The 144,179-nt window shown below is 41.7% G+C and overlaps 2 protein-coding genes across 6 annotated transcripts; one reads left to right on the plus strand and one right to left on the minus strand.

Moving 5' to 3' along the window:
* Window positions 1-38,603: 38,603 nt before the first annotated feature.
* Window positions 38,604-93,919, plus strand: LOC106580138 (ras GTPase-activating protein 1). 3 transcript variants are annotated; one of them, XM_014160854.2, is made up of 27 exons: window positions 38,608-39,893; window positions 71,378-71,530; window positions 76,633-76,768; window positions 77,060-77,130; window positions 77,706-77,823; window positions 78,103-78,134; window positions 79,929-79,981; window positions 82,604-82,754; window positions 83,076-83,154; window positions 83,280-83,403; window positions 83,651-83,807; window positions 84,036-84,123; window positions 84,218-84,298; window positions 84,627-84,784; window positions 84,969-85,045; window positions 85,188-85,360; window positions 87,461-87,620; window positions 87,801-87,943; window positions 88,449-88,564; window positions 88,766-88,870; window positions 89,246-89,332; window positions 89,505-89,572; window positions 89,688-89,776; window positions 89,977-90,054; window positions 90,152-90,286; window positions 90,415-90,494; window positions 92,212-93,919. In XM_014160854.2, the coding sequence occupies exons 1-27, from the start codon at window positions 39,364-39,366 to the stop codon at window positions 92,258-92,260; spliced, it is 3,291 nt and encodes a 1,096-aa protein (XP_014016329.1). In that variant the 5' UTR covers window positions 38,608-39,363; the 3' UTR covers window positions 92,261-93,919. The 3 variants fall into 3 exon arrangements, with proteins under 3 accessions (XP_014016331.1, XP_014016329.1, XP_014016330.1); XM_014160856.2 differs by lacking the exon at window positions 88,766-88,870 and having other exon boundaries at window positions 38,604-39,893; XM_014160855.2 differs by lacking the exon at window positions 92,212-93,919 and having other exon boundaries at window positions 38,621-39,893; window positions 90,415-91,187.
* ccnh (cyclin H) lies at window positions 91,405-98,976 on the minus strand. 3 transcript variants are annotated; one of them, XM_014160038.2, is made up of 10 exons: window positions 98,693-98,976; window positions 98,317-98,446; window positions 95,727-95,849; window positions 95,566-95,639; window positions 95,095-95,308; window positions 94,724-94,887; window positions 94,457-94,527; window positions 94,195-94,303; window positions 91,796-91,859; window positions 91,405-91,719 (listed from the first exon to the last, which is right to left on the minus strand). In XM_014160038.2, the coding sequence occupies exons 2-10, from the start codon at window positions 98,431-98,433 to the stop codon at window positions 91,681-91,683; spliced, it is 975 nt and encodes a 324-aa protein (XP_014015513.1). In that variant the 5' UTR covers window positions 98,434-98,446; window positions 98,693-98,976; the 3' UTR covers window positions 91,405-91,680. The 3 variants fall into 3 exon arrangements, with proteins under 3 accessions (XP_014015513.1, XP_014015514.1, NP_001133106.1); XM_014160039.2 differs by having other exon boundaries at window positions 98,317-98,419; window positions 98,693-98,973; NM_001139634.1 differs by lacking the exon at window positions 98,693-98,976 and having other exon boundaries at window positions 91,407-91,719; window positions 98,317-98,473.
* Between the last annotated feature and the right edge of the window lie 45,203 nt (window positions 98,977-144,179).

Below are 144,179 nucleotides of genomic sequence, written 5' to 3' on the forward strand. Positions count from 1 at the left end.
GGGGGGTATGCTAGTTCTGAACGTCACATGCTAATGTAAAAAGCTGTTTTTTGATATAAATATGAACTTGATTGAACAAAACATGCATGTATTGTATAACATAATGTCCTAGGTGTGTCATCTGATGAAGATCATCAAAGGTTAGTGCTGCATTTAGCTGTCTTCTGGGTTTTTGTGACATTATATGCTAGCTTGAAAAATGGGTGTCTGATTATTTCTGGCTTGGTACTCTGCTGACATAATCTAATGTTTTGCTTTCGTTGTAAAGCCTTTTTGAAATCGGACAGTGTGGTTAGATTAACGAGAGTCTTGTCTTTAAATAGCTGTAAAATAGTCATATGTTTGAGAAATTTAAGTAATAGGATTTTTAAGGTATTTGAAAATCGCGCCACAGGCTTCAACTGGCTGTTACGTAGGTGGGACGAATTCGTCCCGCCTAGCCCGTAGAGGTTAACATTGATTTGTCAGAGGACAAACCATCCACAAAGACATACTAATAACTTTCTGGCAGATAAGATCTAAACCAGCCAAGAACTTGTTTGCAAAGACGAATTAGGGTTTCCAATCTCTCCAAAAGAATGTGGTGATCAATGGTGTTGAAAACGGCACTATGGTCTAGGAGAATGAGAACAGACGTGGAGCCTTGGTCTAACGCCATTAAATGGTAATTTACCACCTTCACAAGTTCGGTCTCAGTACTATGATAGGGTCTAAAACCAGACTGTAGCGTTTCATATACATTATTATTTTCAACAACAAAAAAACTAGGAAGAGATTCGATATAAGCCAATAGTTTTTCAGATCAAGGTTTGGCTTTTTCAGGAGAGTCTTTATTACTGCCACTATTTGTGTGTTTGGTATACATCTGGAAGATAGAGAGACGTTAATTATGTTCAACAAAGGAGGGCCAAGCACAGGAAGTAGCTATTTCAGTAGTTTAGTTGCAATAGGGTCCAGTAGACCGCTGGAAGGTTTAGATGTCATGACTATTTTAGTGAATTTGTTGAGCGATACAGGATTTTAAAAACTTGAGTGTCTCCATTGAGCTGAGGTCCTGGCTGTTCTGTGCAGTCTCAGGACAACCGCGCACATGCACAAACAGCCTCCGGTGATACACTTATAATGCACCACGGAAAAATCCCCATCTGCTTCCCCGTCCCCTCAGGGGATTGTGGGAGGTGTGGATCAGCAGCCTGCGCCATACGTTCTCCGGCACATTTGTATCTGTACAACACAACTGGAGGGCAGGGCCTCTGTGAGAGAGCAGCAGGAGGCTTCCACAGACCCAATTAGGACAGTGGGAAACAGGCAAGGAAAGCTAGCACACTCACACACCAATACACACTCATAAATTCCTAAACTTACACGTATACAGTATATTCAACAATATACATTTACAGCCACATACAGAGCCTTCAGAAAGTATTCCGACCCCTTGACTTCATTCACATTCTGTTGTGTTACAGCCTGAATTAAAAGTGTATTTAATATATTTGTTTTCTCACCCATCTACACACAACAAAAAGTTAAAACATGTTTTTAGAAATTTTTGCAAATTCATTGAAAAGGAAATACAGAAATATCTAATTTACATAAGTATTCATACATGTCAGAATCACCTTTGGTGTCGATTAAAGCTGTTAGTCTTTCTGGGTATGTTTCTAAGAGCCTTGCACACCTGGATTGTACAATATTTGCAATTTTCTTTGGGAAAGTTCTTAAAGTTCTGTCAAGTTGGTTGATCATTGCTAGACAGCAATTTTCAAGTCTTGCAATAGATCTTCAAGCCAATTTACTGTAAGTCAAAACTGTAACTCGGCCACACAGGAATATTCAATCTCTTCTTGATAAGCAACTCCAGTGCATATTTGGCGTTGTGTTTTAGGTTATTGTCCTGCTGAAAAGTGAATTTGTTTCCCAGTGGCTGTTGTAAAGCAGACTGAACCAGGTTTCCATCTAGGATTTTGCCTGTGCTTAGCTATATTCTGTTTGTTTTTTTATCTTAAAAAAATCTCCCTCGGCCTTGCCGATTACAAGCCTGATGCAGCAACCACCATTATTGAAAATATGAAGAGTGGTGCTCAGTGATGTGTTGTGTTGGATTTGCCCCAAATAACACTCTATATTCAGAACAAAGTTAATTTCTTTTCCACATTCTTTGCAGTTTTACTTTAGTATCTTATTGCAAACAGGATGCATGTTTTGGTACATGGGGCGGCAGGTAGCCTAGTGGTTAGAGCGTTGGACTAGTAACCGGAAGGTTGCAAGATTGAATCCACAAGGTAACAATCTGTTGTTCTGCCCCTGAACAAGGCAGTTCCTAGGCTGTCATTGAAAATAAGAATTTGTTCTTAACTAACTTGCCTAATAAATAAAATAAAAAACACAGATGAGGTAGTCATTCAAACATCATGTTAAACACTATTATTGCACACAGAGTGAGTATATGCAACTCATTATGTGACTTGTTAAGCACATGTATACTCCTTGACTTATTTAGGCCTGCCATTACAAAGGGGTTGAATACTTATTAGGCATTTCAGCTTTTCATTTTTTGTATTAATTAGTAAAAAAATTCTAAAAACATAGTTCCATATTATGGGGTATTGTGTGTAGGCCATTGACACAAAATCTAAATGTAATCAATTTTAAATTCAGGCTGTAACACAACAAAAGGCAAGGGGTGTGAATACTTTCAGAAGGCATTTGTCGCATGCACTTTATTTTTCTTTCTCACACACACACACACAGGCACGCACACACATACACGTACACACACACGCCCCAGGCAGGCACTCAGTGACTAGTCACCCTGCACACACACACACTCACAGGTTTTTCTGCTGACATGTGTGAGGGACAGAGGGAACTGTTTACACGCCTGATGAGCAAAGCGAGGCCCATCTCAGGTGAAGGTGTTAATGGAGAGAGTACAGTAGTGGGAGTGTATGCTGAGATGGCATTTCTCTATGACCCAAAAGAGGATGTTTTCTTCTTTATGTAGATGTAGATGTAACCGATGTGAAATGGCTAGTTAGTTAGCGGTGGTGCGCTCTAATAGCGTTTCAATCGGTGACGTCACTCGCTCTGAGACTTGAAGTAGGATTTCGTGCGCGCTAATAGCGGTTCAATCGGTGACGTCACTCGCTCTGAGACTTGAAGTAGGGTTTCCCCTTGCGTTGCAAGGGCCGCGGCTTTTGTGACGCGATGGGTAACGATGCTTCGTGGGGTGTCAGTTGTTGATGTGTGCAAGGGTCCCTGGTTCGAGCCCGGGTTGAGGCGAAGAGAGGGACGGAAGCTATACTGTTACATTGATGCTGTTGACCCGGATCATTGGTTGCTGCGGAAAAAGGAGGAGGTCAAAGGGGGGGTGAGTGTAACCGATGTGAAATGGCTAGTTAGTTAGCGGTGGTGCGCGCTAATAGCGTTTCAATCGGTGACGTCACTCGCTCTGAGACTTGAAGTAGGGTTTCGTGCGCGCTAATAGCGGTTCAATCGGTGACGTCACTCGCTCTGAGACTTGAAGTAGGGTTTCCCCTTGCGTTGCAAGGGCCGCGGCTTTTGTGGCGCGATGGGTAACGATGCTTCGTGGGGTGTCAGTTGTTGATGTGTGCAAGGGTCCCTGGTTCGAGCCCAGGTTGGGGCGAAGAGAGGGACGGAACCTACACTGTTACATAGACCAGGGTCATCCATTGGAAACATAAGCCGTTAGGGTGTGTGTGTATTTGTGTATATGATCACAAAAATCAGTTACGTTACCAATTCAAATCTTGTAATCACTTGTGTGTACTTGTGCGTCTGCAAGTGTGTGTGCATTTGTGTGTAGTTGTGCATGTGTGTGTGTAGTTTTGGATGTGAGAGTGAGTTTGTGAACACACCTTTCTGTCCTTGCACAATCTTCTTCAGCAGACTCCAAGAAACTCATTTATCGGAGTTTGTTACTGGAGGACTAGCCTACTTAAAGTTTCATAGCACTACTTCATTCTAAAATCGAAAGTGCACATAGCATACATTTTTAAGCAGGTGGTTAACATTGGACATGGTATATTTTTATAGGTCCCAGGATAGTAACATTGAAGAACTAAGACGTTACCTCCCAAACGACCCTCGGTCATGCCAACCCTCATGTCACTCAGTCTCTGTTAACGTTTCATGCTAACGGGGTGAATTATTCAGAGTCCTGGTGCAAGTAGCCCCCATTCATTTGGGGAAGTAAAGGCAATTTGGGCAAGTGCACTGGTCCAGAGGCTTGGAGACAAAGTGTCAATGTGTGTACAGACGATTCCCCTTCAGATGCTCCCCACTTACCTAGGCACTTAAAACAGACATGAGGGGGTCAGAGACATATCACAGAGTGCCTGGTGAATAAGGAAGCTGAGGGGAGGAAGTTAGAATGTTGTTATTCTAGACTGAGTTCTGCCATGAGCAAGCTGGACGAACCAAGGGATGTTTTGCCTGATAGTGGCTCCCATTGAGACCATTCATGTAAAACATCAAAGAATGATGCTTCGAAGTGTGTCTTTGATTGAGAGGTCTGCTGAATGAAGCCTTATGATAATTCAGTGTTGAATATGAATGAGAACATCTCTGCACAGTCAGGATCCCGCTATTCTCAAATCAGTACCTGGTATTCACATCCGACAAACCGGTTACTGTGAAACATAGTAGAAAGGTGACTTTGCCCTCTTGCTCTCCTTCATACACCCTTTCTCCCTCTGGCTGTCTGTCAGAATACCCCCTGCTCTCCCAGTGGCTCCTCCTAACTCCTTCCAGGTTTTAACTACTGCTTTCCTCCACCAATAGGTGAGGCTGAGGGTGGAGTTCTCCACATCTCAGCAGGTATTGGCAGTGCATAATTTGAGCCGCATCCTGCCGGAACAGGATACGGGCTTATGGTTTGCACAATATATTGGAATCTATGTATGAGACCAACGCGTGGCTGTCACTGTATGAGAAGCACGCCAGTTTCTCTCACAGAACTAGAATGAGATTGACGTTCTATGATCTTTCTCTTCTCTGATAGACATGAGCCTGCAACTCTCATCTCTCCAGCGTTGCACTTCATAATTTATTTCCTTATAGAATCATGGCTGCGCAAAGGGTTTCGGGGGAGCTGCAGCACCCCGGATAAAAAAAAAATGTGCCAAAGTTATAGAATAAAAAAAATTGTCTTCAAAAAAATATATGAAATGGCCTATAATTTAGCCACAGAGGATCAATATGTTGTTTTTTTAAATAGCCATGCTGTGGATGTAGCCCAATAACCATTGATAGTCTACAGTTGGGAACGTGCAGCAAATCTCTCAGTAAACAAACAGCATGCAGACAACATGCCTTTCACAATATTTCAAATACAATAGCAGGAAAACACAGGTTGGAAAGCAAATGGCTCCTGCTGAAAAGAGAAGACTCTAATCTGTCTGCTTTAGACTACCAAAATATTTGACACATTTCCAAATATTATTAAAAAGTAAAACAAGAGAGTGATATAGGCTTTTGACAAGAGCAAAACCTGGGCCATCACTAAGAAGTGAGCTGCGCATCATTGGTTGAGTCAGTGAAACTGGAAAACATTTTTAGGACTATAATTTTCTCCTCATATTGGAACCTACAGTATGTTTCCAAACACCTAGGCCTACGCTATTGATGGATTCAAGACAAGTTTTTTTTTTAAATCTCAGTTTGTCAGTGTCAAAGTAGTCTGTCATTATGATCATTTGTGCGGTATTAAAAAAGATTCTGCCGAAGTCTCCAGTTGTGTAAATTTATGTATAATTGCATGAAATGCGTTTCTAAAAGGACACATTTTTCCCAGACCCTAGGCTACTAAAAATGTTCCCCATGTGTGCCTCTACTGCTCTATGCCACTACGCAAATGCAACAATATGCATGCACACACTCATTTTTTGCTCCTCCCGCTTTACAAATTAAGCACTGTGTATTGGTCCTCTTCCACCCATGCTGCCTTCCAGGTAAAAGCGATTAGCCACATCCTGCAGGAAATCGAATTACCTTCAGCCTGGGAGGCCCCGCGGGATACAGCTACACAGGCAGAGGGACAGGTGATGACCCTACTCTCCCAGATTACATCACCAAACCAGGCCAAACTACACTGGTCTCACCATGCTTGCTGGAGCGTTAGCCAAAGTGCTAGCCACAAGGGGCTCTGTCTTCCAATCAAGCAACATTCTTGATGTGTGTGTGGATGTCTGCGCATTTATGTAACATGATTGACTGTAACAGGGTTGACTATTTATTCTTAATTAAATCAGACATAAATCCCCTTGTGACAGGAGGAATGGAAGCTTGTTATGTGTAACAGGGAGTAGCAATTGAATGCAAGCTTCACAAAAAAAAATGAAATTGTTTAAACATTTCTAGCTTATCTATGGGTAACAGGGTTGATGTGCTATGCTCGACCAGCTCAGTTTTCCACCACAAAATAACAGAAAATGGGCAACAAAAAAAAGAACCAGCTCAACTGCTTTTACTCACGGATTTGACTATTAGATGTTCAATGTTTCTTTACAAAAAAATGATTTCAAAAGGAATAGTTTCACCATATTAAAAGGAGAGTAACAAGTTGACCTTTAAAGGAGGGACAGATGTAAATAAATCAATAATCACATTAAATAAATAATCTTTAGAAATGACTGTCAAAGCAACAATATTACTAGGGTGAAACTGAGAAGTGTAGTAATTAAGTAGGTTCAAATCTTCCTAGAATTCAAAACGCTGAATTTTGGAACTTAAGCAAGCCTTTATTCATGTAGTCTATATTAAAGCGCCCTTCATTTAATATAACAGGCTTTTAAATGTCTACTTAAAATATCCAAATGCACTCTTTTCGTGGAACGGCCCAGCGGTCTTTCGGAAGAGTGGGGGTAGAAGAAAGGGGGGGGGGGTGAAGGGGATGGTAGTCACATTAGATCAACAAACGAGTGTCAGGCAGCAGGGGGTTAGCCCAGGCCACCGCGTGGAAACAGATAGGGAGAGACAGGAGATGTCACCCAGCTCTCTCTCTCAAAATATGTGAAACCACTCCAGTTGAGGAATGAACAGTGGTGCTGTCATCAAGAACGAGATGTTGATATCCCTCCATGCCCTGGGAAAGAGAGAGAATGGAGAGAGAGGGTAGAAGGACTGAAATATATAGAGAAAGGAAAGTCTAAAGGATGCAGAGAATAAGAGATAAGAGAGAGAGGGATACAGAGGAATGGAGTCAGAGAGAGAGAACCCATACTTTAATGATGACAGCTTCTCCATCCTAGAGGGGAAGATCAACCATTTCCAGGCCAAGGGACATGTACTAGTCTGTGGCGACCTAAATGCCAGAACTGGACAAGAACCTGACACTCTCAGCACACAGGGGGACAAACACCTACCTGGTGGTGACAGCATCCCCTCCCAAATATGCCCCCCCTCGACAGAAATATGACAAAATAGCTCGGTCGCACGCTAGGTCTGTACATAGTCAATGGTACGCTTCAAGGAGACTTCTATAGTAGGTATACCTATAGCTCGTCTCTTGGCAGTAGTACTGTAGAATACTTTGTCACTGACCTCAACCCAGAGTCTCTCAGAATGTTCACAGACAGCCCACTGACACCCCTATCAGATCACAGCAAAATCACAGTCTACTTGAACAGAGCAATACTCAATTATGAGGTATCAAAGACAAAGGAACTTTAAGAAATATTAAGAAATTCTATCGATGGAAGCAAAGTAGAGTAGAAACCTACCCCAAAAAAACAATTAGGCAACAAAAAATTCAAACCCTTTTAGACAGCTTCCTGGACAAAATGTTCCTCTATAGTAATGAAGGTGTAAACTTGGCAGTAGAAAACCTAAATCAGTAACCTAACCTAAGCAGACAACATAAGAAAATTAACCACTTCTGGGAAAATTGGAACACACTAAACAAATTACAACATGAAGAATTATCTAAAATGAGATGTATGAATTAACCACTTCTCCAATCCTTTTGGCTCAACAACAAAGAACAAACAGCAAAAACATACACATGATCAAATACAAATCTTACAATCAACTATTAAAGACTACCAGATAAAACTGGATTCTCCAATTACATTGAATGAACTTGTAAGGGCTGTCGTCATGGAGAGAAGAAGACCAAGGTGCAGCGGAGTTAGTGTTCATGATTTAATTCAAAAAGAACACTGGAACACTACAAAACAGCATAACACACTGAACAGAAACAATTACCCACAACGAAAAACACACACTACTATATAGGACTCCCAATCAAAGGCAACTCAACACACCTGCCTTCAATTAGGAGTCCAACCCCAATTAACTAACACATAACACAAAAACTCTGCCACGTCCTGACCAAAACTAATACAATTACGCCCTCTGCTGGTCAGGACGTGACAGAACTACAGGACAAAATACAAACCCTCCAATCCAAAAAGGCCTGTGGTGTTGATGGTATCCGAAATGAAATGATTAAATATACAGACCACAAATTCCAATTGGCTATACTTAAACTCTTTAACATCCACCTCAGCTCTGGTATCTTCCCCAATATTTGGAACCAAAGACTGATCACCGCAATCCACAAAAGCTGACCCCGATAACTACTGTACTATGGGATATGAGTGAACACCAACCTTGGGAAAATCTTCAGCATTATCATTTACAGCAGACTCATACATCTCCTCAGTGAAGACAATCAACTGAGCAAATGTCAAATTGGCTTTATACCAAATTACCATACGACAGACCACGCATTCCCCCTGCACACCCTAATTGACAAACAAACAAACCAAAACAAAGGCAAAGCCTTCTCATGCTTTGTTGATTTCAAGGAAGCTTTGACTCAATTTGGCATGAGGGTCTGCTATACAAATTGATGAAAAGCGGTGCCGGGGAAAACATACAACATTATAACATCCGTGTATGCAAACAACAAACAAACAACTCTTAACAAACTGTTGGAAAAAAAATGCGTTTGACCAAATACAATGCTATTTCTCTGTAAACAAATTAACAACAGACTTTCAGCATGCTTATAGAGAAGGGCACTCGACATGTACTGCATTGACACAAATTACTGATGATTGGTTGAAAGAAATTGATAATAAGAAGATTGTGGGAATGGTACTGTTAGATTTCAGTGCAGCCTTTGATATTATTGACCATAACCTGTTGTTGAATAAACAGAGCTATCTATCTAATAGAACTCAAAAGGTTTTCTTTAATAGAAGCTTCTCTAATGTCAAACATGTAAAGTGTGGTGTACCGCAGGACAGCTCTCTAGGCCCTCTACTCTTTCCTATTTTTACCAATGACCTGCCACTGGCATTAAACAAAGCATGTGTGTCCATGTATGCTGATGATTCAACCATATATACGCATCAGCAGCTAATGAAGTCAGTAATAAACTGGCCACCCAGTAATAAACATCTCTAAAACTAAGAGCATTGTATTTGGTACAAATAATTTCTTAAGTTCTAGACCTCAGCTAAATCTGGTAATGAATGGTGTGGTTGTTGAACAAGTTGAGGAGACTAAATGACATGGCGTTACCTTAGATTGTAAACTGTCATGGTAAAAACATATAGATTCAATGGTTACAAAGATGGGGAGAGGTCTATAAAGATATGCTCTGCTTCTTTGACACCACACTCCAAAAAACAAGTTCTGCAGGCTCTAGTTTAGTCTAATCTTGATTATTGTCCAGTCGTGTGGTCCGGTGCTGCAAGGAAATACCTAGTTAAGCTGCAGCTGGCCCAGAACAGAGTGGCACGTTTTGCTCTTCATTGTAATCAAAGGGCTGATATAAATACTATACATGCAAGTCTCTCTTTGCTAAGAATTGAGAAGAGACTGACTGCGTCACTTCTTCTTTTTATAAGAAACATTAATGTGTTGGAAATCCCAAATTGTTTGCATAGTCAACTTACACACAGCTCTGACACACACATTTACCCCACCAGCCATGCCACTAGGGGTATTTTCACAGTCCCCAAATCCAGAACAAATTCAAGAAGGCCTACAATATTATATAGAGCCCTTATTGCATGGAACTTTCTTCCATCTCATATTGCTCAAATAAACAGCAAACCTCGTTTAAAAAAACAGATAAAGCAACACCTCACGGCACAACGCCTTTCCCCTATTTGACCTAGATAGTTTGCGTGTATGCATTGATATGTAGGCTACATGTGCCTTTAAAAAATATATATGTAGTTCTGTCCTTGACCTGTTCTTGTCTATTGAAGTTCTGTATTATATCATGTTTCATGTTTTGTGTTCTCCCCAGGAAGAGGAGCTGCTGCTTTTCTAACAGCTAATGGGAACCTAATAAAATACCAAATACCTATGTCTATTTGACATTGTGTTGTTATTTCGCTGAACACTAGATGGTTTAATTTTATTTTTGTCAGTGAAACAAGGCTACTCAGGCAAGAAAAAAACATCACCCAAATATATAGCCCCGTTGGAAAATCTAAATGGACTGTTTGAAAATGTGAATCACATTTTTATTTGGCTTACCCCCGGTTTGGGAATAGCCACCCTAGAGCACACAAAAAACTATACCTACCTTGGCCTAAACATCAGCACCACAGGTATCTTCCACAAAGCTGTGAATGATCTGAGAGGCAAGAAGGGCCTTCTACGCCATCAAAAGGAACATAAAATTCGATATCCAAATTAGGATCTGGTAAAAAAAATACTTGAATCAGTAATAGAACCCATTGCCCTTTATGGTTGTGAGGTCTGGTGTCTACTCACCAACCAAAAATTCACAAAATGGGACAAACACTAAATTGAGACTCAGCATGCAGAATTCTGCAAAAACATCCTGTGTGTACAATGTAAGACACCAAATAATGCATGCCGAGCAGAATTAGTCCGATACCCGCTAATGATCAAAATCCAGAAAATAGTTGTTATATTCTACAACCACCTAAAAGGAAGTGATTCCTATAACTTCCATAACAAAACCATCACCTACAGAAAGATTAACCTAGAGAAGAGTCCCCTAAGCAAGCTGGTCCTGGGGCTGTTCACAAACACAGAGCCCCAGAACAGCAACAGAAACACAATTAGACCCAACCAAATCATTAGAAAACAAAAACATTATTACTTAACATATTGGAAAGAATAAACAGAGAGTAATTGGACTATGTACAGACTCACTGAGCATAGCCTTGCTATTGAGAGAGGCCGCCATAGGCAGACCTGGCTCTCGAGAGAAGACAAGTTAAGTGCAAACTACCCACAAATGAGGTGGAAACTGAACTGAGAGAGAGAATTGTAAATACAACCTACATTTATGTTTATTTATTTTCCCTTTAAGTATTTGCACATCATTACAACACTGTATATAGACATAACATGACATTTGAAATGTCTATTCTTTTGGATCTTTGTGAGTGTAATGTTTACTGTTAATTTGTTACTGTTAATTTCACTTTTGTTTATTATCTATTTCACTTGCTTTGGCAATGTAAACACGTTTCCTATGCCAATAAAGCCCTTAACTTGAAATGAGAGAGAGAGAGAGAGAGAGAGAGAGAGAGAGATGTGCTTAATGCGTGTCAGAAGCTCTCAGACAAAGCAGCAACATTGTGGTGGGGAGGTAATGGCAGACAGACACCCTAGGGCACAGCAGTTGGAACAGCACCACAGGAGGCTGCCTCCCACCTCTGAAGCCTGTTGCTCCGGGTAGAAGTTGCAGATCAAGGAATGGCTTACCTGCCCAAATCCTATTCTTAACCATTCAAGAGAAAAATAAAAAATGGCCATAGACCAGTGTCCAGGTGCAACTTCACTCGACTCAGCAGCTGGCTGTTGCACAGTGTATGCCACTAGGCCAATCATATCCCACTGAGCGGATGAGAAAGGTCTTCGACGTCGTCTCGCACCTGGCCTGCTCTACCTGTCAAAATGTATCGCACTCTGCCTTTTATCTCCCCTGTGCCTCTACAGCTCTCTGGCATTCTAAATGTAATATAACAAAACAGCTAAGTGTACAAAATATGGTGGGCTAGCCTAGATGATGCTGAGGTGTTATTTGAAACAAAGCATGGTTCACAAATCATGACAGTGAACACAATCATGCCATACACTGAGGACTGATAATGTGGTTTCTTAACCACGATAGCAGGGTTTGTCATATACAATGTTAAGATAGGTCATGTCTTCGGCTGGGCATTTTCCGACCACCTACTGTACAGACCAACGCAATTAAGTGCATGACCTAAACCACATGGTACATAGACATTTAGCTAATGTGTATTGGCAAGATCATTAGGGGGATAACTAGAGGGGGAGTTTGCAGTGTTATCAGATCAAAGGCACCGGTGGAGAGGGATGACACACAGATGTACTTGTAGCAGCTCTCCGGTTCCCATGACTATATTACGTGTATGGTTATTAGTCACATCGGGAAACATCCACTCAGGCATGGTCAAAGAGAAAGAGAAACTCACTGAGATTACTTTTGAATATATTATTCAGTATATACAGTGACTTCAGAAAGTATTCAGACCCCTTAACTTTTTCCACATTTTGTTGCATTACAGCCTGAATTTAAAATGTATTTTTTGTCACTGGCCTACCTACACACAATACCCCATAATTTCAAAGTGGAATTATGTTTTTGGAAATGTTTACAAATTAATTAAAAATGAAAAGCTGAAATGTCTTGCATCAATAAGTATTCAACCCCTTTGTTATGGCAAGCCTAAATAACTTCAGGAGTAAAAATTTGCTTAACAAGTCACATAATAATTTGTAAGCAAATAGTAGTGTTTAACATGATTTTAATTTGGCTACCTCATCTCTGAACCTCACACATGCAATTATATGTAAGGTCCTTCAGTCAAGCAGTGAACTTAAAACCACAAAGACCAGGGAGGTTTTCCAATGTCTCACAAAGAAGGGCACCTATTGGTCGATGGCTAAATATAAACAAAAGCAGACATTGAATATCCCTTTGAGCATGGTGAAGTTATTAATTACACTTTGGATGGTGTATCAATACACCCAGTCACTACAAAGATACAGCTGTCCTTCCTAACTCAGTTGAAGGAAAGGAAAGACAACACTCAGGGATTTCACCATGAGGCCAATGGTGACTTTAAAACAGTTACAGAGTTTAATTGCTGCGATAGGAGAACACTAAGGATGGATCAACAATATTGTAGTTACTCCAATTGGATTCAGGTGTGGGGAACGGGCGGGCCAGTCCATAGCATCAATGCCTTCCTCTTGCAGGAACTGCTGACACACTCCAGCCACATGAGGTCTAGCATTGTCTTGCATTAGGAGGAACCCAGGGCCAACCGCACCAGCATATGGTCTCACAAGGGGTCTGAGGATCTCATCTCGGTACCTAATGGCAGTCAGGCTACCTCTGGCGAGCACATGGAGGGCTGTGCGGCCCCCCAAAGAAATGCCACCCCACACCATGACTGACCCACCGCCAAACCGGTCATGCTGGAGGATGTTGCAGGCAGCAGAACGTTCTCCACAGCGTCTCCAGACTCTGTCACGTCTGTCACGTGCTCAGTGTGAACCTGCTTTCATCTGTGAAGAGCACAGGGTGCCAGTGGCGAATTTGCCAATCTTGGTGTTCTCTGGCAAATGCCAAACGTCCTGCACGGTGTTGGGCTGTAAGCACAACCCCCACCTGTGGAGGTCGGGCCCTCATACCACCCTCATGGAGTCTGTTTCTGACCATTTGAGCAGACACATGCACATTTGTGGCCTGCTGGAGGTAATTTTGCAGGGCTCTGGCAGTGCTTCTCCTGCTCCTCCTTGCACAAAGGCGGAGGTAGCGGTCCTGCTGCTGGGTTGTTTCCTTCCTACGGCCTCCTCCACGTCTCCTGATGTACTGGCCTGTCTCCTGGTAGCGCCTCCATGCTCTGGACACTACGCTGACAGACACAGCAAACCTTCTTGCCACAGCTCGCATTGATGTGCCATCCTGGATGAGCTGCACTACCTGAGCCACTTGTGTGGGTTGTAGACTCCGTCTCATGCTACCACTAGAGTGAAAGCACCGCCAGCATTCAAAAGTGACCAAAACATCAGCCAGGAAGCATAGGAACTGAGAAGTGGTCTGTGGTCCCCACCTGCAGAACCACTCCTTTATTGGGGGTGTCTTGCTAATTGCCTATAATTTCCACCTGTTGTCTATTCCATTTGCACAACAGCATGTGAAATGTATTGTCAATCAGTGTTGCTTCCTAAGTGGACAGTTTGATTTCACAGAAGTGTGATTGACTTGGAGTTACATTGTGTTGTTTAAGTGTTCCATTTATTTTTTTGAGCAGTATATATATATATATATATATATATATATATATATATATATATATATATATATATATATATATATATATATATATATATACTGCTCAAAAAAATAAATATATATATATATATATGTTGATATTGTGTTTCTCTTTCTTTAAAAAAAATTATGCTGTATATAAATAAATATATCGAAAGCATACTATCTGTAACACCTGATCGACACCTGTCATAAAGCATGATAGCAATGTTATATGATTAATGTAAAAGCCATCATCACTCCTTTAACATGAACCATAAACTGTATATTGTACTAATCTTGGTCAGTGTAAGACAGCATTGTGTTTAATACAGCTGGAATTAATTTAATAGATTTTAAGGAATACTTCTGACAAAAAGTGCCTGAGGGCTTAATTATTGAAAGACTAGCTAGACTAAGCCCACATTTAATGTATATTATAGTCTGAGAACAATAATAAACTATTCTAGATTAGAAAAGTAATAGAATAGAGACCGCCAGGGTTAGAGTAGTACAGAAAGTGTTGTGTGCCAAAGCAGTGAAGAGAGTAGAGGAAGATGGCTATAGGGTGAGGGATGCTGAGAGGATTCCTGTGAGTTGGCAGAGACCAAGAGAGAGTCATGGGAAGAATATGTGCTTTATATGTAGTCAGTGCCGTTTATGATGAGGGAGGACAACAACAAAAAAATCTCATGAGCATGGCCTTACTTCTATTACAGCATATTGGATGACTGTCATTCATATTCCATTCGCCCAGTTCAATGTAACATCGACAGGTTTAGGCTACTACATGATACTCGAATTTCCCCTATAGCCATCATGAGGTTGCTACAAAGAGAACCATTTGAGGTGACAGACAGTGGACAGACAGTGACACATTCAATACCGCCTTGCACACTCTTGCCTGCATCTAGCTGTTATAGGTATAATCATTTGTCCAACCTTTGCAAACAACAGTTTCTATTGGTCAAACTCAGGTATGTTTATCCCCGTTTCGTTACATTTGCTTCAGTTTAAGAAAAGTTTTTCACCAGAATCGGCGGAATGAATACACCACTGAGCACACGTAAACACAGTTCACTTTCATAACAGCCACATTGAATTCCTTCTCGCGTCTATGCGCTCTCCTCCTCTTCTCATCTTTTCCCTTTCGTTTGTGAACTTCAATGCACAACACATCAGCTGTATGTGACCAGGCGAAAAAAAACATTCCAAGCAAACCATATCGTAACTGCTACACATGGCATACATCGTTGCCACCATATTATCTAAAATAATATCATAGACAACATAGCTAATAGAGCTAACTCGTTAGCAAACCCGCTACAATCATGCAGTAACGTTTCAGTGTGTAGTCAGTAACCAGTTTAGCAGTTAGACCGGTGGGCCCCAGTGGCAATAGATTAGTCAAACCAAAAGCTTACACTACCTTGATTTGAAAGATTTCCAGTGTTGTGTTGAATAGTCATAGCCAGCTAGCTAACATAGCATCCCTCTGTTTGAGCAGGGTGTTTGAGTAAGCTAAACTAGCTAGCAGCATTTGCTAGCTAAGTAAGTGAAAGTGAAACTGAAAAAAATCGATCGCTCTCTTGCTCTTGTTTCTCCTTCATTTTTGAAGAAAAGAATTTGATCAAAAGCGTTCAACTATTGTCTTTCTCTCTCTTTGAGTCAGCTACACACCACATTTTATGCACTGGAGTGCTAGCTAGCTGTAGCTTATGCTTTCTCTGATCCTTTGATTGGGTGGACAGCATGACAGTTCATGCTGCAAGAGCTCTGATGAGTTGGAGGATGTCCTCCGAAAGTTGTCATAATTACTGTGTAAGTCTATAGAAGGGCGCGAGAACCATGAGCCTCCTAAGTTTTGTATTGAAGTCAATGTACCCAGAGGAGGACGGAAGCTAGCTGTCCTCCGGCTACACGATGGTGCTACCCAACATAGTGCTGTTGAGGCTACTGTAGACCTTCATTGCAAAACAGTGTGTTTTAATCAATTCTTTGGTGACATGAATATATTTAGTTTTTATGGACTTCACTGAGGAGGATGGTCCTCCCCTTATTCCACTGATGTGCTTAAGTAAGGTGGGCTTTTAAGCATTTATAGACATGTTTGTCAATTGTACTGCAGAAATGGATCAGAATTTACTAAAGATAGAGGTTGTGGTGGCAGCGGTAGAGAAGTACTTGGGATGGCGAGGATTTAGCCTACTGCAGAACAGTTGCAGGGGGTGTTGAGTGGTATTGTTCTGTCCTCTCAGGCTGTTGGTCTGGAGTAGGATTAGATAGGGATGAATAGTGGAATGGGTGGTGCTTTTTTTATAGAAGGCCAATATTTGGCAAGGCAATTTTCCTTTTTCCCAATTTGTATTACTGTATAAAGAATTTCATGTAGACAGGCCATGAATTTCCTCACACACCAGTACATTAGGTGGCGGTGTACGCAACTAAAAGTTGGATGCGATCTGCCAACCAAATCGAAAAGAAGATGAATAGAGACAGCTTTGAGACCCCTGATTAGACTACAATCATCCCATTAAAAGGTGGAAATCATCATACCAATCACACCATTCATATGGAAAATGTGGTACCCCACACGCCACGTGTGGTAAACGTTACCTTTGAATAGTGATTCAGAACAACACATTGTACTGTGTGATACGCAACCCTTTCAGTGGTGATTTTGGACAATTTCAACTAAGACTGAGTGTGCATGTTCATCAAATTGTCCATTCTCACCAGCAGCAGCGTAGGGCAAGTGTGTGTTAGCTGCCCTCCCAACTTGTAAGGATCAACGCTGAAGACGAGAAGCAAGTACAGGGAGAGAACATTTACTGGAAAATGGACATCAAACCAAAACAAGAACAGCGTCTGGACAGGGGGAACAAAACGACATAATGACAATAATGCTGACACAGGCAGAGGCATGGGCGCTGGACAAGCTGGCTGAGGCGTAGAAGCCCAACGAGCCGGAAGAGGTGTGGCAGCCTGATGGGCCAGCTGAAGCATAACATGGGGTGGGCACCTGCCGACCTCTCGAGCCAGCTGTTCTTGACATAATATGGACTTGGTGTTTTACCAAATAGGGCTATCTTCTTTATACCACCCCTACCTTGTCACAACACAACTGATTGGCTCAAACTCATTAAGAAGGGAATAAATTCCACAAATTAACTTTTAACAAGGCACACCTGGTAATTGAAATGCATTCCAGGTGACTACCTCATGAAGGTTGAGAGAATGCCAGGAGCGTGCATAGCTGTCATTTGTTTAACACTTTTTTCCTTACTACATGATTCCATATGTGTTATTTCATAGTTTTGATGTCTTCACTATTATTCTAAAATGTAGAAAATAATAAAAAATAAAGTAAAACCCTTGAATGAGTAGTTGTGTCCAAACTTTTGACTGGTACTGTATATGTATTTTATCTGATTCTTCATAACTGTCTTTGTTTCAGAAATGAATAAACCACTTTTGAAAAAAAAAACTTTATCCTGGCAAAGGATATTCAATTTAGAGGCAAGGCTCTGAGGCGAAAGAGGTACATTGTCCCTCAGTGCTGACCTCTGGCTCAGAACCTCCTCAGGTCCAAAGGGAGGACCAAAGGGAAGACCATAGTCCAGCTACAAGTAATACCCAGAATACCAGAGCTCAGAGGAGGAAAGGGGGAACAGTGGCTGCCTGGAGAGAAATGAGGGAGTAGCTGGACAACATCCTTGTGGAGAACATGCCCCCCCCCCCACAGTAAAATCCATCTGCTCCGTGTGTGGGATCGAGCCAGAGATAATATGGCAGTCCACTGACTGTGGGGTTGAGACAATATTTTGCTCTAACTGGTTGGTGGCCACCCGTAAAGACAAAAACATTGTGCACTACCTGGAGATCTGGCAGTTAATTATCATTGACAATGTTTCATCATGTGCCCAATTGACAAAGAAACTAATTTCTCAAACATAAGTTAAGTGAAATGGTCAGTGTCTGAGGCCTTTGCAGTTGCACTTAAACTGATCAACAACATGTCTTTCTGTCCTTCTCTCTCTATCTGATGCATATTTCCACCCACAACTTACTTATTTTCACCAGGTCATGCTTTTTAGCCATTGCTAAATCATTGAAACCAAGCCCAAACTCTTAACCTCCATATTCAACAGCCAGTGGAACAGCGTGGCGCAAAATACAAAAATCTAAAAAAATGCAATAATTTCAATTTTTCAAACACACGACTATTTTACACCATTGTAAAGATAAGACTCTCATTAATCTAACCACATTGTCTGATTTCAAAAAGGCTTTACAGCGAAAGCAAAACATTAGATTATGTTAGGAGAGTACATAGACAAAAATAATCACACAGTCATTTTCCAAGCAAGCATATATGTCACAAAAAAATAAAAACACAGCTAAATGAAGCACTAACCTTTGATGATCTTCATCAGATGACACTCCTAGGACATCATGTTATACAATACATGCATGTTTTGTTCAATCAAGTTCATATTTATATAAAAGAACAGCTTTTCACATTGGCGTGTGATGTTCAGAAAATGTATTCCCACCGAAAACTTCCGGTGAATTTACTAAATTACTCATCATAAACGTTGACAAAATACATAACAATTATTTTAAGAATTATAGATACAGAACTCCTTTATGCAATCGCTATGTCAGATTTTAAAATAGCTTTTCGGCGAAAGCACATTTTGCAATATTCTGAGTACATAGCTCAGACATCACGGCTAGCTATTTTGACACCCGCCAAGTTCGAGGCACACTAAACTCAGAATTAGTATTAGAAAAATTGTATTACCTTTGCTGATCTTCGTCAGAATGCACTCCCAGGACTGCTACTTCCACAAGAAATGTTGTTTTTGTTCCAAATAATCCATAGTTATGTCCAAATACCTCCGTTTTGTTCGTGCGTTCAGGTCACTATCCAAAGGATAATGCGCGAGCGCATTTCGAGACAAAAAAAATCAAAATGTTCCATTACCGTACTTAGAAGCATGTCAAACGCTGTTTAAAATACATTTTTATGCTATTTTTCTCGTAAAATAGCAATAATATTCCAACCGGACAATAATGTATTCATTCAAAGAGGAAAAGAAAAAACAGGGTGGTCGCGTGAATGCGCATATCCAATCTCTTTGTCACAGGGCAGACCACTGAGAAACTGAGCTACTATGCTCTGCCCAGAGACAGGAGACGCCTCAATCTGCTTTCTGAAGGCTTTAGAGAGCCAATGGAAGCCTTAGAAAGTGCTACGTAACAGCACAGATACTGTAGTTTTGATAGAGAATCAAAAGAAGAACTACAAATTCTCAGACAGGCCACTTCCTGCTTGGAATTTTCTCAGGTTTTTGCCTGCCATATGAGTTCTGTTATACTCACAGACACCATTCAAGCAGTTTTAGAAACTTCAGAGTGTGCATATGCATATTCTCGTTTCTGGGCAAGAGTAGTAACCAGTTTAAATCGGGTACGTTTTTTATCCGGCCGTGAAAATACTGCCCCCTAGCCCAGACAGGTTAACCAGTACTCTTCCTCTTAAGGATGGTCAATTTAAACGGACCCTTCCGTTTGCTTTCGAATGGCACTGGAGGCGAAGAGAAGGCCATAAGTGCTTACTCTACCACAGTAGACTTCTGATGGTATTTGATGAATTTGGTAAGTAATAAAGAATTTGTAAGTAATATCAAATCAAAATGAAATCAAATGACATTGTATTTGTCACATGCGCGGAATACAACAGGTGTAGAAATTACAGTGAAATGCTTACTTACAAGCCCTTAAACAACAATGCAGTAAACAAAAATCATTCAACTTAATCTCTACATAAGCTTTTAAGTGTTTTTCAAGGCAATTTTGTTCAAGGCAATTTTGTTTGTATTTTTAAATGATATACACTGAGTATGCAAAACATTCTAGTTCTTTCCATGACATAGACTGACCAGGTGAATCCAGGTGAAATATATGATACCTTACTCATGTCACTTGTTAAATGATCCCATGTGGCTCAGTTGGTAGAGCATGGTGTTTGCAACGCCAGTGTTGTCGGTTTGATTCCCATGGGGGACCAGTACAGAGAAATAAAATGTGTGAAATGTATGCATTCACTACTGTAAGTTGCTCTGGATAAGAGCGTCTGCTAAATGACTAAAATGTAAATGTTAAATCCACTTCAATCCGTGTAGATGAAAGGGAGGAGACAGGTTAAAGAAGGATTTTTAAGCCTTCGGACAATTGAGACATGGATTGTGTATCTGTGCCATTCAGAGGGTGAATGGGCAAGACAAAAAAAATCTAAGAGCCTTTCAATGGGTTATGGCAGTACATTCAGCCAACTTGACACAACTGTGTCAGGCTGTTCTGAGGGCATAGAGTGAGGGAAAAAAGTATTTGATCCCCTACTGATTTTGTACGTTTGCCCACTGACAAAGAAATGATCAGTCTATAATTTTAATGGTAGGTTTATTTGAACAGTGAGAGACAGAATAACAACAAAAAGATCCTGAAAAACGCATGTCAAAAATGTTATAAATTGATTTGCATTTTAATGTGTGAATGTGCCTTAGGCATGCTGCAAAGAGGCATGAGGACTGCAGATGTGGCCAGGGCAATAAATTGCAATGTCCGTACTGTGAGACGCCTAAGACAGCACTACAGGGAGACAGGACAGTCAGCTGATTGTCCTTGCAGTGGCAGACCATGTGAAACAAGACCTGCACAGGATCGGTACATCCGAACATCACACCTGCGGTACAGGTACAGGATGGCAACAACAACTGCCCGAGTTAATCCAGGAATGCACAATTCCTCTATCAGTGCTCAGACTGTCCGCAATAGGCTGAGAGAGGCAGGACTGAGGGCTTGTAGGCCTGTTGTAAGGCAGGTCCTTACCAGACATCATTGGCAACAACGTCGGCTATGGGCACAAACCCACCGTTGCTGGACCAGACAGGACTGGCAAAAAGTGCTCTTCACTGACGAGTCTCAGTTTTGTCTCACCAGGGGTGATGGTTGGATTCGCGTTTGTCGTCGAAGGAATGAGCGTTACACTGAGGCCTGTACTCTGAAGCGGGATCGATTTGGAGGTGGAGGGTCCCTCATGGTCTGGGGCGGTGTGTCATAGCATCATCGGACTGAGCTTGTTGTCATTGCAGGCAATCTGAACGCTGTGCGTTACAGAGAAGACATCCTCCTCCTTCATATGGTAACCTTCCTGCAGGCTCATCCTGGCATGACCCTCCAGCATGACAATGCCTCCAGCCATACTGATCATTCTATTCGTGATTTCCTGCAAGACAGAAATGTCAGTGTTCTGCCATGGCCAGCGAAGAGCCCGGATCTCAATCCCATTGAGCACGTCTGGGACCTGTTGAATCGGAGGGTGAGGGCTAGGGCCATTCCCCCCAGAAATGTCCGGGAACTTGCTGGTGCCTTGGTGGAAGAGTGGGGTAACATCTCACAGCAAGAACTGGCAAATCGGTTGCAGTCCATGAGGAGGAGATGTACTGCAGTACTTAATGCAGCTGGTGGCCACACCAGATACTGACTGTTACTTTTGATTTTGACCCCGCCCCCTCTTTGTTCAGGGACAGATTATTACATTTCTGTTAGTCGCATGTCTGTGGAACTTGTTCAGATTATGTCTCAGTTGTTGAATCTTGTCATGTTCGTACAAATATTTACAGATGTTAATTCTGCTGAAAATAAAGGCAGTTGACAGTGAGGACATTTATTTTTTTTGCTGAGTTTAATTATGTGGTTGGCCACCCCTTTACAACTCGGGAGACAGGGTTTTGCAGATATTAAAAGTGAACAAGACAAGCGATTGCCCTCAAATCATTAAAGGAGAAAACATAAAATATTAGTTTTGAGTTACAGCAGCGGATGTTGTTTATTTAATGCTGAATGCACCCATGAATTCAGTGGCCTTGCCGTTAGTGTCAGCCCTGAGATTGTAAGGTTGGGTTCGATCCCCAGTTTTGTCATACCAAATACTCTAAAAAGCAGGACCTAATGTATCTCTGCTTGGCACTCCACATTAAGCAGATGGATTCGGGGTAAGCTGTAACGGGGTGCATACTGGCGGCAGAGAAGTCAGGCGTAGGAGAGCGAAAACTGATTTGGAACGGTGTCGTTTAATAAACATAAAAACCACCGTAAACAGAACAATCAATGAATGGGTCAAACAAAACCCGGTATCCACCAGCATAACGTACGCAAGCACTACAAGAATCAATTCTGGACAAGGACATGGGGGATACAGAGGGTTAAATACACAACATGTAATTGATGGAATTGAAACCAGATGTGAGGGAAGACAAGACAAAACCAAGGGAAAATGAAAGGTAGATCGGCGATGGCTAGAAGGCCGGTGACGTCGACCGCCGAACGCCGCCTGAACCAGGAGAGGGACCAACTTCAGCGGAAGTCGTGACATGAGCGTCCTGTCCAAGGGGTAAACTTGTATATCACACTACTGAAACAGGAGATAGGCTTCTGCCCTATGGGCTGTTATGACTGGGACAATGCTAATGATAATGCACTCAGAGGTAACGTTATTTCTCCATATATTTTCATCAATTAAACTTCTTAACCTTGTTGGTTATGTTTACTTTGTGAGATGCAAAGTTTTCTACGTTGTTGACCACGAATGATGGTGAAACTGAATTCCTGACCGCAGATTATGCCGTTACGCATCACAGATATGTCAAAGAAAACTATTTATATTTGCATTGGAAAATGTGTAATATTTGCTCCATTCTTTTTATTGGAACTTTTCATGACTAACTGTTTTTGTTCTTTCAGGCCGAGCGCATGATGTGCGAGTAGAGCTTTGCCAGTGTGAGCCGGAAGCAGTGTCATTGGTCAGATACATGCTTTGGCATTGCACACCCCACCAGCCTCAGACTGCAGTGGTCTGCTCACTACTCAAGCGGATAACCAGCCTGCAGCTTGAGAGTGATGTTTAACAGAGGGCTATATGCCTGTCATAAAATGTTCCTCATAGGACAATAAGTAATCACTTTTATAATCTGATTCTATACTATGTCTACTTTGTCTGCAAAAGTTCAGAACCAAATTCCTGTTTTGATAAACAGATCTGTTATAGAAACCATGTGCTACTTGTATGTGAAGGTGAATTTGCTGTATGTGTTTATGTCCTACTCTGATGGAATGCAGTAATGAATCAGAGTGTCTTTAAGTGACTCTGTATATTCATTTCAGGGAAGGGACTTGTATGCTGCCCTGACAAATGAGGCCTTTGAGGAGTTCCGACATGCTATGTCGGAACTTGATATGTTGCGCAGTCTGGCCCCAGAAACTACAGATGGAACCCAGTGCCCGCTCTGTCCCAAGGTTTGTTGTATTTTTTGGGCCTATTTAATTTTTTTTATCTCCCCAAAAAATACATTTAAAGCATAAGATATCAATTGTGATGTCTCCCTCTTTAATAAAGAGAAATGATCTATTAGAAACATCTCTGTTTCTTTTTTGTAAAACAATTATACAGACTAACAGACCTCTAGTTTTTCATTTTATTTCTTTACTGGGATCCCCATGGTCTGTTACAAAGCAGCAGCTACTCTTCCTGGGGTCCAAAAACAATAAAGCAAGTATATTTGACATCTCTTTACAGGACAATGGAACAGTGGTGGTAGCAGCGAAAGGGCTTTTAGGTTTGCCTAGGAAAAAATAGTCTGGATCAAGTTATCAGCCACCAAAACATAAGGAAAAGTACTTTGCAAACCAAGCTGATGTGGATCGATTCGTTTGTAAGCCCATATCACCAACAGGGGTATTGCCCGAACGTAATATGCACTGCATTTTAAGGATACCTTCCATTGTTACCTTATGCACGACTGGAAGAGAATGTGACAAAATCTAGAATTATTTGAACTCATGATATCAAAGCTCGCCACTAATTCATATTTAAATGATGCAGGTATCCCTCCACTTCATCTGTTTGACTTAGTTGTCTTAAGGTTGGAGACAGTATTTTGGTATTGTGCATGTTGAATGCAATATAATCGGTTGTCTCATGCAACATCCATTTAGGCACTGAACCTGGCACCACTGTGTGTGATCTGCTTCAAGCAACCGTCCCAGTGCATTATACCTGTACTATACTTGATATTTAAAAATATATTTTTTTTAGGGTTGCCATGGATTTCAAGCAGACAACGCTTTCAGGTGCAAACCCAAAACAACGAAATTGGACGAGACAGGAATGTTGGGGGTTTCCTGCGAGCATGAGCACCCGCTTCACTTCTTAAACATGAAAAAGGGTAAAAGGTGGGATGCAGTAATGAGTTTTTTTCATTTTCTTTTTCAGTATTTTTTTGCAGTGTTTGATTAATTTAGTTTGCAAATAAGGATATATCTCTTCTGTAGTTTGTCAAATGCAGTCTACCTGCTGCGAGCGATGGAGTGGATGAGAGGCAAGAACATCAATCTCATCTTAATGTATGACATTGCATGCAAAAAAAGTATATTTCTAGATGAAATTCAACACTAGATATGTTGAAGGTGCTGGCCTGGCAGATGGAGAGGCTGCGGTCGTATCTGAGGCGCTTTGGGAAGGTCACCAAAGAAATGACGCCATCTCATCGTATTGACCTCCTGACTGACGCACTTCTCCACCATGGGAAAAAGATACGCCAGAGGCAACGTTAGTACACCTGAAATTGTTATTAATTTACTTGATGCTGGTTGACTCTAGCGATATTCCTAACATTTCCTGTTTTCTTTGTTTTAGTGGACACTGCCGCAGAGGCTTTCCCGAGCAACAGAAGTTGCAAAAGAGGCAGAATGGTAAACCATTGTATTGATAATCTAAGCATAGAATTTCATTATTGATTAGAGATGTTGTCACATCTGTCACCGTTGTTATGTTTTAGGAACAACACTGGACACCATTAGGAATTGGGGCAGAAATGTCAGTGTCAAACTTCAGAGGCAAAAACCTGCTCTGTGCTGGGAGGAGCAATATGTTGCAATGCTACAGCAACATACAATTGCAATGTATGTAATTAATTTCAAATGACCAAACAAAGTTATTTTTAGGCATGCATTATTGTATGCCCTCTAATCAACAAAACAAATCAGGGTGAGCAGGAAAGTGGAGATGGAACAGCTGTTTGTCAGCTTGTGCAGATCGAGAGGTACTTCCTCAGTTTAACAGTGCAACTGCTAGATCAAGGAATATAATTGATCTCCCTGGTCAAAGTATTTAGAACCTTTCTGATTACAGAAAACTCAAAAACGATGGAGAGGAAGAACAGCATCCTCCATCGATGGTCCCTCACCAGCAGTCACTTCCATGGACTGCAGAGTATCAAGGCACAAGGCGAGACCCAAATGCAGACACAGGAGGCAGATGGTTGGAGTCTTACAATGTTTATTAATCTAAAGAGGTAGGCAAGAGAATGGTCATGGACAGGCAAAAAAGGTCAAAACCAGATCAGAGTCCAGGATATACAGAGTGGCAGACAGGCTCGTGGTCAAGGCAGGCAGTATGGTCAGGCAGGCGGGCACAAAGTCCAGAAACAGGCATGGGTCAAAACCAGGAGGACTAAAAAGTAGAATGCAAAAAGCAGGCAAACAGGAAAACCGCTGGTTGACTCGGAAACATACAATACGAACTGGCACAGAGAGACAGGAAACACAGGGATAAATATACTGGGGAAAATAAGCAACACCTGGAGGGGGTGGAGACAATCACAAGGACAGGTGAAACAGATCAGGGCGTGACAGCAGAGTAACAGATTGAGGATTAATCTGGAGGTAACCTTCAGTCTGGTGCTAGAACGGAGGTTCCTCTGTGGCCTGATATATTCAACAATATGACTTCTATGATATTTCTGGGTGGGCAAACACAATAATATTTTTTATTTTTGGTTGTTCTTGAACTTGGTTTCAGTTGCTTATGATCTATTGTTGGATGGTAACAGAGTAATTGTATAGCAGCTTTGTCATTTTCAAATGTTTTATTGTTTAGATTGAATTACCTTCAACATATTTTGCCACAGGCGGTAGTAGCATAAAAAAAATTGTGAAGGACTACAACCTGAGGAGACGAGGTTCATTCTCAGAGCTCCCACAGGCCCTGGTGCATGAGCATGCAGTGCAGGTGGACAGCACTGTTTGTTATTGGAGAGCAGGAGGAGCAGAGGATGATGGGGAGTTTCACCTCAAGCAAAGGCTCTTTGTGCTCCATTCCCTCAGAAAGCGGGCGTATGAAGAGAAGCGGTGAGGAGTGGAGAACTTTTTATAAATAGGTCATTAGGCTTTAGCTAGGGTTGAATATACTCCTCAGTACACTAGGGAAACAGCTTGATTGTACTACTAGAGACTTTTAATGATAAGAATAAGCATATATTTGATTGATCAGAGAGTTTATGTCTACATGCCAAGCCAACAGGCTTTGGGCGAGAGCTTAAAACGCATCAGTTTTCACTATCTGAACGCCTGAATCACTACTTGGGCTAGGGTTAAATATACTCATCATATAGGCCAGGCTACACATATTCATATACAGTATACATAGGCCTACAAGTTGTTGAAATTTAAATGAAATGTTCCAGCTTTCGCGGAGACTGCATTCACGGTGAATGCTGCATTTGTCGGCTCAATCTGAAATTATCTTTACATTTCTATAGCCTATGTCTCAGCTGTGATTCTTTCAGAATTTTCTGATTAATCAATTCTTGTTGCTCTATCGTTCTTTCATTTGAATCACAACTACGTTATCGTATATAACGTCGGATTGTTTTAAATAATGTATGTAACAAATAGGCTAACAACTGACATCGTTACAGAAACCAGAAGAGTTGTGAACTACAAATATGGTGCCATATTTTGTAGTTTTCTTCCTAACCCTAACCCTTGCTTGGTTGATCTTTATCAATATCTACACCAATATCATTCCAATTGACGTGTAACATGACATGTACCTTCATTAATACTTAAATAAAGCTGTATTATATCAGCACATGCCATTTCAATGTTTTAAGTTTTTTAAATGTGTTTTTCGGTTATTAAGATTCAAGCTTGAAATGTGGGGCTGACATTATTTAATAGGTGTCCCTTAGTGAACCTTCATGTTCAGCTACGTTATATGTCAATCTATTCATGTTTTATAAATAATTTAAGTGTGGTTAAAATTGACCTTTAGGGGGCCCCACTGAGCCCCCCCATGTGCACCAGGGTTATGGGGTAGGAGGAAAAAGAAATCAGAATCATCCCAAATACATATTCGTGCCAAACCCCAAGTCTAAGCTACAAAAGACAAGAAAGTCTATCTTTGCATACATGACCAGATCTGGCATGATAAACACATGGGTTTTAGGAAGTCAAAAGCTGAATAATAGGTCAAACAAGTATGTAAATGTATATATAAAACTGAAATTATATCGACATTAGAGCCTCAAAATACAAATAAATATGTTTGGCCATTAAACCCCCTATAGCCTATGCCGGGACATTATCAAATCAAATCGTATTTGTCACATGCGCCGAATACAACAGCTGTAGACCTTACAGTGAAATGTTTACTTACAAGCCCTTAACCAAAAATGCAGTTTGAAGAAAACTACAAAAAAAAAGTAAGAAAAAAAAAGTACGAAATAATTAAAGAGCAGCAGTAAAATAACAATAGTGGCCCTATGTCTATTTAGGATATTGCTTGACAATGATGCACTGAATTCATTATCATGCAGATGGCAGTGCCATGATTTGTTTTAACTTTTGATTAAGTTTGCCAAGGACAAGTAGGGCTCAAGCAGATGGACACATGTTATCCATCCACATATATTGCCTATATGCTGCAGCACCACATGATGCAAGCAGCCTACCACCATACATGTTAGAACATACACTTATTTGCATGGTTTTAATATAGGCTATGTTGACATATAGACGTAGGTCAATGCCAAGTAGTAGCCTATAGAGCCTAAGCAGATAGATGCACCTGTCGCACCCTTAAGCCTATAATAAACTCCACTATAAAGATGTGCTTAATATCGCATAGGCCGATACGCTATTGTGCAGGCGATTTGAAGGAAAGTCGGCCATATAACAACATCGACTGTTCTCTTTTACGAATCGATTAAACAAATTGGCCTTAAGTAGACTACAATTTCGACAAGTAGGCTAATATAATGAAAAGTGGACTACCAGTGGTTCATACTGTTGTGCAGTTGCATGTTTTGGATGTTAGGCTGATCATTTTTCTTTATCATCCTTTTTTGACATTGCTTACTTACTGTATATTTCTCTGACTTCTTGTCTGTCTGTCATACAAATTCATCAGGAGAAAGTAGGCCCACAGGAGGCTCCCGGCTGTCACCTAGGCGTAAATGGTGCAACATTCAGCCCTTCCAAAACGCCCTAATTAATCTGACACACCCCTCACGCAGGTCCACTGATGTTGGGATCACTATTTCAATTTGCCTACAGATTCAATAGTATTTGCATTTCAAAATGCAATATTCTCATACATTTTGATGATTTTTTCCTAATTTTTCTCAAGCGACATTCACTAAGAGACTATAAGTTGTTCAGACCAATGTGTTTCTCTAACATATTAACATAGTTCCATGTGACTATAGCCTTTAGCCTACTGTAAAATCATATCCTGCTTTAGGCTAAACACTATAGTTTTCTGTGCACTTCAATAGGACAAATGGAATGAGTACCTACTGTATGTCCTACCATTCGAAATTGTGGTGTTGTGTACCTACAATGCACTGCTTAAATGTATATGTTGGGTAATATAGCCTGGTTCCTCTCTAGGTTTCTTCCTAGGTTTTGGCATTTCTAGGGAGTTTTTCCTAGCCACCGTGCTTCTACACCTGCATTGCTTGCTGTTTGGGGTTTTAGGCTAGGTTTCTGTACAGCACTTTGAGATATCAGCTGATGTAAGATGGGCTATATAAATACATTTGATTTGAACATTCCACTCAACAGGAGTGAAACGGTTGGTTAGGCCTTACTCGTATTGGATTTGGAAAGTCACATTTTAGAAAGGTGTTATTGTAGTGTTGCAATGGGCAGAAATGTCTTTATACAGCAAAATAATTCACACACACTTGTGAATGATGTTTCCATTCTAGGGCCGGAAACTACTTTGTGAGAGGCATTTTTCCTGCTGCTCCTATGAGCAGTTCTGGCTCGCACAAGCCAAGGCTCCTGCAAGGCTTCTTCTTACTTACCTACAAGCATGCATTGGAACCCTGAAGCACACTCCACCACACCCTGCTTTATCTGGTGGGATGTGAGATATTGTAGATCATCATCTACAGCCCATAAGTTAACATCCTAAATCAGGGATCATCAACTAGATTCAGCCGCTGGACAATTTTTTTCTTGAGTGTATGGTCAGGGGGCCCGGAACATAATTAAGCAATAAGGCCTGAGGGGTGTGGTATATGACCAATATACCACGGCTAAGGAGGTCTTGGCTGATTTCTTTTGATTTTCCCATGATGTCAAGCAAAGAGGCACTGAGTTTGAAGGTAGGCCTTGAAATACATCCACAGGTACACCTCCAATTGACTCAAATTATGTCAATTAGCCTATCAGAAGCTTCTAAAGCCATGCCATCATTTCTGTAATTTTCCAAGCTGTTTAAAGGCACAGTCAACATAGTGTATGTAAACTTCTGACCCACTGGAATTGTGATACAGTGAATTAGAAGTGAAATAATCTGTAACACAAACTTATGTATTAGGACTCATTAAAACCAACTGCATATTTAATGTAGAGTTATGAAATTGACTAAAATGTACTGCCATGCAGTTAAATACTATCATGCGCATAACACAAACAAAACTATTTATTTTATTTTCATTCATCTTTCTGTCTCACAACTTATCCTCATGAGATGGAAATATTTAATTTCAATATACTGGACACTTAATTTCAACATATTTTTGTTACTCAATCCGCACCCTTATGAAACAAAGCAAACAACCACATTTTTACCACTCACATCTGACACCAGCATTGCATGGGCAAGAGTGTCAGTTATGGGTCCCACTGACCCAGCACCTGCGGGACCTGGGGGGTACAGGCAAGACAGGTAGACCCTACCCCACAAAAAACGCATCTTGATTTTTGGACACTTCATTTTGGCCCATTGTACCCCTCACCTTCCCATGCATGCAAATGGTCCCAAGTTTGTTGCTGTAATACATTTTGGGTTCTCAGTCAACTTGCTTGGTAAAAGAAGGGCCAATAAAGAAATATAAACTTCTGAAAGATGTCGTAAAGGACAACATAGCTAAAAAGGAACATATCAATTCCTAGGTTAGACAAAATACAGCTAGGAATGTGATCAGCTCGACATTAGGAAATTCTTTACATGCAAATGGACTTCATGTGCAAATTGTGTTCCATTTGGAGATTCGGACGCTGTGGGCTACTTCAGTCAAGGTTTGGTCTTGAATACAAACATCTGTAATGGGTTCAGGGTTTTTTATACGAGTGACAGGTGTAGTGGACTACTAGCTGAACCAGCAGGGATGATGAGGAAATATATGGCATTTTGGTTTTCAGTAGAGTGAAGAGAAGTGGACCCACCAGAAAAGTCTCCAAGGCAAGATACCCAGAAGAAACCACAAAGGTCTGAAACAAAGAATGTAAAATTGCTAATTATACATCATAGCAGTTATATGACCCATAGCCTTTCCCCTGCATTCACAAACAGGTAGAGGCTACTACTTTGTAGCTCAGCTGCCACAACACCTCCCCTAAAGTAATGTAGCTGAAATATGATTGGTCTCAACTGAACATTTTGGTGTCAACAACCCAATTTTTGTTGTTGCTTCAGGGTCTTCGCTAGTTGCAATGAATGTGGTTGCAGAAGCATATTTTGGACAGACTTTTGAAAATGGAAGAATGTAGACCCACAGCTGATCGGATGAGGATGCAACAAGGGGTCTGGGGGACTCCGGAGGTCCGCTGAGGCCAGACTGTTCCTCACCACGCCTGAGTGGCACTGGAGGTCCACTGGAGCCCGACTGGCCCTCGCCATGTCTGGATGGGAGTGGAGTTCCACTGGGGCCAGACTGAACCTCGCTGTTTCTTGGGGGGACTGGAGCTGCACTGGGGCCCGGCCGACCCTCGCCACGTCTGGGGGTGACCGGAGCAATGTGCAAAAGGACTATTGTTAAGTTACACTAATAGACTATCATGAAAGAGCTGAAAGATTAATATCAAAGGCAAATATTGGATAACAAGGCAAAACCATAAGCTACAGAACATGAACTGCCATTAATAAGGCATTATTCTACACATGATCAGAGAGGGAGAGACATTAACCCCTTTACCAAAAGATCAACTTTATCTACAAAAAGATATTATGGTGCAGCGCTTCCCTTACTTTTCACACAATAAAACCTCTTGCATACAGTTGTTAATTAAGAGTAATTTCAGAGGCTGTCCTACAATATCTATTCAGTTATGTCAAGTAATAATTGAATTGGAAAATTTAACAAAAACATGATATAATGAGACAAAAATAATTCATTTACACCTACTAATTTCAAATTTGAAGTCCCCTGCCTTTGCCAGTATGTCTTCCAGCTATTTCTTTCCAAAAGATGACGGATGCTTGATGGTTAACTCATGCCCCAGACATCGAATTACGATGGTCCTCTCCTCAAAAGAGCAATAGGGGAACCAACATTTTTTACCACATTCATCTAACAGGGAAGACACAGAGAGCTTGGCGTGGATAACATACACTACCGTTCAAAAGTTTGGGGTCACTTAGAAATGTCCTTGTTTTTGAAAGAAAAGCAAATTTTTTGTAGATTAAAATAACATCAAATTGATCAGAAATACATTGTTAATGTTGTAAATGACTATTGTAGCTGGAAACGACTGATTTTTAATGGAGTATCTACACACAGGCGTACAGAGGCAGATTATCAGCAACCATCACTCCTGTGTTCCAAATGGCATGTTGTGTTAGCAAATGCAAATTTATAATTTTAAAAGGCTAATTGATCATTAGAAAACCCTTTTGCAATTATGTTAGCACAGCTGAAAACTGTTGTTCTGATTAAAGAAGCAATAAAACTAGCTTTCTTTAGACTAGTTGAGTATCTGGAGCTTCTGTATTTGTGGGTTTGATTACAGGCTCAAAATGGCCAGAAACAAAGAACTTTCTTCTGAAACTCGTCAGTCTATTCTTGTTCTGAGAAATGAAAGCTATTCCTTGTGCGAAATTACCAAGAAACTGAAGACGCTGTATACTACTCCCTTCACGGAACAGCGCAAACCGGCTCTAACCAGAATAGAATGAGGGGTGGGAGGCCCCGGTGCACAACTGAGCAAGAGGACAAGTACATTAGAGTGTCTAGTTTGAGAAACAGATGCGTCATAAGTCCTCAACTGGCAGCTTCATTAAATAGTACCCACAAAACACCAGTCTCAACGTCAACAGTGAAGAGGCGACTCCGGGATGCTGGCCTTCTAGGCAGAGTTCCTATGTCCAGTGTCTGTGTTCTTTTGCCCATCTTAATCTTTTATTTTTATTGGCCAGTCTGAGATATGGCTTTTTCTTTGCAACTCTGCCTAGAAGGCCAGTTGAGGACTTGTGAGTCGTCTGTTTCTCAAACTTGACACCAATGTACTTGTCCTCTTGCTCAGTTGTGCACCGTGTTCATCAACTCTTCTTGCCCTAATGTCTTCAGTTATCTGTCCTTTATCCCTTGACTCCCTGAGCTCCTCAGCCATCTTCTGGAATTTCCTCCTCTCCATCTCACGTAAACTCCCCCACCTGCCACTGAGGGTTGTCGGGTCACCTGAGATGACAATATTGCATACTGATGTCTATAGCTATAACAGAAGATATTGTCGTGGTGAAAGTCTTGTGAGCTATTGGCTTACTTGACCAATACAGGATCACCTTCAAACTGCGAATGCTCACCTACAAAGCACCCAATGGACTGGCGCCTTCATACTTTACTGATCTTCTGCACCCCTACATTCCGACCTGCACACTGCACTCCTCTAACAATGGCCTCCTCATAATTCCTTGCACCAGGCTCCACACCATAGGAGACGTTGCATTTGGCAGTGCAGCCCCTCAAAATAGCACACAAAAACGTACAAAAACTGTTACAAATCTCCGGTTTATTGTGCCGATGCAGTGGTACAAGACAATGGGCGCTCTTGCTCCAGCGCAACGGGATACAGTTCTACCGTGACAGAGCTAAGGCGACTACACCATGGTCTTTCACTATTTAATCAGATATTCAACTGATTAACATGCCAGATACAGTAGGTTATAAACACACAATAACACACATGACCCATGATGTATCAATATTATAAAGCTATTATAGTCCACACATAATATTATCTAATAATATACGCCATTAAGCAGACACTTTTAAGCGACTTAGTCATGCAACTTATGCATGTGTAGCTTAACCTCTTTCTAAATATGTTAGAAAACAAATTGCTTTATGTAATGAAGAGCACAAGTGTAATAAAAAATTAACTTTTAAATTGTTCTCAAACTATACTCGGCCTTGTCTTAGGACGGTAAGTTGGTGGTTGGAGACATCCCTCTAGTGGTGTGGGGGCTGTGCTTTGGCAAAGTGGGTGGGGTTATATCCTGCCTGTTTGGCCCTGTCCGGGGGTTTCATCGGATGGGGCCACAGTGTCTTCTGATCCCTCCTGTCTCAGCCTCCAGTATTTATGCTGCAGTAGTTTATGTGTCGGGGGGCTAGGGTCAGTCTGTTACATCTGGGGTATTTCTCTTGTCTTGTCCGGTGTCCTGTGTGAATTTAAATATGCTCTCTCTAATTCTCTCTTTCTGTCTTTCTCTCGGAGGACCTGAGCCCTAGGACCATGCCTCAGGACTACCTGGCATGATGACTCCTTGCTGTCCCCAGTCCACCTGGCCGTGCTGCTGCTCCAGTTTCAACTGTTCTGCCTGCGGCTATGGAACCCTGACCTGTTCACCGGACGTGCTTGTTGCACCCTCGACAACTACTATGATTATTATTATTTGACCATGCTGGTAATTTATGAACATTTTAACATCTTGACCATGTTCTGTTATAATATCCACCCTGCACAGCCAGAAGAGGACTGGCCACCCCTCATAGCCTGGTTCCTCTCTAGGTTTCTTCCTAGGTTTTTGGCCTTTCTAGGGAGTTTTTCCTAGGGAGTTTTTCCTAGCCACCGTGCTTCTTTCACATGCATTGCTTGCTGTTTGGGGTTTTAGGCTGGGTTTCTGTACAGCACTTTGAGATATCAGCTGATGTACGAAGGGCTATATAAATACATTTGATTTGATTTAAACATCACGGAATACCCAAGTCGAATGTTTCATTGGTGTGACATGCGTCACCTAATTGTGATTGCACCTACGTGTGTCTCGTTATTGGTGGGTGGGGTTTTCCCTATACATTTCCAGTGTTTCCCAGTGGCCAGAAGATTCCCATTAATTATAAAGGTTGGAGTACCTTCAGAGGACAAGAGAAGTGAAGGTGACTTAGACCAAATTTCCAGTAATGGCAGCCTGGTAGTTGAATTGTACGTAGGGCAAAAGTATGACCTCCAGCTAGGATCAACTCTGCTTCACCCTGGGCACGCCTCCCTAAACCTATGCACTTTGTATGTATTGCTGTTTCTAATTTAAAGTGAAAGCTAATAAGTATATATTGGTGATAAGATCATTGTAAGAAGATTGTGTGATATTATTGCGGAGCGCTCCAATGGTGATTATAGAGATGTGACTCTCTAATATTGGTGCTGAAAGATATTGGTGCTTCAGAAAATAAATCTGCTGTTTATTTGAAATCTATCTAATTGCATTCATCTGTATCAAGGGCTTTGTGATTCGTTGGCCAGTCAATTCAGGTGTGAGTGCCGGGCTGGATAAAAAAGCTTTCTTACTGTCCACTTGGAAACAAATTAAGAAACATGGCATCACTTTGTACTTACTGCAATGTAACTGCTATGTAATTACAGTCAAGCAGTATTGGTTGTTAGATAATAGCACAACTCTAGCCAACATGTTTCAGATCAATGTTGATACTGCATTTATTACTGTGTACTAGTTATATAGGTTTGAGGGAAGCTTTATGTAGCGTGAATAGATATACTGTCATTACCACTTACTGTAGGCATCCCATCTCACAACGGCTAAATTATTATGGATTGACAAGTGATTTGTAGTGAGCCACATAGTTTTAAGTAATAGATTTCTGAATACATTTCACTTGTGATTCAAACCATGGACCTCATTCCTGTAAATCACTCATTAATGTGCAAAAACCTTTATCAACCATGAATACTCATTGTCAGAAGAATCCATATTCCTCCTACCCCTGATCATGCAACATCAAAGTTCACTTCCACTGCTATGCTGATGACACCCAGCTCTACCTCTCCACCAAACCCACCACTCCCCTGCCTTCACAACATCCAGAGCTGGATGAGCATGAACCTTTTCAAACTCAACAGCAACAAGACAGAGGTCATGCTCATCAGCGCCAAATCCACTCTTTCAAAGCATCACCAAAGACGGTTTCCTGGTCCCTTTCTAAACACAAGTCAAAAGCCTCGGTGTCTCCCTGGATAGTTCCCTCTTTCCACATAAAAACCAGCACCCGGACAGCATTCCTCCACATCCGCCACTACAGCACCGAAACCCTCATCCATGCCTTCGTTGCTTCCCGACTAGACTACAGTAATACTCTCCACACCAGATCCCCACCAAACTCATCAATAGACTCCAACTGGTTCTGAACTGCTGACAGAATTCACAGATCAACTGAACACATCAAACCAATCCTGGCTCCCTGTGGTATGCTGTATTAACTTTAAAATCCTCCTCCTCACCTACAAAGCCCTCCACAAACTACCTCTCTGAACTTCTCCCAGTCTATGCCCCCTCCCGCTCCATCCGTTCCTCCTCTGCTGGTCTCCTTGTCTCCCCCCCATTCCACCATGGGTGCCCGGGCCTTTAGCTACTATTCCAAACTCTACCACCTTAAACCAAACCCTTACCCTTAACTGGGTACCCTACCACCGTAAACCAAACCCTTACACTAAACCGGGTAGCCTATCACCTTAAACCAAACCCTTGCCCTAAACCGGGTTTGTATCCTCTTCCCCAACCCCTCCCTCCTCTTTTTATCTGTCCTATTTTGTCTGGTCCTTTGATTTTAGATTGTTTCTATTTTATATTGCACTGTTGATTGAAGCACTTCATTTTATGACTTTATGTACCGCATTTCATTTTATGTATGCCTACTTTTAATGTAAGATGTCTTTGAGTGTCCCGAAAGGCATCCACCAAATTAAACTGAATTAATATCATTGTTTAAATAAAACTCTTACTTAAAACCCCCTTTAAAAACATCCAGCAGGAAACAGTCTTATTTGAAATGAGGAATATATCATATTTTTCTGACTAAAATAGGACTACTGTGGAAAGACGCATTATGGAATGGAGAAGTGAAAGTGATAGAGCAATTCTCAACATTTCACATCAGAATGTAGGACTAGATTTTTTTATGTTGGAATAAACATTAATCTGAGAATACATACATTTCCCCTTCAGCAGCTCTGCGCAAAACAAGTTATAGACAGACACCGCACTTATAACCTGCAGCTTTGCGGCGCCGGGTGTTGCAGGAGGTGTTAAGTGAACACCCATAGTTACCAATACAGTTCTGTCATTTCAAAGGAAAGCATTGTCATTAGATGTAACTCAACTAAAAACATTCAAGCATAACACTGTATAACTTCTGTGTTGATAAAATGCTGTTTACAGTATCGTAATTAAACATGATTTTACACTGTTGCCTGATCCTGCCTAATCTGCAGTGTTTTAGGTAGTGGATTGTTCTTTTTTTCACAATATTCTAATAATACAGGGGGTTAGGAAAGAAAAACATGCAGGGTATGAGAACACAGCCTATTTCTTTCCCCACTCTCCCCGAAAACAATTTGTCCCCCCAATCCCCTCTTGCCACTAACCCCTCAAAATCCACCAACCCTATAGTCACATCTCTAATTCCACCTCCCTCCCTCTCCCCCTTCCCTCCATTTCATACCTTAACTAAAGACATAGGTAGTGCTGTAGCTGCAGCAGCCTCCGTCACCAGGGCTAAGGACCTCCTTTTCATACCCTGTTCATGATAATACACAAGGACGCCCCTGATGTTAGCCATTATGAGGTGTCTTCCTACAACAACAACAACAACAAAGACATATGAAATATTAAATTGTAACATGGGTGTATGTAAGTGTTACCTAGTCTTTGAATAAGAGCCTTCAGGCCTTTTGGTCTAAATGACAGGGGATTAGCCTTTGCCAGCAAGACCAACAGCCCTTGGTCAGGGAAGTTGGAACCAGTCTTTTCATTGTACTTCACTCACATAGATAGCCTACTGCAGGTTATAATATGAAGCAAATGAAAAGCACTAAAGCTGGAAATAAGTTTCTTCCATGTCTGTTTTGGTAAAAAAAACAAAAAACTATCGGACGGGCTGGAGAAATGTTACCACTCTCAAATTCTTAGACAGAGCTATGGAAGCAAGGACTGACCATCCATGATATTGCTTGAGGCTATACAGTGTTTGTTTTCATTTATTTTGTTTACAAACATTGGAGTAAAACAATCTTATATTTGGGGTTCTGGTGAGGTATGACAGTTGAACTAAGCTCATAAGGCATTTATAAGTAATATTCTTCAAGAATCAATGGGTACATATAATTCATTTATAAATCCAAAGATGTATGTAGAAACTGGGAATTGTTGAACACACCTGAGTGATGGGAGAAGTCATCATTGAGTGGGAACAGACTAGAGTGGAACAGAGAAATTACATGTAACGTTAGCTACACAACATGAGGATACGTTAGCTAGCTAATCTTTTTTTTATATATAGCTAGCTGCTGTAACTAACATTCTTTTGTCAATACTTGCTAACTTAGCTAGCTCAGAGACTACTAAAACCAGGGTCTAAACAGCTCCCCAATTTATAATCCAAGCATGCTTTTATAAGAATCATGCTAAATCTAAATATGAAAACCCAGGGAGTTGACACAACAAATTCCCGGGAAATGTTTTGGCTTCTATGGTGAACATGCGCACGCGGTCTCAGTTAAAATCACCATTGAAAGGGTCCCGTATCAGACAGTACGATGTGTGGTTCTGAATTACTATTCAAAGGTAACGCGTATCATACATGTGGCGTGCCACATTCATCATATGAATGGTATGATAATTCCCTCCTTTTAATGGAGTGTTTGTAGTCTAATCCGGTGTTGAGACTGCTTTTCACTTCACCACCGATAGCAGATATAAATGGATGCAGCTCGCGCCGTGCATTTACTCCGTACTCTCTTGGCTGGGCCTGCGCGTTAGCGAGCAGAGTGAGGAGAGGGAGGGAATAGCGGCGGCAGTAGCAGCAAGCCTCCAGCCCCGTAATCGAGAAAGAAACGCGAATTTATGCAAGAACGAAGTGCTGTAATTTCCTCGGTTGGTGGGCTACATCGGCTAAACTAAGTCCACCAGAGGTTCAGGCGACAGAGGGGGGCGTTTGTGGTGGCAACCTAAGACATTTGGGAACTCCGTAGGAGCAAAACAACAACAGCACAATAAAGGATTTCACACACAGGCAGTGACAATAAAACAATACGTATCGACAAGTAGACTGGTTGCTGCCGAGGGAGCAGGCAGGACTAGCAAAAAAAGGAATTAAATACGTCATCTGCCTCTCCCTTCAGGTATTTAAACGTTATTTTCAAAACTGCAGTTCTAGCAGAACTTTAAACTCATGAAAACTCGTGTCTTCATAGCTAGCTACTGTAGCTAACTAGCTTTGGCTAGAGTTTAGCTAACGAGTTTGCGTTATTAGCTAACGCTAGCTGGCTACCGTAAACGTGTTGTTTTCCAATAAACTTTTGGGGTTGTTTTTACCAACCCAAACAGTGAGGGGGTGCTGCAAGACTAGAGGGGAAGGGCAGGTTCCCTTCTCGACTTATTCCCCTCTACGTATTTTCCGAAAATGATGGCTGCGGAGGTCAGTGGCGAGGATACGGGCTCTGTCTCGGCAGGGAAAGGGGTGGCGGGCGGCGGAGGCCCAGAGACGGCCCATTTTCCGTTTTATCCCAACCCGACCAGAGTGCGGGTCACTGATTTGGGCCAGGGAGCTGCAACAAACCTCCGCCACCCGTTGAACACCTCCCCAGACTCCCCCTCTGATATAAGTATGATTTACCCCGTGTCTGGAGGAGATATTGCCGGACCTGCCTTGTCCGCTACAGGGAGTGGCGGACATGCAATTATTCTAGGAACAAGTTCAGGGACCATTGGCAGTATGTGCTACCCCCCCAACTCGGAGGGACCCGGCATCCGGATGTCACCCACCTCGGTGGGTCCCGACGGGTCAAGTGTCTTCCCCCCTCTGCCACCACCTCCCCCACCACCCCCAGGCTACGGGGGACTCGGAACTGTGGATGAAAGCGACATGCAGGATGGACCTGAATACGAGGAAGAGGAGGTGGTCTTCCCCCTCTCAGCGCCGCCCACGAACCAGTAAGGATTTGTTTTATATACACTCAAATTGTTCTGTGTATAGTTTATTGACACTTAGTTAGAAAACCAAAATAGTATGTTAAAACGACCCGGGTATATTACCTTCCTGCTGCGGCTATCACCAGTGCTCAAGTTTCTATTATACTTGTTGCAGCTGATGTCGCTAATGGCAGCAAATCAAATTAAGGAGGTAGATGTCAGGGTGTTCCAAGTAACCTAGGTTGTTGTTAATCACAAATCTAGCGAAGTAATGAATTATATATAGGATAGTAGTTTACACCTAATGGAAACGGATCATTTAATGTAAAAAATAATTAATACAGATCTACTTTTTAAAATTCTGTTATTGAAACACAAACAATTGAGAAATAATAATTTGAAATTATTGTCGGATTGATAAAATGTATTCAGGTAATCATGTTTCAACTCAATTTGAACCAGTACCTCCCAAATTAATGTTGTCAGTTGTAGCACTTTGAGTTGATTTTCCTAACTACTAAATGAAAAATGAACTTTACATTCTAAAGTTTTATTTCCAAATAACACTGGTATAGTGAAGGGAGCTTTGTGCACCCACCTGCTTCTTTCTCTTCTATGAGCTTCTCTGCCAACTCCTAAGCCAGCAGTAAACAGTGTAGTACAGGGAACAAACCAACAGACCAGTTTAACTACAGTGACGGTTACATAAACTTTCAACTTTTTACATGTGGTTGTTTATTTAACTTACTTGAATGCATGTTTTTATTGAGAACAACTTTAGTGTCTGCTAAATGACACGTCAATGTACAAATGTATGGTTGCAAAGCATGCTCTATTGAGCTCTCTGATGAGCCCCCCCAAAAAAACAATATACGTTTTTGACAGAAGGAAATTTGATTAGTTAATTTCTACATTAATTAATCTGTTGCACATCAAGTTCCACTGAGTTAAAGGGATAATCCACAGCCAGAAATAGTCATTACATTTTTTTACGCCTAGGTTCAATCCCTATGATTTCACTTCTAAGTGGTCCATTTGTGAAATCAGGAAATTGTTGGAACGTGTCATAGCTATATGGTTCTCGTCAATGGAGATGGGGGATAACACACTATCACATTTCATAACGCTTTTAAAACAATTACCTGCACTACAGATCGCCAAATCATCCAATAGATGGTATGGGCATACTTGTCTAAAAACATCCATCGGGCTATATCATCTTGACAAAGTATATATTTCGCTTAGATGTGCTCAATCTAAACGTTTTTTCCTTCAAGTACCATATCGCACAGCACCCTGTGGGAAACCTGGGAAAGGGCCATTGTTGCATTAGCTGCGTATTCTGCACTTGCTCTGGGCAGAGGCGAACTGCAGTTGAACTCTGTGAGATAGACTCCTAAATGGATAGTCCAGTTTGTTTAGGCGATTTTACAGCTCGCTAGCTAGCTACTTCACATGCTGATATTGACTTTGGTATTATTGTGTGTATCTACGTTTGGTTGCTAGCTAGCCATCCAGCCCAGAGAGAGCATTGCATTTTGTAGTTGAGCTGCAACAGATTTCCACAATGATTTTCACATGTTGCTACCAACTTTATATGAACAATTTCTTCACAAATAATTATTTTCACATATTAGTATTATTTAATGCTCTTTAACACTGTTAATCATAGGAATTAGTGGTTTGTGGTGGATTATCCCCTGAAGTAAATTCTACCACAGATAATAATATAATTCCTCCATGAAACATAAATTGATCTTGTAAAGAAAACAAAATATGATGGAGCAAAAGTTCCTTTAAAAGAAATATAAACCTCCGACTCCTTTGAGTTGATATGCAGTCGATACTTAAAATGTAAATTATTTCAACCTTACTGTGTACCTATGTTTGTTCTCTGTTGCATGTCTTTGTTTGCTGAAATCCACATTTCTTAAATAAAACGTTAATTAAGTAAAACCACTGACTGTTTTATTCTTGCAACTGAATTGGCATATTCGCACTGAGTTTCTATCTTAGAGCAACAGCAATAAGGAAACAGTCGGTGGTTGTATTTGATTAACGTTTTATTCAGTTTCAACAAACAAAAAAGCACGCTACAACAGAGGACAAACATAGGTAGGCCTACGTGGTAAATGTTTAAGTCCGAGGTAATTTCAAAAACTCTAGTCTGCGCTTCAACTCTGTGGAGAAATCATCATGGAGTTGAGGTATTTGGCTAGCCTATGCCCTCCTAAATGCAGGCTTTTGTGTCAGTGCGCTGCAGTAGGACTATCCATTGTGGGAGATGGAACTTATTGGGTTTCTCTACACAATCATATAGGCCTATGTATATTTTCTTTGTAGTGTGTGTGCTTGTGGCACTCGCGTTTGTCACAGTCTCATTAGAGAAGTGCTGAGCTTTATCATTTCTGGCCTCACGATGTGAGCTATGGAAGTGACTGGGGCTGAAGTGTGGAATCAGCTCTTATTTTAGGAGCTACATATCTCCCTGTCAGATTGCAGAGGAAGGGGGAAGGCCAGCTTTTTAGCTCCCATTCGTCTTTACATTTGTAATGAACAACGCGTTGGAAGCAGCCCAACTGGAAATCCACTGCTTACAAGCAGTGAAAATAAATGTTTAGCCCAACGTCAGTGGTTTCACCACGATTTCCTTTATATACCTTTCTGTAGGGTCGCCAGGCAGTGACACAGATGTCACATGTGTAATGAATGGGACACATTTTTTTCCCCCTTGTTTTTTTCCCCACAATGAGACACGTCAGAATTATTTTGTTTTATGTATTTTTTTAATCAACTATAGGGACATTTCACACAACTGGAATCTGCTGCAACACAAGTGCTCTTTATCTGGTGTCCTGGTCTGTGGGTTGAGTTGTGGTGACCTGGCCACTGTAAACTACCGTAATTTCTGGACTATTGAGCGGACCTGAATATAAGCCGCACCCACTGAATAAAAAAAAATAGATATATTATTTTGAACATAAATAAGCCACACATGTCTATAAGCCGCAGGTGCCTACCGGTACATTGAAACAAATTAACTTTACACAGGCTTTAACGAAACACGGCTTGTAACAAAAATAAGTAGGCTTTAACGAAACACGGCTTGTAACAAAAAAAAAAGAAATTGCAGTAAACAGTAGCCTACCAAGAAAGTCATTGGTCACCATCTTCCTCCTCCTGTGCACTGAAACCACTGAAGTCAACTCCTTCGGTGTCGGAGTTGAATAGCCTCAGAATTGCTTCATCCGATATTGGATCGTTTTCATTGTCGCTCTCGTCACTTTCATCCGGAGGCAAATCCCCCACTGAGCCCTCTTCAACACGCAGCAGTCCAGCCTTCGAAACCCGTTGATGATAGTGGATTTTTTGACAATGCTCCACGCTGTCAGGACCCACTGGCAGACTTGACCAATAAGTTGCTCTTCGCATGCGGCCTGTTTTAGTGAAGGATTTCTCCCCACTTGTCATCCAAGCCTCCCACTGAACACGGAGCGCCACCTTAAATGCACGATTTACACTGATGTCGAGTGGCTGCAAATACTTTGTTGTGCTCCCAGGAATCACAGCTGGAATTGAGTTTGTCCTCTTGATGGCTTCTTTCACCGAATCTGTTATGTGGGCCCTCATGCTGTCCAAAACGAGCAATGCCTTGTTCCTGTGAAAGAATCCTCCCGGTCGCTTGCCGTAACACTCCGTATGCCATTCATGCATTAGGCTTTCCGTCATCCAACCTTTCTTGTTGACTTTCACAACAATTCCTCTCCGGAATTTTTCTTTTGGCATCGTCGTGCGTTTAGAAATCACCATCGGTGGAAGCTTTTCCCCCGATGCCGTGCAGCTCAGAACACAGGTGAAGTGCGTTTTTTTTTCATGCCCAGTTGTTTTCAGCGTGATGTATGATTCGCCTTTCCTGTTGACAGTCCGAGTGAGAGGCAGGTCAAACGTCAGAGGAACCTCATCCATAGTTATGATGTCGTGCGGGCCCATGGAATGCTCCGCTGTCTTTGCATCAGTGAATTTGCGGAAGTTTGAAACTTTTTCCTCCTTCCTGACACAGACTCATCTGTACCCTGATGGACAGGCCTTTACGTCTCATAAATCTGAGACACCACGATGGTCCACCTCTAAAATCATCAAACTTCATTGCGGTGGCAATTGTTTTGGCTTTCAGTCGGATCTGCACAGTTGAAACACCTCGGCCTTCTGCTCTCTGTGTGTTGACCCAGTCTTCGAGCTCATTTTCTAGTTCGGGCCATCTGCTTTTCTTCCCTCTGAAAGCTTTAGTTGTCTTTTTGCACTGAGTCAATTCCTCACGCTGCTGTTTCCAACGTCTTATCATTGACTCATTAAGACCAAGCTCCCGTGCAGCAGCTCTATTTCCTTTTCCAACAGCCAGATCAATTGCCTTCAACTTGAAAGCTGCATCATTTGCATTTCTCTGTGTCTTTGCCATGATGAGGGTGACAAAATGACTACCGTAATCAGAATGATGGGAAGTTTGAGAGCGCTCGATTTAATCTAAACAGTAAACAAAAAAGTTGTTTGACCTTAACCCGTTCGGCAATTTCATTGGTCTAATGAAAGCTTCATGCCGGCAAAAAACTGAGCACGTCACAATGTTATTTAAAAAATATATATATATTAGCCGCGTCATTGTTTAAGCCGCGAGGTTCAAAACGTGGGAAAAAAGTTGCGGCTTATAGTCTGGAAATTACGGTAGCATGTTTAGGCTTAGTGCCTGGTGTGACATGCTGTGCCAAAGGTTACAAATTACCCTACCGTACATACAGTCTTGTCAGACAAAACAAAGTGCGTTGCAATTCAACATCAAGACTATTTGGTATTAAGCATTATGGCTTCTTTGGCTGATTTCATATTTATTGTTGTCAATGTAGCATAGCGCTACAGTCAGCAATTTTCCATCATCACTTATCGTTGACACATTATAGTTGAGGCCCTAACACATTTTAGCTCATGCCTTAAAAGTCTCAAACAGTTGTTCTGATAAAACATTATACGCTACATGACCAAATGTATGTATACACCTGCTCGTTGGACATCTCATTCCAAAATCATGGGCATTAATATGGAGTTGGTCTCCCCCCTTTGCTGCTATAACAGCCTCCACTCTTCTGGGAAAACTTTCCACTAGATGTTGGAGCATTGCTGCGGGGACTTGCTTCCATTCAGCCACGAGCATAAGTGAGGTCGGGTACTGATGTTGGGCGATTAGGCCTGGCTCTCAGTCAGCGTTCCAATTCATCCTAAAGGTGTTCAATGGGGTTGAGGTCAGATCTCTGTGCAGGCCAGTGAAGTTCTTCCACACCAATCTCAACATACCATTTCTGTATGGACCTCACTTTATGCAGAGGGGCATTGTCATGCTGAAACAGGAAAGGGCATTCCCCAAACCATTGCCACAAAATTGGAAGCACAGAATTGTCTAGAATGTAATTGTTTGCTGTGGTGTTATGATTTCCCTTTACTGGAACTAAGGGGCCTAGCCCAAATCAAGAAACAGCCCAGACCATTATTCCTCCTCCACCAAACTTTACAGTTGGTACTATGCTTTTGGGCAGGTAGCGTTCTCCTGCCATCCATATTTGTCCATCGAACTACCACACGGTGGAGAGTGATCAATCACTCCACGGAATGCATTTCCACTGCTCCAGAGTCTCTAGATAAGGTGAGGTTTACACCACTCCAGCCGACGCTTGACATTTTGCATGGTGATCTTAGGCTTGTGTGCGTCTGCTCAGCCATGGAAACCCATTTCATTAAGCTCCCGAATAACAGTTATTGTGCTGATGTTGCTTCAAGAGGTAGTTTGGGACTCGGTAGTGAGTGTTGCAACTGAGGACAGACAATTTTTATGAGCAACCTTCATCAGCACTGTCCCGTTCTGAGAGCTTGTGTGGCCTACCACTTTGCGGCGCTCCTGTTTTTTATTTTTATTTGTCATTATGGGATGTTATGAGGAGGGGGGGACTATTTAATACATTTTAGAATAAGGCTGTAACATAACAAAATGTGGAAAAAAAAGTCACGGGGTCTGAATACTTCCCGAATGCACTGTATAGTGTGTTTTTTCCCACCTAAAATTTAAATGAGTCGTTCCATTTGCGATGTTGGTTACAAGGCGGTACTTATTTAAATTAGGTACGAGAACATGACTTCACCATTAGTGTGTTAAAATGAGACTTTTTGTGATGTCACAAAAGGCCCTTAATAATTCCGCCTGCTGAATCAGTGTTTGACATGGGGGAGGGGACCAGTAACTTTATGATCAAACTTTATCAATGTAGAAGCAACCATCTTTTTTTAATTCTTTGAAAGTCCTACTTTTGATCTGGTTTCATCCAAATATTATCAAATTTCCTGAGAAATATGATTGACTGTTTGGGACCTTCGCTGATTGAAGTGCACACTAGAGGTCGACCGATTATGATTTTTCGACGCCGATACCGATTATTGGATACCCCCCCCAAAAAAGTCGCTACCGATTAATCGGCCAATGTAAATACAAAAAATATATATAAAATGTATTTATTTGTAATAATGACAATTACAACAATACTGAATGAACACTTATTTTAACTTAATATAATACATAAATACTATCAATTTAGCCTCAAATAAATAATGAAACATGTTCAATTTGGTTTAAATAATGCAAAAACAAAGTGTTGGAGAAGAAAGTAAAAGTGCAATATGTGCCATGTAAAAAAATAAAATAAAAATAAAATAAAAAAAATACCGTTTAAATTCCCTGGGCTAGGTGGGAGGCTTGCGTCCCACCTAGTCAACAGCCAATGGAATCGCGTGGCGCGAAATACAAATACCTCAAATGCTATAACTTCAATTTCTCAAACATATGACTATTTTACACCATTTTAAAGACAAGACTCTCGTTAATCTAACCACATTGTCCGATTTCAAAAAGGCTTTACAGCGAAAGCAAAACATTAGATTATGTCAGGAGAGTACCCTGCCAAAAATAATCACACAGCCATTTTCAAAGCAAATATATATGTCACAAAAACCCAAACCACAGCTAAATGCAGCACTAACCTTTGATTATCTTCATCAGATGACACTCCTAGGACATTATGTTATACAATACATGCATGTTTTGTTCAATCAAGTTCATATTTATATCAAAAAACAGCTTTTTACATTAGCATGTGATGTTCAGAACTAGCATAACCACCGCAAACTTCCGGTGAATTTACTAAATTACTCATGATTAACATTCACAAAATACATAACAATTATATTAAGAATTATAGATACAGAACTCCTTTATGCAATCGCGGTGTCAGATTTTAAAATAGCTTTTCGGCGAAAGCACATTTTGCAATATTCTGAGTACATAGCCCGGCCATCACGGCTAGCTAATTTGACACCCAAGTTTGGCCCTCACCAAACTCAGATTTACTATAAGAAAAATTGGATTACCTTTGCTGTTCTTCGTCAGAATGCACTCCCAGGACTTCTACTTCAACAACAAATGTTGTTTTGGTTCCAAATAATCCATAGTTCTATCCAAATAGCTCCGTTTTGTTCGTGCGTTCAAGTCATTATCCGAAGGGTGACACGCGAGCGAATTTCGTGACCAAAAAAATATTCCATTACCGTAGTTAAAACCATGTCAAACGCTGTTTAAAATCAATTTTTATGCTATTTTTCTCGTAAAATAGCGATAATATTCCAACCGGGCGACGTTGTATTCATTCAAAGGCTGAAAGAAAAAAATTGAGAATTCTCATGAACGCGCACCTCCCAGTGTCACTGTTCCCAGCCTGACCACTCACAAATTCCCCTGCTGTTCTTCGCCCAGAGACAGGAGACACGTCATTTCACTTTCTGGCGCCTTCTGAGAGCCAATGGAAGCCTTAGAAAATGTCACGTTACAGCAGAGATGCTGTATTTTCGATAGAGATGCAACAGAAGGATAACAAATTGTCAGACAGGGCACTTCCTGTATGGAATATTCTCAGGTTTTGGCCTGCCATATGAGTTCTGTTATACTCACAGACACCATTCAAACAGTTTTAGAAACTTCAGAGTGTTTTCTATCCAAATCTACTAATTATATGCATATGCACGTTTCTGGGCAAGAGTAGTAACCAGCTTAAATTGGGTACGTTTTTTTTATCCGGCCGTGCAAATACTGCCCCCTAGCCCCAACAGGTTAAGTTCCTTGCTCAGAACATGAGAACATATGAAAGCTGGTGGTTCCTTTTTAACCTGTTAGGGCTAGGGGGCAGTATTGACACGGCTGTATAAAAAATGTACCCGATTTAATCTGGTTACTACTCCTGCCCAGTAACTAGAATATGCATATAATTATTGGCTTTGGATAGAAAACACTCCAAAGTTTCTAAAACTGTTTGAATGGTGTCTGTGAGTATAACAGAACTCAAATGGCAGGTCAAAACCTGAGAAGATTCTGTACAGGAAGTACCCTGTCTGACCATTTCTTGGCCTTCTTTGCCATCTCTATCCATTACAATGGATCTCTGCTGTTACGTGACACTTCCTACGGCTGCCATAGGCTCTCAGAAGGCGGCAAAAAGCTGAATCGTGGCTTTGCAGGCTCTGGCTGAAAAAAAGTAGCGCGTTTGGGTAGTGGCTGGTTACAGTACTGTGAGACTCAGGCTTGTGCCCGCGTCGACCGAAAGCTTTGTTTTCTTTCCTCTGTTTAGCTAAATGGAGATTCCCGGTCGGAATATTAGCGCTTTTTTACGAGAAAAATGGCATAAAAATGGATTTTAAACAGCGGTTGACATGCTTCGAAGTACGGTAATGGAATATTTATAATTTTTTTTGTCACGAATTGCGCCATGCTCATAACCCTGATTTACCATTTCGGATAGTGTCTGGAACGCATGAACAAAATTCCGCTATTTGGATATAACGATGGATTATTTTGGACCAAACCAACATTTGTTATTGAAGTAGCAGTCCTGGGAGTGCATTCTGACGAAGACAACAAAGGTAATCAAACTTTTGTAATAGTAAATCTGACTTTGGTCAGGGCTAAACTTGGTCGGTGTCTAAATGGCTAGCCGTGATGGCTAGGCTATCTACTGAGAATATTGCAAAATGTGCTTTCACCGAAAAGCTATTTTAAAATCGGACACCTCGATTGCACAAAGGAGTTCTGTATCTATAATTCTTAAAATAATTGTTGTGTTTTTTGTGAACGTTTATCGTGAGTAATTTAGTAAATTGTTAGTAAATTCCCCGGAAGTTTGCGGGGGGTATGCTAGTTCTGAACGTCACATGCTAATGTAAAAAGCTGGTTTTTGATATAAATATGAACTTGATTGAACAAAACATGCATGTATTGTATAACATAATGTCCTAGGATTGTCATCTGATGAAGATCATCAAAGGTTAGTGCTGCATTTAGCTGTCTTCTGGGTTTATGTGACATTATATGCTAGCTTGAAAAATGGGTGTCTGATTATTTCTGGCTGGGTACTCTGCTGACATAATCTAATGTTTTGCTTTCGTTGTAAAGCCTTTTTGAAATCGGACAGTGTGGTTAGATTAACGAGAGTCTTGTCTTTAAAATGCTGTAAAATAGTCATATGTTTGAGAAATTGAAGTAATAGCATTTCTAAGGTATTTGAAAATCGCGCCACGGGATTCAACTGGCTGTTGCGTAGCTGGGACGAATTCGTCCCGCCTAGCCCAGAGAGGTTAATCCGGCAAAGACACGACAATCCTCAGTTTTCTCCTATCACAGCAATTAACATCTCTTGGGTAGGGGGCAGTATTTTGACCTCCGGATGAAAAGCGTGCCCAAAGTAAACTGCCTGTTACTCACGCCCAGAAGCTAGGATGTGCATATAATTGGTAGATTTGGATAGAAAACACCCTAAAGTTTCTAAAACTGTTAAAATAATGTCTGTGAGTATAACAGAACTGATATGGCAGGCGAAACCCAGAGGACAAACCATCCAGGGAAAAAAGAAATTGAGGTCATAGGATTTTCCATTTGCTTTCTATGGGATACCCTTATTATTAGGAACCTGGTTGCAGTTCCTATGCCTTCCACTAGATGTCATCAGTCTTTAGAAATTGTTCAATGTTGTTCTTTTGAGAAATGAAGTAGTGCTATTCATTGTAAGTGTCACTCCAGGTGGACTCTACTGTTTTGATGCGTGTGAACTGGAGCGCGCTTTACGTTGTTTTTATCCGGTATTGGAAACAGTTTATTCCGTCTTATATTTTATCGATTACTTACGTTTTAGGGCACCTGAGGTTGGATTAGGAACGTTGTTTGAAATGTTTGGACCAAGTTTACAGGTAACTTATTAAATACTATGTAAGCATGTTGGGTGAGTTGAAAACCGGTGTATTTCTGAATCAAAGGACCATTTGTGATGTTTCTGGGACATTTTGGAGTGCCAACAGAAGATCTTCAAAGGTAAGGCATTAATTATATCGCTATTTCTGACTTTTGTGGCGCACCTGCCTGGTTGAAATATGATTTTCATGTGTTTGTATGCGGGGCGCTGTCTTCAGATAATCACATGGTTTGCCTTCGCCGTAAAGCCTTTTTCAAATCTGACACAGAGGCTGGATTAACAAGAAGTTAAGCTTTATTTTGATGTATAACACATATTTTCAAGAATGTTATATATTTGGATTTGGTATTTTTGAATTTCGTGCTCTGCAATTTCACCGGATGTTGGCCAGGTGGGACGCTACCGTCCCACTTGCCCATATGAAGTTAAACTCTGTAACTGTTTTAAAGTCACCATTGGCCTCTTGGTGTAATCGCTGAGCAGTTTCCTTCCACTCAGGCAACTGCGTTAGGAAGCACACCTGTATCTTTGTTGTGACTGGGTGTATTGAGACACCATCCCAAAGTGTAATTCTTAACTTCTATGGGCTAGGTGGGACGTGACCGTCCCACCTGCGGGACACACTATTCAACAGCCAGTTAAATAGCATGGCGCGAAATACAAAGCAGCAAAAATCTCAATTTCATTTTCTCAAACAATCAACTATTTTACACCATTTTAAAGATAAACTTCTCGTTAATCTAACCACATTGTCCGATTTCAAAAAGGCTTTACGGAGAAAGCATAAAATTAGATTGTTTGGACATAAACTTCACAAGAAAAACTACACAGCCATTTTCAAAGCAAGGACATGCATCACAAAAACCAAAAGTACAGCTAAAATATTCACTAACCTTTGATCTTCATCAGATGGCACTCATAGGACTTCATGTTATACAATACATGTATGTTTTGCTCGATAAAGTTCATATTTATATCCAAAAACAGCATTTTACATTGGCGCTTGATGTTCAGAAAATGTATTCCCACAAGAACTTCCGGTGAATGTGCACATCAATTTACAAAAATACTCATCATAAACGTTGATAAAAGAATTATAGATAAACATCTCCTTATTGCAACCGCTGTGACAGATTTCAAAAAAGCTTCACGGGGAAAGCACACTTTGCAATAATCTGAGTACGGCGCTCAGAAAAATACATCAGGCAATACAGATACCCGCCATTTTGGAGTCATCTAAAATCATAAATAGCATTATAAATATTCACTTACCTTTGATCTTCATCAGAAGGCAAATAACGTTCTATTTACGTTCATAGAAACATGTCAAACGTTGTATAGCATCAATCTTTAGGGCTTTTTTAACATAACGTTTTTCAAGACTTTGGAATATTATTGAAGTTATGGAACACAGCTACCTCATGTGAACGTGCACCAATGAACTCGTGTCATTTTCTGTGTCACCAACTTCCTGGCTGCCTTGTTCGCTCTCTGTTCACTGCAAAAGCCTGAAACAAGGTTCTAAAGACTGTTGACATCTAGTGGAAGCCTTAGGAAGTGCAAAATGAACCCTAAGTCACTGTGTTATATAGGCAATGACTTGAAAAGACTACAAGCATCAGAGATCCCTCTTCCTGGTTGGATTTTTCTCAGGTTCTTGCCTGCCATATGAGTTGTGTTATACTCACAGACATCATTCAAACAGTTTTAATAACTTCAGAGTGTTTTCTATCCAAATCTACTAATAATATGCAAATATTTGACTCTGGGCCCGAGTATTAGGCAGTTTACTCTGGGAACGCTTTTCATCTGAAATCGAAAATACTGCCCCCTATACCTTAAAAAGTTAAGCACATTTTTACTCCTGATCTTATTTAGGCTTGCAATAACAAAGTGGTTGAATACTTATTCACACAAGACATTTCAGCTTTTCATTTTTAATTCATTTGTAAAAATGTCAAACATTTCCGCTTTGACGTTGAGGTTTTGTGTGTAAACCAGTGAAAAATATATTTTTTTAATCCATTTTAAATCCAGGCTGTAACTCAGAATGTGGAGAAAAAAATCAAGGGTGTGAATACTTTCTGAAAGCATTGTAGATCAGCGGGTGTGTGAATGAGTTTGCCAGTTAAGCAGTTGGTCATGAAAACGTTGCTTGCTGAAGGGCTAATTGAGCACCCACACTCTAATTGCCTTTTTGACACGTGGTGCCAGTAGAATTCCTAACGGCGCGAGGATCCAGTCACATTTGTTGAGACAGTCCTTTATAACAATTCACTTTTTTATTGTCTGTCGTTGCAAAGATTTGGGGACTGGTAATCCCAACAATTAGAATTAGTGTAGGCCTCGGAGAACCTTATTAAGAATGTAGCCTAATTTCCTGGGCCTTAGCATTTGAAATTTCTACAGTGCCACAACTGAAAAGCCACAAGCTGCCACTCTAAAACTAAATGCAGCTTGTATTGCAGTGTACTGCTTTATCTGGTTTTGCCTGGATGCTGGTTGACAGTTCTTTAGTTGTTGCTAAATTAAGTTTGTTGTCTTACTGCATTGATGTATGCATTAGTTTGTAACGGTAACATTCATATTAGATCACATGCTCTGTTCTGTGCATTGGTAAGTGATACGGTTTCCAAGCATTTTCTGCATGACAAGCAATGTCCTGTCATGCCTCTCCAGTACCCACACTGCCCTGCCTTTTTCTCCTGCATCCTGTTTTCAAGACTTCTGAGCTGCTCATTGTGGCCCCATAGGATCTTCAGAGACATTCTACAATAGTTTGGGATTTTATCTATACTGAAAAAATATATAAATGCAACATGTGAAGTGTTGGTCCCATGTTTCATGAACTGAAACAAAAGATCCCAGAAATCTACCGTATGCCCAAAAAGCGTATTTCTCTCAAATGTTTTGCATAAATGTGTTTACATTCTTGTTAGTGAGCATCTACCTGATAGCTGTTGCATATCAAGAAGCTGAATAAATGGCATGATCATTACACAGGTGCACCTTGTGCTGGGGAAAATAAAAGGCCACTCTAAAATGTGCAGTTGTCACACAACACAAAACCACAGATGTCTCAAGTTTTGAGGGAGCGTGCAATTGGCATGCTGACTGCAGGAATGTCCACCAGAGCTGGTGCTAGAGAATGTAATTCTCCTTTATCTACCATAAGCCACTTCGAACATTCTGTTAGAGAATTTGGCAGTACGTCCAACCGGCCTCACAACCGCAGACCACGTATAACCACGCCAGCCCAAGACCTCAAAATCCGGCATCTTCTCCTGCGGGATCATCTAAGACCAGCCACCCGGACAGCTAATGAAACTATGGGTTTGCTCAGTCAACAGCCTGATGAACTCCATGCGAAGGAGAGACGGTTTTAACTTACAGCCTTGTTCCTAAAATGGAACACATTTTGTCCCCCCCTTAACACAATACCCCATAATGAATCTATATACTGTACCAGTCAAAAGTTTGGACACCTACTCATTCCAGGGTTTTAATTTATTTTTTACTTTTCTACATAGTAGAATGATAGACCAACTATGGAATCACGTTTCAACAAAAAAAAGTGTTAAATGTATTTGAGGTTCTTCAAAGTAGCCACCCTTTGCCTTGACAGCTTTGCACACTCTTGGCATTCTCTCAACCAGCTTCAAGAGGTAGTCAACTGGAATGCATTTCAATTAACTTGTGACGAGGCACACTTTATTAATTTGTGGATTGGTAAAATACCAAGTCCATATTATAGCAAGAACAGCTCAAATAAACAAAGAGAAACGTTAGTCCATCATTACTTTAAGACATGAAGGTCAGTCAATCCGGAAAATATCAAGAACTTCGCAAAAATCATCAAGCGCTATGATGAAACTGGCTCTGAGGACTGCCACAGAAAAGGAAGACCCAGAGTTACCTCTGCTGCAGAGGATATGTTCATTAGAGTTACCAGCCTGAGAAATTGCATCCCAAGTAAATGCTTGAGTTCAGGTAACCTACACATCTCAACATCAGCTGTTCAGAGGAGACTGCGTGAAGAAGAGACTTGCTTGGGCTAAGAAACACGAGCAATGGACATTAGACCGGTAGAAATCTGTCCTTTTGGCCTGATTTTTTTAAAAATTATTTTTTAAAATTATTATTATTATATTTTTTTGGTTACAACCGCTATATTTACATATGTTTTCAGACCCTTTGCTATGAGACTGGAAATTGAGCTCAGGTGCATCCTGTTTCCATTGGTCATCCTTGACGTTACTACATTTTCATTGGAGTCCCCCTTTTTTGTAAATTTAAATTGATTGTTCATGATTTGGAATAGCAGACACCTGTCTATATAAGGACCCACAGATGACAGTGCATGTCAGAGCAAAAACCAAGCCATGAGGTCGAAGGAATTGTCCGTAGCACTCTGAGACACGATAGTGTCGAAGCACAGATCTGGGGGAAGGGTACCAAAACATTTCTGCAGCATTGAAGGTCCTGAAGAACACATTGGCCTCCACCATTCTTAAATGGAAGAAGTTTGGAACCACCATGACTCTTCGTAGAGGTGGTCGCTCGGCCAAACTGAGAAATCAGGGGAGAAGGGCCTTGATCAGGGAGGCGACAAAGAACACGGTCACTTTGACAGAGCTCCAGTTCCTCTGTGGAGAGGGAGAAACTTCCAGAAGAACAACAGTTTCTGCTGCACTCCACCAATCAGGCCTTTATGGTAGTGGCCAGACGGAAGCCACTCTTCCAGTGAAAGGCACATGACAGCTGCTTGGAGTTTGCCGAAAGGCACCTAAAGGACTCTCAGACTATGAGAAACAAGATTCTCTGGTCTGATGAAACTAAGATTGCATTCTTTTGCCTGAATGCCAAGCGTCACGTCTGTAGGAAATCTGGCACCATCCCTACGGTGAAGCGTGGTGGCAGCATCATGCTGTGGGGATGTTTTTAAGGGCAGGGACTGGCTCGAGGGAAAGATGAACAGAGCAAAGTACAGAGCGATCCTTGATGAAAACCTGCTCAGGACCTCAGACTGGGGCGAATGTCTACCTTCCAACAGGACAACGACCCTAAGCACACAGCCAAGACAACGCAGGAGTGGCTTCGGGACAAGTCTATGAATGTCCTTGAGTGGCCCAGCTAGAGCCTGGACTTGAACTCAATCGAACATATCAGGAGAGACCTGAAAGAGCTGTGCAGCGTCTCTCCCCATCCAACTTGACAGAGCTTGAGAGGATCTGCAGAGAAGAATGGGAGAAACTCCAAAATACAGGTGTGCCGGGCTTGTAGCGTCATACCCAAGAAGACTCGAGGCTGTTTTCACTGCCAAAGGTGTTTCAACAACTGTACTGAGTAAAGGGTCTGAATACTTGTGTAAATGTGCTATTTCAGTTTTGATTTTGAATGAATATGCAAACACACACACACACACACACACACACACACACACACACACACACACACACACACACACACACAATTCAATGACGTGATTCTCTGCCAATAATTAGATTTGGAGGATTTTAAATGAATATCTAATTATTGTCGGAGAGTCACGTCATTGAAACTTTATATTTCGATATACTATAGGCCTACCGTACGCGAAATGAGTCTCACTAGTGTTGAGTAATGTGGTGTAGGTCTTTTATTTATTTAAAATCATATTTAAGTTAGAAGGAATATGATTTGAAGCAATAGCCTACCTGCATGTGGTCAACAATTTCAGCACTGTTTCGTGCTGCTCTGAGACAAGCATGGGGACTGGTCTTGATAAAACAATTTGATTTTGATTTTCCTTTCAATCTCCGTTTGGGTATTGGTTGGACTACAATTAGGGTGTGGAAGTGTTAGGATTATTTTGCTCTTACTGCAGCCTACTCCTGACCGGTCACGTTGTACAGTGCCATTATGGGCTACTAGCAGGACAATGGATACTTTGCAAGGCAGTTGATCAGCAGTAACTTTGGATGGGGCCTCCTGAGTGGCACAGTGGTCTAAGACACTGCATCGCAGTGTAAACTGCGTTACTACAGATGCTGGTTCAATACCGGTGCCGGCCGCGACCGGGAGACCCATGAGGCGACGGTGGGTTTTTGGTTTCTCTCCCTTTAAAAACAGAAATAAATAATTCTAAATGACAAACTGGCTTTATTTACAAATTTAGTAAATGTCTCAGCCCATGTTCAAGAATGGCCTTTTCTCGCTTACTTTAGGTTATTTGAAAACAATCTCCAAAATATTGTCTTTTTTTTTTTTTTTTAACAAACCGATTTTATTAATTAATTTAGAATTCTATAAAAGCCCATTAGATATTCTCACAGATCAGATTTGCCCCTAATGAAAAATGCACCTTAGATTTAGAGGATTGGAGGATTCTAAATGAATGTCGAAGGGGCATTTTTCGTTAGGGCAAATCTGATCTGTGAGAAAATCTTAAGGGTTTTTATATAATTCTAAATTAATTAAATAATAATTGCTTTGTTTTTAAAAAAATATATATTTTGGATAACCTAAAGTGAGTGAGGAACTCCATATTAGGAAGGTGTTCTTTAATGTTATGTACACTCAGTGTATTTCATTCATGTAAGATGAAAAATGAAGGCTTTGCACAAGTCCTGCGCTTTTAAAATGGCTGTGTTCCTATGGGAATTTGCACTTGTTTAGACCACCACCATTTTGGTAAAATATCTGACAAAACAAAAAGTATTACTTTGGTGACATATATTTAATCTTAATTGAAAGTCTAGTTATCTTATTCCCAACATAGGGATAATTGGCAGTTCTTAACTTTCTAAAAGTACTAAGCAGGTTTTGGTAGTACTTGTAGTTTTGAAACCGAAATGTACTTTGAGGGTAGTATACAATATTCTGCGTTGTTTAGAAAATTCCATCAAAGTGGGTCCGAGTTTAACAGGTTAAATCCGATGGAACATGATTGATAGTAATTTTGGAGGAGCAAAGCAGTCAGAACTCCCATAATGGCCCTCTGATTAAATGGGTCAAAAGCTTTGAGTAGCTTTGTAGGGAACCTGATTGGCAACCATAAGGTTGGAGATTTGTTCTCCGTGTGGGCACTGTGATGGAGATGGGGCAACATTCAGACTGGGCTCTAAAGTCTTGGATGATGCCCTTAGCCCTCCATCTGTGTGTGTCAAGCTAGTCCTTGTGTGCTGTCACTCACTCCCTGACTGAGGGTAACAAGCTGTGACACTCCATCTGTTAAGAAAAATAGAGCAGTAATCAAGCCTTTGCTTATTCCAAATGTTTTGTATGTGAAGTGATTGAAAAATGTATATGCCTTAATTTCTAAAGAGTATAGACTCTTAGCTTTCATTTGACACTCAATGTGACATGTTCCTATAAACTTCTCATGTTGGTGCACATCGGTCATTTTAGATGGAAATACCCAGATCAGAATTTGCATAATGATCCGGTTGGTACATAAACCCATGTAGTGTTTACACTTGAAGCTGTGGTGTTTTTTTTTTTACATTTACCAAAATAATCCTGGAGTTTGTAACCAATATGGAATTTCAGGGTGAGTGTGTCTTGAACCACACACACAGATAGTTACAGGTGACATGTGATTGTATGTAAGACCCCCACAGAAGCCAACCAGAGGTTATGGCAGCATGCTCAGGGCTCGACATACAGGGCTGCCCATCGTGCCAGTGGAGGTTTTGGAATCCCTCTGGGCTAGTCAATCATCCACATCAGTGGCCCGCTTGGGCCAGTGAAAAAAAAATATAATAATAATAATGCTATTTTAAATCTGGGCTATATAATTTATAAAAAAAAAAAAAAAAATGAATTCCCAAAGCTGTTCATTATGTAGATTATTTATCACATGCGCGCACACCCTAGTTTGAGAGGAATAATCTGTCAGGCAGCAAGAGCGTGCAGCTCTCAACTGGTTGTTGCATGAAAGAGCTCACGGAATGAAGTATGACAGCGGTAGGTAGGAAATGCATTTAAACGTATCTACCAGTAAATGCTAAGACAACAATCGGTATTCTAAATGTTTAGTCTTAAGTCATCATGCGCCGTTTGAATGAAACCTTTTATAGGCTTTCCCTAAAAACCTTAACAATTTTAAATGTTAACTGCAAAGTAGGCCTACCAGAGTGATATCATGTGGATTTGTATCAATTTGTTTTGCAAACTGCCATCACATTTAGCCTACGCTGTACATTGTACAGAAATGCTGCTTGCCAATCCCAATTGTCTCTTGGTAAGTGCGCAAATTAAAGGGCAATTTTTTTCAGAACTGATAAGTGGTTTCCTGATGTGGTGTAAGTATTGTTGTGGACTTAGAACATAAAATGTGTATTTAAAAAAATATATATATATTCAAGTTCACTCTTAGTCACACTTTTTGTGTGTGTGTATATACACACACACACACACACACACACACACACACACACACACAAAAAGTGTGACTAAGAGTGAACTTGAAAAAACGAGAAACTCGGAAACCTGGAAAATCAAAACCGGAAAAATTGACTTTATAGGGTCCTAAAATCTAGACTGCTGATTTGGTGAAAATCGCTAACAATAACACCCTTTTTTAGATTGTTTGAGGGGGGGGGAAATAAAACCTTTGCACCACCAATGTAAATTGTAATATTGTCAAGTTAAAATGTTATTATTTGAGAATGGAGGCTAGGTCATTATAGTCTATGGGCTACTTGCTCAGCCTGCAAAAAGATGCATTGAAATTATGTGTGCGTCATCAGCTTTCTTGGGCCAGTATTTTCATTCTGGCCAGTCGCATTGTTGGCACAGGCCCAGTGTGCCACTGGCAAATTTACCTGGATGTCAAGCCCTGGTGTGGTGTTGCTTTCCAACCTCACTCCCTACCTACACTGCCCCACTTCTCCTTAAGCCAATCGGCTGCGTGATCATGATGCGTGGCTTTATTTTAGACTCCAGAGAGAGGGAAAGAGACATTTCTTTCTGCTTGGCTTTAAGATGCAGACTGACTCAACCTCCTCATCCTGTAAGAAAAAAAACTTTCCCTCAAACCTTCTGGACGATAACAAAACTGGACAACGTATCAGAATATTTTCAAATCGCTTAGCAAGGCTTCCAGCATATGTGAGGTCTGGTCCAGTCCAGCAGCCCCCTTCGGTTGCTGCTCACTAACCCTAGAGTCCGGACTGACTTTATCGGGACAGCAGGTTTATAGCATCATGGCACAGACGGATTTAGAGTTGTGTTTGCGTTGCTTTCCGTGCCAGAGCATTCAGACCCTAGTCACTCCGACTCAACGTTCTCCTCAGCAGCAGAATAAGTAGCATCAGTGGAGCGGGCACACCTTGTGAGAGAGCGGGACAAACGACGAGATGCAGCAGAGAGCCAATTCGGCGTAAGTGGGGCACCTAGCCAGCCAGCCCTCCTCGCGCTCCTTTTACTCTCTTAACAGGCTGGTAGGACAGGATACATAGGAGTTGCATGTTCTATCTCTTTATCTCTCTCTGTTTATTAATCTCTCCAAGACAGTTGGGTTTTTGGAATTACCCATACCTTTTTTCCTTAAATATATTTTCGTAAGGCTTTGCTTTTGTTTGGAGCTGTGTTTGGGTGAGTTATTGCTTTGATTTTTAGTTTACATTCATAGACGTGTTGATTGAGTCCATATTAATTGGATCCATTGATAAAGATTAAAAAGCATGTGTGTCTGTCTGTGTGTGCATATAATGGTGTAGAAATGTGTCCCCAATGTTTTCCTCCTGTAGTTACAACTAGATGCTCCTTTGTGGAGTTTTTGTAGGCCAGTGTTAATGAAGCTTGTCCTAATATTTATCTCCAATTTAGGGCTATTTGAATATGGCCAAAAATATCTTTTTTTTTTTTTTTTAATTGCACATGAAAAACTTCAGGTTTTGCTTGATTCCTCTAAGTAAAACAATTAAGACTCAAATTCATGACCACCCTGAGGAAAAAACATTGATTGAAGTGGAATATACATTTAAATATGGAACATTGTTAGTGACAGAGGACAGTCATATCCGTGCAGAGAAGACATGATGAGCTCCGTTTCCCCTCTGACAGCTGGCTGCTCCGCCGAGGCATATTGCTAATGTAAAGTGTTGGTGCAGTTTCATTACTTGTTGACGCTGATGAGCAGTGACTGGATGACTTCGGAGATGTTTTCGCATGGCGGAGGGAGGGAAAAACAGCAGAGGGAAATGCACAATGGAGAACTAGTGAGCGAGAGAATAAGTCTGTCCTCATTCAAGCAACAACAAGCCAAGTGCCCTCTAAACCCTAGAGACGTAGCCCTTGCAAATCGAGAGGTCTCGGTCCCGCGCTCTCCCTCCATCCCTGCTCGCCAGCCGTCCAGGTCTAACCAGAGGTCACGTCCTGAATACTCAAAAAACACAGAAGCATTTCTGCGTCATCTCAGGAGGAGCCTGCCAAAGGGGGGGGGGGGCAGTACATGGTATATAGGCTTTTGGCTTGTGTTCAAACCATTTCGGGGTCGAAGTTGCCGCTCAAGCTGTGAAAAGCTGATTTCTAAACCTGTTGCTTCTAAGTGGCCATTTTTACATATAGAAAATACCATTCAGTGTGTAATGTAAATCCATCTGTAGAGAAATCACACAATCACAATGTTTCTAGGGCTGACCACATGTAGTCGTTTGGTCGATAGGCTGTTGGTGGACCAAGATTTCTTTAGTCGGGCAGTTGCAATTCTAGTTTTTTTTATGGTGCACAAGACAACTGTCTGACTAATCCATTGCGGAATGGCACATTTTTCACTCTTAAGATGTAATACTGAATATTGTGTATATTATCTACAAATAATGGTGCAACTCTAATAAATCCACCCAAAATAAATGTAAAACAAATGTGCTTTCTCCCGTGTTGGTTATGGTCACAGTCTGCGGTTCTGAAATGTAGTCTTCAGTGTGCCGTGGAATTGGTGCCTTTCCCCATGTTGCTGTGTGTATAATAGCAAAGTTAACCAGAATATTGGGATTGAGAACAATGTGGTGGAGGCAGCAGCAGCGAAGGCGAGGAGCCAGCCCTTGCCTTACCCTATTTGTCTAAGAAAATTGAGGAGATGGGGAACATCAACTTAACCTCTATGGGCTAGACCTACTCAACAGCCAGTGTAATCCCGTGGCGCGTTATTCAAATACCTTAGAAATGCAAAACCTTAAATTTAAAAAAAATATGACTATTTTACACCATTTTAAAGATAAGACTCTCGTTAATCTAACCACACTGTCCGATTTCAAACATTAGATTATGTCAGCAGAGTACCCAGCCAGAAATAATCAGACACCCATTTTTCAAACTAGCATATAATGTCACATAAACCCAAACCACAGCTAAATGTAGCACTAGCCTTTGATGATCTTCATCAGATGACAACCCTAGGACATTATGTTATACAATACATGCATGTTTTGTTCAATCAAGTTAATATTTATATCAAAAACCAGCTTTTTACATTAGCATGTGACTAGCATTCCCACCGAACACTGCCGGTGAATTTACTAAATTACTCACGATAAACGTTCACAAAAAACATAACAATTATTTTAAGAATTATAGATACAGAACTCCTCTATGCACTCGATATGTCTGGGCTAGCTATTTAGACACCCAGCAAGTTTAGCACTCATCAAAGTCAGATTTACTATAAGAAAAATGTTATTACCTTTGCTGTCTTCGTCAGAATGCACTCCCAGGACTTCTACTTCAATAACAAATGTTGGTTTGGTCCAAAATAATCCATTGTTATATCCAAACAGCGGAGTTTTGTTCGTGCGTTCAAGACACTATCCGAAAGGGTAAATAAGGGTGACGCGCATGGTGCAATTCGTGACAAAAAAATTGTAAATATTCCATTACCGTACTTCGAAGCATGTCAACCGCTGTTTAAAATCAATTTTTATGCCATTTTTCTCATAAAAAAGCGATAATATTCCGACCGGGAATCTGCGTTTAGGTAAACAGACGAAAGAAAAGAAAGCATTCGGTCAACTCGGGCACGCGCCTAAGCCCATAGTACTCTGATCGGCCACTTGCCAAAAGCGATAAAGTGTTTCAGCCAGAGCCTGCCTCGATATCCTTCAGCTTTTTCCCGGGCTCTGAGAGCCTATGGGAGCCGTAAGAAGTGTCACGTTATTGCAAAGATCCTCAGTCTTCAATAAAAAGAGCCAAGATGAAACACACCTTGTCAGACAGGCCACTTCCTGCATGGAATCTTCTCAGGTTTTGGCCTGCCATATGAGTTCTGTTATACTCAGACACCATTCAAACAGTTAGAAACTTTAGTGTGTTTTCTATCCAAAGCCAATAATTATATGCATATTCTAGTTACTGGGCAGGAGTAGTAACCAGATTAAATCGGGTACGTTTTTTATCCGGCTGTGTCAATACTGCCCCCTAGCCCTAACAGGTTACGCTATTGATTGTAGACCTAATTAACTATTAAATGTGCCTGGCTTTATAAATAATCCATATACAGTATCAGTCAAAAGTTTGGACACCTGCTCATTGAAGGGTTTTTCTTCAATTTTGTACTATTTTCTACATTATAGAATAATAGTGAAGACATCAAAACTATAAAATAAAACTTATGGAATGATGTAGTAACCAAAACAGTGTTAAACAGATCAATATATTTTATATTTGAAATTCTTCAAAGTAGCCACCCTTTGCCTTGACAGCTTTGCACACACTTGGCATTCTCTCAAATAGCTTCACGCGGAATGCTTTTCCAATAGTCTTGAAGGATTTCCCACATATGCTGAGCACTTGTTGGCTGCTTTTCCTTCACTCTGCTGTCCAACTCTTCCCAAACCATCTCATTTGGGTTGTCGGGTGATTGTGGAGGCCAGGTCATCTGATGCAGCACTCCATCACTCTCCTTGGTCAAATAGCCCTTACACAGCCTGGACGTGTGTTTTGGGTTATTGTCGTGTTGAAAAACAAATAATAGTCCCAGTAAGCGCAAACCAGATGAGATGGCGTATAGCTGCAGAATGCTGTGGTAGCCATGCTGGTTAAATGTGCCTGGAATTCTAAATAAATCACTGACCGTGTCACCAGCAAAGCACCATCACACCACCAGTTCCATGCTTCATGGTGGGAACCACATGCAGAGATCATCCGTTCACCTACTCTGCGTCTCACAAAGACACAGCGGTTGGAACCCAAAATATCAAATTTGGACTCATCAGACCAAAGGACAGATTTCCACCGGTCTACTGTCCATTGCTCGTGTTTCTTGGCCCATGCAAGTCTCTTCTTCTTATTGGTGTCCTTTAGTGATTTCTTTGCAGCAATTCGAACATGAATGCCTTTTTTTTAACTGATTTTTACGCTCTCCTCTGAACAGTTGATGTTGATGTCTGTTACTTGATCTCTGAAGCATGTATTCGGGCTGCAATCTGATGTGCAGTTAACTCTGAAGAACTTATCTGTAGCAGAGGTAAGTAACTCTGGGTCTTTCCTGTGGCGGTCCTCATGATAGCCAGTTTCATCATAGCTCTTGATGGTTTTTGTGACTGCACTTGAAGAAACTTTATTGAAATTTCCAGATTGACTGACCTTCATGTCTTAAATTAATGATGGACAGTCATTTTCTTTGCTTATTTGAGCTTTCCTTGCCATTAATAATAAACAAAAGCATTAAGAAGGAAAGAAATTTCACAAATTGACTTAACATTGCACATCTGTTAATTTAAATGCATTCCAGGTGATCACCTCATGAAGCTGGTTGAGAGAATGCCAAGAGTGTGCAAAGCTGTCATCTAGGCAAAAGGGTGGCTACTTTGAAGAATCTCAAATATAAAATGTTTTGATTTGCTGAACAGTTTTTGGTTACTACATGATTCCATTTGTGTTATTTCGTAGTTTTAAAGTCTTCACTTTTATTCTACAATGTAGAAAATAGTAAAAATAAAAACCCTTAAGTAGGAGTCCAAACTTATTTTTGTGTGTACAGAACATTAAGAACACCTTCCTAATATTGAGTTGCGCCCCACTTTTTGCCCTCAGAACTGCCTTTATTTGTCGTGGCGAGGACTACAAGGTGTCAAGTGTTCCACAGGATGCTGGCCAATGTTGACTTCAATGCTTCCCACAGTTGTCAAGTTGGCTGGATGTCATTTGGGTGGTGGACTGTTCTTGATACAGACGGTAAACTGCTGAGCGTGAAACTCAGCGTTGCAGTTTTGACACACACAAGCCGGTGCGCTTGCACCTACTATCATGCCATGTTCAAAGGCACTTAAATCCTGTCTTGCCCATTTACCCTCATTCATCTACACTGATTGAAAAATGGAGGCCCTCTTCTCTCATGTTGTTGTAGTGATTGTGTCTCGGTTGCCTTCTGTCATGGTGAATTTTGGCCCATTCCTCCTGACAGAGCTGGTGTAACCGAGTCAGGTTTGTTGGCCTCCTTCCTCGCAAATGCTTTTTCAGTTCTGCCCACAAGTTTTCTATAGAATTGAGGTCAGGGCTTTGTGATGGCCACTCCAATACCTTGACTTTGTTGTCCATAAGCCATTTTGCCACAACTTTGGAAGTATGCATGGGGTCATTATTCATTTCGAAGACCCATTTGCGACCAAGCTTTAACTTCCTGGCTGTCTTGAAGTTGCTTCAATATATACACATAATTTTCCATTCCTCGTGATGCAATCTATTTTGTGAAGTGCACCAGTCCCTCCTGCAGCAAAACACCCCCACAACATGATGCTGCCACCCCCGTGCTTCACTGTTGGAATGGTGTTCTTCGGCTTGCAAGCTTCCCCCTTTTTCCTCCAAACATAACGATGGTCATTATGACCAAACAGTTCTATTTTTGTTTCATCAGACCAGAGGACATTTCTCCAAAAAGTACGATCTTTGTCCCCATGTGCAGTTGCAAACCGTAGTCTGGCTTTTTTATGGCGGTTTTGGAGCAGTGGCATCTTCCTTGCTGAGTGGCCTTTCAGGTTATGTCGATTATAGGACTCGTTTTAGTGTGGATATAGATAGTTTTGTACCTGTTTCCTCCAGCATTTTCACAAGGTCCTTTGCTGTTGTTCTGGGATTGATTTGCACTTTTCGCACCAAAGTACGTTCATCTCTAGGAGACAGAACACGTCTCCTTCCTGAGCGATATGACGGCTGCGTGGTCCCATGGTGTTCATACTTGTGTACTATTGTTTGTACTGATGAACGTGGTACCTTCAGGCGTTTGAAAATTGCTCCCAAGGATGAACCAGACTTGTGAAGGTCTACAACTTTTTCATCTGAGGTCTTGGCTGATTTCTTTTGATTTTCCCATGATGTCAAGCAAAGAGGCACTGAGTTTGAAGGTAGGCCTTGAAATACATCCACAGGTACACCTCCAATTGACTCAAATGATGTCAATTAGCCTATCAGAAGCTTCTAAAGCCATGACACAAATTTCTGGAATTTTCCAAGCTGTAAAGGCACAGTCAACTTAGTGTATGTAAACTTCTGACCCACTGGAATTGTGATACAGTGAAATAATCTGTCTGTAAACAATTGTTGGAAAAATTACGTGTCATGCACAAAGTAGATGTCCTAACCAACTTGCCAAAACCATAGTTTGTTAACAAGAAATTTGTGGAGTGGTTGAAAAACGAGTTTTGATGACTCCAACCTAAGTGTATGTAAACTTCCGACTTGTGTGTGTGTGTACATACATACATGCATGCATGCATGCATGCATGCATGCATACATACATCGCACGTACCTACGTACGTGTGTATATATTAGTGTGATTGTTGTAGCCTATGTTTACCAATGTATTTCCATATTGAAGCAATGCAATTAGAACAGTGTTGACTGCAAACAAAATATTTAGCAAAAATGGGGTAGGGTATTTAACCAACTAGGCCATAACGGACTAAAATTATATTTGGAGTTGATGACAGCACACTACATTAACCTTTCTAGAGTATGTGGGACGAAATCGTCCCACCTACTCAACAGCCAGTGGAATCCTGTGGCGCGATATTGAAATACCTTAGAAATGCTATTACTTCAATTTCTCAAACATATAACTATTTTACACCATTTTAAAGACAAGACTCTTGTTAATCTAACCACACTATCCGATTTCAAAAAGGCTTTACAACGAAAGCAAAACATTAGATTGTCAGGAGAGTACCCAGCCAGAAATAATCAGACACCCATTTTTCAAGCTAGCATATAATGTCACAAAAACCAAAACCACAGCTAAATGCAGCACTAACCTTTAATGATCTTCATCAGATGACACTCCTAGGACATTATGTTATACAATACATGCATGTTTTGTTAAATCAAGTTCATACTTATATCAAAAACCAGCTTTTTACATTAGCATGTGACGTTCAGAACTAGCATACCCCCCGCAAACTTCCGGTGAATTTACTAAATTACTCACAATAAACGTTCACAAAAAACATAACAATTATTTTAAGAATTATAGATACAGAACTCCTTTATGCAATCGCGATGTCCGATTTTAAAATAGCTTTTCGGCAAAAGCACATTTTGCAATATTCTGAGTAGATAGCTCGCCATCACGGGCTAGCTATTTTGACACCCACCAAGTTTGGCACTCACCAAACTCAGATTTACTATAAGAAAAATTGCATTACCTTTGCTGTTCTTCGTCAGAATGCACTCCCAGGACTTCTACTTCATCCACAAATGTTGTGTTGGTTCAAAATAATCCATAGTTATGTTCAAATATCCTCTGTTTTGTTCTTGCGTTCAAGACACTATCCGAATGGTGATGCGCGGATGCGTATCGTGCCAGAAAATTTCAAAATATTCCATTACCGTACTTCGAAGCATGTCAAACGCTGTTTAAAATCAATTTTTATGCGATTTTTCTCGTAAAAAAGCGATAATATTCCGACCGGGAGACGTCCTTTCCGTTCAAAGACTCAATCTAAAATGGACTCTTCACGTGCACGCGCGCACCCGTCTCATTGTTCTGAGATCGACCACTTACCATGCGCTACTGTTTTTCAGCCATGGGCTGCAAAGTCATCATTCAACGTTCTGGCGCCTTTTGGGAGCCTATGGGAGCCTCAAAGTGTCACGTTACAGCAGAGATCCTTTGTTTTCAATAAAGAGAGTGTAGAAGGCCAAGAAATGGTCAGAGAGGGCACTTCCTGTACAGAATCTTCTCAGGTTTTTGCCTGCCATATGAGTTCTGTTATACTCACAGACACCATTCAAACAGTTTTAGAAACTTTAGGGTGTTTTCTATCCAAATCAAACAATTATATGCATATTCTAGTTTCTGGGCAGTAGTAATAACCAGATTAAATCGGGTACGTTTTTTTTATCCGGATGTGAAAATACTGCCCCCTACCCTAGAGAGGTTAAAGACTGTAAATACACAACTTGAAGCAACCACATATTTAGCCATGGAGCACATTCTGATTGGCCAGTGAGGGGCTCCAGACACACCCACAAGTTGTTTATTCAACAAAACCCAGCTCTTTCGCACTACTTCACCCATAATTCCTGTTGTGAAAATGGCACAATTTTTTGGGGAACCTATAACGCTACTGCCATTGCTAAGATTTAACATTGCGTTAGGTCTCTATTTTAACAAACTGATGTCAGATCATGTCTGCATTGTATGTTTGCGCAGAAGTTTGCTTTGGTTTTTAACTAGCCTATTGAATGAAATGTTTTTTTGCAGCATGACCAATCAGTTTTATTGTTGACAAGTTTCAGTTGTTGCTCTTTTGAAGTGCACACGGCACAGTATGCAGGATACAGAGGGAGCATCCTTATTACAGAGTAGTGCTTGAGGGTTATTAAACTAGTAGCAGAGCAGAATAGAGCGTCACTGCTGCTCACGGTTCATGCACCGACACGACAAGGCATTCCTCAGACTGATAAAACCAGCGTGGCCTATCGCTGCTGTCATGGGTTATGGTCATACTGCACATATCACAACACCCTGACTAACCCCTCCACCCATCCTCCAAAATGTTCTATCGTACACACAGGCCTATTGAAAATAAGCTCGTACATTAGTGAGGACTGCGTTGCTCGTAGCCTTCAACAACTTCTTTTAATGTTGATAAGACATGTTGTTTGGTTGCCATGTTTTTGTTGGTTTTAAAGTTATGGTGTGCAGTAGCTTGTTGAGTAACTTTTAGCTGGTTAGGGATATACACATAGGTCGGTGGAATATTTATAGACGTTTAGAATTTTAAGTATCGGAAATGGAAAAAGTGTTTATGCACTCATCTCACTGCAATTCATTAACTTGCTCACACTAGTGTTTTCTGACATGGTGGGGTTGGAACACTTATGACGGGTGGTGCAATTAAATATGACAAACATCGCAAATTATTCAGTAAAATCACATCTGCAGGAGTTGCACTTTTTGAATATTTGCAAGAATACAGTATGAGCCAAGAAACGTTCACAGCCAGACTCAGCTAGACTCACACATCCTCTATCAGACACCATAGTGACCAACAGCTATAGACAGTTCTGATCTACCTCCTTTTTGTTCGCGCCTTCATGCCAATCAGCTCTTATTCCCCTCCACTTCACAGTAGAAGCCTCAAACAAGGTTCTAAAGACTATTGACATCTAGTGGAAGCCTTAGGAAGTGCAATATGACCCCACAGACACTGTATATTGGATAGGCCAAGACTTGAAAAACTACAAACCTCAGATTTCCCACTTCCTGGTTGGATTTTTTTTTCTCAGGTTTCTGCCTGCCATATAAGTTCTGTTATACTCACAGACATCATTCAAACAGTTTTAGAAACTTCAGAGTGGTTTCTATCCATATCTACTAATAATATGCATATCTTAGCCTCTGGGCCTGAGTAGCAGGCCCAGAGGCTGGGTATCTTCTTCATCCAAGCTACTTAATACTGCCACCCAGCCATAATAAGTTAATGAGCCTGAGCTCCAGGAAAACCTGAACCTCCAATTCAGCAGCAACACTGTTGGTTCTGGCCAACCTGGTTTGTATGCGAGGCACTCCACTGTACTATAGTCCGTCTCATGTTTTGTCCATGCTGACAGATATGGCTGAGGACTGAGAAGGTGGGAGGAGAGGCCCCCTTCCACCTGTGCCCTCCGCCAACCCCTTGCCCATTAAGGCCTATGCCACCGGGATGTCTGCTTTGTATATCAGTAACTGGGAGCCGGCCCTGCCATCAGTAGTTGTGGGAAAAATGTTCAATGTTTTAAATGTCAACTTCCTTGATTGACATGGAATTGAACCACATCCTGACCGGCATATCTATTTCACTAACACCATCACTCTGACAGCCACTGATTGACCTCTCATCTTCTCTTATAGCTACTACACTCTGGACCTTAACCCCTCACATAAGCCTACTGCTGAAAACTGCTTTGAAATGGCCCTGGCTTGGATGTCACGTGTACACCATTAGCCTATTCTCACTTCACACACCTAGTTTATTCACATGCACTCCACCCGTAAGCTACATATTAAGCGTAGTCCACACACAGACACACTTGCACTCACTGCTCTCAATCATTCCTTAAGTCATAGGCCCTACTCCTTAGCGCTTCTCTCAATCACACACTCACTTCTCACGTCTGTCCTCCTCAATACTCTCTCCATCACACAAATCCTTTAGCCAGTCCCCTAACCCCCTCCCAGGAGCTCCACTGGCCCATTTCCTCCTTCACAGCACGCCTGCCTCCACACCACAGACTTCACATTCTCATTATTTTTTTTTACAAGTGCAGACCCTTGCTCTTCTAAGCCAGATGGGAGCCCTTAACGTCCTGTGTGAAAAGAGCTACTGCAGCACCTCATGTATCTCGCCTCCCCAGGCCCCCTGTTCTGAGGTCGCTAGCTCAAATCTGGGCCAGCGTGTACATTTTCTTCCCCCCCATCTGCCAGGAGTGTCAAGTCAGTAACCTGCTAAAATTTTAACCAGTGTTGTTTGAAAAGCTACTGTTTAATTAAAAAATCAGCCTGGTTTTAATGGTGAGGCGGAAGCCTTAAAAGATTTTAGCATTTGCGCTCCGTTCCACTCTCATCTCGCCTGTTTTAGAGTGACTGCTCTCTAGGTATTCTAGAGGGTAAAATCTTAGTGCGGTTTCTTACTGGCTTAATATTTCAGAAGATATCAATGTAATGTTTTGCTCACACCTGCAGTTTTTATTTAATTTAAAGTCAAGCCCACCGCACTCCCAGTCAAGACCCAGCCTACTAGGACTACAGCGTAATTTTTTTGCAATAGGCTATTTGAATCTGTCCTAAAAAATCGGTGTATTATTATGAATGAGTGTTAAATATGCACTATGCCGAAATCGCTCCGCCATTTCCTGGTTGCTAAAATTAGAATAGTTTGCCTAATTTCAGTATAGTGTAGAGAATCGTTGTACCATCTAAACCGCTGTGAATTTGGTGTTTTTTACATATCCAAAAATATTGTATTTTCAGCTGTTTGAAGCTGGTGTACAAAACCCAAAAGTAAGACTCAAACAAAACTTAAGACCGGGAAGCATAGAAATATTGCACATACAACAGATTCACTGCTCCTTAGACTCGCTTTCAATGAGCATGACAGATCTATAACTCACATTTCTATGCGAATTTGGCCAGGTCACCTAGAAAGTTACATATTGCAGCTTGAATGAATGAATGAACAAACAAGTTGAATGTTCATTGAGTATGTGACTCCATTGAGTCTATGCATGTGAGAGAACGGGTGTGACAAACTGAGTGGTTGATTTGAGAACTAGTGAATGGTCGAGTAGTGAAAGAGTTAATGTGACTGAATGGAGTAGCCTAAGATAATGGGTGAACAAGGGAGTGGGTGTTTGGGTGAATGAGGTAAGTAGGCTAATTTATTTATGACCCCAACATATTTATTCATCAATTCAGTGATTTTAATTATTCATAGTGTTTACAATGTGAACCAAATTTGAACTTGCACGGCTATTAGGCTGAAGTATGTTTGAATAATGTCTCGCCGTGTAACAAGCCTACATGAAGACCTTGTTTGTGTGTTACTGTGCATATGTCACTCCCTCCTGGAATCCTCTGATGGTACGCTAAATAGAGCACATAGCCTTCGTGTTGACAACGTTTTCCCGAGAGAAAAAACAACACTGAGTCCAACATAATGTAAATGCAGGTCTAGTCACCCGAGGCTGACTGTAGCTTTCCCTCCCTGTCTGTGTGTCAGGTGGTACCATGGGAAGCTGGACCGGACCATTGCTGAGGAGCGGTTGCGGCAGGCCAGGACCCCCGGCAGCTACCTCATCAGAGAGAGTGACCGCCGGCCCGGCTCCTTTGTCCTGTCCTTTCTCAGCATGACCAGTGTGGTCAACCACTTCAGGTCAGTACCCACACAGACCGAGAGACACTGAGCATATAAACACTTGATCATGACTAGGGCTGTTGCGGTGACCGTATTACCTCCACACCGGCAGTCATGAGTCATAAAGGCAGTCAAATTCCACATGACCGTTTAGTCACGGCAATTAGGCTTCTCCAAGCTCTGATGCTGCTGATTTGTCATTAGTAGCCTACCAAACTTGCTAACTGCCTGGGACTCAGCACGCTATTGTCCCTCTAATCAATCTGACATCAATGCAAATGTAATAGAAAATGTAATCAAACACTTCATGAGAGCCCATGAGCTCATTTGGCGCAACATTTCTATAGGCTATGCAATTGCGGAAGAAAACATAGTGATGGCCGCTAATAAAAAGACCTTGCCTACTATATTTATTTCTCAACATTCCTAATATTAAGCAAATTGCTCATATTTAAAACAGGAGTATAGCCTACCTGGCTGGCATGACAATAAACCGTGGGGAAAAGCGCCCTCCATTTGCTATTTAAGTGCCCCAGTTTAGATACAGGTGCATGATAATGGTCCATTCTAAATTGAAACAAATGTCACACGTTATTTAGTATATGTAAAGACCAGATTTAAGTCAAGAATAGTCTAATGGGTGACAATATTAGCCTTTCACTTGTGAATGATATATTATCACTTATGAATGATGCCAAGCACATGAAACAATGCCTTTTTTAATGCCTTTTTTTGGCGACCTTTTTCAAATCATAGTTGCATACCTCGTAAAAAAAATCTTGTCTGCTAAATGAACTAGTGCAGCCCACAGCCATTTGGCATAGCCACGTAAGGATAACTCAGAGTATGCTGTTCTTTTCTTCTGAAATAGACTACATTTTCTTTATCTTCTTTAGACCTGTCTATAATAAATAATGGATTTATTGGGAAGGTGTAGGCTATATTACATGGATTTATTGGATTTTTTAAAATGGATTTATTAGGCTGTTTTAAAATGACTTGTAGGCTATGTGTGGAAGCTAGGAGATGCTAAATATGTTTGTTAATTAACGGTCAATTACCGTGAGACTGACCAGTTATTTGCTTAACAATCACTGGCTGACAATTCTGTGACCACAACAGCCCTAATCATGACTCCGTTCCATTACATTACACATTAAGTCATTGGACAAAGGCGTCTTCTGTAAGGGGCAGTATTGTTAAGATCCCCTGACACTGTCTGAACATTAATATGCATCGCATGCATGTACGGTTTTGGAAGCATAAGGATCTTATCTTTCCTTTCAGTAAGAAATTAAATTGATACACACCTTAAAACGGTTAGGGTTAGTGTTCCCACACGGCCATATCTCCATGTTACAGCACTTGTTTATGGACAACAGATGGAAGACGAGCCGACCACCTGTGCTAATTAGCTAATTTGAGAAGAAGGCTACCTAAATTCTACCAGCACATTGACTGTGGTACTAGCTCAAGCCAAACACTGGACCACTGCTACTCTAACTTCTGGTTGAATGAGATGTTGTACCCACTGTGACTATTAAAACCTACCCCAACCAGAAACCGTGGATAGACGGCGGCATTTGCGCAAAACTGAAAGCGCGAACCACCGCATTCAACCATGGAGAGAGGTTGGGGAATATGGCCGACTATAAACCGTGCAGTTATTTCCTCTAAGGCAATCAAACAAGCGAAATGTTGGTATAGAGACAAAATGGAGTCGCAATTCAACGGCCCAGACACGAGACAAATGTGGCAGGGACTACAGGGAATTACAGACTACAAAAAGAAAACCAGCCACATCACGGACACCGATGTCTTGCTTTCAGACAAGCTAAACACCTTTGCCTGCTTTGAAGATAATACAGTTCCACTGATGTGGCCCGCTACCAAGGACTGTGGGCCCCTCCCTCTCCTCCTCTGTGGCCGACGTGAGTAAGACATTTAAACGTGTTAACCTTTGCAAGGCTGCTGGCCCAGACGGCATCCCTAGCCGCGTCATCAGAGAATGCGTGGGCGGACTAGCGTGTTTTACGGACATATTCAATCAGTCACTATCCAAGTCTGGTGTCGCTAAATTCAAGATGGCCACCATTGTTCCTGTTCCAAAGAAGGCAAAGATACCTGAACTAAATGACTATTGCTCTGTAGCACTCACTTCTGTCATCATGAAGTGCTCTGAGAGACTAGTCAAGGATCATATCACCTTACCTGCCACCCTAGACCCACTTCATTTTACATACCGCCCCAACAGGTCCACAGAAGATGCAATCGTCATCACACTGCCCGATCCAATGTGGACAAGAGGAATACCTACGTAAGAATGCTGTTCATTGACTACAGCTCAGCATTCAACACCGTAGTACCCTCCAAGCTCATCATTAACTTAAGGCTATGGGTCTCAACCCTGCCCTGTGCAATTGGATCCTGGACTTTCTGACGGGCAGCCCCCAGGTGGTGAAGGTAGGAAACATCTCCACTTCGCTGATCCTCAACACTGGCGCCCCACAAGGGTGCGTGCTCAGCCCCCTCCTGTACTCCCTGTTCACCCATGACTGCGTGGCTATGCACACCTCCAACTCAATCATCAAGTTTCCAGACGACATAACAGTAGTGGGCTTGAATACCAACAGACAGCCTACAGGGAGGAGGTGAGGGCACTCTTGAGTGTGGTGCCAGGAAAACAACCACACTAAACGTCAACAAAACAAAGGTGATGATTGTGGACTTCAGGAAACAGCAGAGGGAGCATCCCCATATCCACATCGATGGGACAGCAGTGGAGAAGGTGGAATGTTTCAAGTTCCTCGGCGTACACATCACGGACAAACTGAAATGGTCCACCCACACAGACAGCGTGGTGAAGAAGGTGTAACAGCGCCTCTTCAACCTCAGGTGGCTGAAGAAATTTGGCTTGTCACCTAAAACCCTCACAAAATTTTTAAGATGCACAGTTGAGGGCATCCTGTTGAGCTGTATCACCGCCTGGTACGGCAACTGCTCCGCCCACAACCGTAAAGCTCTCCAAAGGGTAGTGAGGTCTGCACAAAGCCTCACCGGGGGCAAACTACGTGCCCTTCAGGACACCTACACCACCCGATGTCACAGGAAGGCCAAATAGATCATCAAGGACAACAACCACCCGAGCCACTGCCTGTTCACCCCGCTATCATCCAGAAGGCGAGGTCATTACATGTGCATCAAAGCTGGGACCGAGAGACTGAAAAACAGCTTCTATCTCAAGGCCTTCAGACTGTTAAACTGCCATCACTAACATAGAGAAGCTGCTGCCAACATACAGACCCAAATCACTGGACACTTTTTAATAAATTGACTTAATAAAGGTATCACTAGTCACTTTAAATAACGCCACTTTAATGTTTACATATCCTACATTACTCATCTCGTGTATATACAGTATTTCATACCATCTATTGCATCTTGCCTATGCCGCACGGCCATCGTTCATCCATATATTTATATGTACATATTCGTATTCCGTCCCCTTACATTTTGTGTATAATGTAGTTGTTGTGAATTTGTTAGATTACTTGTTAGATATTACTGCACTGTCAGAACTAGAAGCACAAGCATTTTGCTACACTCACATTAACATCTGCTAACCATGTGTATGTGACAAATAAAATGTAGATTTGATAAGGCATGCTCTGAACACGTGTATAAACGTAACCCGGGAAATGGATGGAGGCATCCATAGCTGTGTGGATTGGTGAAAAACTGCTACAGTAAGTGCATATAATTGACAGAGTGTAAAGAAGGAAACCTGGACAGAATAAAATTATTACAAAAAATGCATCCTGTTTGCAACAAGGAGCCGAAGTAATACTGCAAAAATGTGGCAAAGCAATTCACTTTTAGTCCAGAATACAAAGTGTTATGCTTGGGGCAAATCCAATACAACACATTACTGAGTACCACTCTCCATATTTTTTGCATAGTGGTGGCTGCATCATGTTATGGGTATTGCTATAAACGTTAAGGACTGGAGTTTTTTTCAGGATAAAAAACAAACAGAATGGAGCTAAGTGCAGGCAAAATCCTAGAGTAAAATCTGGTTCGCACACTGGGAGATTGATTCACCTTTCAGCAGGACAATAACCTAAAACACATGGCCAAATCTACACTGAAGTTGCTTACCAAGACACTGAGTGGCATTTTTGACTTAAATCTACTTGAAAGTCTTTGACAACACCTGAAAATGGTTGTCTTGCAATGATCAACAACCAATTTGACAGACTTTAAAAATGTTGAAAATGATAATGGGAAAATGTTTCACAATCCAGGTGTGGAAAGCGCTTAGACTTACCCAGAAAGACTCACAGCTGTATCGTGATAATCACAGTACATATCGTATCGGCACCTAAGTATCGTGATAATATTGTATCGTGAGGTCTCTGGCAATTCCCAGCCCTAGTGCATACGGTTTAAAAAAAAATATATATATATATATATATATATATATATATTTTTAACTGTATTTGTTCCAATGCGTTTGATAGACCTGTCAATTAGGCCCGACCTTCATTGATGACCAATACCTCCTAGACCTGATCAACACCAGGCACTTCAGTAGACGATTGATAACGTACTAGGAAATTATGACATCTCATTCACAACATTGCTTTATAGGAACCCTTGTGGATTGGTATTAGGAAGGCAAGGTTAAACGTGTAGCCTAACCATAAGAAGATGTATTTGAATGGTGTCTAGTCTACATTACCGCATAGTCAGACTGAGATGTGCTCCCCTCTGTTCGCTGCTTCGCCAAGACTTTAATCATGTCATTTTCATCATTACTCGAGCAATTTCACACAAGACTATTATCTGATGAGTCATGGTGGTTTAATGCATGTCTTTTCCTTTTGTTTCATAGATCCCAGGGCAACTGGGTCTAATTTTAGCACTGTGCTGCTCTGTTCTTGTACTCTTTGATGTTTTGGGTCATTGTGTAAAATGTAGACCAGTTGTCTGCTGATAAATTGTTCAAACAGTCAATTTAGCTTTGGCCTATTTGTATTTTCATACATTCTGCAGACTGTGCATGCATTGTGCTTAACAATTAATCATTCTTAGTGGTGTGTCTGTGTGTGTGTTTACAGGATAATCGCCATGTGTGGAGACTATTACATAGGCGGGCGGCGGTTCTCGTCCCTGTCGGACCTGATTGGTTATTACAGCTACGTGTCTTGCCTGCTGAAAGGTGAAAAGCTGCTATCGCCTGTGGCACCCCCAGAGGTAAGATTTCATTGCACTCGAGTAGAAATGGAAGTTAGACTTTCTTAGACACATACTCAATATATCTGGGAAATATCTACTTCCCGCTACACCCCAGGCCATATATCATAGCCACTCTCAGGAGAGAAGCCAGGCAAAATACTAATGAGTGGTGTGAGGCTGTGAAATCATCATCCTGGAGGGTGTCTGGTGGAATACTTTTAATTTAGAATTCTGAGGGGGGTTGAAGATATGAAGATTTTGGGAAGCATGGGTTAATGTGCAGTTCTGTGTTTTTGTTTGTGTATGTAGCCTGTAGAGGACAGGAGGAGAGTGAGAGCCATTCTTCCATACACCAAAGTGCCAGAGACCGATGAGATCAGGTAAGCCCTACAAGAAGCATAAGACATTTGTGGAAGGTGAAAGTGTGTGTTTGCCTTGTTGGAGATCACATTATCTGAATAGGACAAAAACAGACCTCTCCCTTTCATTTAGCAAATCCCAGCACGCAAACAGATGAGCCTGGCTATTCTTCATGTTGTCAGATCTGAGAAACTGTCTGAACCCTTAACACAGACACACTGCTAGCACAGACTTAGCTGGCTGGAAAGAACCATGCTGTAGTTCTTCACAAAGGTGTTTGGTGGCTTACATGAGACACCTTGTGGAGAATGGCTGGTACGACACCCAAAGACTACCATATGTAAGAAATAGTTCAGTAGGCAATAAGCTGTAAAGCCTCAAGCGTCCGCACTGCCTTTAGATCTCATAACTAAATAGTTAAATGTAATTGAATAGAACCAAGGCTGTTTCTAGTGCATAATAGTGGGTTTTTGTGAAACAGGAAATGCAGGTATGAGTTCATGTGTAGCAGCACATTAAGATGGTAACACAAATTTTTTGCCCCCTGAACGTTGACCAGTTTTTATTTTTCTTGCCTCCTCTCCATGTCTGTTAGCTTCCTGAAAGGGGACATGTTTATCGTTCACAATGAACTGGATGACGGCTGGATGTGGGTGACCAACGTGAGGACGGAGGAGCAGGGCCTCATTGTGGAGGACCTGGTGAAGGAGGTGGTGAGTTGAGTACAGCACAGGTCTGGGATCAGCCCTAACCTGTAACCATTCACCTGGGCTGTGTCCCAAATGGCACTATTCCCTATGTAGGGCACTACTATATACAGGAAATGGGGTGCATTTTGGGACACAGTCATGGTTTGCCATTTAATAATGTATTTTCTCAACCTTTTCTACTCAGCTGGCAATTGGAGTATTTATGGGTCTTTTCAGATGTTTTCTTTTTCATTCGTCATTACGTCTCCACTGATTTGTTGAACTGTTTGTGCTTATTTTCAGGGACGGGAGGAGGACCCACACGAGGGCAAAGTGTAAGTTCTGATTTGGCTTTTTCTCTTAGGTTGCCATAATGTCTATGTACAGTATATGTTATTTCGTATGTAAACCTTTGTCAAAACAGATAATTTCATCAATACTTTTCTCAATACCCACCATTATCCAACCCCCCACAAAACATTGACTGGTGATATTAATTCATGAAAATGGCTGTTTAGATCATATTTTTAGACAGCCTATCATTTGAGGTTCATTACGTCCCTGCCTTCTGGCTGCCTCGATACACGCAACCCATGTTTACCCTATCCTCTAGGCAAATTATGTTTTCATGTTGTGCACGAATGGGCAGGGAAGCTTGAGTGAGAGCGTACTGTATACAGTATGCGTCGTTAGTGACTTTGACATAATCCATGTTTGCATCTACACGGCTCAATGAATCTCTTAACAATGATGGTGTGACTCTGACCCAACACACAGTAAGGCTGTAAATGTGTGATAATTTTGTTTGCCGGCCTCCCAAAGACAGACATACAGTTGAAGTCAAAAGTTTACTCATGAAGCCATCTATTTTGTGAAGTGCACCTGTCCCTACTGCAGCAAAGCACTCCCACAACATGAAGCTGCCACCCCCGTGCTTCATGGTTGGGATGGTGTTCTTCGGCATGCAAGCCTCCCCCTTTTTCCTCCAAACATAATGGTCATTATGACCAAACAGTTCTATTTTTGTTTCATCAGACCAAGTACAATCTTTGTCCCCATGTGCAGTTGCAAACCGTAGTCTGGCTTTTTTATGGCGGTTTTCGAGCAGTGGCTTCTTCCTTGCTGAGCGGCCTTTCAGGTTATGTCGATATAGGACTCGTTTTACTGTGGATATAGATACTTTTGTACCTGTTTCCTCCAGCATCTTCACAAGGTCCTTTGCTGTTGTTCTGAGATTGATTTACGCTTTTCGCACCAAAGTACGTTCATCTCTAGGAAACCGAGCATGTTTCCTTCCTGAGTGGTATGACGGCTGCGTGGTCCCATGGTGTTTATACTTGCGTACTATTGTTTGTACAGATGAACGTGGTAATTTCAGGCGTTTAAATTGCGCCCAAGGATGAACCAGACTTGTGGAGTTCTACAATTTTTTGATTTCTTATTTCTTTTGATTTTACAATGATGTCAAGCAAAGAGGCACTGAGTTTGAAGGTAGGCCTTGAAATACATCCAAGGTACACCTCCAATTGACTCAAATGACGTCAATTAGCCTATCAGAAGCTTCTAAAGCCATGACATCATTTTCTGGAATTTTCCAAGCTGTTTAAAGGCACAGTCAATTTAGTGTATGTAAACTTCAGACCCAATGGAATTGGGTTATAGTAAATTATAAGTGAAATAATCTAGAAACAATTGTTGGAAAAATTACTTGTGTCATGCACAAAGTAGATGTCCTAACCGACTTTCCAAAACTATAGTTTGTAAACTTCTGACTTCAACTGTATGTACAATGTGAAAAATGCATTTTACAAATCCAACATTAAAGAAATTGTATTGTATCGGTAAATTAACTAAAGTTGCTTTGTTTTGTACGAGTAGTTGAGTATTTGGAGTGAGATGTCGTTAGAATGACTGACATTTGCCCATGTATGAGAGTTGACTTGCTGATGGCAGTTCACCAATAGGATCTATCAGGTTGTGATTCATCATCCTAGACTCTGATCTGACCCTTCTAAAACCCCTCACCCCTCACCGCCCCTTTAAACCCAGCACATTATTGATCTGTCGGTTTTCTTTTCCCTCCTCTTTCCCTTTTTATCTCTAATGGTCCATCCTCATCCTCTCTGTAGTTGGTATCACGGCAAGATCAGCAAACAAGAGGCCTACAACTTGCTGATGACAGGTAGCAAGCACTATATTCTCTGTCTTTAGATTTTACATTCTCCTCACGATTAATGTAGTACAATGGGATTATGCTCCCATTTCTGTGATCTTGTTATCAACAAACCTTTTCTGTTGCTAAAATATACAGTACTAGTCAAAAGTTTGGACACGCCTACTCATTCAAGGGTTTTCTTTATTTGTACTATTTTATACATTGTAGAATAATAGTGAAGACCTCAAAACTATGAAATAACACACATGGAATCATGTAGTAACCAAAAAAGTGTTTCTTCAAAGTAGCTGCCTTGACAGCTTTGCACACTCTTGGCATTCTTTCAACCAGCTTCATTAGGTAGTCACCTGGAATGCTTTTCCAACAGCCTTGAAGGAGAAAGAGGAGGAAGGGAAGCGCTACTAAGGTACACAATAGTAAATGTTGGTAGACAGAAGGTGCTCTTTGGTAAAAGGGGTGAGTTGGTCATCAAAAAGAAAGGAGGACCAAGGCACTCTTCATATAATTGATTAAAATGCCTTTTTTAGTATGGCATGTTAAATAGAAACAATGTTTTTAAAAATCCGACGCGTTTCGGCTGCATGGCCTTCGTCAGGGAGTACAAAGAAATAATACAATGTTCTCTTTTTAACAGCTTTTCCAATTAACCCTAATTTGAGGAGAGAGTGGTTAAAATTGATTGGACACACCTAGTAAGCAATACTATACACACTTTAAAGTGAAATACTGTAGCTATGTTATCATAAAAATTTAACTCCAAGCTAGAAGTATCAAAACACTTAGAAAGGTAGTTCTAACCTTAAATATGGCTGGGAGAAGTGTCAAGAATAAGAAAGCAATATATTCCATAGTACACTAGAACACAGCAAAACATGAACAACAAGAGTCTATACATAGCTGAGGGCAATTGAGCAAAATGTCCACTAGATGACAGCAAATGGACCCATCACAACCCTACAGGAAGGGTGAGAAATCCATATCTTCATTTAAACCCGGGTATTTAGTGGCCTGTAGTTTGTAAATCCAAAAACTTTCCCTTTGGTTTAACTGTTTAAGACGGTCCCCTTTTCTAATAGAGGCCGGGATATGATCAATACCCATAGCTTGTAGGGAGACAGGGTTGCCATGGTGTAAGGACTTGTAGTGCCTTGCCATGGGGTAGTCTTCATTGTCTACCCGTATGGCGTACTTGTGTTCCGCTAGGCGATCTTGAAGGCGTCTCTTTGTCCGTCCAATGTAGAACACCTTGCACGGTGGACATTCCAATCTATAGATGACATGAGTGGTTTTGCAATTAATTAAGCCTTGAAGGAGATCCCACATATGCTGAGCACTTGTTGGCTGCTTTTCTTTCAATGCAGTCCAACTCATCCCAAACCATCTCAATTGGATTGAGGTCAGGTGATTGTGGAGGCCAGGCCATCTGATGTAGCACTCCATCACTCGCCTTGGCCAAATATCCCTTACACTGCCTGAATGTGGGTTTTGGGTCATTGTCCTGTTGAATAACAATGATAGTCCCACTAAGCGCAAACCAGTGGTAGCCATGCTTGTTAAGTGTGCCTTGAATTCTAAATAAATCACTGACAGTGTCACCAGCAAAGCACTCCCACACATCACACCTCCTCCTTCCATGCTTCACAGTGGGAACCACACATGCGGAGATCATCCATTCACCTACTTTGCGTCTCCCAAACACACGGCGGTTGGAACCAAACATTTCAGTTTTAGACTCGTCAGACCAAAGGAAAGATTTCCACAGGTCTACTGTCCTTTGTGCATGTTTCTTGGCCCATGCAAGTCTCTTCTTATTGGTGTCCTTTAGAAGTGGTTTCTTTGCAGCAATTTGACCATGAAGGCCTGATTCAGTCTCCTCTGAACAGTTGATGGTGAGATGTGTCTGTTACTTGAACTCTGAAGTATTTATTTGGACTGCAATCTGAGGTGCAGTTAATTGCTGATAACTCTGCAGCAGAGAATAAGTTAGTTAACTTTGGATCTTCCTTTCCTGTGGCGGTCCTCATGAGAGCCAGCAACATAGCGCTTGATGGTTTTTGCGACTGCACTTGAAGAAACGTAAAAAATTATTGGAATGTTCCGTATTGACTGACCTTCATGTCTTAAAGTAATGGACTGTTGTTTATCTTTGCTTATTTGAGCTGTTCTTGCCATAATGTGGACTGGGTATTTTACCAAATTGGGCTATCTTCTGTATACCAACACAACTGATTGGCTCAAATGCATTAAGAAGGGAAGAAATTCCAACAATGCACAACTGTTAATTGAAGTGCAGTCCAGGTGACTAGCTCATGAATCTGGTTGAGAGAATGCCAAGTGTGCAAAGCTGTCATCAAGGCACAGGTGGCTACTTTGAAGAATCTCAAATGTAAAATATATTTAGATTTGTTTCACTTTTGTTTTGGTTACTACATGATTCCATGTGTTATTTCATAGTTTTGATGTATTCACTATTATTCTACAATGTAGAAAATGGTAAAATAAAAACCCTGGAATGTGTAGATGTGTCCAAACTTTTGACTGGTACTGTATGTTCCAATAATTTATTGGTGGTATGCATCAATACTGTCAATGTCAACAATCAATGTGATTTCTCTCTCCCTTATTTAGTTGGCCAAGTGTCCAGCTTCCTGGTCCGGCCGTCAGACAACACACCCGGGGACTACTCCCTTTTTTTCCGCACCAATGAGAACATCCAAAGGTTTAAGATATGCCCCACTCCCAACAATCAGTACATGATGGGGGGGAGATACTACAACAGGTATGTTTAGCAGGGGCGCGTACTGTCTCCCAGTGCAGTTGTGATGAACCAAGAGATTTGTAATAGAATCATAAAATACCCTGGCCTATAAATAGTGCCTGGAAATTTTCCTGGTCATGGGATGTGGTCAGGAAATCCCTTTCGGCCTTACCTGTAATCATACTGTATAAAGATGTTGTGATATCCAGGTATACAGTTCCACATAGAAGTGGAGGTTATATAGAAATTACTATATAAAAGTCTGATGCGTTAGGAACGAGTATGGTGGTTAGTGCTGGTCATTAGAAATAACTGCTGTGCTTTGTCTCTTCTCTCTGGCAGTGTTGATGACATTATTGAGCATTATAAGAAAGAGCAGATCGTGGAGGGCTACAACCTGAAAGATGCTGTTTCAGTGCAGGTAAGCCTGAGTCCACTAACCTCCGTTGTGGTGCTACTCCTGTCCTTAACAGTTTGTGATGGCTATAGATGTACAGGTATTTAATGGTGTTGATGTGGTGTTTTATTAACGTTCATGTATTTCAGCAACAGGAACAAGTGCTTTCAGACTTGGTGGACGGCAAGGAGATCTATAACACTATCAGACGGAAAACGAAAGACGCCTTCTACAAAAATATTGTCAAGAAAGGCTACCTCCTGTTCAACAAAGGTACCCATATGTTTTTACACTCAAATGTCTATAAATTTAATCTTCCAGACCGTAGCCCATTTCTCTCTCTCTCACTTTTCCCTGAAGTGGTCACTGGTATACTACCCCTCGTGGATTTAAAAAGCAAGGATTGGTGTAAGAAATATGATGTAAACTCCCCCCTGAACTTGAGAGGGAGTGAACAAGTGCATGCAGATGGGAGGGAATCGGACTCATGTCTTCTCCCCTCTCCTCTCCCTACCCCCAGGCAAAGGCAAGCGGTGGAAGAACCTCTACTTCATCTTGGAGGGGAACGACGCCCAGCTCATCTACTTTGAGAGTGAGAAGAGAGCCACTAAACCCAAAGGCCTGATTGACCTGAGCGTGTGCTCGGTGTACGGCGTGCACGACAGTCTGTTTGGCAGGTGAGACATTTCACCCATTACTATTTATCCTAGATCTGAGTGACCATTGAATGGGACAAGAACGAATCAGTGCAACAGAACATAAGCCTATGATAAGTTTATGAATTTTTTTTGTTGCCATGTTGGGCTGAGTCTTTTATTTAGTTCTTCAGTCTGAGTTTGATCGGAGTACATACATTCGATTGGGCACGTGCTTGTTCAGAAATAACTACCTGTTTTTGTTTGCAGGCCAAACTGTTTCCAAGTTGTGATCCAGCACTTTAGTGAGGAACAGTACATATTCTACTTTGCTGGCGAGACCCCTGAACAGGCACAGGTTTGTACTGATCTGTCTCTCACACTCTTTCTCTCTTTGGGACATTCTCCAATCACACCTTTCTTTAATCTAAGTGTTTTTTTCCTCTCTGTAGGACTGGATGAAATGTCTGCAGACGTTCTGCAGTAACCTTAGGAAGCCCACCCAGCCCACTCCCAACAAGAGGCTCCGACAGGTACAAACACACTGTCAAGTGCTATTTTTATTGTGCTTTATCATTTAAAAAAAAGTTTTTTTACAAATCCCATTCCTAACTTTGTTTGATATGGCAAAAAAGTATTGAACCTTAAAATGCAAGTTGGGCCTTCACTCCCCAAAGAACAACCCCTTTCTTCAAAAAAAAGTTTAGCAGATGCCATTATCCAAAGCGTCTTACAGTGAACACATGTAGGTGGCCAATGCGAGATTCAAACCCACTACTTTGGAGTTCCAAGCAGCTGAGTCATCAGAAGCCCTGGCTGTGACTGACTGCCTGACTGTTGACCTGGTATGTGTCCCATCAGGTGAGCAGTCTGGTCCTGTACGTGGAGGAGGCCCATAAGCTGCCGGTGAAGCACTTCACCAACCCCTACTGCAACATCTACCTGAACAGTGTGCAGGTGGCCAAGACCCACCCTCGAGAGGGCCAGAACCCAGTCTTCACTGAGGAGTTCATCTTTGAGTGAGTCCCAATTCCATCTTCATTCAAAGTGTTATTGGCAATTTAGGGGGAATTGGGACATTTTTTTTTATTTATTTGGCTTCCATGCTGCACTTACTGATGTAATCATTGCCATCAGCTGTCCAATCCTGTTTGGGTTCACTAAATTGACAGACAATATCTTTCTATTTTTTTCCCTCGTCAGTGACTTGTCGAGTGAAATCAACAGGTTTGAAATCAGCCTGAGTAACAAGACAAAGAAGAGCAAAGAAAGTGACATCTGTGAGTCTCTGTTCTACTTAAACTAGAGCTATGTCACGAAATCGAACAATCTGTCTTTATAATCCCATTCCATATTGATATGAGAAAAACAGCGTTTTATTGTCTGTGTGTTCCACTAAATGTCTCTCTCCCTCTGCCTCAGTGTTCATGCGTTGCCAGCTGAGCCGACTGCAGAAGGGCCAGATGATAGACGAGTGGTTTCCGCTGAGCTCCCACGTGCCTCTGAAAGGCATCGAGCCGGGCTCCCTGAGGGTGCGAGCCCGCTACTCCATGGAAAAGATCATGCCCGAGGAGGAGTACAGCGAATTCAAAGAGGTCACACACACACACTTATTAACTTCCCTGGGCTAGGTGGGACGCTTGCGTCCCACCTAGTCAACAGCCAGTGGAATCGCGTGGCGCGAAATACAAATACCTCAAAAATGCTATTAACTTCCCTGGGCTAGGTGGGACGCTTGCGTCCCACCTAGTCAACAGCCAGTGGAATCGCGTGGCGCGAAATACAAATACCTCAAAAATGCTATAACTTCAATTTCTCAAACATATGACTATTTTACACCATTTTAAAGACAAGACTCTCGTTAATCTAACCACATTGTCCGATTTCAAAAAGGCTTTACAACGAAAGCAAAACATTAGATTATGTCAGGAGAGTACCCTGCGAAAAATAATCACACAGCCATTTTCAAAGCAAATATATATGTCACAAAAACCAAAACCACAGCTAAATGCAGCACTAACCTTTGATGATCTTCATCAGATGACACTCCTAGGACATTGTTATACAATACATGCATGTTTTGTTCAATCAAGTTCATATTTATATAAAAAAACAGCTTTTTACATTAGCATGTGATGTTCAGAACTAGCAAACCCACCGCAAACCATGATTAACGTTCACAAAATACATAACAATTATTTTAAGAATTATAGATACAGAACTCCTTTATGCAATCGCGGTGTCAGATTTTAAAATAGCTTTTCGGCGAAAGCACATTTTGCAATATTCTGAGTACATAGCCTGGCCATCACGACTAGCTAATTTGACACCCACCAAGTTTGGCCCTCATCAAACTCAGATTTACTATAAGAAAAGTTGGATTACCTTTGCTGTTCTTCGTCAGAATGCACTCCCAGGACTTCTACTTCAGCAACAAATGTTGTTTTGGTTCCAAATAATCCATAGTTATATCCAAATAGCTCCGTTTTGTTTGTGCGTTTAAGTCACTATCCGAAGGGTGACGCGCGAGCGCATTTCGTGACAAAATAATTCTAAATATTCCATTACCGTACTTCGAAGCATGTCAAACGCTGTTTAAAATCAATTTTTATGCTACTTTTCTCGTAAAATAGCGATAATATTCCAACCGGGAGTATTCATTCAGAGGCTGAAAGAAACAAATGGAGAATTCTCATGAACGCGCATCTCCAGTGTCACTGTTCCCAGCCTGACCACTCACAAAATCTCCTGCTGTTCTTCGCCCAGAGACAGGAGACACGTCATTCCACTTTCTGGCGCCTTCTGAGAGCCAATGGAAGCCTTAGAAAATGTCACGTTACAGCAGAGATGCTGTATTTTCGATAGAGATGCAACAGAAGAATAACAAATTGTCAGACAGGGCACTTCCTGTATGGAATCTTCTCAGGTTTTGGCCTGCCATATGAGTTCTGTTATACTCACAGACACCATTCAAACAGTTTTAGAAACTTCAGAGTGTTTTCAATCCATATCTACTAATTATATGCATATTCTCGTTTCTGGGCAAGAGTAGTAACCAGTTTAAATCTGGTACGTTTTTTATCCGGCCGTGCAAATACTGCCCCCTAGCCCCAACAGGTTAATGAGGATGATGAAGTCATTAATTAATTAAGGATTACCATTAGTCAAGGTACAAAGACCAGCACTCGGTTGCAATAAGAGAGACACCAAAACATGGATCAGCAGTTAGTAACAAATACTCTATTACGTGTGAGGTACATACGTGGGAAAAGTCAAGGGGTCTGAATACTTTCAGAATGCACTGTATATACACAAGTGCTTTGATGCATAAAATAAACATTGTACACTGAAAAATAATAAAACACACAGATAGATAGATATAGATATGTATGTATGTATGTGTATGTATATAGAGATAGATAGATAGACATGTATTTTTCCAGGACACACACACACACACACACACACACACACACACACACACACACACACACACACATATATATATATATATACATACATACATACATACATACATACATACATACATATTGACCATCGATAGATATGTGTATGTATATATATATATATGTGTGTGTGTCCTGGAAAAATACATGTCAAAATGATGGCCGCTTGTTTGACCATAGGTCACTGACATTGACTCTGTCTGTCTGGTTGTCTGTGTCCCCCCACAGCTGATCCTGCTGAAAGAGTTCCATGTGATCTATGCTCTGGCCCATGTGTGTGGGCAGGACCGCACCCTGCTGGCCAGCATCCTGCTGCGCATCTTCAGACACGAGAAGACAGAGGCCCCCTTACTCAGGACACTCAATGACCGAGAGATCAACATGGAGGGTAAGACAAACACACACACCTCTGCATGTTGTAGTGACATTGTGAAAGCCTACTTCACAATGATAAAGAGCCAATCTCCACTTTTAGATGCTTTGTGTTTATGATTCCAACATGAAAGCTATGACACACACACACACACACTTGGCTGATGAGAAGTCCCCTCTCTCTGGTGGTTCCCAGACGAGGCGACGACCCTGTTCCGAGCGACCACGCTGGCCAGCACGCTGATGGAGCAGTACATGAAGGCCACGGCCACACCCTTCGTTCACCACGCCCTCAAAGACACCATCCTCAAGATCATGGAGAGCAAGCAGTCCTGCGAGGTAAACACACAACACACACACATTTTCTGACATGCAGAAAGGCTTTAGCCTTATTTTGTTTAGCCCAAGCTCTACCTACTGTATCAGTTTGGCAACATCTTGCGTCTGTAAAGTCACTTTAGTCAATTCTTTCAGCAGAGAAGTGTATGGGCAACAACCCAGCTATTCTTCACTTTATCTCCCGAGTGGAGTGGAACACTTGGCATTTATAACATCATATCAGTACTTTGGCTTCCCAGAAGACAAAACAGTAACTCATGTCACAATGACACAGATTCAAAGTGCTGTTGTGATCTCACAGGACTCTTCAGACTGACTGTCTCCTCCAGTGGAACAGAGGGCGTTACACATTATCTTCCACAGTTGCTTTCAACAGCAAATCCTACTCTAGTGAAATAATCTTATGTAGCCCATCTTGTTTTTTTTCACGAGCACACTTCTATCTGTATAATGAAACATCTCTCTTTTTCCCTTCCTCTGTTTTTCTGTGTGTGTCCCTCACTAGCTGAATCCCTCAAAACTGGAGAAGAACGAGGATGTCAATCTGAACCTAGCCCACCTCCTCAACATCCTGTCTGAACTGGTGGAGAAGATCTTCATGGCTGCTGAGATCCTGCCCCCGTAAGCACACACCAATCCACGTTGCACATACTAACAAACTTACACGGGAACCATCCACAAAGGGTTGGGGCGATGTATGAACTTTTGGCATATCGTCGATCGGGACTCATTGATTTGGACTAACAAAAAGACGAATCAATCCGTTGCCAATTTGACTAGAATTCTGAAATGTCACTGTCTGTACTGTTGTGCTTTGTCAAGTGTAAATAGGCTATCATCTGTCATCGATGATGACGTCCCCATCGACGATGGCTGTCAATCATTATCGTCACCCGATGACATCATTCATCGGCCCAACCCTAATAAGTAAGGAAGTGTATATCCGACCGGCAGAACGAAAACTTAAGTTTAGGCATAGGGGTCGAAATTAATTGAGGTTAAGGTTAGGAATAGTTTCAGTGAAGCATAAAAGTAACATTGGGGTTAGCGTAACGCTGCCATTCATTTTCTGCCGGTTAAATATACACTGCCATTTTAAGTAACCATCTCCATAGTTTGAACCCTGTATATCATGACATTCTCCTGTAGTTCAATCAATCTATTATGTCATCAGACAAACCAACAAATTAACTGAACACATTAAGTACGTCCATAGGCTAGCTTGAAGTTCATAAAGTCTATTTAAGTCATGTTCCAGTACATTCAGTCTCACTCTCTCTCTCTCTTCCTTGACCGTTCCAGGACTCTAAGGTATATCTATGGGTGTCTGCAGAAATCAGTGCAGCAGAAATGGCCAACCAACACCACCATGAGAACCAGAGTCGTAAGGTAACTAACTGTACACACCATGGATCTACTTTGCCATCTGCATCCCTCATGGATAGGCAGCGCACAGCATCAGAAACCATTCTAGTGTTATGGTGCCTTTGGTCAAGGGGGGGCCTATACCGGGAACGTTTGGGAAGCACTGATCTAACGGATACTTGTTTCGCTCTTCCAGTGGCTTTGTGTTCCTGAGACTGATCTGTCCTGCCATTCTCAACCCAAGAATGTTCAACATCATTGCTGGTGAGCCTATACCCTTCTTTGTATTTGGTATTGCATAAATTGATTATTTCTTAGCATGGAATGAACAGTGTGTCCATACATTACTTGATTTACTTGTTCATCTTTTTTTTTGTAGACCCTCCCTCTGCAACAGCAGGCCGTACCCTCACATTGATTGCCAAGTCTGTCCAGAACCTGGCTAACCTGGTGGAGTTTGGTGCTAAGGTACGGCCACCTTAAAGCTCCTACAATGTTCCGTGTGGGGACGTTTGTATCCCTTTGTTGTCTAAGCACAAGCAAACCAAAGTGTAATCCTCCATAGCTGTGCGTTGTAACTTGTTTCCATCCTTCAGCGAACAGTATTTTATATTTCTATCTTTACTTTCTAACATAATGATAATAGTGTGTTCCTCTTTTCAATCCAGGAGCCCTACATGGAGGGCGTGAACCCCTTCATCAAAAACAACAAACATAGGATGATCATGTTTCTGGATGAGTTGGGGGTAGGTTACTTGTTTCCATTTTCTTTAGGAATCTGCGGACATGTGGCAGTTCTGTTCCAATGTCTAGGTAAGACGTTAACCTGTGTGTCCTTCACAGAATGTCCCTGACCTCCCTGAAGCTACAGAGCACTTTAGGACAGACCTGTCCCGTGACCTCGCAGCCCTGCATGAGATCTGTGTCTCTCACTCAGACGACCTCCGCACCCTGAGCAACGAGAGGGGAGCACAGCAGGTGTGTGGCAAGTGCATTCAACCAGTGATTGAAAGGCCAAAAAGTATTTTTGAGTCTGTTAATGTCATGGTACCAAAAACATGCCATGATGATTGTAAACCATTGCTGTCTCATGTTTCTCTTTGTAGCACGTGCTGAAAAAGCTGCTGGCCATTACTGAGCTCCTTCAGCAGAAACAGGTTCACTATGCCATGTCCAACAGCAACAGGTAGTACAGCACTCCTCCCCTCTCTCCATCCATCCCGCCTTTTCCTCGCACGGAGTCGCACATGGGAACCAACCCAGCATGCTCCACTCATCACCATGGCAACCCACCCCTCATCTCCGACAGCCCCGCCCACATTTCCCATGCCACGAGAACAGCACCTAAAAAAACTAAACTTGCACCAGTGACTTCTGATAAACTGTTCATGATTCTGTATGTATAGTACCCCTTTTATTAAAAGGGTCAAAGATTTTATTTCAAAGCAAAGCTTCACATACCCAAGACATGTTTATCCACACATCATAGGTTGCCATCTCCAATATGAGGAAAGTCAACTGACATGAAGCTACAGTCAAACCTGTTTCTTATAACTGGATTATGAGCGATAATGCTTTTTATAATGTAATTTGACTGATTTCTTTTATGGTTGTGACAATATCCCCAAAGTGCTGAAACTAGCATTTCCTGTATTTTTTTTGTTCTGTTTTAGTTTGGAAATGTTAATGCAGAAAGTATGTCAAATTCTCTTGCTGGAATCATGAGTATATAATTGAGACAAACTGAATTGTTTTGTTTTCCAACTGTATCATGTTTGTTTAGTTCAGTCTCAATGCCAGACAAGATACATAATCAAAAAAAACAGCAGTACAGATTGTATCAGACATGCATGCACTTATTAAACTTTTTTGTAAAGTAGATAATGGAATTTTTTCTTCCCCTGTATTTCTCCTGAAAACATATTGGAGATTTAGAAGTGCAGCTCTGTATCATAGCGCATTGAAGCTCTGCTCAGAGCCTAGTGCAGTTGTACACAGGATTCCCGCCTCAACTCTGTCCATGGAATATTCAAGCATACATTTATACCACGTTATCACAAGAGAAACCCATTTGGTAGTTAAAGGTTGACACCATAAAACGTGTACAAAAATAGGTTTATTATATGACAAGACCATAATGTAGGGCCTAATAAGAACAAAGAAAAAACACTAATGGTGGATTTTTTTCCCCCCACACTGGGTAGACCACCTGTGAGACCATATTGCTGATCCTTCAGTGGCAAAATGTTTGCCTCAAAAGGCTCTATTCAATCCATATGGTAGAAGTTCAGCGATTTTAAAGGCAATGTTCGCAGTAAACGCTGAATCGGAAATTCAGGGATACAGATTGAATAAAGCACTAATTGTTTTCTTCATAAATCATCCAAATCCAGATCTTCATCCGTCCACTCCTAGAAAACACAGCAAGCTATTAATGACCTGAAATGTAGAGGCACTGGTAGCCAAAATGTAAGTGGTTTCACTCACTTCTTCTGTCATGCGGGGCTCTTTCGCTACATGATCGTCATCCTCATATCCTCGTTTTCTTTTCCTGTAAAATGGATTAAGATTTAACTGTCAGATGAAAGAGTGCACAATCTTTTGTTTGGGTGGTATATGAAGGATTGGTGACCTGTAGGCTAAAACTGACTGGATTTATGGAAGGTAAAGAATCATGGAGATCGGTCTGCTGGAAGCTGTTTTAGCAGGCCACATTTGTTAAATATGTTCTCCCTTCAAGTCATGCACGTCCCATGTCATCTAGGTAGAGTACCATCTGTCATGACACCACGGAGTTCATATCAGATTGTATGGATATAGAACAGGTAGGGTAGTCTTAAATGGCATTAAGATGTAACTGATCAATGTGAGGCCTTTTCAACAGCGTACACTTTGTCTTGCAGGACCGAGTGCACCATCATGGCATTGGCTGCCACCATCCAGGTAATGTGAATTCTACAAAGACTGGACAGGTTGTTCAGTCAACCAAACCACCAAGCCCTGACATGGAGCGCTGGACCGGAGACTAGGTGAATTTGTATTGAGCATGTAGCTTTCTGGACGTGTCGGTCTACTATGGCTGGCTGACGATCTGGGAATCTCTTGCCAGTCCCAAAGCCCTGGAACAGACACCGGTGAAATAAGGAAGAACTCATTACCCAATACTAGGTTGAACTATATTCTAGCTGAGAGGGCCAGACAGACGAACAGGACACTGTTAGCCTATTTTGGCAGTTATATTATAGCTTACAGACAGCTAAAGAAAATGATGAACTGGATCACCTATATTTTGATTGGCTTGGCCTTTGTCCTGAAATTGGGAGGGGGCCAGACTTGAACCCTAGAGGTACTTACACACTGCCTTTTTAACAGTGGAACCTTCCCAAAGGGCCTCAGGGCAGCGGCGAGCCAAAGCATCGTAGCGATAACAACGATCTTCAGGGAAATCTAACATAGCACCTCCAAGACAAGCCTTAAAACTCACTCTACAACCCTAACTCCAAAATGGCAGTTTACAATTCACACTAGCTTCTTATACAGGTAACTGCCAAAATAGTGGAAACACCTGGGTGGATGTGGGGTGCATTTTCCTGGCATGGTTTAGGTCCACGCAACCCCTAAAGAGTGGATGACAATGCCCACATCCACAGAGTACGAGTGGTCACATGAGCTTGTAAACGATGTAAGCCATGGCCATCTCAGTCACCAGATCTCAACCAAATTGAACACTTATGGGAGATTCTGGAGCGGTGCTTGAGACAGCGTTTCTACCACCAACCAAATGATGGAATTTCTCATGGAAGAATGGTGTTGCCCCCTTCCAAGAGTTCCAGACACTTGTACAATCTATGCCAAGCTGGCGGCTTGTGGTGGCCCAACTCCCTATTAAGACACTGTTGGTTTTTATTTTTTCAGTTACCTGTATATAGCACTGAAGCTACTAGCTATATCTTTTCTATGCTGCTTTGCCTGTTATATGACAAAACCAGTGTTTATGTATGTATAGCTTATCATACTCCATTTAGCTATCATACAAAATGTTAACCTAACAGTTTGTAAGAACTATTTGTAACATGTGCATGTATAACCCTATGGAAACTGCCCTGATGTCTGGGCCTACATACAGTATGTGCTGCTCTGAGAAACTAAAGGAACTGAGAAATCCTCCCTTTAAGCCTGGGCTCATCAACTGAAGCTTTCATATATTTGCAACTTCAAATGTAACCCTCACTAACCCACTTTCCTTGGTGATAACAAGCCAAGATAAGAGATTAATTTTGTGCAGGCCATGCACAGATTCACCTCTGTCGTTTGGATGAGAACTGGCTGACTTAGTACTGCTCATACAAACCGATCTAAAAGTCAGACTCATTTAGGTACAGACTTTACAAACCTCACCCAAGTGTTCATAGACTTGATATGGGTGAGATTAAACTCCACTCTTCAAATATATAAATGTCAGCTGTGCTTCATGGAGCGTGAAACTGTTCTGCTTCCTCTTTATTTCATATAGCTGATGTGTTTATTTTTCTATCTGATAGACAGAACCTTGCATCTTAGATATACTTGATCGACCTGGCTAAATAAAAACTGTTAGTATGTATGGAGAAAGGTATTGCTTCATTGCTGCTAGACTATTTACTATAAAGGGAGTTTGGGGGAGTCCTGATTGTTATAGTAGTCTCAGAAGCTGGAATGTTACCTGTCAGCCATTCCTATCACACAATATTAACCTGTTATTCAAGTCAGCTGATCATTTCTACCTTGACATTCACTCCCCAGTTGTGTGGTAGAGCACCATGTAAAACCATACTCTATTTGTGCAACGTAATAATTGCATGTGTTTGTAACTGACAGATGCATTCATTCAAGAAGGCTATACGTACGTGTTGGAGTTTGTGCCAAAGTCAGCATGGACCCTCTCCAGTTTCACTTTGTAAGCATTCACCTCGTCTGGTTTCGGAAGTTCATACTTTTTCATGAGACTTTTTATCCCTGTGTGAGAAGGAAAAATACATTTTTATGTTTGTCACTGAAACAACATGTGAATGTTGCTTTGTAGAATGTTGATGTGCTGTCAAACAGATCAAACGTGCCACCATGTGGTTGTAATTGGTAAATGCAACGATGCAGGCAAAAACTACTCACGTCTCATCGCATCATACATCTTTAAGAGAGTTTCTTTGTCCTCCTTCAGTCCCATACATTCGGTCAGATAGCTATAACAAAAGGGACAACAAAACTAGTTCAAGGCTAAATTGATCATAATTCATGAAAACAGATTGTGAGAATACTACCCTGTCTACTATGGAAGAATGTTTGTTTTCACTTGCTGTTCTCTAGGCCATGTTCAGCCTATATCCCCTGGAACATGGCCTTGCTCTAGTCTAGAACAGAGCCCTGTTAGTGGCCTACCTCTCCATGCTGAGGCCGGCCCGCGACGCACTGTTCAGGATGGCGGTCATGGCTATCTGAGATGGGGGAAACAGCAGCCCACTGTCCGTCAGGGTGGCCCGCGTCAGGAAGTCATCAACACTCTTCCTCAGAGACTCTGGGTTCTCCAGAAGAGGGTACCTTGTCTGCGGTAAAGGTCACCAATAGACGGAACTGTTGACTGAAGCCTTAGTTGGCACATAACCTGCTGGGTTTTCTATTCTTACAGAATCAACAAAGTCTACAACATGGCTCTTTCAATCTCAGCAGCATATTCTTGCACTACACTCCATCTGCTGTATCTCTACTGCGCATCATTGACACAGTAAGTATCTCCATTTCCATCCACCCACCTTGATGTCTATGAGCAGGCCCTCCATAGGTCTGTAGGGGGTGTGCACCACCAGGTGGAAGTTGAGCTGCTGAATGAGAAGGAGCTCATACTCCAAAATCTGTTCAAGAGCCCTCTCCTGCCCGGCCGCACTCTCCTGCACAAGATTCCCCACAAACTGGGTGCTGGACACATTAAACTCATCCACTTTACAGGACAGGTAGGCACAGATCAGCCTGAAAGAAAATAAAAGAAAGCAAGAAGCCAGGGCAGAGTTGGGACAAAAAGGGATGATAAGGGTGGCAAGGAGATTGGGTGCGAAACAAAAGAGCAGAGGAAAGGAAGGTTGGGAGAAAGAAAAGACGAAGAGAGAATGAGGGCGAGAGGGGTTATGTACAGTGAGTACAGAAATCAAGTGTGTATCTGTATCTAAATAGGAGTTTCTCAACATAAGGCTCTGGGACTACTTAAAGAAAAGGCCTTTACTACTCACATGATTGTTCTGGGGTGGTATTCCATCAGTGAGTTGTTCAGGTAAAATCTCCGGAAATACATGATAGCTGTGCCCTGTTGAGATGATTGCACTGTTAAGCCCCTTTGTAAATCAGACCTAGGCTAACTGGATTTATCTGTGTACCCTTACAAAATACATACCACAACAGACTTGGGCATCACAGGCTTGAAAGCATTACAGAAGTCAAGGAGTCTCTTCTCATAGTGTCTGAAAAGGACAATCTCCTCGTGAGCCTCCAGGAACACGGCGTCACTAACCCCAGGCTTCATCAAGGCAGGGTCAAAGGAAAGGATGAGAGGGGGAACAACAAGGGCATTAACAAACTCAATGTTGGAAGCAGGTGGCAACTAAAGTTAAAGATCCAATGCAGCCATTTTTTTAAACGTCTAAATCAAATAATTTCTGTGTAACAAGTACCAAACAAGAATTTTGCTGGGAGTGGTCTGAGTGGGGAGTGGAAAACTTAGAACTAGCTGTTATTGGCAGAGAGGTTTGAAACTTTCTTATTGGTCTATTAACTAGGCCTAATTCACCAGGCAGTCCAAAGCCAAATATTTGTTACAACTTACCCAAGATAGACCACAGCCTGTTGTTTTACAATACGAGCAAATTAATCCGTTTGCAGAACAAGCAAGGAGGTGGGCAGAGCCAAGCACGAGATCCTATTGTCGCGTTCCAGCATCTTTTTGCACATTTCCGTTAGGGAACGCATACTCTGAAGTGTGTAATAACTCAATTCGACATTGCACTCCTAAACAGATTTTTTTCGAACTTTGGCAAGGGGTAAAGTCTACCAAACTTAGTCCATTCTGTTCATAAAAGATTTTAGTTTTGGGAACAGAAAATTGCATTGCGATCGATGAGAAAAATGTGCAGAATTTTGCCCAGAATCCATCTTTTCCCACTGGCTTTCTCACATCTGAGTGTGCAAACACCATTATTTTCACAGTATTATTCCAACCTCAGTGTAGAAATACAGTTGAAGTTGGAGTCATTAAAACTCATTTTTCAACCACTCCTTGTTAACAAACTATAGTTTTGGCAAGTCGGTTAGGACATCTACTTTGTGCATGACAAATGTTTCCAACAAATTGTATACAGAAATTATTTCACAATTCCAGTGGGTCAGAAGTTTACATACACTAAGTTAACTGTGCCTTAAAACAGCTTGGAAAATTGCTGAAAATTGTGTCATGGCTTTAGAAGCTTCTGATAGGCTAATTGACATCATTTGAGTCAATTGGAGGTGTACCTGTGGATGTATTTCAAGGCCTACCTTCAAACTCAGTGCCTCTTTGCTTGACATCATGGGAAAATCAAAAGATATCAGTCAAGACCTCAGAAAAAAAATGGTAGACCTCCACAGGTTTGGTTCATCCTTGGGAGCAATTTCCAAACGCCTGAAGGTACCACGTTCATCGTGTACAATTGTTTGTACAAAGTATAAACACCATGGGACCACGCAGCCGTCATACCGCTCAGGAAGGAGACACATTGTGTCTCCTAGAGATGAACGTACTTTGGTGCAAATCAATCCCAGAACAACAGCAAAAGGACCTTGAAGATGCTGGAGGAAACAGGTACAAAAGTATCTATATCCACAGTATATAGAGTCCTATATCGACATAACCTGAAAGGCCGCTCAACAAGGAAGAAGCCACTGCTCAAAAACTGCCATAAAAAAACAGACTACGGTTTGCAACTGCAAATGGGGACAAAGATCGTACTTTTTGGAGAAATATCCTCTGGTCAGATGAAACAAAAATAAAACTGTTTGGCCATGATGACCATTTATGGAGGAAAAAGAGGGAGGCTTGCATGCCAAAGAACACCATCCCAACCGTGAAGCACGGGGGTGGCAGCATCATGTTGTGGGGGTACTTTTCTGCAGTTCACGAAATAGATGGCATCATAAGGAATGGAAAATTATGTGGATATATTGAAGCAACATCTCAAGACAGTCAGAAAGTTCAAGCTTGGTCGCAAATGGGTCTTCCAAATGGACAATGACCCCAAGCATACTTCCAAAATTGTGGCAAAATAGCTTAAGGACAACAAAGTCAAGATATTGGAGTGGCCATCACAAAGCCCTGACCTAAATCCCATAGAAAAGTGTGGGCAGAACTGAAAATGCATGTGCGAGCAAGGAGGCCTCCAAACCTGACTCAGTTACACCAGCTCTGTCAGGAGGAATGGGCCAAGACTCACCCAACTTATTGTGGGAAGCTTGTGGAAGGCTACCCAACACGTTTGACCTAAGTTAAACAATTTAAAGGCAATGCTACCAAATACTAATTGAGTGTATGTAAATTTCTGACCCACTGGGAATGTGATGAAAGAAATAAAAGCTGAAATAAATCACTCTCTACTATTATTTTGACATTTCACATTCTTAAAATAAAGTGGTGATCCTTTATTCCATGTGTAACTCTGTGTTGTTGTATGTGTCAAACTGCTTGCTTTATCTTGGCTAGGTCGCAATTGTAAATGAGAACTTGTTCTCAACTTGCCTACCTGGTTAAATAAAATAAAAATTCCTAACTGACCTAAAACAGGGAATTTTTACTAGGATTAAACGTCAGGAATTGTGAAAAACTGAATTTAAATGTATTTGGCTAAGGTGTATGTAAACTTCCGACTTCAACTGTATATATATAAAAACACAGGAAATCACGTCTGCACTGGGCCTTTTAACACTAGCCTAATGTAAAATGTTTTAAATCGTTTTACCTTCCCACTGGCAAGCATTTTGTTGCGATATTTCTGGTTGGCTTCACATCTCAGTTGTTCCAGACTTTCTTCATTGTCGAATGTCCAGTACTTTTTCTGTGAGCTAATGTGAAACATGGTGAAGCTCTGACTGCACATAACAGAACATTGATTGTCAAATACTGTTACTTGAATAACAGTTACACAACATCACATGTGCAAGCTACGTTAGCAAGCCAACAAACGGATTAGCCTATGCTATAGCATTTGATAGTTCGTTGCCTGTCCAATAGGAAATATTATAGCTAGTTTAAAGAAGGAAGTGCCGTTAAGCGGTAGCTAGTATTAAGCAAGCTGGTTGGTAACATTAGAGGAAGAGGCCCCATTCTTTCCTTACCTTTTAGCTAGCCAATGGTAGCTAAGGCGTTAGCGACAGCAACAGCCGGCTAGCACTATCTAGTCGGTCGTTGCTGTTTGACTTGTTAGCGAAGCTTCTACTAGCTGTCTAATCAAACTCCAGATGATCCGTACAAACGTTATGATATAACGAACTTGCTAGCTCGATAAACTATTACTATCTTTATGATTTTGAAAGTAACTCGCTATCTTAGCAAGTAGCTTTCACATTCATGTCAACAGCATGTCCATTGCGTAGTTATACCGTAATATATGGTAAAGTGCGCAAACTGATATGCGCATGTAGGTGGGCAGGTTGGAATTTATTGTCATGAAGCTTGACCCAGAGGCAGCTCTGAAGAGTGGTGAGTCGCTAGAACAGCCACAAAGTAATACAAACAATGTAAAACTGAACCTTAACCACACTGCTAACCCTAATGACTAAACCAAACCTTAAATTAAGACCAAAAAGCAAATTTTTGTTTTCATGAATTTTATCATATAGACAATTTTGACTCAGCAGCTGGCACATCAAATGAAAATTGCTCAGTGCGGCCTCCAGGGCAAGATTCATGACAATAAACGTCAACCTGCTGTACTGTACAGTGGGGTGCATGTATCGGCTCAAGTCAAGATCACCTAGGATGAACAATTAAACTACACGTTTATATGATTGTTATTATCATCACAGCTGGGGCTCTTTTGTTCAGGGCATAAAGCTGTGGTAGTGTGATTTTGATAACTGATTATATCAAAGGCAAACAGCTCTTCAACATAACTCTCCATATCTATCTATCGATCTATCTCACACACACATACCCACATACCCACATACATACATGCATACATACATACATACATACATACATACATACATACATACATACATACATACATACACACACACACACACACACACACACACACACACACACACACACACACACACATACATACATACATACATACATACATACATACATACATACATACATACATACATACATACATACATACATACATACATACAGAGAAAGAGAAAGAGAGAGGGAAAGAGAGTGAGCGGAAGGAGAGAGAGAGAGAGAGAGAGAGATAGAGCAGCAATTAAGTACAATTATGGGTAGGGCTTTATGCTGAGAAGAATGTCAGAAATTGAAAGATCAAGGTTGGTGTGGATACACAAGCTGGCCTTTTGGCCATAAGAGAACATAACCTATAATCAGTGGTAGCCTATTCCATTTAGCAAAATTTGGGCATCAACTGAGATGATTGTTTCGTTGTTGTTATAGGCACTGTCAGCACATAGTGATGAGTTTTTATTATTCAAATGAATGTCCATTTAACAACCAGTTGAGTTCCATTTTCTCTTGTCATTTGAAATAACAATTATGCAGATGCTGGCTACCAGCTAAAGACAAGCCATTTCTTTGGAATCACTGAAACCCTCCACATCTATTCACCAAACTAAAAGCCATGTCATCTCCCGGCCAATTTTATTTGTCAGATCCGTCCCATCGAAATCATAGGCTATGGCCAAAACATAAAAGGGGATATGAATTAGCCTTTAGCCAATCAAGGGCAAATTTACTGTTTCTGAGAAAGGTTACTCATTGAAATATGAAAACCAGCAACTGAATGAAATGTTTACTATAACCGACTAAAAGGTTTACTCAACCCCCACTCTACCCAGTGGTTCCGTATTGCCTTATTTGCATAAACATTAGTAATTTATGAATAATAAATGTTCTTGCGTTCAGTGTAAGCCATTCATTTGAATATCACCATAGCACTACAGTTGTATGTCCTGTGTGCGGTGTTATCACGAAGCCCTTAAAGCCTGCATATTGAACCAAAAGCAAAGGAAATGCTATAACAGGTATGTGAGACTTTTCAATATTTTTATTTCTTGCACGCGCTGTCAATCAGCAGTACATTTTCAGTCTGAGCGTTTTAACAGATATGGTTTTATTATGGCATGCTATGTACAGGGAGCTTGTATCTAGCCTACAATACCGACCGCTCGTTCTTTGCCCTGAGAATTGCATAAACATGAAGCGTCAATGCATTATTGATGAGACCATAGCAACATATATAGGCTATGGTGTGTGTGTGTGTGTGCGCGCGCCATGTGTGCATATGTGCGTGTATGTGTGTGTGTGTGTGTGTGTGTGTTCGTGTTCACTTCTAGGTGGTTTTACCCTGCCTTTGATAACATGCAGCTAGGCATTTATATAGCATAAATCTACACTTTCCTGTTGTTGTCAACAAGATGTAGCCTAGTTTCCCTATTTGCATTATTTTCACCCTGTGTATGGGATGTGTGTGTGTGTGTGGGTGCACGTGCGTGTTAGTGTGTGTGTGTGAGAGAGAGAGAGAGAGAGAGAGAGTGAGACATACAGATAGACAGAGAGAGAGAGAAACATATTGCTATCTGTGTGACTAAGGGCTGTGTTTATGCGTTCTGACAGAATGTGAGTGGTGGGAAATCACGCAGGGTTGCTTTGGCATCAGCAGATCAACCAAATGATCTGAGCAACACCCTGATCGAGTTACTCTTATTTGGTCTAAAATGAACTGCATTCGCACTAGCCTGTGCAGCATGATGCAAAAATATTGCTTCATCTGAAAAGCTTCAGGCATTGACACATTAATGCTAGTTCCAGAGACTCACATAGAGATTGTCTTTGAGCAGCAATTTGAATATGAAATAGGAATGATAGTGTGGAATGGGGATTGCCTTGTTGGCTGTACTTTACTGTGATGATGCTTTTTGTGATGTTGTCATCATGATCTGATTGTAGTTCATATTGCTATCTGAGTGATTGATTGACACATTTTTTACAAGCATTATACTGTACACATACTGAATACCAGACACTAAAGGATTTCCATTCAAATGTAATATATGTTTTATATGATTAAAATTAGCGGGTCCAATACTAGCCTACTGTTTATTATTCCTCATGAGTCTAGAAGCTCTAAATGTTCTCTAAATGTTCTCTAAACACACTTCACACCTGTCCTCTGTAAGGTGGTTACCATGATGAGGGACAAGACAGGCCAAAGGGAAGGCTACCTGCTCTACCAATCAACCTTATATGTTGTGGACAAAGTCGGTATGATTAGGATTATGATGAAGAAAACTGATTAGAGCCATGATAACCATGGAACAATGATGATGATGATGGTTATGATGATGATTATGAGGGTGTTGACCGGTTGATGATGATAATGATGGGTTCCTACCTTTGGGTTTGTTTTTTAATTTACATGGTTCTTAATTTTTGTCAGAATCATGTGATGGCATTCAGGTATTGACAGTGGTCATTGACAGAAAATTACATAACATTTGGTTTGAGATTGGAGTTAAATTATGTTTATTTGTACAGATGTGTGTATCAATTCTTAATGATGCATGTTATTTTTATGGCCCGTTCTTCCTTACCAACATGTTAGTCAATATTACATGTGACAATCAGTGTCACATTTTTTTATCAATGTGTACTCTGGCTTAGACACACTCAGTTAATTCCTTATTTAAATCCCCATCATGCCAATATTAATTATTGCTCTCCACAATACCCACCCCTTTTAATTTCCCCACCCTTGATGCAGTGGTTGCCATGGTGACCAGGAGTTGCTGTGGTAATGTCAGTAGCTCCGCCAAGGACATGCATTGGGTCAGGTGAGTACTGACATAGAGCTCCCTCAAGAGCACATCTCACCACCACTAGAGTGTGTGAATGGAATTACACTGGTTCAGAATCGACTCCTGTGCTTGATCAGTAATGAAACCACATTTTGTTTTGAGTGTTTAATTTAGTATTTTTTTTTTATATGGATATATCATACATTATGTCGCCAAGCTTGTTGATCTGACAATGTAAGTGCTCTCTGTTGAATCAGATTAACTTGTGAGTATGCCCGTGTGTGTATGTGTGTGTGTATGTGTGTGTGTTTGTCTGAGTGTGTATGGGTTTCCCCAGCCAGCCAGGTTGGCATTAAACCTCCTCCCTCCCCTCCCCCTCTCCCTCAGACAGCTAGCGCTCCCCTTCCACCCCTCTCCCTAATTGAGCTTTGTGTCTACCTTCTCTCCATTCAAATCCAGACACATTTGCATACGCTGTGCGCCAACTCCCCAGCTGTACAGTAGCGCACTAAATGAGGAACACGGACCTGCTTTACGTGATGTGCATTCTAAACAGGCAGAGAACCAGCTCTACTCCTCTCACCTAGAAACACATCCATTCATCCATCTATCCATCCACACTGGGAGGAGCAAAGAAAGAGGAGGATAAGGGAAGAAATAAATTGCTGGCTGTTTATTTCCATAAATGTATGGCGATACACACACACACACACACACACACACACACACACACACACACACACACACACACACACACACACACACACACACACACACACATGCAGGGACACATGCATGCTCGCCCACACGCTCGCCAAACACACACACAGAGCGAAGTAAGGAATTCTGACAGGAGTAAGTGCTTCTATTAGTACAATATTACTTATCTAGTCCTGAATTATCTTCCAAGCTACATTAAAGATGCATGCACATCCTTAAGGGGAATGTTAAGACCCCAAGGCCAATCTTTTATTCACCTATTGGTTGGATCTTGCTCACATTTCAACTCATTTCTGGATTCAGTCAAAAGACTGACTTGAAGGTTCGCAGATGCTGACAGATGCTCCACTGTCTAATAGAAGTCTAACAGAGATGTCCTTGGTAGACAATGGTTGGGCTGCACTCAAGAATCCCTCCTCGGATATACCAATGGACAAGTTATTGGATCAAATTTATCAACACATTCACCAGGAATACAAATCTGCTATGGCAATGTTTCTGCTTTTGTTGCTTTATGGATCCATTAGTGTGTGAATGTTAGCTGTAAGTGTAGACCTACTATAAAAGTTTGGGTAAGAGGCCGTGTTTCAAGGTTGGTACTGTATGTCTTTGTAAATATTGGTACATGTGGACACAGGCTGAAGACCCATATTGTGCTCTGTCACTCAGACTGTCTCCATCCCGAGTGAAAAGGGGAGAGAGATGTGAAAGTGCAGGCATTCATGTGAAAATCCAATCCTTCACAGTACACAGCCCCTGCAAAGTCTTCCAAATGACCCTTTATATCAATGTGCCATGTCCGCACCTTTCCAAATAGCCAGCCCATTTCACCGACATGGATACATGTAGGCTGCTGCTTGAGTAATGTATGACCTGTCTGTGCAATGTGTTCTCTGTCTGCCCCTCTGGTGTGTGTGTGTGTGTGTGTGTGTGTGTGTGTGTGTGTGTGTGTGTGTGTGTGTGTGTGTGTGTGTGTGTGTGTGTGTGTGTGTGTGTGTGTGTGTGTGTGTGTGTGTGTGTGAGAAAGAGAGAACGAGAGAGAGAGATCGAATAGAGAGAAGAGAGAGAGAGAGCATGTGAGAATGAACATTTCCATGGACAGCAGTGTAAAGTATAGAGAAATACATGAGAGGCTCCATTGGAAAGATACACAAGGTTGACTGAATGAAGATAGGTTGTATACCCTACCTTTACAGTATGTCCTATTACTTGTGGTTTGGTGCAGAGGTTTTCCTCTGATTCTCTTGTAAGCTAGTAGCTACTGGAATTGAGATGGGAACGGGATATAGGCTATACATAGCTTGCGCCATTGAAAATATATCCAAGTCATGATGGGCATATCCCAAATCAAATCAATTAGTAGCCTAAATATCTCAAAAACCTCACAGTATGCTAGTGTTGGATGTAGAGCTGTTTCCGTGTTGGGAGAGTGTTTGTTTGTTTGTTTGAAAAATGAACACATTAGCCTGTTAATAACGCACAGCGAAAATATTTTGTTCCATTTTGTTAACCTTGTTTCTATTGTCCTAAGAATAATATAGCCTATTGCTTAATGAAATATCAATGCTTCAGTGCTTCAGATAGGCCTACTGGTGATAAAAAAGCCATATTTGTTACATGTTTCCATAGGCTTTCTGTCTGATATTGTAATAGTTGTGCATTCCATCAATTAGCCTTCATTGTGATGAAGCTTAGATTTATTTAGGCTAAATAAATAGATTAAAAAAAGACTAGTAGGCCTATTAGGGATGTCCTGTCATTTTTAAATAGGCTAATCTAAGACATGACATAGGCTGTACGAATAAAACGGGCAATATTTGAGTTTATGGAAGCTGTTTTAGTTTTAGTTTTTTTACTGATTGGAAATTCGAGGGTTAGAATCTGGGTGTTGATTGGCTGAAGTGCTGCACTATAATCACGAGGTGCCCCTATGATCTATCCCATCTTTAATTGCTTTTCTTCACATGAAAAGCATTAAATGGCCAGTGATGATTCACCGCTGAACATGTCAAGCCTTCCAGGGACTTCAACAAAAAGCATGGCAGGTGGATCAGGCATCACAGTCACAAGTTCCCTGTTTTCCCTGACAAATGTGTAGTTTAAATCACACTCAAATCATTTTAAAACACTCTAGTAGTTTGGCAATTACAAGCATTTTATTCCATAAATATTGCAAATGGAAGTCCTAACCTTTTAGTGAACATCTTAAAAGATTGGAGTTTGACATAACTGAGACAAGTTAAACAATAGCATCCCTCTGGGAACAGACAGATTCAATGTCTATTCCACATTGGTTCAATGTAATTTCCTTTAAATGATGTGGAAACAACGTCAATTCAACCAGTGTGTATCCAGTGGGATATGGTATACTGGGAACAAGTTAACAACTGGCATATAATACAACATATATTTGCATTAGATCTGTTTTTAATTAAACACTTTCTAACAGAGGTATTTTGATCATGCTGCACATGCTCTGTTGCTCATGCAGGGACTTTTAGAATTTAGAATTAAGCTACATTAATTTCCAAAAGTGCACAGCATATTGCTCATAATTTTTGTTCCTCTTATTTTTGGAACTAATGAATTTCTTAATTCATTATTTAGAGAATAGACAATAAAATTTGGTATGTGCATGTTGCATTTTTATTGTAGGCTATATAAAGCATCCCTTTTGCTAACTATAAAGACAATTTGATTAAGCCCATAATACCAATGGGTCCATGAATTCTCTTTAATTTTCTCTCATAGTTCAATTCAACAGCACTATAATTATTGATTTGATTCAAACAATTTCCAAGGTATGGATGTCTTGATTCATGTGCACGCTCAATAGCAAAGGATTTGGGTTTCTGTGTAGGAAGTGCTTACCTCTTAAATGGTATGCTATTTGATTTTGAATAATGCATTTTAAGGGTCTCTCTCCCTCTGTGTGTGTGTGTGTGTGTGTGTGTGTGTGTGTGTGTGTGTGTGTGTGTGTGTGTGTGTGTGTGTGTGTGTGTGTGTGTGTGTGTGTGTGTGTGTGTGTGTGTGTGTGTGTGTGTGTGTGTGTGTGTGTATATATGTCTATGATGCACCTACAAAAAGACCAATGTCACCCAGCTTGAGTGATAACTATAGTAAATATAATATCCACTAGATGGTGCCAGGGCACTATTGTGTGGGTTTCTGATGCTTTGGACAATACTCTTGGTAAAGGAATGCAAGGATGCATTTGTTAACTTTCATGGGAAATGTCTTCAGTGTGGTGTATATTTAAATCATATGGTTATTGTTGACATAGAAGTTAATAAGGACCCCCCAGAAAAGTAATGTTCTTACTGTTTAATTTATAGTTTAGATCATCACTATGCGTTATTAACAGGCTAATGGGTTCATTTTTCAACCAAACAATCTCCCAACACAGAAACTGCTCTACATCAACCACTAGCATACCGTGGGTTTTTTATAATATTTACGATATTAATTGATTTGTGCTGGGATATGCCCATCACGATTTGGCAATATTCTTAATGGCGCAAGCTATGTATAGCCTCTATCCCGTTCCCTCTTTCTCGCTTTCTCTTTTTCACTCTCTTTTCCACACACACAAATTAGAGCAGCATATTATTAGCTCATAGTTGTGTTATGGGCCACCCTGTTTGTCTTGTCTCAGGTTCTCTGTGGGTCTGAATAGCCATGGTAAAGAGAGGGGGGGAGCACTGTGGACGTACAAACCGCCAGCACTGTGAGACACTATGGAGATTACAGGTAGCCCTTCATTAAACCATAGTCCAGTCTAATGGACCCTTTTTCCTGTGTTCTTTATTCATTTCCCCAGTCCCTTTCTCTCTGAAAGAGACCCAATAGGGCCCAGCAGGTGAATGTAAAGAAACGCCAAAGGACTCCCCTCCGACCAGCCTTTCACATGTGGACAATACCCTGCCCACCTCTTGTACCACCACATTAAAAACATGATTAAAGCTCTTCCTGTTAGGTATTGATTGAGGGTGCAAAACTAAAACCAACAAAAATCATGCGCCAGAATCCCCCAAAAGAGAATAAGGCCCTCCCCCAAAGGCTGGGGATGAAATGCTTTGTGAGGTTTGGGTTTTCTCTCTCTCTCTCTGTGTGTGTGTGTGTGTGTGTGTGTGTGTGTGTGTGTGTGTGTGTGTGTGTGTGTGTGTGTGTGTGTGCGTATGCCAGGGGTGTCTAGAGGAGAAGGCTATAATTAATTTGGAGGTTAGGTTGCTCAGGAAATGAGGAAAGAAAGATCTCACTGTACATTCTTTCTCACAAGTACGTCAGACACAATGACTCTAAAGACAACCGTGTGTGTATTGCTTGATGTGTTTCCCATTCCCTGTTCAATTTGCTATTTTTAATTGCATTAAAAGTTATAATATCTAATTGACAATTAAGTCCTTAATTTTTCTGTTTCAGCTCAGTTAGTATTTTTGTAAACCTATCTTTCAATGCAATTCTTTGTACACTGTATACCAAAAGAAACTGTCTCTGTTGTCTTGAAGGGATTTGCATTGAAGGAAATTGGGATGAATAAGTGAAGTCAAGTGTTAACCCACTAAGCAAAAACTGGTTGAATCAACGTTGTTTCCACGTCATTTTAACCAAAAAAAATTCCATGTGATGATGTTGAATCAACATGGAAAACTGATTGGATTTGATATCATTTATCAATATAACTAATACTTTTAACCTAAATCCAATGACTGTGAAATGTTTTGTTGATTTCAAATCAATTCAAGTTTTTTGGTAGAATTTCATGTTGATATCACGTTAGTTGACAACTCAACCACATGTAAATCAAAACTACAGTGCCTTGCAAAAGTATTCACCCCCCTTGGCATTTTTCCTATTTTGTTGCATTACAACCTGTAATTTAAATGTATTGTTATTTGGATTTCATGTAATGGACATACACAAAATAGTACAAATTGGTGAAGTAAAATGCAAAAAATAACTTGTTTAAAAAAATGCAACCCCCCCCTAAAAAACAGAAAAGTGGTCTGTGCATATGTATTCACCCCCTTTGCTATGAAACCCCTAAATAAGATCTGGTGCAACCAATTACCTTCAGAAGTCACATAAATAGTTAAATAAAGTCCACCTGGGTGCAATCTAAGTGTCACATAATCTGTCACGTGATCTCAGTATATATACACCTGTTCTGAAAGGCCCCAGAGTCTGTAACATCAAGCAAGGGGCACCACCAAGCAAGCGGCACGATGAAGACCAAGGAGCTCTCCAAACAGGTCAGGGACAAAGTTGTGGAGAAGTACAGATCAGGGTTGGGTTATAAAAAAAATATCTGAAACTTTGAACATCCCATGGAGCACCATTAAATCCATTATTCAAAAATGGAAAGAATATGGCACCACAACAAACTTGCCAAGAGAGGGCCGCCCACCAAAACTCACAGACCAGGCAAAGAAGGTATTAATCAGAGAGGCAACAAAGAGACCAAAGATAACTCTGAAGGAGCTGCAAAGCTCCACAGCGGAGATTGGAGTATCTGGGACCACTTTAAGCCATACACTCCACAGAGCTGGGCTTTACGGAAGAGTGGCCAGAAAAAAAGCCATTGCTTAAAGAAAAAAAACAAGCAAACACGTTTGGTTTTCGCCAAAATGCATGTGGGAGACTCCCCAAACAAATGGAAGAAGGTACTCTGGTTAGATGAGACTAAAATGTTGCTTTTTGGCCATAAAGGAAAACGCTATGTCTGGTGCAAACCCAACACCTCCCATCATCCCGAGAACACCATCCCCACAGTGAAGCATGGTGGTGGCAGCATCCTGCTGTGGGTATGTTTTTCATCGGCAAAGACTGGAAAACTGGTCAGAATTGAAGGAATGATGGATGGCACTAAATACAGGGAAAATCTTAAGGGAAACCTGTTTCAGTCTTCAAGAGATTTGAGACTGGGACAGAGGTTCACCTTCCAGCAGGACAATGACCCTAAGCATATTGATAAAGCAACACTCGAGTGGTTTAAGGGAAACATTTAAATGTCTTGGAATGGCCTAGTCAAATCCCAGACCTCAAACCAATTGAGAATCTGTGGTATGACTTAAAGATTTCTGTACACTAGCGGAACCCATCCACTTGAAGGAGCTGGAGCAGTTTGCACACTCAAGTTTTCAGTTTTCTTGTCACATTTCTATTTTGTTTTACAATTAAAAAATATTTTGCATCTTCAAAGTGGTAGGCGTATTGTGTTAATGAAATGATACAAACCCCCCAAAAAATAAATTTTAATTCCATTATTTAATTCCGTTATAAGGCAACAAAATAGGAAAAATGCCAAGGGGGGTGAATACTTTCACAAGCCACTGTAGATGTTGAACTGACATCTGTGCACGGTGAGGAAAAATGCTGAGCTATAATTTGAGGTTTATCATAAGTTGTCATTGGTTACAATATATCACCATATACTGTATCTATAAAGTGATTTTCAATTTAATTGATACCATTCAATCAGCTTCTGTAAAATGCATCATTAATGCATATTAAATTGTCATTCATCTAACTCAACTGAGGACTGTTACTGTTTCTGGTGTGTCTTTCTCTCTTTGCCTCTAAAAAGAAGTAGAGAAGGATTTAACTCAGAATACATACTTTTGATTTTATGCTATGCATCCTTTCAGTATACTTTCTGTGAGAGTTTTGATATTTTGCATTTGCCCCCATTAATAACATAATTAGGATGATCTTCCACACTGTATGGTGTTGCCTTGTTGAAAGGACTCTTGTCATTGTTATGTAAACCAGCTTTTTTGCCTGTATGACGACATAGGAAAGGCTTTGGATTAGAAAGGAAAAAGCGGGAAAATTAGCTTTTTGCATATCTGCGAATATGTGTGTGTATGTGTGTGTGTGTCTAGAGAGAGAGTCCCAAAAACTCCATAAATATCGTATTTCTTTGTTTGACGGAAATTTGACACATATTCATGTTTCCCCAACAAATACCAGTGTCATATTTTTCCTTTGTAAGCCACCTTCCAAACAATGAATCCTGACAATTATCCAGGGGAAATTCCTGATCAAAACCATCCTTTTCTGTCTACAGCTCACTTCCATCACATTCTGTGCTATAGCAGACCTCTCCCTATATTTTCATTTGGTTTTTCAATTTTGTGTTGCATCACTCATAATTGGAAATGCTAAAATCGCTTTTACGAAATGATTAAGTCATACAATCTATTTCATGCATTACAATATTGTGTATTTTTAATGCTAATATACAGAATTATTATGAAAACTTGGTAATTTGTGCTGTAGCCAACTACTGAACATTTTCAGTAATTAAACAGCTCGTTCCCTATTCCAACAACAGAGGGCGATGTGCATTGGACTAAATAATATAAATAATGTGAATTGTAACAAACATGTAAAGGGACTATGGTTTGTCTGTGTATGCTTTTGTAATAGTTTGATGATCACATTATTGCTAATTCTAAATCAACATCTTAATCATGCTGGTAGGAATCTAAGTTGGCCTCATTCCATTAGAAATAATTTGGATAGGCAATAACTAGCTTTACCTTTGGTGTAAGAAAATAAAATAAAAAGCCAATCCCTAAATCAAAATGTGTCTTGATTTAGAGAATGAATGTATTCTTCACAATGACACTAGGTTGCAATGGAATGCAATACATAGCAACAAAAAAGCGAGGAAAAGAAAGAGCTTACATGTACCATTGAAAGAGGTTAGAAATCCTCATTCAGATGAAATTGACATGTTTGAAAATGAGGTGAAGGAGGGAAAGAGGGTGGGGGGAGACCAGATGGTAAAGTGGCTCTAGGCTGTAGCTGAAGTGTATTTAACACAGCCTACGCAGTATTCAGAGAAGGGTTAGGGTACCACGCCTACACCAAGACCCTGCAGCCCCCTTGATTCAGTGAACTCTCTCTCTCTCTCTCTCTCTCTCTCTCTCTCTCTCTCTCTCTCTCTCTCTCTCTCACACACACACACACACACACACTCACATCCCTCCTGTCAGTCAATGTGTCTGAATGAATGACTTTATGTAGTTTTTTTGTCATACAAACAAATTACACATAGGGGGAAAAAAATACAAATAGGGAAACTAGGTTACATCTTGATGTTGACAACAATAGGAGATTTATGCTATATAAATAGCTTAAGCAAAACATAGAATACAATTTTTTTGTTACTAGAATGTTTTAAGAATGAAATCAGTGGTGCAAAGAACTTAAATAAAAATAATTTTAAGTACTACTTAAGTATTTTGGGTGGGAATAAGAACTTTACTTTTTATATTTTTGACAACTTTTACTTTTGCTTCACTACATTTTGAAAGCTTGGAAAGACAGGAAAATGGTCAAATGCACACACTTATCAAGAGAAAATCCTTGGTCATCCCTACTGCCTCTGATCTGGCGCACTCACTAAACACACATGCTTTGTTTGTAAGTGATGTCTGAGTTTTGGAGTGTGCCCCTGGCTATCCATAAGTAAAAAATAAAAAAATTAAATGGTGCCGTCTGGTTTGCTTAATAAAAGGAATTTGAAATGATTTATACTTTTACTTTTGAAACGTAAGTATATTTAATAAATCCAAATACTTTGACTTTTACTGAAGTAGTATTTTACTGGGTGACTTTCACTTTTGCTTGAATAATTTTCTATTAAGGTATCTTTACTTTTACTCAAGTATGACAATTGGGTTGTTTTTGCACCAATGGAAATCACAATTTGAAAATGTGCAATAGACGTGGAATAGATGTTGAATTGACATCTGTGCCCAGTGGCAGGCCACCTGGCGCTGCCTCTCTGCATGCATGACTCACACATGCAGCCTCAGTAGCCTCAAGTTATTTTACACGCGCTTGTACACATACTGTAGGTATTAGACAAATATCCACCCACATAGTATTTATAAAGAAGATCAGAGTGATACGTGCATTCAGAGACGTACACTGAGTATACCACACATTGGGAACACCTTCCTAATATTGAGTTGCACCCCCCGCCCCCCACCCCTTTTAGCCCTAAGAACAGTCTCAATTCGTCGGCCTATGGACTCTTCAAGGTGTCGAAAGTGTACCAAAGGGATGCTTTGGCAATCTCCACGCTGTGCGTTACAGGAAAGACATCATCCTCCCTCATGTGGTACCTTTCCTGCAGGCTCATCCTGACATGACCCTCCAGCATGACAATGCCATCAGCCATACTGCTCGTTCTGTGCATGATTTCCTGCAAGACAGGAATGTCAATGTTCTGCCATGGCCAGCGAAGAGCCCGGATCTCAATCCCATTGAGCACGTCTGGGACCTGTTGGATCGGAGGGTGAGGGCTAGGGCCATTCCCCCCAGAAATGTCTGGGAACCTGCTGGTGCCTTGGTGGAAGCGTGGGGTAACATCTCAGAGCAAGAACTGGCAAATCTGGTGCAGTCCATGAGGAGGAGATGCACTGCAGTACTTAATGCAGCTGGTGGCCACACCAGATACTGACTGTTACTTTCGATTTTGACCCCCCTTTGTTCAGGGACACATTATTCAACTTCTGTTAGTCACATGTCTGTGGAACTTGTTCAGTTTATGTCTCAGTTGTTGAATCTTGTTATGTTCGTACAAATATTTACACGTTAAGTTTGCTGAAAATAAACGCAGTTAACAGTGAGAGGACATTTCTTTTTTTGCTGAGTTTTACAATCCATGTCTCAATTGTCTCAAGGCTTAAAAATCCTTCTTTAACCCTGGCTCATCCCCTCATCTACACTGATTGAGGTGGATGTTACAAGTGACATCATAGCATAAGGGATCCTAGCTTTCACCTGGTCAGTCTACGTCATGGAAAGAGCAGATGTCCTTAATGTTTTGTATATTCAGTGTATATTGCCGTGTCTGTGTCTTTATTGCTGTGATTTGCAAAATATGAAGCAGGAAAATCCAGACAAATGAGAAATACATGCATTTCCGCTCCCTAATAGAGTCTAAATAAAGCTCATATCTTATATGCATGCGCTTTAACAATTGTCAGCCAAATCAACTCAGGTTTAGTATAGTGACCTTTGTATCTGTCATGCCTAAAAATGATTTACATAACGCAGTGGCAAGATATTTTTCTTAAATCTAAAACCATTGTGGTTGATGTAGAGTTTATTTTGTATACATAGACTGTATTGAAGCCATGTCTGTATCAGAACAATGTTGTATGAGTTGTAGGCTGAAGGTTTAGCAGTTGTTGTGGTTGTTGTGTGTGTCATGGTGGGTGACACAGTGCTTAATGCATGTTTAAGTCCCATTATTCTTTGATTTTGCAAAGACGGTCAGACTCTTGCTATTAGTCCCTGCTGAAGTTAAAGTGCTCTAAGGCAACAGTAGAGAGAGTATCAACATCAGAATAAAGGACTATCTCTCCTCGATGTGCTCACTGAATGTATCTCACTCTATGGCAGTTTTCACCAATGGAAATGTACTGGTGCATTAGCCGACAGGTTTTTGGTGGAATAATATGGTGTGTGTGTTTTGATGGGATAACTGTGTGCGCGTGCGCGTGCGCGTGCGCGTGCGTGTGCGTGTGCGTGTGCGTGTGTGTGTGTGTGTGTGTGTGTGTGTGTCCCCCGTATGGCTCAGTTGGTAGAGCATGGTGTTTGCAACGCCAGGGGTTGTGCGTTTGATTCCCATGGGGGACCAGTACGGAGAAAAAAATGTATGCATTCACTACTGTAAGTCGCTCTGGATAAGAGAGTCTGCTAAAATGTAAAAAAATGTGTGTGTTAGATAGATGTGTGAGTGCGTGATCATGTGTCTCTCTGTTTTTGTTTGTGTCTTTGGGCACATGTCTGGGAATGCACAATTTTGGTCACCAACTGAGGTGGACTTTGAGTAAAGGGAGAGCTAGAGAGTAGGCCTATCCATGAGTGACTGGGGGCAGGAGGGAAGGTGGTGAAGAGTGGATGATACGGTGGAGGTGGGGACTGTGTGTGTTTCCACCAGGCCAAACCCTGTGTGGAGTGACTGGCAGCCAGGACATGGCCCCTGCCACCCCCTCCAACCCCACTCCATGGGAGCACAAACAGGGACACACTGTCACACACTCAACCCCCAGTGACAGCCGACAGGGCACAGAGGGGGACGACAAGGTGTGTGGAGACCTCTGAACACACGTCACAGTGAAGGAGAGTCAGAAGTGTCAGTAACTCCTCTCCTCCTCACACAACCGCATCCTATGGCCTGTATCCTGATCCGGGCTGACCCTGCCGGATACGGATCAGCGCTGCGGCGAGTTCTCCGGTCAGGAACGTCGGTGTTGGCATGCCGACACGTGTGGGCATGGTGCTGATGAAGTGATGCTCTGAATTAAAAGTGTAGTTCGACGCTAAAGAGGGTCTAACCTGATTTGACTTGCTAACTCGATTTGACTGGGCTCTGATAGTGAGCGAGAGGGAGAGCGCTATGACAAGAGAGATGGACTCCTGCCAGGTTTGCATCTCTTTCAGCTTTTATGGCAGCAAATGAGCCAAATGAGCCAAAGGGTTAGCATTAGGTTAATCTGAAATGTTAACGTCTGCGCATGTATTCAAACTCTGCAAAGGTTGATCATTTTGATCATCTAATACACTATGGCATGCCAAAGGTTTCGCATTGCAATCATCAAAAGTATATCCCAGGCCATTTTCAGTCATGTTTGGATCGCTCTTATTTCTCCTAACCATCAATGCCAATGAGGAACACAATATCTGGACTACATTTTGAATTTAAAGATAACTTTGAAAGGTCCAATGCAGCCGTTTTTATCTGAATATCAAATAATTTCTGGCTAACAATCAAGTACTTTAAAGTGATTTGTTTTCAATTAAAATGGTCAATAAAGAAATAAAAATTTCTCAAGCAAGAATATTGCTGGGACTGTCTGGGAGAGGCAGTGGCGTAGGAAGTAATCCGTTGATGGCAGAGCCAGCAAAAATGTATGTGGGCCAAAAATTCGGGCAATAAAAATATTAACCTTTTCACGTGTGAGTTCCAAATATCTCTCACTGTCCCTTTTGGGCACTCAAATCATCGTTAACCTTTTTACGTGTGAGTTCCAAATATCTCTAACTGTCCCCCCAGCGTGAGTTTTTAAATGTGTGTGATATCAGAATGCGCTCACTGTTACAAAATGTGATTGTTACTCAACAGAACAGTTAACACTTCACTGCCCTTAAACCAAGGCACGCTGCCTGCTAATTATCTATAGGCTGTGTTTCAACTTGTCAATTTCAAATTATTTTCAAACAAAAGTTTATTTTCAAACAGCAGTTTTAAATTAGGTGCGTTCTGCCTCCTCATTAATTCACATAGAAGTAGCCCATTTCAGTTTATGTTTGAGGCAGGCTATTCTAATGTTGGGCTAGATGAGCCGGACAAACTTCTCTCTTCGATGAGAGTCCAAGTACTCCCCCAGTAATTCCCCAGGTCAAGTATGCAGAAGTATTCGTTTGTGTTGTTTCCTTTGAAGCTGCCCTGGCCTTATCATGACCATGGCCTGTGTATCCATGTGGCCTGTTTAGCATAGCTCTGCTCTCAGCTGCCCTGCCCCCTTGTGGAGCCCTTGTGGAGCTCTTCAGTTGCTGTTTCTTACTGTGTCTTATATCATTCATAATTGTGATTTTGTCAATGCAGCTATTTTTATAGCAGTGTTATTATTTAACTTCACTGTAATATTGTTTTATTGCTGTATCCTGACATTGTATTCTAATTACTAATAATTCCTTTTTATTCTGTACTTTCGAAAATCACATACACAAAACATATTGAACATTATTTGCCAACATCATCTCTGGAACTGGACATCTTTCTTGCTGAAGATTGAGGCCAGCTTTTGTATGCCAGCAACATAATGTTTGAACGTACACTCCTTTACGGTTTTACTCAAGGAAAAAACTGCAAGAAAAGACATAGATAATATGTAATGGTTGTCTATTCTATTGAAGTATCGGTAGTTGTTGAACAACAAAAACAAAACTAGTTTTACTAGAGGAAAAAAAAAAGACTGACGACTTATTAATACGCATAACCCAGATTTCAATATTCATGTAGTGATTGAACAAAAACTTCATTCCCACCCCCGAATCCTAAAGGCATAGTATCATGGCAGGTCACTATTCCCATGAGAAGGACTGTCACCAAGAGTATACATTTCACTATTTTTGGTTGTCACCCATTTAGCGAGCTTCCCCCTCACTCCTGGCTCTCTCTTCTCCTGTAGCTCCAAGGCATAGCGATTGGTCTTCTCCACAATGTCTCCCACCAGCTCCTCTGTCAGAAACAGCTTGAAGCATTCTGCCTCAGAGGGAGATGGCAAGGGGCTTTTCACTCCAGACTGGAACTCATCAAAGCCTAGAGGGGTGAAATGGCTGGAGGCCTTACAGCTACCGCAGACCTCCCATTCTTCACCAACTGTTGGTCTGCCTTCATAACCACCAGCATTTTCAGCGGAACCTGGAACTTCGTTGGTGGACAAGTGGTCTTCATATTCAGGGTTCTCAATGGCCACAAGGTTGGGGGGCAGCTCCGCACTGTCACTGTCAGAATCTGATTCCTCACTTTCATACTCAGACTCATTGTCATAAATAACAAAAATCTTCTGAATTTCCACGTTTATGAGATGTCTCCTTTCGAAAGACATTGTTAATGCTACAGCTTAGTCCACTAACTACATACATAAACAACAACACTGAATGGTTCCGAGTGGGTGTCAGAGGTTACGTGATTGACATCCGGCACGCGCCACTAGTATTAATAAATCATTATCAGAAAAGGGTTTGTGTGGTAATAATTTATTTATATACTGTTTTATTCACATTTTCAAGTCCTGATGACAAATCATGCATTCCGATTATTGCATAGATTGTAATGGACACATACAATTGAAGTCAGAAGTTTACATACACTTAGGTTGGAGTCATTAAAACTTGTTTTTAAACCACTCCACAAATTTCTTGTGAACAAACTATAGTTTTGGCAAGTCAGTTAGGACATCTACTTTGTGCATGACGTAAGTCATTTTTCCAACAATTGTTTACAGACAGATAATTTCACTTATAATTCACTGTATCACAATTCCAGTGGGTCAGAAGTGTACATACACTGAGTTGACTGTGCCTTTGATTGTGCTTGGAAAATTCCAGAAAATGATGTCATGGCTTTAGAAGCTTCTGATAGGCTAATTGACATCATTTGAGCCAATTGGAGGTGTGCCTGTGGATGTATTTCAAGGCCTACCTTCAAACCCAGTGCCTCTTTGCTTGACATCATGGGAAAATCTAAATAAATCAGCCAAGACCTCAGAAAAAAAAGGTCTGGTCCATCCTTGGGAGCAATTTCCAAACACCTGAAGGTACCACGTTCATCTGTACAAACAATAGTACGCAAGTATAAACACCATGGGACCACGCTGCCGTCAGAGCTGAATGTACTTTGATGCGAAAAGTACAAATCAATCCCAGAACAACAGCAAAGAACATTGTGAAGATGCTGGAGGAAACAGGTACAAAAGTATCTATATCCACAGTAAAACGAGTCCTATATCGACATAACCTGAAAGGCCACTCAGCAAGGAAGAAGCCACTGCTCAAAAACCGCCATAAAAAAAGCCAGACTACGGTTTGCAACTGCACATGGGGACAAAGATCGTACTTTTTGGAGAAATGTCCTCTGGTCTGATGAAACCAAAATAGAACGGTTTGGCCATAATGACCATCATTATGTTTGGAGGAAAAAGGGGGAGGCTTGCGTGCTGAAGAACACCATCCCAACCGTGAAGCACGTGGGTGGCAGCATCATGTTGTGGGAGTGCTTTGCTGCAGGAGGGACTGGTGCACTTCACAAAATAGATGGCATCATGAGGAATGGAAGATTATGTGGATATATTGAAGCAACACCTCAAGACATCAGTTAGGAAGTTAAAGCTTGGTCGCAAATGGGTCTTCCAAATAGACCATGACCCCAAGCATACTTCTAAAATTGTGGCAAAATGGCTTAAGACAACAAAGTCAAGGTATTGGAGTGGCCATCACAAAGCCCTGACCTCAATCCCATAGAAAACTTGTGGACAGAACTGAAAAAGTGTGTGCGAGCAAGGAGGCCTACGTACCTGACTCAGTTACACCAGCTCTGTCAAGAGGAATGGGCCAAAATTCACCCAACTTATTGTGGGAAGCTTGTGGAAGGCTACCCAAAACGTTTGACCCAAGTTAAGCAATTTAAAGCCAATGCTACCAAATACTAATTGAGTGTATGTAAACTTCTGACCCACTGGGAATGTGATGAAAGAAATGAAAGCTGAAATAAATCATTCTCTCTACTATTATTCTGACATTTCACATTCTTAAAATAAAGTGGTGATCCTAATTGACCTAAAACAGGGAGTTTTTACTAGGATTAAATGTCAGGAATTGTGAAAAACTGAGTTTAAATGTATTTGGCTAAGGTGTATGTAAAGTTCCGACTTCAACTGTATGATGTGTGTGAAATACTTTTTTGAAGGTTGTACTAATTATGAGCTAATGCTAAGCTAATTGCCAGCTATGTGTGGAATATGTTTGTTGACATCATACAATGCATTCTTGTTGTCAGACCAAAGATGTTATAACAAAACGAGGTTAAGGGATGGTTCACTCGTCTTTTGAGTAAATTTCCATAAGTGAGTGATGGTAGAAGACACACCCCCTTCAACATGCATACTGCAATCAGACCCCCTTATCTTGTCAACTCTTCTTATCTTTGGTTTACGCGGAGAAACAAACATGGCGGCGCGCACAAACTCTACCCACAGTCGGATTACTTTATACTTTTAGAAAGTGTTTTACTAAATTATTTAAATCTCTGGTGAGCTCACCCATGATTTGATGAATTGTAAATAGTAGCTGCTATTAGCTAATTCATATTATGATTTCTATCAGCTGAGATTTAGCTAAATATGACCGCTTGTGTTAGCTCACTCTTTCCTCGATAAGCGTTTTGACTAATGTAGACTACATATTCCGATTTGGATGAGCATTTTGTTACGCTGTTGCTACTTCTGTGAATGTCTGAACACTGCATCCAGAAATAAACTGCTCACGTTGAGGACATGACATTGTAAAGACTGTTTTTCCTAAATGTTTCTGTGAAAAAAATGTGGCCAGCTCAAACGCTGACTGTTGTGTCAATCGTAACTAGACGTTCTAATGAAGCGTTGTAATCACACTGGTTTGAGCGCATGCTGCAGGGACCACTGTAGAATGATCACACGTGCGTGTTCTTATGTGTCAAAGGATGCATACAGAAAGTATTCAGACCCCTTGACTTTTTCCACATTTTGTTACTTTATAGCCTTATTCTAAAAGGGATTAAATAAAACAATTGCCTCATCAATCTACACACAATACCCCATAATGACAAAGTGAAAACAGGTTTTTATAATTTATTTCAAATGTATTCAAAATATAAACAGAAATACCTTTTTTTACATAAGTATTCAGTCCCTTTGCTATGAGCCTCAAAATTGAGCTCCGGTGCATCCTGTTTCCATTGATCATTTTTGAGATGCTTCTACAACTTTGAGTCCATCTGTGGTAAATTCAATTGATTGGACATCATTTGGAAAGGCACACACCTGTCTATATAAGGTCCCACAGTTGACAGTGCATGTCAGAGCAAAACCAAGCCACGAGGTTGAAGGAATTGTCCTTAGAGCTCCGAGACAGGATTGTGTCGAGGCACAGATCTGGGGAAGGGTACCAAAATATTTCTACAGCATTGAAGGTCCCCAAGAACACGGTGGCCTCCATCATTCATAAATGGAAGAAGATTGGAACCACCAAGACTCTTCCTAGAACTGACCGACCCGTCAAACTGAGCAATCGGGGGAGAAGGGCTTTGGTCAGTGAGGTGACCAAGAACCCGATGGTCAGTCTGACAGAGCTTCAGAGTTCTTCTGTGGAGATGGGAGAACCTTCCAAAAAGACAACCATTTCTGCAGCACTCCACCAATCAGGCCTTTATGGTAGAGTGGCCAGATGGAACCCCACCTCAGTAAAAGGCACATGACAGCTGACTTGGAGTTTGCTAAAAGTCCCCTAAAGTACTCTCTAGTCTGATGAAACCAAGATTAAAGTCTTTGGCCTGAATGCCAAGCGTCACTTCTGGAGGAAACCTGGCACATCCCTATGGTGAAGCATGGCTGTGGCAGCATCATGCTGTAGGGATGTTTTTCAGCAGCAGGGACTGGGAGACTAGTCAGGATGGAGGGAGAGATGAATGGAGAAAAGTACAGAGATATCCTTGATGAAATCCTGCTCCAGAGCACTCAGGACCTCAGACTTGGGTGAAGGTTCACCTTCCATCAGGACAACGACCCTAAGCACACATCCAAGACATCGCCTTCGGGACAAGTCTTCGGGACAAGTCTCTGAATGTCCTTGAGTGGCCCAGCCAGTGCCCAGACTTGAACCCAATCAAACATCTCTGGAGAAACATAAAAATAGCTGTGCAGCATCTCTCCCCATCCAACCTGACAGAGCTTGAGTGGATCTGCAGAAGAATGGGAGGAACTCCCAAAATACAGGTGTGTCAAGCTTGTAGCGTCTGAATACTTTCCGAATGCACTGGATACCCTACTGCAGGGTTAGGCAACCCTGGTCCTGGAGTGCTGCAGGTATGTGATGTCTTTGATTTAACCAACCTGGAATACCAGGTGTATTGAATTTGGGCAATCACTGAACTAACTGGTCAATTAGCTTAGTTGGTCAGGTGTGGTGCCTAGTTGGAACAAAATCCTGCAGTACCTGCGGCACTCCAGGAACAGGTTTGCTTACCCTGCCCTACTGTAGTTGATTGCACACAATAAACCATCTAACATGTGATTTCGCATTACAGACCAAAGTGTTGTAGCCCTACGTAAATCCTTGACTTGCATTTAACATGTAATTCACATAGATCTACACATAATAAACCCTAGGCATATAATTAATAAACTATGATACTAGAACATAATGCCCTGATATAACAGTAATAATCACAATAACCAACCATAGCCTAAATAGACTAGAATAGTTATCACTAACCTTTTCTTAGTTGAGATCACTTTATGAGTCAAAATGCAAACCGAGTTCAATTCCCTGCAAGTGATCAAGTGTGCCTGCAATTATCACATTTCAGGTAAGACCCAAATGCACTGTGTTGAAGTAACAGTGTTTATTACAGCAACAGGGGCAGGCAAATGACAGGTCAAGGCAGGCAGGGGTCGATAATCCAGAGTTTGCGGCAAAGGTACAGGACGGCAGGCAGGGTCAGGCAGAGTGGTCAGGCAGGCGGGTTCAGAGTGAAGACAGGTAAGGGTCAAAACCAGAAGTGCGAGAAAAAGAGAGACTGGGGAAAAGCAGGAGCTGAGCCAGAACGCTGGTTGACTTGACAAACATTACAAACTGGCAACAGACAAACAGAGAACACAGGTATAAGTACCCAGGGGATAATGGGGAAGATGGGCGACACCTGGAGGAGGGTGGAGACAAGCACAAGGACGGGTGAAACAGATCAGGGCTTGACAACAATGTATTGTGTGATATCAATTAAATGATCAATAGCCTATAGGGCCTAACTGTAGTGCATGGGCAAAAAACCACAGGGCAAAGTTATATTTCCAATGAAATGTAGTTTCTAAAATGTATAGGCTATTTACATTGACTGGAAATAAATATTGTTTCATGTATTTGGCTATTTTCATAAAAATAAGAGAGGTTTGATTTTCTCCATGTAGGCCTACCCTTTATTATAAATAATGTATAATCATTTCTCCATGTAGTCCCATTATATATCAAAACTAGAGTCTCGAGCTAGAATATATGATAACACTGGTAAGAGGGTAGTTTTTGTAGCCTATTACTTGCAAGGCACATCGGAGCATAAATTGAAATATCAGATTTTTTTATTACACTGGACTGATAATCATGTCTCAGTGGAGGTGTGAGTCGAAGTGGAGAAGCGTGTTTCATGATTTCTCAAAGTGTTAAATAAAAACAGTGGTGTAGTGCTGATCATTGTCTCTGAATGTACTGAAACTGTCTTTAAGGCTTCACGATTTCTCAAAGTGTTAAATAAAACATTGTTGTAGTGCTGATCATTGTCTCTGAATGTACTGAAACTGACATTAAGGCCATCAATTAAATCAATGCAATCAGTGATTTATATTTATATGGAGGGGGACTTAGCCCTTCATGGCGAAATCACTGATATCAATTAACTTGGCAAATTCTCCAACGTTCTCTTCTATACACGGCCTCTTGAAAAATGTTAACAGTGAGCTATATTTGGCTTTTTTGTTTGTTTTTGCTAGCCAAATTGGCTAGTGAGTCTTAACTAGCTAGCTAATGGTGGGTAGCACATGTGCGAGAACCTGCCCATTATTTTGAAATTGATAAGCCATTTTTTTATTTGTACAACTTGTTTTTATTGTTTTTCCCCAGTAAATAATCGAGCATAATACAAATTCATTACAAAGGCCTAAATTAAATAGATTTTATGTAAGATGTCCTTGAGCGTCCTTAAAGGCATCTGCCAAATAAAATATATAATTATTATTATTGTCAATTTATATCCCTTTAATTTTCCCACCCCCTCGCTAATGCTTGCTATCAATTCTATCTGATGATGTATGAATGTTTAGGCCAGTGCTTGACTTGGAGTCTATTAATGGTGCAATTTGCAAAAATTGCTCAGCCATTTCCTGGTTTCAAAAATGTGAATAATTTGCCTAATTTCAGTTTATGTGACAAAACAAGCAATGCATAGAGTAAAGAATCATTGTACCATCTAAACCGCTGTGAAATATATTTTCAATAACCCATAATATTTTATTTTCAGCTCTTTGAAGCTGGTTTACAAAACCGAAAGTAAAAGACGCAAAAACTAAACTTAAGAACGGGAAGCATAGAAATAGCACACTTAGAACAGATCTACTGCTTCTTAGACTTGCTTTCAATGTGAATTACAGATCTATAACTCACATTTCAATATGAATCTGGTTTGGTCACCCAAAAAGTGAAATATTGTAACTTTAACTAATTTACCACTTGGTGATGTCGCCAGTCAGGCCAAAACTCTATCCCACCAAAACAGGCAGAAATTCCAGGCGGTCTTTTCAAATAGCTCTTATGCTAAAAAGGCATTATCATCAGCACATGGTGTGGAAATATATATAAAACACAGGAAAATCACATTTTTGACAGCACTGGGCTTTTAAGATATGTGTTGAGTGCATTGCCATTCTATATTTCTTAACCCCTTTTTATTCATTCTTGAAATAGCTATCATAACCCATACTGTGGCTAATTTTGTCACAATAAATAATTTGAATGATACTGGATTACCAAAGTGTTTGGAAAAGTGAGGTAGTGTCAAGAAAGCCAGCGGTGAGATACTAAACACACAAGCATCTGATTGAGCCCATGTGAGGGGAAGCGATCGGGAGAGAAAAATACTTGACCATTAGACGGCCATTTACCTACATTAATATGAAGTGCCAGCAAGGGCTGTATATTTCTGCTTTTCATTTTCCTCCGTGGCATTACCGGTTGTGTAGAAAACAGGGTTTCTTTGCTTTGTATGTAAAATAGGGGAGGTGTTGTTGCCTCTCGCCTGTCCTCAAAGAGCATTAATCAGTGGTGCTCAAAGACAGAAGCCTCTCTGAGGAGCAGCCGCTCACCTTGCAACGACAAGCCACATGAAAGCCAGCGAGGGGTTTTAAAGATAAGGTATAGAGAGAGAGCCTGTGCAGCAAAAGGGGGCAGGGGGGGAAGAGCAATTCCCCTCTCATTAAAGATCAACCGCTCAGCGCCCGACTAACGAGCCCTTCTCCCTGGAAGAAAACAAACAAACACTCGGAGGTAACCGTAAGACACAGGCACATGATTCTAGACATTAGCAGAGACGGACCCAAAATGGATGCTTTGAAAGAGGTGTGACTGGCTGTCAATCTTGTAGGGCTGTGGTGCGTAGTCTGTAGTGTATTAGAGGTCAGAGGTCACAGGTGGTCTCAGGAGAGGGGGAAGATGGCTGAGCACGTCTGTCCATTCTTAAGGTCCTATCTGTAGTCTTCTGTAAGGTCTCTCTGTGGTCTCAGGCATGAGTCCAGGCTCCTGAAGACCCACCCCTGCTGGGCCTGTAATCCTGTTTTAAGAATGAGGAGGATGGACTCCTCTGCTCTGCCTTGACCTTTGGGTCTGCTCTGTGTGAGTGGATTAGCAGAGATGGCCCCAAGAATCCCCACCGTCGCAGTCTGGGGCTGACCGAGTGACCCTGCACCCTGTGAGGCCAGGTGGAGCTTCACTATGGGTGGGCACCGGAGGCTGCATTTGCCCTTCTGTTCCCCCCTAAATGAGGTATGCTGATAGACACCAGGTAAGGGAGGTCACTAGGGTAGATGGACCCCCACAGTGCTACACAAAATGAGCCAGGATCACCTGCCCCTCTCTAGATCAAATGAGGGCTTAGAGAGGCTCCCCTCTCTTCAAATCTCCCCATGAATACTTAGACAGGCCAGACAGGTGTTACTGGGTGAACTCCCCCAGCTACAGCTTCTGTCCAAGACGCAGGTTGACGTTTATTGTCCTGGATGGGGAACTGAGATTTCCCTTATATAGGCCAGGTGCAATGTTAAAATTGCCTTTATTGTAAATATTAATGAAAACAAAATTAATTTAAGGTTATGGTTAGGTATTGGTGTTAGCAGTGTGGTTGAGGTCATGGTTAAGCTTAGGGTTAGGTTTAAAATCAGATTTTCGAACTTTGTGACTGTGCCAGCTTGTGACCACTTTGCAGAGCTACCTCGAGAACAAGATTCATGACGAAAAGGATTAGGGTTAGGCTATTGCCATCAAGTAGGCTTGGGTTTTTCTAGGGCATTGTGGATGGGGGAGGCGGATGTGCGCAATCCCATGACTCCGAATCCGAATGTTTGATGTTCATGCCTAAATGGAATGTTTTAACCGTATCCAAAACCTTAACCCTTAACCTCGAAATTATACGATCAGGATTAGCAACCGAGGGTGTCAAAAACACTTTGAAATTTGATATTTGGAGAAACTTCAAAATTGTGTGTTTGTAGAAACGTGGATAAACGTCAGACTCTGAAGTCAAACTAGTAATACCGTGAGATTGTGTCGACACCTAGACCCACACTCCACCACCAAGCCCCTATCGGTTCCCATACATTTCTACTCTTAGCCAGTCACTAATTACAATGGTGCGTACTGGACCTTTAATCAACCCCATGGCCAATAGGCCTTTTCTCTGCCTGTAGTCCTCATGTTGAGCAGGCCTGGTGAGTAGCAACGATTATTAGATCTGTGGGCACATTCAAGTGCACTTAGTCTATTCAATATGAAATCTCTAGGTACAACATGTTTTTTAGATTTTTTAAAAATACAGTAGAAACTATGGGTGTGTTAGGTAGTTTTGGAATTAAGAAATTAAACATTTTGAACACAGAACAAAGTCCCCAGACAAGTGTGTTGACGGATGTAGATGCTTGTTCAGAACCAGGTTTCTCCTCTAAATAACCTCATCAAACAGGAGCGGATGACAGGGTAAGTAAGGGGTGTGACGAGCTGGGTACCTCACACAATGTCCATTGTCAGTCAACCCTACTCCTGGGGGTGAGGAGGGGGGCGGACAGTGGCCCTTAGGTCTCTGCAATTGCCCTTAATCCGGCAGTTAATAAGTTCAGAGCGGGGCCATATGCTCCTATGCCGTGTGTGAGGAGGGGAGTGTTGCCCCATGCTACTTACACCAGGCCGGTGCTTTCTCAGGTACCGCCCCCCTATGGCCAGACCCTTTGTACTGGAGGATCAGCCCTCTCCATACTGTGAATGGGCCGAATTGATTAAACCCCACCGTATAATTGTCAGCAAATCCCACCGAATCATTTCCCATCCATTTGAAAAGCACAATGCACGTTTCTCCTTTTCTCCCCTTTCTCTCTCCTCCTCCTCTTTCCACGGCGCCAGGTTTGTCCCTGCGCGCCTCAGCTCTCTATCCCCCTGTGTGAGGAGAGGTAGAGGGAGGAGGAGGTGGAGGAGGAGTGGGAGAGAGCGAAAAGAGAGAAAGCGGATCCGTCTCTTGTCTGTGCTCTGCTGGGGAGCTGGCCGTGGATGAAAGCCGGTGGCGGGGGGACGTGTTCTAATCTGTAGGCCTGGTGAGAGAGCGACGCGCTGCACTGGCCTGGCCTGAGCCCCTACCTGCTTGGACACAGCCAGGGCCTGGCCACAGCACCAGCACCGGCATTAATCTGGGCCAACAAGATTTAGTGAGGGGAGTGCCTACAAAACAGGGATTATTCTGTTTTTAATACATATTGTTGGGGTATCTGGAATTTGCAAATTCATAATAACCACTCTATAATTAGGACTTCCATCAAATTCAGGTTTGATTAGCACTACAATTGTCCATGCTTACAGTTTAGCCAATAGCCAATCCCCCCCCAAAAACATACACTTGTCTCTATCTCAATCTATCTCCCAGTCTAAGTACACATGTTCAACACCCTCTCAGTGATCTAAGGGTTCCCCACACAGAGGGCCATTACCCCCTGACATCAACCATTTAACCCTTGACATCAGCCATTTAACCCTTGGCCACGGCTGTGTACTTCCCACCCCAAGCAGACACCAAAAATGCTCTCAACTGGAGATTGCATATCCGCATACCCAGGGGCAGAGTACTTTAACAAAGATAATTAGAGGTCTGTCTCCCGAATTATTACCAACACATTAACTTTCATACTCGTGGAAATTCTAAGCTTGTTCACTGCTACAGTACACGCCTTATACACAGGTATAAGGCTGTCTCCTGTCCTCCTTTCGGTAAATCTGATCACGGCGCCATTTTGCTTATCGCCGTCTACAAACAAAGTCTCGAGGGAAGTTCTGGGGGTCAGGTCTGTACAGCGCTGGTCCGAACAATCAGAATCCACGCTCTAAGACTGTTTTGATCACTGGACTGGAATATGTTCCGGGTCGCCTTTGTGGATAACATCAATGAATATGTTGATTCAGTCACCGGTTTCATAAAAACATGCATAGATGATGTGATACCGATAGTGATCAAAACTTACCTGAATCAAACCGTGGATTGATGGCATTCTTGTAGTGAACCTGAAGGAGAGAGATGCTGCTTATAAACACGGCAAGGTGACCTGGGACAATAGTTTGGTTAAACAGTAAAATTACAACTTACGCAGATCAATCAAGATGGTGAAACACAAGTATAGGGACAAAGTGGAGGAGCATTTCAGCAGGTCAGACATGAGGCGTATGTGGCAGGGGCTCCTAATGATCCCGGATTACAAAAAGAAAGCCAGCCACGTTGCGGACATCAACGCTGCCCTACCAAACGAGCTAAACACCCTTTTCACACTTCAAGCACAACAAAGACTCTGAGCTGCCAAGGAGAGCCCCAGAGGACAACTAGGGCTACGTACGTACGGTATCCACGGAGGACGTATGTAGGTAATTCAAATGTGTTAACCCTCGCAAGGCTTCCGGCCCAGACAGCATCCCTTGCCGCGCCCTCAGCGTACAGTATGTGCAGACCAGCTGGCTGTTGTGTTCTCGGACATTTTCAATCTCTTTCTAGCTCAGGCCGCTACCCCCACCTGCTTCAAGATGTCCACTATCATACCTGAGACTAAGAAAGACAAAGTAACTGAACTGAATGATTACCGTCCCGTAGCACTCACCTCCGTCATCATGAAGTACTTCGAGATGCTAGTAAAGACCTGATCACCTCCTCCCTCCCCGAAACACTTGACCCTCTCTAATTCGCCTACCGCCCTGACAGATCCACAGACGACGCAATCGCCATTGCACTGAATACTGGTCTTACCCACCTGGACAAAAGTAAGGCATATGTGAGGATGCTGTTCATCGACAACACCTCGGCCTTCAATACCATAGTGCCCTCTAAGCTCAATGCAACTCTCACAGACCTGGGACTGAACTCCTCCCTTGCAATTGGGTCCTGGTCTTCCTGACGGGTCACCCCCAGGTGGTGAAGGTAGGCAACGTTAACAAGGGTGCATCCTCAGTCTCCTCCTGTACTCCCTGTAAACCCATGACTGAGTGGCCACACACAGTTCCAACTCCATCATCAAGTTTGCTGACGACATGACAGTAGTAGGCCTGATTACCAACAACAACGAGATGGCCTACAGGGAGGAGGTAGGCACTCTGATGGTGTGGTGCCAGGTAAGCAATCGCTCCATCAACGTCAGCAAAACAAAGGAGCTGATTGTGGACAAGTTCCTTAAGAAGCTGAAATGGTCAAACTACACGGACACCGTGGTGAAGGTACGTCAGTGACTCTTCAACCTCAGGATACTGAAGAAATTCATCCCGTCCCAGAGGGCATTACAGTGTTCTACAGGAGCAACATTGAGAGCATACTGTCGGGCTGCATCACGGCCTGGTACGGCAACTCCACCGCCACGGACGACAAGGAGCTACAAAGGGTGGTGCGATCAGCTGAATGCCCCTTTGGGTGCACACTGCCTGCTCTTCAGGACACCTACAACACCAGGTGTTGCAGGAAGGCCAAGAAGATTATTGGGGACCCCAGCCACCCGATCCATGGCTTTTTCTCCACGCTTCCTTCACTCAGACGGGGGTAGTACAGGAGCTCCACCACCCTCCTCAATGTCAGTACCTTGCACATTTGACTTTGTCCCTGACTGTCGTCTCAATCATTTGAACATCTACTTTAAAGGGTTCAATGTGTGCCCCAGATACTGTAGAGCCGGGCTCTGACATCACACTGACATTGGTCTTTAACTTCTCTAGGGCGAGTGGGACGATTTCGTCCCACCTACGTAACAGCCAGTGGAATCCCGTGGCGCGTTATTCAAATACCTTAGAAATGCTATTACTTCAATTTCTCAAACATATGACTATTTTACACCATTTTAAAGACAAGACTCTCGTTAATCTAACCACACTGTCTGATTTCAAAAAGGCTTTACAACGAAAGCAAAACATTAGATTATGTCAGCAGAGTACCCAGCCAGAAATAATCAGACACCCATTTTTCAAGCTAGCATATAATGTCACATAAACCCAAACCTCAGCTAAATGCAGCACTAACCTTTGATGATCTTCATCATATGACAATCTTAGGACATTATGTTATACAATACATGCATGTTTTGTTCAATCAAGTTCATATTTATATCAAAAAACAGCTTTTTACATTAGCATGTGACGTTCAGAACTAGCAAACTTCCGGTGAATTTACTAAATTACTCACGATAAACGTTCACAAAAAAACATAACAATTTTTTAAAGAATTATAGATACAGAACTTCTCTATGCACTCGCTATGTCCGATTTTAAAATAGCTTTTCGATGAAAGCACATTTTGCAATATTCTAAGTACATAGCCCGGCATCACAGGGCCAGCTATTTAGACACCCACCAAGTTTAGCCCTCACCAAAGTCAGATTTACTATAAGAAAAATGTTATTACCTTTGCTGTTCTTCGTCAGAATGCACTCCCAGGACTTCTACTTCAATAACAAATGTTGGTTTGGTTCAAAATAATCCATAGTTATATCCAAATAGCGGCGTTTTGTTCATGCGTTCAAGACACTATCCGAAAGGGTAAAGAAGGGTGATGCGCCCGACGCGTTTCGTGACAAAAAAATTCTAAATATTCCATTACTGTACTTCGAAGCATGTCAACCGCTGTTTAAAATACATTTTTATGCGATTTTTCTCGCAAAAAAGCGATAATATTCCGACCGGGAATCTGTGTTTTAGTACAAAGAGAGAGAAAATAAAAACATGGGGTCGCCTCGTGCACGCGCCTCAGTCTCATTGTCCTCTGATAGACCACTTACCAAAGGCGCTAATTTTTTTCAGCCAGGGGCTGGAATTACATCATTCAGCTTTTTCCCGGGTTCTGAGAGCCTATGGGAGCCGTAGGAAGTGTCACGTTACAGCAAAGATCCTCAGTTTTCAATAAAGAGAGTCAAGAAGAACAAGAACTTGTCAGACAGGCCACTTCCTGTAAGGAATCTTCTCAGGTTTTTGCCTGCCATATGAGTTCTGTTATACTCACAGACACAATTCAAACAGTTTTAGAAACTTTAGGGTGTTTTCTATCCAAAGCCAATAATTATATGCATGTTCTAGTTTCTGGGCAGTAGTAATACCCAGATTAAATCGGGTACGTTTTTTATCCTGCCGTGTAAATACTGCCCCCTAGCCCTAACAGGTTAACCTGAACACTTAGGTTTGGTGACTGGATGAAGGGACTGAATGAAGGGCGTTGTTTGCAAGAGGGATCTTCATCTGAACTGCTTATAAAGTCATAGAGGCCATAAAGATAGATTTATGTTAATGGCGGTTCCAAAAAAACATGGGACGACGAACCGTCTTTGCTCAAGTCACTTCAACTGGGCATATCTCAAGGGATGTGATGATGATGATCTCCACAGTTGGATGAATAGAACATGATTTAGTTAGTTGAACATGATGCTGTGAGATGGTGCTACACTTAATTCAACTGATATCAAATATTCACGTATCCAATTTGGTACTGTAGGGTTCCTGACAATACCTGGTCTGAAATGTAGTGCCCTCAGCCCCTATTTACACGTGGCATTGTTAACCTTGAGATTAAAGTGTCAGATTTCAAAGAGTTCATTATCATCCCCAAATAACACATCATAATTTTCCCTCTACATACCCTTCCACAGAGAATTTTCATGTTCACGTTATAGTGGAATTATACTACCAGCCATCAGCAATGCATTGGAGCGGATTTCTCCTCATCCCTGTCTGGCCTGAGTTGTTTAGAAATTATGTCCACTAACTGAACATGAAGTCAATAGCCATGATCCCCCTGGGAACCAGGTCTCAACCTCTGACCCCGAGCCACCACAGTACCCTGACCCAGACATGTGTTGGTGTCCAGATGAGGTCACCAATGGGATGTTGTCAGGGATCGTGAGCAAGCAGATAAGGCCATTGAGTGTGAATGGGACGGCCAAACACCACGCTGTCCAACACCATCATGGGCTGACCTCTGAACCTGGATAACTGGCACAAGGCCTGCTTTATTAAGGGCGCAGGCCACGCTACTGGTGATAATACCACTATTAAGGGTCAATGGTTAAGATGCCTGTTCGTCAAATGCTCAACAAGAGGTTGGATTCAGTTGATTCATTGGTTGACCATAACCACAATTGTTTTGAGTACACACATTTTTTTATTGAAAGATTCCGATTAACAGCACAAGTAATTGCCATATTTATTTTCCATTGAGTTATAATAAATTATTTACAGATATTTTATTTTTATATAATGAAGGCTCCAACACAATGACAACCATTAAAACCACTATAGAAATTACCCAACATGAAGCTCTCTCTTGGGGTAACCCCATCAACAACACATAAGGTCAGAGGTCAATGTGGGAAGTCAACCTTCCATTGACTGGTCAACCATCCCACACCACAGTGGAGTGTCTATCCCCTTTACATCTCCCTCCTCTTCCTCCTCCTACTCCTCCTCCCCAACCGACTGTCCTGCCATCCCCATTTGACCTGCATCTCTATCTCCCATATGGAAAGACCAGCGGTCTGAATTAGTGGAGACATACCCAAAGGTCAAAGGTTAAATGACCAGGACTGTTAACAAGGAGATGAGATTGTAAACACCACACCACTTTTGAGCTATTGTTCTCCCTCTTTGTTGATGACTATGAAATAGTGGAGTCTCTTCAATATTGTTGTTTGAATCCCTTCTGTTGGCTGATGCCTTGTTTAGCCCCAATGAATATAAGTTAAGACTTTTGATTACTTTTTGTTGTAAATTAATGTGTATATCTTTTTGGTGTAGACAAGAAAAGTTTGCCAAGATTAGGATGTTATCAATAAATTATCTGCAATTATTGGAGCCTCTTCCACAGACCGGTAAACATTGCCACATTCAGGACAGCTCCATCTCTATCATGAGCTGGTCAGCAGTCCATACACAGCCTCACTCACCTCCTCAGCTCTATAGCTCCTCATAAGGGTTATGAATCTAATTAACACGGAGGCTTGCTTTGTTTGGCCAACCTCTGTTTACATAAAGGACCCTCATGGGACCAGGCCTGGGGGTCAAGGGGTCGCATTGTCGCTGTCAGAGAGCCTTATGACATTTCTTTCCCACGTTCTCCAGCCCCCATTGTCCTGGGCGGGGAGCCTGCTTTAGCGTTTGGCCCTAGGAGGTGGTGTGGCGTGAGAGGAGGGCCTGGGGGAGCTGGCCCCTTAGCGGATCCCTGGGAAACAGGCGGAACCAGGCGGGGCCGAGCCGAGCGGGGACAGCATGGGGTCATTTTACGGCTTGCTGCCCCTCTAAAGGGGTCTGGAGCACAGAATAGGCCCCCAGAGGAGTGCTGGTGTGGGAGAGAGCACAAAGGGCTGGGTGTGTGTGTGTATGTGTGTGTGTGTGTGTGTGTGTGTGTGGAGTGGGGGGATAGTGAGTTTGTAGATTGAGAGTATTTGTGAGTGTTTTATCTGGATTATTATTTCATGTACGTGGGTGTTTGTGGCTCTACAAACATATGAGTGTAAATAAATAAGTGTAGGCATGAGATAGAAATGGGAGAGAGAGCGAGAGAGAGACCGATTGATCGACAAACTGAGAGACAGCGAGACAGAGAGAGAGAGAGAGAGAGAGAGAGAGAGAGAGAGATGGCCAGGGGAGAAACCGTTGAAGAAACGTGGAATAACTGCCAAGGCCCGAGAGATATGTGCTGATGACACTGCTGTGATGTTGTGCTGTTGTGAGGCATGGATCAGGATTGGTCTTCCACATCTCCAAGTAGACAATGGAAAACGTATGGTCATGTTCATAGCAGAATCCATTTAAGGGGAATCTTACCAATATCTTGAAAAACAAGGGTTTTTAAATCTTATTTTAAAATCCTATTTACATTTTTTATTTGGGAAATAATGAATCACTCATGACATTAGATATGCTGTAGATTAAAATACAACTTTAAATTTGGTGGAAGTAATACAATGTTTTATTATGTATGGTTCTACTTTGAAAAGAGGAACATGACTGAGGCACGTTAACTTTTTCAGCTGATAATGTTGAGGTGTATTATCTGAAATGGTTTTTCACAAGGTTCGGGACATAGCCGTATGACTCTAGTGAAACCACAAACCAAAAGAGTACATTGTTAGATTATTTTCACATTAATATTCTATGCTGTTATTTTCTATGGAGTTATATTTATGGAAATATTATGCAATATATTGATTGCTACTATACAGAGGAACATGATCTTGCAATATTAATATTGTGAGTTGCTTCTTTGTTATATTCACCCTTGCTAAGTAGATGGGCATTTGCATTATACCGCTTGTAGTCTTACGACATCATTTGAAGCTTACACAGTGAGCTATTGAATTATGAATAGATGTCAACAAATGAATAAATAAAACATTTGATCCTGCCATTACTACCTTTACTCTGTCTACATACCAGAAAAATATAACCTTTTTTTCTACCTCATAATAAGGTCATTCTTTTTTAATGTACCCGTATCTTTCGGGTCTCTGAAAGGTTTGCAGAGCAGCGTAGAGCCGACACATAATATGTGACTGGGGCTTTGTTGATCTGAGAGCAGAGCACGCTCGCTAGCACTGAGAGATGACAGGGGAGAAAACCTCCCTCATGCCTGCCTTCAACCCTCTCTCGCATTCCCATGGAGAGGAAAAGGGGAAAAGGAATAACGTTACAGTACTTGAGGGTGAAACACATTCCCATGTGTGTGAGGAGAGGTTCCTTGGCACCCCATCAGCCCTTTCCCTTTAGAGCAGTAGTGCTTATTTCTATTGATGAATGGAAGCCATTTTGTTTGTATGCATTAAAGATCCCCAGTATCTCACAACTCCCCCAAGTAAAAAGAGTAATCTGAATTTGCCCTGGAAACCTACAAGTAAGCGTAGCTCTGTATTTCAGGACGCTCATGGTTTATAACTTTTTGCATGGTTTCTATTAAAATATTTAATTTGTAACATTTAAAATAATTTATCAGGCTACTGTATTAGTGAATTATAGAAAGTTGGAGGGTTGGGGAAATTGGGAATCTTTATTTTGATGACTGGACTATGAAACTGCAGTATCTGGTTCGAATCCAGGCTGCGTCACATTCGGCCGTGATTGGGAGTCCCATAGGGCGGTGCACAATTGGCCCAGCATCGTCCGGGTTTGGCCGTCATTGTAAATAAGAATTTGTTCTTTAACTGACTTGCCTAGTTAAATAAAACATTTAAAAAATATATATCAGACTGAAGTTTGATGAAACTTTCAATGTTCTGCTTGTTTATATCCAATTGACCATGCTGACTGCTGTGTGTTACTTATAAACCCTTAAGCAAAATGTGTTTTTACTCTAGAATAGGTTAATCTACACTGTCCTTGTTTTTTAAAGAAAATCAAAAAAAATTGTCCATTAAAATAACATCAAATTGATCAGAAATACAGTGTAGACATTGTTAATGCTGTAAATGACTATTGTAGCTGGAAACGGCAGATTTTTTATGGAATATCTACATAGGTGTACAGTACAGAGGCCCATTGTCAGCAACCATCACTCCTGTGTTCCAATGGCACATTGTGTTTGCCTTCTTTAGACTAGTTGAGTATCTGGAGCATCAGCATTTGTGGGTTCGATTACAGGCTCAAAATGGACAGAAACAAATACCTTTTTTCTGAAACTCGTCAGTCTATTCTTGTTCTGAGAAATGAAGGCTTTTCCATGCAAGAAAATGCTTAGAAATTGAAGATCTCATACAGTGCTGTGTACTACTCCCTTCACAGAACAGCGCAAACTAACCAGAATGGAAAGAGGAGTGGGAGGCCCCGGTGCACAACTGAGCAAGAGGACAAGCAAATTAGAGTGTCTAGTTTGAGAAACAGAGTCCTCAACTGGCAGCTTCATTAAATATTACCCGCAAAACACCAGTCTCAACGTCAACAGTGAAGAGGCGACTCCGGGATTCTGGTCTTTTAGGCAGAGTTCCTCTGTCCAGTGTCTGTGTTCTTTTGCCCATCTTGATCTTTTCTTTTTATTGGCCAGTCTGAGATGTGGCTTTTTCTTTGCAACTGGAGATGGAACTGGAGAACCAAATTAGAGATTGCTTCAATGGCGCTGCCCGTGCGCTTACAGTCGACATAATGGAAAGTACATAGGGATGCTCTCTCTATAATTTTCTAGCCTTTAGCTCGGTAGAGATGTTGCCTGTAATCCATGGTTTCTGGTAGGGATAATCGTACGGTCACTTTGGGGACGACGTCGTCGATGCACTTATTGATGAAGCCGGTGACTGGAACATATTCCAGTCTGTGCTTAAAAAAAACTGTCCTGTAGCGTAGCATCCGCGTCATCTGACCACTTCCGTATTGAGCGAGTCACTAGTACTTCCTGCTTTAGTTTTTGCTCGTAAGCAGGAATCAGGAGGAGAGAAGATTTGCCAAATGGAGGGCGAGGGAGAGCTTTGTATGCGTCTCTGTGTGTGGAGTAAAGGTGGTCTAGAGATGTTTTCCCCTCTGTTTGCACAGGTGACATGCTGGTAGAAATTAGGTTAAACGGTTTTAAACGGTTTTTGCCTGCATTAATGTCCCCAGCCACTAGGAATGCTGCTATTGGATGAGCTTTTCTTGTTTGCTTATGGCCATATACAGCTCGTTGAGTGCGGTCTTAGTGCCAGCATCGGCTTGTGGTGGTAAATAGACGGCTATGAAATATATAGATGAAAACTCTCTTGGTAGATGGTGTGGTCTACAGTTTATCATGAAAGGAAAGCAAAGGGGGATACCTAGTCAGTTGTACAACTGAATGCCTTCAAATGAAATGTGTCTTCCGCATTTAACCCAACCCCTCTGAATCAGAGGTACTCTATCTCAGGCGAGCAATACCTTAATATTAGACATCGCAGACCAGCTGTTATTGATGTAGGATAGTATCGAACGGAGATCATCCAGTTTATTCTCCAGTGTTTGCAAGTTGGCCAATAGAACGGATGGTAGAGGTGGGTTACCCACTCGCAGACTAATTTTCACAAGGCACCCCGATCTCCACCCCATGTTCTTCCACCTTTTCTTCATGCAAATTACGGGGATTTGGGCCTGGTCTCAGAGAAGCAGTACATCCTTCGCGTCAGACTCATTAAAGAAAAAATCTTTGTTCTGTTCGATGGTGGGTAATCGCTGTTCTGATATCCAGAAGCTCTTTTCGGTCATAAGAGACCATAGCAGCAACATTATGTACAAAATGGTGTTTAGTTTCATAGTATAGTAGAAACAGATCTTTAAAAACTCTTACTCTCTTTTTATTGGATTTTGTGGGTCTGAAAAGCAATCTTATCATTGTGTTGCCCCCATTGGTGCTCCCTCCTACACCCATATACCTGGCTGTGCATCTCTGAGTAATCTCTCCTCCATAGACAGCCATTGCCAATTCATCATTTCCCCCAGCATCCCTCCTCTCCTCTTCCTTCATAAAGCCTGATCCTGAGCCTCCAAACCTGGGTAGAGATTTCTATGCATGCTCCTCCTTTGATGAAAGGGTAAATATTCACACAGACAGCCAAGGTTCCCCCACCATTACTGGAACGCTCTGTGTTTGCCCGCCAGTTAAATTCTTAGGAGGGTGGTTTGGCGAGATGAATGGGGCCAAAGTGTTGAAGGACGTCTCAGAGTTCGTGCCAACAAAACTTACCCTGATTGGCTCAGCAATGGCTCGGTCCAATGAGCAAGTTGGGGGAGAGTGTTAGGCTGTGCGCTCTGTCTCTCTGCCCCCTTTCTTCCGTTCACCTCGAATAGGAAAGATCCTGTCAATATTAATCTATTTAATAACCCTGAATGCACTTCTCAGTGTGCCTTTTGAAGACTGTGGGGTCTGCATCTCCCTTTGATGTATGTTCATTGTCAGCCTCTCTCTGAGATATTCGGGTATGGACGGTGACATTTTCTTTTTTCATTCATTCAATCCAACCTCAAAGCTATCCAACTGTATTTCTCTTGCCCAAGATGCTTTGTTATTAGCTAGATTGGGCCGTTCAAGTTGTATGTAGTTACCCAGTAGGATGTCTATCACAGTAATGGAACACCAGGAGAACTGAGCAATGATCTAACAATAAAAATGTACTTTTTTTACCCCATTTTTGCGCACTACAACCCGATATCTACAATGTAGTTTTGACACTTATTTCTAATACTTTATTTCCATCCACAGTCAAGCGTGAAGGTGCAAATGTATTTCAAAGGTTTTACAAATACTGATTCTTCAACAGATGAGCTAGCACAAACAGGCACACAGGAAAACACACACAATAGTTAACCTCCTTTGTGGAAAAAGTATTGGAAGTCCTAGGCTTTATTTACGAGGGCACATAAAGATGTTCAGATGGCCATTTCATTTCCACTCTGAATATAAATGAGGGCCTTAATTATAGCCCTACAAAGGGCCCATGGGTGTGCCTGACTTCCACCAAGGGTCACCACAAGGTTGTTCACATAGATGCTCACCAATCCTCGCCCTTTAGGACACCAATCATATAACACAATCTAACTTTGAACAGGTATAGTTCAATACTCCAACTGAAATATACTGGTTTCAATACAGCAGGGATGGGCAACTTTGATGGGGGTGGGGGCCACAAAAAATCTGAACTCATCATGATGGGCCACAGTGGCTCGCGGGTCTGCATACCCACATCAATACCCACACATGCAGTCAAAGCTGTCCATAGACTTTGGGGGGTCCTAAGCAAACATTTGGGCCCCCGCCGCTCCTACCTTGACAGCGAAGAAAACAAATTAAGTTTTACAGTCTATTTCCTGCAATTCTATACATTTTGCCATGGGGCATAGAGAAAATGTTTCAGTTATAAAGCACATTTACTACAATTCTACACATTTTGCAATGGGGCGGAGAGAAGATTTAGCAATTTCATGTCATCTAATTTCATGCAATTCTACAAATGTTTCCATGGGGCAGATACTTTTTGGGGCAGTTTTAACATCTAATTTCATACAATTCTACACATTTGGCCATAGGGTGGAGAGAAATGTTTGCAGTGTTTAATATGATATTTGAGTAAGAGTGACTAACAAAATCAATGGGGGCCCCCCGGTCGGTAATTTGACCATGATTACTACAAGTTTAGATAGCTGGCCGCTAGACTAACTTACCTAACCTTACCTATCTAAAACATGTTAGCTGACATGGGCTAATTGAGTGACTGTCAATATCTGACATAACAAGAGAAAAACTGCTGATGCACAACCACATTTCTAAATTGCACCTTGTGTATTCTACTTTTCTAACTTGCAACAGTAAGTTGGGACCCAGACTGAGTTCCAATATCAATTGGAAAAGTTACCCATCCCTTCACTACAGTTACTACCATTCTAAAGTGTCTGTACAGGTCTGAGGAAGGAAGAACACGGACAGAGACCGGTACAACTGTACACTCCTCACCAAGCACAGAGCTGTGTAGCTATGTAGGCCTCTAACAACTCCCTTGAATTCTCCTAACTCATATTCAGCTAATTCAGCTAACTTCCCCCGTATCCACATGTACATGCAATTAGCACTGAAAAATTACAGGAACGTTCAATAAATTCCCTGGTTTTCACAAAATCCCGGTTGGAAGATTCAGGAGTAAATAAGCAGGAAATCCAGAATCCTCCAACAAGGATTTCTGGAAAACCAGGGAATTTATTGAAAGTTCCTGGAATTTTGCAACCCTACATGCAATACATCCTCCTCCATCATTCCTTTACATCTTCACTTGCACTGGAGGACCTATACAGTGGCAGATAAGAGGAGATGGAGTCTCGTCGGCTTGATTTGAAGCAGTGCTTTGAAGCAGGATATGGAATAAAAGCGGCCGCTGGAATAGGGACCCTCTCATAAAAAGCACTTTACCTGTGCTCTCGCTGTGGATCATTGCACTCATTAAAGAGATTCTGGGTTAGGTTCAAATCACAGCCCCTGACTGTTAATGGGCAGAACTGTTGAAAGAGAGAGAGAGTAATTGTCTGCCATTTATTTTTACATCTCTCTTTGAATAAGAGTGATGACACATCGGGAGGTGTAAAGCGAAGCATAAACTAAGCAAAAGTTTGAATTAAGCATTGAAATAGTGCATCGTACCACATTATTGAAAAATCCATGACTTACTATAAATGTTCATCTTACTGTAAGGCTATACAGTTTAGGTCCCTCTTCGAGTATTAACTCCAACTCTACCATAACGATGTCACAACCCGATACATTGTCCTGTGAGGGAATTTCATAGTTATTATATGGCTACCTGAAAACTAGAATAAACTAGCACGTAGTGCACTGATGTGACCTTTGTGAGTTCTTTGTAAGGCAGGCTGTAGTATAGAAGGTTGTTTTGCATGTGTGTTTGTGTATCCGCCCCACTCCCACCAGGGACACTGCAGCTGGAATGCTTTCATCGCCTCAGGCATGTCGCTAGTGTGTGTGTGTGTGTGTGTACAGTGTATTCAGTCTATACAGTGCATTCAGAAAGTATTCAGACCCCTTGTCTTTTTCAACATTTTGTTACATTACAGCCTTATTCTAAAATGGATGAAATGAACAAAAAATCCTCAATCTACACACAATACCTCATAATGACGAAGCGAAAACAGGTTTTTAGACATTTTTGCAAATGTTTTAAATACAAAAAACTGAAATAGCTTATTTACATAAGTATTCAGACCCTTTGCTATCAGACTCAAAATTGAGCTCAGGTGCATTCTGTTTCCATTAATCATCCTTGAGATGTTTCTACAACTTGATTGGAGTCCACCTGTGCTAAATTCAATTAATTGGACATGATTTGGAAAGGCACACACCTGTCTATATAAGGTCCCACAGATGACAGTGCATGTCAGAGCAAAAACCAAGCAATGAGGTCGAAGGAATTTTCCGTAGAGCTCAGAGACACAATTGTGTCGAGGTACAGATCTGGGGAAGGGAACCAAAAAATGTCTGCAGCATTGAAAGTCCAAGAACACAGTGGCCTCCATCATTCTTAAATGGAAGAAGTTTGGAACCACAAAAACTCTTCCTAGAGCTGGTTGCCCGGCCAAACTGGGCCATTCGGGGATAAGGGCCTTGGTCAGGGAGCTGACCAAGAACCCGATGGTCACTCTGACACAGCTCCAGAGTTCCTCTATGGAGATGGAAGAACCTTACCGAATGAAACCATCTCTGCAGCACTCCACCAATCAGGCCTTTATGGTAAGGTGGCTAGACGGAAGCCACTCCTCAGTAAAAGGCACATGACAGCCCTCCTGGAGTTTTCCAAAAGGCACCTAAAGGACTCAGACCATGAGAAACAAGATGATCTGGTCTGATGAAACCAAGATTACATTCAAACTAGCAACCTTTTGGTTACTGGCCCAACACTCTAACCACTAGGCTACCTGCTGACTTCAGGCAATGAGCGTGTCAGAACAGGCTCCAGCCCATGATGGCACCAGCGGACCAGTCAATAAGGGGATTGTGTCGCTGGAGCCAAGACAATCCCAATAATACAGGAAAATGAGGAGACTTAATGAGCAGCAATTCGATCGTCTCGCTGTGGTTCCCTGACACTCGTAGGTTGATGGAAGTGGTAGTGTGGGTGACTGGCTTATAGAGCGCTCGTCCAGTGCTCTAACGTCCATGGGAATGCTGAGGGGCTGAGTGGGGATGCCCAGCTCGGATGCCAGGGTAGCGTCCATAAAGCTCTCGTCGGCCCCAGAGTCGATGAGTACCCGGAGAGATTTAGATTGGTTACCCCACAGCAAAATCGCATGAAAAGGGGTGCGAGTAAGGGGAGAGGAAAAGTTCTCCGTATGGCCCACCAGAGTACTCGCTCCAACCAGTGAGCCTGGTCTTTTAGTGGACAGGTGGAGTCAAAATGACCAGTAATCCTGCAATACAGGCAACTCTTAGTGTGAAGCCTGTATAGCTGTTCGGCTGGAGACAGCCTAGCTCTGCTTAGTTGCTTTGGCTCGGGAAGAGGTGAATCGGCAGACTTCGGGGACTCAAGGGGAAACTCGGGTAGCCTCGGGTTCTCCTGGGCAAACACAGCCATCGGGGACTTCCAGGATGCCTCGGAGGAGAGGTAGAATCCTTGGGCGGGTGAGTGAAATCTCCTCTACTCTCCTTCCTTCATTCCCGTAGTCGCCCATCGATCCGAATGGTCAAGGCGATGAGCGAGTCGAGATCCGTCGGCAGTTCCCGGGCTGCAATCTCATCCTTTACATCTTCCGATACTCCGTGCAGGAACATGTCGAACAGCGCTTCCGGGTTCCAGGCACTCTCAGCTGCCAACGTGCGGAAATCCACCGCATAGTCTGCCACACTGCAGGAGTCTTGGCGAAGCTCTTCCGGACAATGGAGCATCGACAACGTTCTTTACCTTTGCCACGAACTCCTCCACACTGAAGCATAGACTGTTGTTCCCATACTGCCATAGCCCAGGCGAGAGCCCTCCCTGACATCAGCGTGATGAGGTACACAATCTTAGAGTGGTCCGAGGAGAAGGAGGAGGTCTGCAGCTCTATGACGAGGGAACACTGAGCGAGAAAAGCCCAATAGGTGCCCAACTCTCCATTGAAGCGTTCCGGGGGAGGTAAGCGGGGTTCCCAATTTTTATTGGTCACATACACATGGTTAGCAGATGTTAATGCGAGTGAAGTGAAATGCTTGTGCTTCTAGTTTCGACTATGCAGTAATATCTAACTAGTATCTAACAAATTCACAACTACTACCTTATACACACAAATGTAAAGGGATGGAATAAGAATATGTACAAATAAATATATGGATGAGCGATGGCGTGCGGCATAGGCAAGATGCAGTAGATGGTATGGAATACAGTATATACATATGAGATGAGTAATGTAGGATATGTTAACATTATTAAAGTGGTGTAATTGTGGTGTAAACCCCACCTCTTTAAGGAATACCTAGGATAGGATAAAGTAATCCTTCTAACCCCCCCCCCCCCTGAAAGATTTAGATGCACTATTGTAAAGTGGTTGTTCCACTGGATATCATAAGGTGAATGCACCAATTTGTAAGTCGCTCTGGATAAGAGCGTCTGCTAAATGACTTAAATGTAAATGTAAATGTAATGTAAAATGCATGGTCCAAGGGCTCAGGTCCCCCGAGAGAGAGAAAGAAAGAAAGAGAGAAAGAGAGAAAGAAAGAGAAAACGAGGGAAAGAAAGAGAGAATTAGAGAGAGCATACTTAAATTCACACAGGACACCCGATAAGAGAGGAGAAATACTCCAGATATAACAGACTGACCCCTACACATAAACTACTGCAGCATAAATACTGGAGGCTGAGACAGGAGGGGTCGGGAGACACTGTGGCCCCATCCGACGATACCCCCGGATAGGGCCATACAGGCAGGATATAACCCCACCCACTTTGCCAAAGCACAGCCCCCACACCACTAGAGGGATACCTTCATCCACCAATTTACCATCCTGAGACAAGGCCGAGTATAGCCCACAAAGATCTCTACCACGGCACAACGCAAGGGGGGGCGCCAACCCGGACAGGAAGATCACGTCATTGACTCAACCCACTCAAGTGACACACCCCTCCTAGGGACGGCATAAACAATGTAAATGTAAACAAACACTGTATAGCCTCAAAACATGGTTAAAACTATCATATGATATCATGGATGGTCGGTCAGCCCTTGCATCCACAGCTCGGTCTATGAATTTGAGAGTGGTTACACTTCTCAAAGCCCATCCCTCAGCTTTCTAACAAAACATAGACGGGGTGACCGCTTTGTTATTGTTTCAATTAAAGATTCTAAATTTAAATAATCAGATACAGTAAGCCTACATCACAATACCTTTACATCATTAGTACCTGGAATTAATGTGATTCCGACCATTATTACCCCACTAAAACACAGCTTGAACGTATCCTCCCAGAATCACCACCACCAACCCATTGACAAACTCAGTGAAAACCTGATAAAGGAAAGACTCAGAGTTCTGTGTGTGTTTTCTCTGATAATTTGCATTCCGCATGGGGGTATCTCAATGATGAGCCTACTCTCCCTCCATGAAAAGCTACATGCGTGTGTGTGTGAGCAGCCATGCACCTTTGGTAGCGAATGCCTATGGTGACAGCGCGGTATGCTAATCCCGTATCTGCCTCCCAGTCTCTCAGCTGTCTTGGCAGATGTGGAGGAACGTTTTAGCCCCTGCAGTGTGCCGTAGGGCACAAATGCTCGCCAGCGTTTGTACTATTCAGAGGGTGAAGGGAAAGGGAAAGGGAAAGGGGATACCTAGTCAGTTGCGCAACTGAATGCATTCAACCAAAATGTGTCTTTCACATTTAACCCAACCCCTCGGAATCAAAAGAGGTGAAGGGGGCTGCCTTAATCGACATCCATGTCATTGCTGCCCACGGAGCAGTTGTTGTTTAACTGCCTAGCTTAAAGGCAGAATGGCAGATTTTTCCACCCTGCCGGCTCGAGGATTCTTTTGGTTACTGGCCCAACATGCTCAACCGCAAGTCTACCTACCAAATGGGCATGATAACATGTTAAGTGCTATTGAACGGGGTATGGTAGTAGGTGCCAGGCGTACTGGTTTGAGTGTGTCAAGACCTGCAGCGCTGATGGGTTTTTAACGCTCAACAATTTCCCTTGTGAATCAAGAATGGTCCACCACCCAAAGGACATCCAGCCAACTTGGCACAACTGTGGGAAGCATTGGAGTCAACATAGGCCAGCATTCCTGTGGAATGCTTTAGACACCTTGTAGAGTCCACGTCCCGTTGAATTGAGGCTGTTCTGAGAGCAAAAGGGGGTGCAACTCAATATTAGGAAGACATTCCTAATGTTTTATACACTCAGTGTAGATAATAAAACACACATATACTGACATTATAAATTGTCCATTGATTGAAAAGGAGAGCAGAGTTTCTACATACCGAAATCAAGCTCCATGACAGGTAATCCAAATACATTCAATGAATGAATTCAAGAACTGGCAGTACATGCATAGGTCTATTTAGTGCGAATT

The sequence above is a fragment of the Salmo salar genome, chromosome ssa20 (genome assembly GCF_905237065.1).
Source record: "Salmo salar chromosome ssa20, Ssal_v3.1, whole genome shotgun sequence".
NCBI lineage: Eukaryota > Metazoa > Chordata > Actinopteri > Salmoniformes > Salmonidae > Salmo > Salmo salar.

Excerpts from the sequence above, each read along its gene's own strand:
- LOC106580138 (XM_014160854.2), top strand. The coding sequence starts at position 39,364 with ATGATGGCTGCGGAGGTCAGTGGCGAGGATACGGGCTCTGTCTCGGCA. Across the intron at positions 87,944-88,448 it reads AGAGCAAGCAGTCCTGCGAG|CTGAATCCCTCAAAACTGGA; the intron begins GTAAACACACAA and ends GTCCCTCACTAG. Across the intron at positions 88,871-89,245 it reads CATCGGCCCAACCCTAATAA|GACTCTAAGGTATATCTATG; the intron begins GTAAGGAAGTGT and ends TGACCGTTCCAG.
- ccnh (XM_014160038.2), bottom strand. The coding sequence starts at position 98,433 with ATGTTTCACATTAGCTCACAGAAAAAGTACTGGACATTCGACAATGAA. Across the intron at positions 94,888-95,094 it reads GCCTGCTCATAGACATCAAG|ACAAGGTACCCTCTTCTGGA; the intron begins GTGGGTGGATGG and ends CCTTTACCGCAG. Across the intron at positions 91,720-91,795 it reads AGCCCCGCATGACAGAAGAA|GAGTGGACGGATGAAGATCT; the intron begins GTGAGTGAAACC and ends TGTGTTTTCTAG.